The sequence below is a fragment of the Aythya fuligula genome, chromosome 26, assembly GCF_009819795.1.
Source record: "Aythya fuligula isolate bAytFul2 chromosome 26, bAytFul2.pri, whole genome shotgun sequence".
NCBI classification, from domain to species: domain Eukaryota; kingdom Metazoa; phylum Chordata; class Aves; order Anseriformes; family Anatidae; genus Aythya; species Aythya fuligula.
Window position 1 is genome coordinate 3,626,389 of NC_045584.1, and position 141,440 is coordinate 3,767,828.

Here is a 141,440-nt window from a genome sequence, read left to right on the forward strand (position 1 = left end):
CCTTGCTGTGTTCAAGAAGCGCCTGGACAAGGTGCTGAGAGATATGATTTAGTAGCTTAGTGGTAGCATTGATGACAGGAGGACAGTTGGACTAGATGATCTGGTAGGTGCTTTCCAACCCTATGTTTCTCTGATTCTGTGATCAAAGCCCTCTGGCCCCTGGAGACGCTTCCCCGCGGGGCTCAGCACAGAACCATCCCACACGGCTCATGGAATAGAATCATTAAGGTTGGAAAAGACCAACTGGGACCACCCCGCGGCAGCTCCTCGAGGCCGGGAGGCCAGGCCCGGCCGCCGCCCGGGGTCCTCCTCCCCGCCGCGCTGGGAGCAGCGCCCGGCCCGGCCCCGCCCCGAGGCCGCCGCCTCCTTCATCGCGCCCGGGGCCAGGCAGAGCCCGGACGCCTCTCGGGTCTCCGCGGAGACCGGGACGGCGCCGCCCCGGGGGAAAGAGAAAGAGAAAGAGAAAAAGAGGGGGCCGGGGGAGGTGGAGGTGGAGGTGAGGGGCGGATATAGCCCGGCAGGTGGCGGCTGAAGGAGCCCGCGGGGGTGTCGGGGACGGGGGGAGAGTGCGTGAGCGCTGGCGGAGCGGGGCTCGGACGGTGCCTGGCGGGGGAGCGGGCAGTGCTTTTGGGGGGCGAAGGGACAGTGCCGGAGCCATCCGGCAGCGCCCGAGGGTCAGGTACCCATGCAGCCGGCGGGGAGCCGGCCGTGAGCGGAGGGGTGGCGGGGGCGGAGGTGGGGGGCACCGGGGAGCCGCGGGGGCAGCGCGGGCGCCGGGCCCGAGCAGCGGGCGGCGGCCCCTGTGTGGCCGAGGGGGGGGGGGTCGCCGTGACGGTGCGAGGGGCTGCTGAGGCACGGGTTCCTGCTGGGGCTGCAAGGAGCAGCCAAAAGGGTGCCCTCACGGCAGCCCCCTGCCCCAGTAGAGCAGTGCTGTGGGAAGAGCGGGCAGGATCCGTGCCTCACCTGCTGCCGGGTGGGGTGCTGGCCGGCCTGCTGCTGGCTGCCGGTCCGGAGGGGAAGAAAAAGCCTTGGTGCCGTTCTGTTGTAAAAGGAGAGCTTGCCGTTCTTCTGGTATAGCACGGCCAGTTAGTATGAAATCAATACAGAAATAAGGGGTTGTGTTGAGCTGTGTTTGCGGTGAAGAAGGTCAGAGCAGGCAATCGCAATGGTACTTCTTGAGAAACCATTCTGCCTTCCTCTAGGTAGCTGCTGGTTGAGTCTCCAGTACTTCACTCTTAGCCCTTTGCATGGAAGGAGGATGAAATTAAAGAAAGATTTTCCTTGGTGGCAATGAAAACTATTCCCAGAAGAAAAAAAAATACGGCAAAGCTGCCCACAGGGCTGCATGAATGCATTTATAAATCTTTTATAATTATAAATCTTTTTAAAGATGATATGTTTGTTCATCAAAATTCAAGTGGTAAAATAAAGGAAAAAAAACAGCTTAGGCTAAAGTTGAAACCAAAAATAATTTAGATTGTACTTTGCACTTCTGGAGTCATTTAAAGCCAGCTTGTATGGTAAGTTTATGAAGCAGTAATGGTTCAGTCTGAATCAAGTTAGGTATCAGAGCATGAAATGAATGTTTCCAAGATAGATGATGATGAATTATATGAATTCAGACATCTGAATTTTAGCTAGCAAGATTTGAATATGGTTACTTTCTTACCTACACCTTTATCTACATCTGAAGACAAAATTTTCGTGTTTTGCAATTTTAACATGAAGTCTTATTAAAGTTTTGCAAAAGTCAGACAGAAAGTGTGTTTGAGGGGACAAACGTGGAGACTTCTGTCCTCCAAAGGAGCCAGTCTTTCTTCTGACTGACCAGAGACAACTGCAAGATATGAAAATGTGCTGGTGACTCATCTATCTGCAAGCTCGAGTTTATCAAGATATTCAGGAGATGTATGGAGACTTAAAAACACAAAGGAACTTTTTTTTTCCAATTTCTTTTATATTGTTAACCCAATGCTGTATGTTGGAAAAAATCAGACTGTGATATGCTGATGCTTCAGTGCATCAAAGCTGGCAAAACTGAACAGTGCATCTGATATGAAGCCAAAATTTCTCTTTATCTAGAATCAATGCTACCCCGTGAGGAATACCTGTTCTGGGTTATTAGCTGTAACAAACGGATGAAATTCATATAAAATATTAATTTTATTAATTCCCTTCTTCTGCTAGAATTGCATTAAGGAGATAAAGCAAAGAGAAGAGATTTCTCAGTTTGATAGTTGCTTCCGGTAGGAAGGAGAGCAAATAAATGCACTGAAAAGTAATTATTACATTGCCCTTCCATTGCAGTCCACCTAACTCCACAGAAATTGGATTTATTATTGTAGCCTATCACTCACATAATTCAGAGAGACTCAGCTTCTCTATGCACAAGTGAAAGATGAGATTTCTGATGCAATCTCTACAGGCAGTGGTTGAGGAATTGATGATATATTTCAGCTCTAATCAAAATAAAAATGTCCCTTCTGGGCTGGTGCCTTTTCTGCTTGTTCTTAGAGGATGTCTAAGGACACCCTAGTCTACAAAGAAATGAAGACAGTGGTGGTGCTTGGGGGTGTCTAAGCTATCCACTCTTTCCTCCCAAGTTTACCTGTGGACACTCAATGACCTGTCTGAAATCTGAAGCCCAGAAGTTGGGGCTTCACCTGAGGAAGTCCTTTTTCTTCTCTGCACAAGGTCACAAGCGTGATGGAAGGCATTTTTATTGTGGTTTTGAAGGTTACTTGTGGTTTTCTGACATCCTTTTCTATTCAGAATTTAAATAGTATTTGGTCTCAAGGAGAGAGCAAGTTCTGAAGGGTTAGTATCACAAAGATAGCCAATTTTAGTGGTGTCCAGTAAACACAAGAATCACTTTATCAATCATTCCTGAAATTGAGAGTTTTTCAGAAAGATGATTGATGTGGATTATGTTCCTGAGCCTAAGAGGGCTCAAGAATTAAAAAGGTTTCAGGAAAGTCTAATGGCTTTCTGTTTGAGATAGATACCCATGTTAAAAGTTCAGCTATCTTTTGTTCATAGAATCATACAATGATATATATAGGAAAGGACCATCTAGTCCTTCCCCCCTGCCATGAGCAGGTACATCTTTCAGTAGATCAGTGAAAGTTATGGATGAACAGCTTCTGGAAGTGTTCAGGGCCAGATTGGATAGGGCTTTGGGCAACCTCATGTCTTACCACCCTCATAGTGAAGAATTTCCTCCTTATATCTAGTCTAAATGTACTCTCTTTTAGTTTAAAACCATTATCCCTTGTTCTAACACTACACACCTTTGTAAAAAGTATCTCTCCATCTTTCTTAAAAGCCCCCTTTAAGTATTGTAAGGTTACAATAAGGTCTCCCCAGTCTTCTTTTTTTCCAGACTGAACATCTCTAGCTCTCTCCTTCATAGAAGAGGAGTTCCAGCCCTCTGATCAGATTTGTGGCCTTCCTCCAGACCTTCAAGTCCGTGTCCTTATGTTGGGGGTCCCAGAGCTGGATGCAGTAGTCCACATCAGGTCTAAAGAGACTGAAGTAGAGGCAGGGAATCACCTCTCTGAGCCTCCTGGCAACTCCTCTTTTGATGCAGCCCAGGGTACAATCACCCTTCTGGCCTGCAAGCACACACTGCTGGCTCATGTTGAGTTTTTCATCCACCCATACCCCCAAGTCCCTTCTCCACAGGCTTGCTCTCCATCCACTTGTTACCCAGCCTGTACTGATGTTTGGGATTGCCCTGGCTCAGATGCAGCACCTTGCACTTGGCCTTGCTGACTTTCATGTATGCCCACTTCTCAGGCCTGTCCAGGTCCCTCTGGATGGCATCCCTTCCTTCTGTTGTGTCATCTGCAGCACTCAGCTTGGCATCATTAGCAAACTCACTGAGGGTGCACTTGATCCCACTGTTTATGTTGTTAATAAAGATATAAAGCATCACCATGGATGTCCACCTGAACACAGAGCTGTTGACTGCAACTCTTGCCATCCAGCCAATTCCTTATTCATCAGCCAATTCCAGTCCATCAGATCCATCTCTCTCCAATTTACATGTAAAGCCAAGGATATTGTGTTGGAATGTATCAAAGACCAAACCGAAGTCCAGGTAGATAACATTGCTCATTCTTCCCTTGTCAACTGACATAGAAGGCCTCCATCATAGAAGGCCACCAGGTTGGTCAGGCATGATTTGCCCTTGTTGAAGTCATGAGGGCTGTCTCAAATCACCTCCTTGTCTTCCATATGCCCTAATGTTGCTTATCTGATCCATGATATTCCCAGGCACAGAGGCAAGGTCCACTGGTCTGTATTTCCCAGGGGCTTCCTTTCTACTCTGTTTTAAAGCAGGTGAGCTGTTTCGCTTTTTCTACTCATTGTGGACTTCGCCTAACTGCCATGACTGTTTCACATGTTGTTCCACACTATCATAGATTTGGGACTACATGTAATATGTAAAGAAAGACCCAAAAATAAATTTCTACCTGTAGCAGGACCTTTTGACAGCTCTTGCTGGCCCGTTAAAAGTCTTTCTCCCAGATGTGGACATTGTATTGAGCATTACCTCAAGGCAGCAATTCAGAGCTGTGGCAGATGAAGATGCATTCTTAATTCCTTGGACAAATGTGTCATTTGTCTTGCTACTTTATCACTCCGCTAAGTTTTCATTGAACAGAAATAGGATCAAGCTAGGATGTACCATCCAGTAACTACTTTGTCAGTTGCTCGTACGTTTTTTTTTGTTTTGTTTCTGATCATTAACAAAACTTTGGAAAAGTTGAGTGCAGAAAAGTTTCTCTATGCAACAAAGAATCCACCTGCTTTTGCGTACTTGTTGACAAGGTCCTTTAGAAACACAGTATTATGAGACAAGAAAACTAACACTGTTTTCTAAATTTTTATTCTGTATTGTAACACCAGCTTCTAAATTATTCTAGAACCTTCCCATGCAAAGTTTTTGGGGATAAATTTGCTTTCTGTCTCTTAGATCTAGACAAATTCGTATTTTCTGAAATAGGTACAGCTGAGGACAATGCTTTACAGACTAGTGTAGGAACAGAAAATCTCTGTAGCAGATGGTAAGGCTATAGCCATGTAGACATAGCTCTGACTTTTGCTTATTTTACAACTCTTTTGTGACCACTGCAACAGTTTCTAACATCCATCCTCTAGCAGCTGAGTTGCCATGTTAAGACTTCGGAAGCAATTACTTAAAATGAAAGATCTCTCAGGGAATTTTAAAATCTTAATTCATAGCCAGAATCTTAATTCTTCTCACTGAGAGGATAAAACGCAGCTAGGGTGTTATCATGTACTGTTTGTTTTTCCAAGTCAAACATGAGTAAGGGAAGGTCTTGTAAGCTTCCTACTCACCTCTAGGAGAAATATGGGAGGAATACGGATGGAGTGATGTGATGCTGAGGTTCCCTGCAATTTATTTGAATATGTACACTCAGAATTTACTTTTGGCTATGCATATAGAATATTTAAGCTTTTTTGTGTTTGTTTTTTTTTTCAGGTTCCTTTTCCAGAGGGCAATAAAGACTTGATGACATGAATCCAGATATTACCAGGTATGATGTAGCAGTTGGAGGTTTTTATTGTTCAGCAGAGACGTTTTCTGCAGCACTACAATTTGATCAGATTGAGGTCAATGACAAATGAACCCCTTTGTCCTGCCACAAGCCACTTGGGCTTCTCTTCCCTATCTTGTTTAGCCTGCACAAATGATCCTGAAACCATGTGGTAAATTGCACTGAGGAACTGGTGTGGGGTGAAATCAACCCAAGTACAAAGAAAAAAAAATGTTTTAACACATTTATTTAACACATAAATGGGAGTGCTAGTCAGGAACGGGTGGAGGCCTGGGGCCTACTCGCAGTTGGCAGTGTTGGTTTCAGTTGGCAGTGTTGTTAACACTGTATGGTAAGTTATCAAAAACCTGTGACAGCAGAGGAATCTCTTCACTCTGGACAGAGCAGTAGATTCATTTCAAAGTTTAAGAGGTTGTGTTGAATCTCTCAACCCATTGATATAATCTTAAAGGAAACGTCTGATTCCTCCCTCACTGTGGTCTCCTGTGCTGCAATCTGGCTTTGTTCAGGTGAAACCAAATTCACAAGAGGGAAGATTATAAAATTTCAGAGGACTAACATCCACAAATCAAAACAAATAGTCTGTCTTGTTTTCTGTACTCTGGGCACTGATTAACATATATTTGCCTTTGAAATGCTGAAGATTGAGTCCATAACTCACAGCACTATCTGGAAGATCGCTTTTTTGTTTCTTTTAATTTTGACTCTTTGTATGCATCCAAGCATTACTATGATATAACAAGTTCACAGTAATATCCAATCTAAACAGGTGAGAGCAGTTTTGAGCTGACTCTACTTCAGTTGTGAACTAGATAGTATATAGATAGTATATAGCCTGTTGATAAGAACAAAATTGTAATGAGATTTACAGAGTCAGGACAGTTTATTGTACCCTGTGTTTTATCTCATGCTTGTATTCCTGATGTCCATTCCAAATTTCTTTCCTGTAGCAGAAAACCTGTGCCTTCACCTGAAGAGAAAGGGGAAAGCAAGAGTCTTTATCTGACACAAGAACTTAAAAACAGATCATGTAATTATTTCTTACTAGTAAACTGAATTATTCTAGTTAATATATTAATTGAGTGTTGCAGGCACATCTGCAATGTAACATGTCACAGGTGAAGAATTTATGTGATGCTTTTGATGGCAATGCAACATGCTGCAGGTTGTGTTGTAAAAGCTCCAGCTAACACAGTCTTTAGATCTGGAGTGCATCTGATGAACAGGTATGTAGGAAACTCTACCAAGAGCTGGGGTACTGCATAAACAGTGCAGGTTCTTGTATTGTTATGTTGGGTTTATCAGTTTCAGGAGCTGTTACCTAGCCTGGGCTGATATCTGTTGAAAAGCTACCAAAGCTAAGCTGAGCAAGCCAATCCTCTCCACCAGGTACATCCTTTCTATCAGAAGGAGACAGAGCTACTCTCCTTGGTCCTGCTAGACAGTCATGGTCCAGACCTCACACACAGGCTTTCTAGCTGTGGGCTGTTTTCCTCAGATTGCTGAAATATATTGCAGGGCTTTGTTCCACATCCTTGACTGTCCTTCTATTTGAAGTAAAGGCTTTAATTTTATTGTGGGTCTCTATTACATATATGTATCACAGAATCACAGAACTATCTAGGTTGGAAGAAACCTCCAAGATCACTGAGTCCAACCTCTGACCTAACACTAACAAGTCCTTCACTAAACCATATCACTAAGCTCTACATCTAAACATCTTTTAAAGACCTCCAGGGATGGTGACTCAACCACTTCCCTGGGCAGCCCATTCCAATGCCTAACAACCCTTTTGGTAAAGAAATTATTCTTAATATCCAACCTAAACCTCCCCGGCGCAACTTTAGCCCATTCCCCCTCGTCCTATCACCAGGCACACGAGAAAATATATATTATGTATGAAAAAAAAAGAAAGAAAAAAGAAAACATGAAAGAGGGAAACAGGCTCTGTTCGGGTTATTTTTACCGACTGGGGTACTGTCACAGTTTTCTGGGGAACTGCTTCCTTATTGTCCATCTGTCTTCATACGGTATATGAAAGGTAACCTTCTTCTGAAAGATTTGAAAGATGTTATGCCAGAGATTGTTTTTAATATTTTTAAAGAAAAGATCATTGATTTTTTTTTCTGTTTAGAGATGATACTAAAGAAAAACAATTTGAAATCAGAATTCCTGAAATAATTATTATGTGATTTATCTTGTAAAGTTTTTTTCCCCAGTATTTACATCGATTTGTGGTGAACTGAAGAAAGGAGAAAGTGACCCTGAGTATCTGTATTTTAAAAATAAACCCTGAGCTCAGCTAACATGAATCAGGGCTGTGCTGTGACAGCCAGAGATGTTAACTTTGTACAGGGAAATTGAAATGGCTGTGGCTGTCACTCTGGCCTGGGTTATGTTCACTTATCCAGTCACTGTAACTGGTAGAGGTGTAATTGTCTGAGCTCACATAGCTTATATGCAATTTTTTTTAAAAAACTAAGTATCTTCATATGGTAGATTGCATTACTCATTAAGCAGTAATGATTGTGAAAAGTGAGGCAGTTCTTTTAGTTGTGGAGAAAGGGAAATCTTTCTGTTGGTTGCTGTTTCTCAGACAATGTTTTAAATGTATTTTGCTTTTGCTGTAGCGTTGGGAATGTAGATGCTATTCTCAGATAAAGTTTTAGGTTTTATGTTTTGAAATGAAAGAAAAATAATGAAAACATACTAGTTTTAGAAGTATAAGGGTGTCATTTTTAAAATCTTAATTTTAGTAATTAAAATTTAATTTTTCTCTCTAAGCTTTGAAACAGCCTGGGGAGTTTGTGGGAACAAATAACCTGGGAAACTGATGGAACCGTTGATACTGAAATTCAAAGCCAGCTGGTAGAAAGTAATTAAAGCTTGTGTGTTCCTTGCGTGAGGGAGGAGAATGGAGATTGTGTGAAAAGTTATGATCTGCATCTGTAGGTGTGCTAGGTTATAATAAAGGATGCCTCCCTCAACCTAATGCAAACAAGCTCACCTAGCGTGGATGATAGATAAGCGCTTTTCTAGTCTCTGTTGGCATTCAGAATGATCCAATTCCACTTTGATGTTTTATCTTTGTTAGATCTGTGGCATAGAAGTCACATGTATTTGTTCCTTTGTCTTACCGTTTCCTTATTATCACAACTGTTTCTTTCATTTTGTCTGAAGATTAACAGTTCAGGAGTTCAGTGCTTCGCTTAGCTGAATGTTCTTATTGCTGGGGGAAAAATGAGAAACACATATTTGGGGAAATGCCCCATTTGTGGTAGAGTGAAGGGTAACATAGGGCTTGACTCACTGCAGGGACTGACTGTACAAACAAGCAATGGTGAAGCTTTGGACTTCAGGGCAGTAGGAACTTTGGATAATGCTAGGGATGAAGACCTTCTGAGAGCTGCTACAAACTGTGCAGAACTAACCGTGTGGCCAGAGTGGCAGAACAGAGCAGGAAGGCCTTTCTGTTCCAGAACAGAACACAAACCCCTTCTGCCAAAGGTGACTCCTGGAGAACAGATTGGGAGAGGGCCATCAGACCAGAACCATACCAATATTTGCTTTGTAATGTGCTTTGGAAGTGATGAAGAATCAGATGACACATTGGACAAGCATTGCATTGTCACATGAATGTACATGAAAAAGACTTTGACAAGGGTTGTGCAGGATTTTAATTCTTCCTTTCAAATCCTGACTTAGAAATTGTGTTGAAATTTCAGTTTATATGGCAAGAAAATTTCCTAACAAATGTGGTTACATCAAGAAGTTTGAAGATATGACTTAAGATACAACGTTGGAAACTTGAACCTACTACCCTCTATTTGTTTTTCACAGTTTTTCAGTTTCACTGTTATAATTAAACATTTTGAGGCCTGATGTGTAGTTTTTGAGTAACAGGAACAGTGATAATCAGTTGAAAAATTTCATATGGCAGTAGAAAAGATGTTTGGGGTATGTATCATATTGAAAGGTATGGGCTCATGGTTCCCATTTCTCCAGCATACAAACATCATGCACAGGACTTTAGGTTATATAACAAGAACTTGCCTTTGGAAGAATTTTGTGTATCTCCCATAGCTGTCACTGTTACAGGCTTAAAATTTTGAGCCTTACTCAGTGTGTATTCTCAGTGTGTGATTTCTTTTATTTTCTGTTTCCCTCCAAAACCTGTGAAAATGTCTCTATCAGTGTACAAACTACTTGTTTGTACAGTCTTTGGGGATAAGTAAGCTTAGAGAGCTTTTTGGCAGTTTTTTACTGCCTTTTATCTCAGTTTGAAGGAAGATGCCTCACTAAGAAGCATCTAACGTACTCTTGCTTTATTGAAATTGAGAGAAAGGAGATGAGTAGTTAAGATCAAACTAAGTTTCCTCTTGGTTTCTTTATGTGATCTCCCGGCGTGAATTCTTAGCTTACTGTGGCCTGAGTCCAATAACTTGATTTTCTTCCTTAGTTCTCTCAAGTGATGTAATCCAGTGAGTCCTATTTCTACAGAAAGACCAGAGGAGATAGCAGGCATTAGAAGAAAGAATGAAGGAAAAAAATCCAAAGAAATTGCTGAGTAGCTGGTCTGGATTTTATAAGTGCCTCCTTCTTGCATTTCATGTTGGTAAATGTATGATTTCAAGAAACACACATAAAGATGTTAATACCTGTGTATATATTTTGGTTGGATGTTCTAGCTGGTACTTTGGATGCCTGAGTTGCCTTACTTGGATACTAGTAGGGTCTGATGTTCTTGCTAACAGGTAGTATGTGTGTAGTCTTCTATGCACTGATGGAAGAACATGGTTTTCTTTACTCAGAGGGTGGTGAGGCACTGGAACAGGCTGTCCAGAGAGGTTGTGGATGCCCCATCCCTGAAGGTGTTCAAGACCAGGCTGGATGAGGCCCTGAGCAACCCGATCTAGTGGGAGGCATCCTTGCCTATGGCAGGGGGGTTGGAGATAGATGATCTTTGAGGCCCCTTCCAACCCAAGCCATTCTGTGATGGTTCTGTAGTGCTCTTATGCCTCACCGAAACAATCAGCATGCAGGTTTTTTTTTGTTGAAAAATTGTTTGTAAACTTAGCATTCAGTAGCAGAATAGTGATTGTTCCAAAGTGTCAGAAAAACAAAGTTGATGTTACCTCACCCCACTCAGGAATTAAAAAAGGAACATTATTTCATTTAATAGTAGAGACCTAGGGTAAGTGCCAGACAGAGTCTGCAAAGGTCTTCAACTTTCATCTCTGCTGCTTTTTACGCTGGTGACATACCACTTTATTTTTGCGACTTGTTTGACTAACAGGTGCTGCAGTTCACCATGAGTTTCTTCAGCCTTAGCAGGGAAGCATCTGCAAGGGTCTGGAGAAGCACTATGGATGAAACAGCCATGATATTATTTCTAACTGTGCATGTAAGGATGACAAGTTCTTGTTTTTTTTTTACGATTCAGGAGGACAGTTTTGGCTTGTTTGGGGATCTGCTTGGTAGGATTTCATGGGGGACTGTCTTGGTAGGTAAAGGGGTTGGACAGCTGGTTGGTCTTCAAGGTTGGCCTCCTCTAAGCACAAGTGTAGTCTATTCCAACATGCAAAATGTCAAACAAAAATAGCAGGAGGCCAGCAGGGATGAACATGAAATTGTTGATGGAGCTCAAACACAGAATAAAAGTATCAGGAAGGTGGAAGTGGGAGTGGCATGCAAGAATTGAGATGGGAAAGTCTGAGCTGTGCTGGGGCTATGGATGTGAAGGGCAAATAGAAGGGCTTCTCTAAGTACACTGTCAGCAAAAGGCATGCTAAGAAAAATTTGGGCTCACTGTTAAAAGTACCTCCTTACCAAAGACCTGGAGAAGCCTGAGGTCCTTAGTGCCTTTTTTGTTTTTGTTTTTTCCTGGTTAAACCAGTACTTGGTTTCTACTGAGTAAAATCAAGGAATCTTACTCATCCACCTCAATAAGGGATAATAGAGTGAGAAGAGCTGTTGATTTGCATTCTGACGTGGATGACTGACATCAGTCTGTAAGCTGTGCTGTCAGTCAGACCTGGCAGTTTGCTTTGGAGTCAAACAGTCAGAAGTCAGAGAAGCCTAACAAGCAAGAAGCTGGCAAGCAGACCACAAGGTACGGCAATTAGTAATTTATATTGGCTAGGGAAGAAAAGAGTGTTGTTCTCTGGACAACTAGGTAGTGAAGTTTGTCTGTTTGCTAAAAGCTGATTTGTAACTTCTAGCACTTCTTTTGTGTTTTTATGCTTTTTTGAGGGGGAACAGGGGACTCCAAAAGAGCGTGTAAATGAAAATTGTTGCCTTTGAACAGAGCAGCACATGACCAGCCCACACTGAAGCATGAGGTAGGGCTAAAATTGGTGAAAAGTTGGAAAGTTGAGGAACCCCAGTGAGTTGAAAAGAGATGTTTTCTTAGTCAGAGGGTTGTGGAAGCAAGTTTTGTCATTCAGCTTTTAAAACAATGAGTAAAAAATTAAGCTTCTGTTGGACTAGTAATGGAACTAAACAAATAGAGAAATTCAATTCAAACAGATGAATTGCAAAATTAATTTATTCTTGAGTGGGCAGCAGACATAGTTGAGTATAACTGATCATTGGTGGCAAGACAAGGCTGCATAAATCATTGCAAGTTTTCAGCCTTTTTTTTTTTTATAAGCCTGTGAAGACTTAGTGTTGATGATTACAAAAGGAAGAAGATTTTGTTTTTTTTCATTTCTAGTCACAGTTGGAAAAGTCTTATTTGACAAAAAAAAAAAAAAAAAAAGGTGGAGATTCTGCCAGAGCTTGAGGTTTTAGAGAAAATAAAAGCTCATTCAGAATCACAAGAAAAAAAGATGAGAAGGCTGGGGAACACAGGAGAAATTAAGCAGAATTAGCTGCAGGTAAACAGAGATTCATACTCAAGATTCATACTAGAATCTGCCTATGTGTTTGGAGGAGGTTGTGTGTTGGTTATGGTCAGAGCAAGCAGTCTTACAATGATCTCCAAAAGAGGTTCAGAGAAATGGTGGTGTAGAGGGCAATGGCATTTGTATGAAATATAACTTTGACAAATAAAATGAGGAGAAGGCATACCAAGAGAATGAAGGTTAATAAATTGTTCATGGACTGGTACGATAAGGAAAGATTTTTATTTATTTATTTATTTATTCCATCAGAGGACATTCTTATGCATTGTTCTTAATTAATAAATATCAGCTGAGTCCCTTGGACACTGGCAGGCTGTTGTTGAATTCACTTGATAGGTAAGGAAAGCTTTAAATTAAAATGGGGAAGAACTAACAGAGGGAAAAGGGAAAGGGAGCAATCTCTGGGAAATGAAACATTGATAAGATGATATCAGAAAGCAGGTATATCCCTAGGGATGAGGGAAAGGAAATGAACATATCCAAGCTGAGATAAAATTTGAAAAGTTTAATGTATTCCCCTAAGGGAACTAGAACTTAGGTAATCTTTGTCTCAGCATGCTGGAAATACTAGTACATGTACTTAAGAATATTTGAGCAAAGATTTCTTTTTACCTATACGTTTTTAACAAATTGACAGTACATTAATAGTATGTTAGATGGAAAAATCATCGCACCAACTGTAATCCCAGTATTGTGATCCTAATGTGAAATTTTTACAAATAAAATTGGGGACAGAAAAACCTTGGAGACTGAGATGAAGACTTTGAAGGTAACATGGGTGTAGAAAAGATAGCCTATGTCATGTTAGTCTAAGTTTTCTTTGTTAAAATTATTTCTCTAGAAGAGAACTGCAGTAAATTTCAGGTCTGAACTTGTAATTTATGTAACTGTAGCAAGTAGTTCGATGGGGTACTTAGGGACATGGTTTAGTGGGTGACATTGGTGGTAGGGGGACGGTTGGACCAGATGATCCTGGGGGTCTTTTCCAACCTTAGTGATTCTATGATTATGGGAAGTATCAAATAGGTAGGAAACTGTCTAGAAAAGCTATTGGAAGGGAATCGACCTATGGAATTTTTGAATAATCGATTTCTTAGCTAAATTAGATAAAGGTTCAAATGCATAACATATAACGATAACCCAAATTTAGAAAGCGTGGATAAGTGCAGGACTGCAATACAATGGCTCTTCCCATTTGAAGTAACAGGGAACCTTTATGAATATGCATAGGATATATATGCATCTGTTTCTACACCCCAGCTGCTTCTGGAGAGCAGTGAAAGGGAGAGGGACCTGAGGGTCCTGGTGGACAGCGGGATGACCATGAGCCAGCACTGTGCCCTTGTGGCCAAGAAGACCGATGGCATCCTGGGGTCTATCAGAAGGGTTCCTCCCCCTCTACTCTGCCCTGGTGAGACTACATCTGGAATATTGTGTCCAGTTCTGGGCCCCTCAGTTCCAGAAGGACAGGAAACTGCTTGAGAGAGCCCAGCACAGAGCCATGAGGATGATGAAGGGAGTGGAGCATCTCCCTGATGAGGAGAGGCTGAGGGAGCTGGGGCTGTTTAGCTTGGAGGAGAATGAGGGGTGGTGACCTTACTGAGGATGTTCTGCTTAAATATGAGCCAAAACTTTTTTTATGGTGTGACAGGCTGCCCAGGGGATTGTGGAGTTTCCTTCTCTGGAGATACGCAAAACCTGTCTGGATGTGTTCCTGTGTGACCTGATCTAGGTGTTCCTGCTCCGGTAGGGGGACTGAACTAGATGATCTTTTAAGGTCCCTTCCAATTCCTAACATTTGGTGATTCTGTAATTCACAGAAAAATAGGGAGAGCCTCTTCATTTTGCTCTCCAAAATATCAAGATTTAAGAGGCTTTTTTTGGATTTTGATTATTTCAATCATAGCCCCATGCAAAAAATAGAGCAAGTTGAATCCAGAAGCAATATAACTGCATCCGTATGGTGGTGTGCTTCCACATTAACTAGTAATTTCCCCTGTGGCACTAATGTGCTGCTGGGGGTTAATTAAGTCCTAGGAAAACTGGCTATTCCAGGAAGTCTACTACAGGAATACCCGTGCTGCTTCTGGCAGCAATGTCGTTAGCATGATGCTGCACTTAAGCTAATAAGACTTGACAGACCTAAACAGCTTGGCCCAGAGGCACTTGGTGGATGTTTGTACCTGTGGCATTATCCACCCACAAACTCAGCTAATCCACCTCTAGACAATAGACCATCTGCGGTAGCATCAAGAACTGGAAGGCCTTCCTAGCCGGAGTAAGAGAAGCCAGGTGGCATTTAATAGTAAAAAGTGCAGAGTTGTGTATCTGGGGACTAATAAGAGAAATTTGTATTAAAAATGAGGGTGTTAAAGCTAGACACTCCTCTCAGAAATCCTGTTCACAGTCTAGTCATAAACAGAGGAATGTGCAAGGAAAGGTTTTCTGTCTTTTCAACTATGGCTAGTTATATTAGGAGAGAATTAGAAGCCATGGACTTATTTAGCCTAGAAATAAAGGATTAGATAAAAGTACTGTTCTATAAACAGTAAGAAGAACTTGCTCGTGGTAAAATCCTGTGCTAATACAAAAACAAATGGCATTTAAATTCTTGATTGTAGTTGGTTTGTTAGTAGTGCAGTACCATAGTAAAACTACATTGCTGCTGGAACTAGCACTGGCATTCCTATAGTAAACAACCTTCCAAGGTATTTGCTGCAAAAATGTTGAGACACCTCTAATACGTCTTGGTACCCTTCAGTAAGAAGATATTATTTTTGCCTCTTATAGCAAAAAGCTGAAAGTGACCCAGCACAGTCTTGGATGTTCCTAAGATTAACTGCTTCTTGAGGTAGAGAGGAGGAGGAAACAAGTTCGTGAGTTGTATTTAGGAATCTTGAAAGAAATTGGAAGTTCTGTGCTATTTTGGGCCAGAATTCCTGTAGCAGAGACCTAAATCACTACTGCATCTATGTTCCCAGTATGTGCTGCGTAAACATTAAGGCAGGGGCAGAAGGGTTTAGGGGAGGAAATATTGATCAAAAAGCAAACTAAAAACTCCAGCGTAATCTCTTTTTTATTATTATGGATTTTTATATTATCTTCCTCCAAACGGTGGCTAATGCAGTAACATCTAGCTTGACACTGCAGTTAAAAACTGGACAGCAGATACCTACACCTAGTTTTCTTCAGAGTGGGTAGGTAATTACCCTGTTCTTTATGAAGATTTTTAAGTCTTTTCTCTCTCTTTTTCCCTCACCCTTATCTCCCGTATTCACATATGCAAATTTATCTGAGTATTCATATAGCTATATTCTAATGTTTTGCTTGGGAATAGATTCTGTAAGGGAAGCAGCAGAATGACTCTTTGAAGATATAAGCAACAGTTATGCTTTCTGGGTAAACCTGCTTGGCCATTTTAACTGTGAGACGAGGAGTAACCTTTCTAGCCAGATTCCGTGCTGCTTCTCAAACAGTTCAGCTTTGAAAGTGAAACTATATAAATACATCCCTACGGGAATTAAGTGTAGTGGTGTTACTGATCCACGGCTCAGATTTCATGGAGCCCTGTAGTGCTGTTCTCTGCTGCGGTGCTTAGATACAGCAGTTGCATTCCTCCTGCAAAGCAGAGTAATTTCTGCTTTCCCAGCAGCAGTTCAAGTGCAGCCTGATAGGAGAGACCTGTGTCACTCTAAAGATTCAGATAGAAATGTCAAGTTAAAAAGAAAAAATCAAGAAAGGTAAGATTTAACAATGTAAATGCAATTGGCAGGGCTGCTGGACTGTGCTAAATCCAGTTGCCTCAAGACCTTCTTGTGTTGACTTCAAGGAGCCATGTTCATGTATATATTGAGTGCCTGATCTTGTCATGGTATAGACTCAGCCTTGTTCTAAGCCTTGCCCTCCCTGTCCCCATGGCATAACTGTGATAATCCTCTGTTTTTGATTTCATTTTCACATGCATATTCTACTTCAAACTTAATGCTGTTTTCTCAGCATTTACTCTTATGCTCACTGTGAAATCCTAATGCTGATCTGTTCAGTATCACGTATGGGGGAGTGTTTTGCAGTGTTGTTTTTTCCTTTGTTCTTGCTGAACTTTTCTTTGTAAAAGAAGCTTTTTGTTTCTCTTGTATTCAGAGCTGGAGGGCTTCCTCCTGTATATTATTACAAAGCTACAACTAATAACACAGGATGTTCTGTGAGGTGTAAAGGACTTTTGAAAAAGAAGTAGGCCAGTTGATGCTCTTCTGGGGGCGCTCAGTGGGCATTTTAGAAGCACCATGGTCTTCAGCTTCCCAGCTGCCTCAACTTGAAAACTTGTCCTGTCTAAATTGCAAAAATATAAATATGTTGCTTCACACTGTACCTTCTATATTTTTGTGATGTATAATGATAGCTGCTGAGATAAAGAAAACTTTGAAGAAGGTGATCCTGACTGTAGTTTGCACATGAGAGTAGATTAGATAATGGATGTTTACTTCTTTAGTATTTTGAATCTTAGAATATTCCCCCTAAGCAAATTGCAGGACTTACTTTAAATATTCCCCACTTGGCAGAGTTATGTTGCTGTCCTCCACCAAGCCTGTGTTTGCTATCAGATACATAGAGTTCTGGAGGGAGAATTCCTGGTTGTGTAATACATCATGCAGATACCATTATACATCACAAAATATAGAAAAGGATACAGTTTGGTTTAGTGGAGGACTTGTTAGTGTTAGGTCAGAGGTTGGACTCGATGATCTTGAGGTCTCTTCCAACCTAGACAATTCTGTGATTCTGTGATATGAAGCAACATATTTAACTTCTTGCAATTTAGACAGGCTGAGTTCTCAAGCAGAGGCAGCTGGAAAGCTGAAGACTGGAAAAAAGCTGTGTTTCTAAAATGCCCATTTGAGCACCCTCAGAAAAGCAAAGCTACTTATTATAGCATCTTTCCCTAACATGCCTATTGTCTGCCCTTTGGAATAACCCCGTGGTACTGAAGAAATGTGTTCTGAAGAGCTGAGGAAGGGGCGAAACGTAATTTCTCTCTAGGGTTCTCTTGGGTATTCCTGATGTCCTTCTTAGTTACAATAATCTAACTGCAAGCTGAAGCTGTTCCCAGGCTATGTCACTAAATTATCACAAATTTACACTCCATTTCAAGGATGTAACTCAACCTTTCTGCTCCATCCCAGGATGGAGTAGAGGAATCGGGTGCCTTGTCCCCAGGCAGGCATGCAGCAGCTGCAGCTATAAGACCCAGGCTTTTTTGGCCACCAACCAGATAACTTCACGAAATGCAGCCCGCTATGTCCATATGCTAGAAACTGCATGCGGGTTATGACAAGATAAGCCAACTGTTAGATCTGCTTTTTGCTGTGCAGTGTCTGTGGTCAGTTGTATCACCACAATTCACAGCTGGATGTGTTTAATACTAACTGCTAGCTCATGTTTTTCAGACACTACCCAGCTTTTCTGAGAACACAGTCCTGCGTGATTATGATAATGGGCAGCCAGAGGTCATACAGCATCTTGGTAGCTGTTTGAGAAACCCAGGAGGGCGTTTTCCAGAAACTATTGTCACGGACAACTCAAAATGCGTGGCCTCTGTGCTCTTGCTGACTACACTTCCTAGCTTTAGTATTCTTCATATCTGTGTGGTATGTAGGTCATTAACTAGTCCTGTGACTCTAGCCTGCTCCAAGAGAAGAAACCAATAACTTATTTTCCAGACTTCAAGCACAACTGCACCACTATAGTGTTCTGCTTTTGGTAGCACACGTCATGTTATCCAAAAGCTCATTGTTTCCCACCATGAAATATGTTTGTGTTTTTTTTTTTAAGATAACAGAATGTTTAATTTGCTGCTGGCACATGTAAATCTTTTGACCTATAGATATTACAATAGAAAATTATCACTTCTCTTCATAGCAATACTTGGAACATTTGTTCTGCCTTTGCCCCCATTATGCTGCTGATCAGTAACAACTGAAAGGATGAAAACCATAACAAGGATGGTTGGAAAATATAAATAGTACAAGCCCATCACAAGAAATTATGTTCCACTTCTGGAATCAAAGAAATACCAGCTTCTTACCTGAATGGTTGTGTCTTAACCCACTTGCTAAATATTCTGAACTTTCCTTTGTTTTGTTAACCTTAGAATCACAGAATCATAGAATGGTTTGGGTTGGAAGGGACCTTAAAGATCATCTAGTTCAACCCCCCTGCCATGGACAGAGATACTTTCTACTAGATTAGGTTGCCCAAAGTGTCCTTGAAAACTTCCAGGGAAGCCTTATAAAGCTTATTTTTCCTCCATCACCTCTTGTAATTCTTGTGTCTTAACCGAAACATTTTGCATGTCAAATTGGATTTTGAGGATGGGAAAGCCATTTAAAATTTGACTCAGTTTCATATCAGAGAGTCCCATTATTGAAAGATGTGTCCAATGTATTACTTTTTCTGACTACGGCTGAGATTTTTATCAGCTAAGAACATTTACCAACACTGTTGAGGATGGTGTCTTTCATGCCTTGTGTAGCTCTTTCTAATTCAGACACCTTGCTTAAGTTATCTGACTTTTCTAGCTGCTGTCAAGTATCTATCTGAAGTATACAAACTGTTTTGGAACATTATCACCACACTTCATAGTGACAACATGCTGAATTGATTGCCAGCTAAGTCAATACATATATGGTTTGCTTCTACATACACACTTTCTGGTCTATAACTATAGAATTTTGTGCAGAAACCTGTATTCTCGCAGTCTAAAGGAGACTTAGGGACATCCTGAAAACTTGGTTCACTGAGGCCCTGATGTTCAGTGTATTTGACAGCCTGTCCCAGGGGCTTGTATCTTTGTCACCCAAATGGAACTATGCTAGTTAATAGCATGTTTACCAGGCAGTCTGAAAAGATTTCTCTAGCATTAAAATCACAGAATCACAGAATTTCTAGGTTGGAAGAGGCCTCAAGATCATCAAGTCCAACCTCTGACGTAACACTAACAAGACCTCCACTAAACCATATCGCTAAGTTCAACATCTAAACGTCTTTTAAAGACCTCCAGGGATGGTGACTCCACCACTTCCCTGGGCAGCCCATTCCAACGCCTAACCCTTTCGGTAAAGGTATACTTCAACTAGCTTCTCTCTTTTTAATGTACAGTGAATCCTGTCGTGACTCTTCTGTGGTCCTGGCTTCAGCTGCCTTTGCTGAATCATCAAAGGCAAGACAGAAAGGGAATTATCTCTGAAGCATCCTATGGCAAGGGGACAGATGTGGATAGCAGGTTGTTCCCACCTTAAAACACCCTTCATGCAGGAAATTAGCTTATAATCTATGTCCCAGAGAGTCAGAGAGATTCAAGAGATTTGGCAGGCACTTTAAAATCTATTACATCTTGACTGGCAGGTTCTTAAAACACATTCTGAAGAGTCTATAAAAGGTGTTTATCTTCATTTTAAGTAACCAATGATCTTTGTGCAGACATTGCACTGGAAGAAGGGCAATTCCACAGACAGACTGGAGAACGGCCTGGAATTGGGAAAAAGCCAGCAGTTTGCAGAGTTCTGGAAGCTGCACGAAAAAGAAAATGCTGTGATTATTGTCAAACTGAGATCTGGCAAAAGAACTCTGTGTTCTTTTCAGTGCTAGTGAAGTTGGGTGCTGCAGCAAGAATGGATATCGTTTTTGTGGCCATACTGCTTCTACTCAGCTACACACCTACAGGGTAGCAGGCTCCAGATTTTTCAGAGTCATTTTTGTGTTGTGCATTTAGGTATCAGATGCTGAAATCAGGGAATGCAGGGAGGAAGAAGAGAATGCATTTTTAGTATGTTGTTTTTCCTTTTTCCTTGTGGAAAAGGGGAAAGTGTTTTCCTGCTTTGCATATCTTAAATGCTCTGAAAATTGCATACACTTTGTGTCAAATACACATATACATTTGCAATCAATTTTGTCATCATACTGAATTGGCTGTGAATGCTTCAGGAGAAATGAGAGTCAAATGTGAAGAAATAGGGTCCTGTTCTTCCCTGTTATAATCAGATCAGAAGACACACTGAGCTGAATAAGAAAGACCAAATCAAGAAGGGAGGTTGTGCTTCAGATGATATCCCTCAGACTCTCCAAAATTCTGGAATAAGCCATATCTTCAGGTTAGCTAACAAATGAACTAATCCTGAATTAAAGGTATCTTAAAAATAAAATGTATGATTTATTTTCAATCTGTTAAGCAATTCTCTTTGCAGAAAATGGGCCAGGGTTTGGGCCTCTCCTGCATGAGATGTCTTATGATATTCGGGTTAAAATTACATGTTTTTTCTCATTGCTTTCGTAAGATGGCATTTCCTGTGTGCTGTTAAAATAATCTCAATGGGCATCTAATTCCCTTACGTAGTTTGTACCTACACAGAGTCTGTTTGATTTACATTCAGAACTTGTGTTCAGGATATTTGTTGTTACCAGTCAGAGTGAGAAGCCTGTGTTGGAAAGCAGCGCAGCTCCTGTTTGTGTGTGAGCTAGAATTACCAAGCAGCAGTATTTTGATGCTGAATGGTTTGGTAAACCCATTTCACTCTTTTATGCTCCTAAACTCTCTGATCATATATGTAAATCACACCTTCAGTCATGGTCTTTAAGATTCATTGAGATTTACCACTTAGCACAAAATTCTTACCTGGAAGTACTTTCCTTAATCATGTAAAGCAGAATATAGATATTTTTTTTTTTTTTAAAGGACAAGCCTCAGAATAGTATTAATTACCTCACAGATGTACACATACACGCACAGTGGAATTGTAATATGTAAATAGAAACAAACAAATACAAAAGATCAAAGACTAAAAAGTAGGGATATGTACATATAAAGGAGAACTGGTAGCCAGCCTTGGAACAGACTTGCCAGATCTTCATAATACCAAGCTGTTGTTCCTATAGAAAGGGATCTATGAACCTGAGAGGTTACAGTACTCAGATTAAAACTTTCTGATGCATCTTGCTGAGCATGACACTGGTGTGCTCTTTTGAATTTTTGGAACACTTTTCTCCATGTTAGCCTTTTTTGATTCTGTGCCAGGAATCTGCAGTCACTGAGCACCTGATAAAAATCTGTGAGTAGCTTATCAGGTCCTTGGGCATTGATGCATTCCACACCTCATCTACTTTCATAGCCAGATGCAACCTCAGCTAGGGTGTAATCCTTCCTCTGCTTCGCTGGCTTGTGCTGACAGGTTTGCTATGTGCTAGACTATCCTCAGTGTATTCTGGTCTCTCTTCTTTCCAGGATGGCACGCGCTCTGAATGAATGGCTATGGCAGCATGAGTTCTGGCTCCCCCCCGGAATTACCTGGGAGGACATGAAGGAGTCTGAAGACATCCATTATCCTCAGCCTCGTGATCTCCTGCTCAGTATTCCTTTTGCTCTAATCTTGGTTGTCATTCGATACGTCTTTGAAAGGTAAGTTATTTAGTGCTCTTTGGGGTGTTTTAGGGATAATACTGTCAGTTTGGGTCCAAAAGCTGGCTTTATTGTCTGTATCCAATCTATGATTGTGGAGGTTCATGGAAACTCCAGGTCATAAAGTGTGCTGAGGTAAATGTTTCAGCTCTTTCTATACAGCTCTGTTTACTTACTAAAGAAGCACATTGAATATAGGACACAAATCCTACCCTTAAGGTCTAATTAGAAGCAGTGTGACTTCCCACACTCAAAACAAGCAAGCCCTAGAATTAGGTTTACGCTTGTGCTCTAGAAGGCAGACATGCAGTTTCTATTGCACATTACTTGCTATTTCTGGGCCAGGTGCAGTGGAAATAATGCTTAGACTACCCAAATATAGTTAAATCTCCTTTATGTTGGCAAATGGGGATCTGGGATATCCCACCTTACAGAGGAGCCTGAATAAGATGCAGTAAGATAAGCTGAGACATCAGACCTCAGAATGAGTACTGGCATAGCCCATGAATGTATGCATTTCACTGACCACTGTTCTGGATTCAGGAAGTGTAATTTCCTTGGGAGCACCATGTAAAGATGTTTGTAGCAGCTTCCTCTGGGTTGAGGCCTGCCACAGCCACTTCCAGCACTAGGCTACCAGAATCTCTCTTCCTTTTCTCCTTCTGCTACCAAAGCGGCTGCTTTTTGCAGATTCTGGGATATGACCTTCCAGGATCAGCACAAGAGTAACTCTGTCTCTAGGATTTTTCTGGCCAGAACCATTTCAGTATTTTACACATTACTATTCAGCACAGAAAAATTGGGAATTATGTGAAAGCATGACTAGAAATTCCACAAGGTTTGCTGGCTGTGACTTTCATTAAGGTCTTGAACTACTGCTGTTGCTATAAGCAGTTTAACCATAGTCAGTATTGTGTACTACTGAATGTAATTTGCTTGTGGATTAACTGAGTGTTACCTTAGTGTCAGCCATTGTCAGGGCTGCAGAGTAAGACCCCTTTTGAAAATTGTCTCAAATGGTCTTCACTGGATTGAAAAATTGCTATTACAAATTGTCTGAAGAGGTGTTCTTCTGAAATAGCTTAGTCAAAATCTATAGTGGTTTTAAGTTCAGAAAGATCTTAAAAAAAAAAATTAAATGAAAATTTTTGAAAATTAAAATTAAAAAAAAGCTTTTTTTTTTTCCTTTTCAAAAAGAGTCTGCACAAGAAAATGGTTATAGACCTTTCTGAGGGCTTGAAACATGTTTCTTCTCCAGATTCTCTGTGATACAAGGACAAATTGAAAAAGTGTTTACAAGTAGAATTCTGAGCTCTGCTGTGAGAATATTTTTACATAAAAATACTGGCATTAAATTGGGTTTTTACTAAAAACAAATGCATGAATGATTACTTAAAGAATCTTCTTTTCATTATACAAACTTGGAATCCAAGTCTTTTCTTTGTAAATAATAAGTTTAGTGTGCATTCCATTAATTCCATGGTTTTTATCCTGCATTTCCCTGAGGACATAGGTGTCTCAGTTACCTCCACTAATGTGGGAAACAAGGTGCTGTAGGTAACCATTAAAACAGAAGTGAATCACATTTCTTTCTTGCTGACCTGCAGGACATGGCTGTATACAGTACTTCTTTAGGCAGGTACTGTCCTTTGGTCACTTGGACACACTTTCAGTGTGAAGCTAGAGATTAAGCCCCAATGTTCTGCATTGGCTAGAATAGTCCTATTGTGAGCTCTTCAGTACAGGGAAGACATGGACATGAAGAAGGGTCTAGGCTTTTCTCAGTGATGCCCAGTGACAGGACAAGAGGCAGTGGGCACAAACTGAAACATATGATATTCTATCTGAACACAAGAAAACACTTTTTAACTGTGAGGGTGGTCAAACATTGGAACAGATTCCCTGGAGAGGGAATGGTCTCCATTTGTGGAGACACTGGAAACCCAGCTGGACACAGCCCTGAACAGCTTGCTCTAGCTGACCCTGCCTGAGCAGCAGAGTTGGACTGGATGATCTCCAGAGGCCACCTCCAGCTTCTATGATTCAGTGTTTTTGCAACTCTGTCCCTTTATTCCTCTCCCCCCTGCCATACTGGTCCTAGTCAGCCTACATATCTTTACCATCTCCTTTAAGATGCTCCTGACCAGATCAAAAGATTCTTATATTTCCTTTCCAAGTTCTACCTAAGTTGGGAGAGTTTCCACAGGCGTAGGCCTACTCATGCATTTTAAAACTGTTTTGATTCACAGACTTCATTAAATAAAAGCTTCTTGTCACACCCTTAGGAAAGATAATATCTCAAGCCCATTTTACAGGTCCAGGAACCCTGTAATCATACCACCATCTTACCTATGCAAATTACAAACTAGTGTTCTGAGCTATATTCTTGTTTGTCCTAACTCTCCACAGTCATTTATTTCAGCATGAAGTTTTCTCATTCTTAATAATTACCATTTCACATTCAGTTCATCCTGGAGAAGAAAGGTTCCCTTAGAGAATGGGAGGTATGAATCAAGTCCTCTGTTTCTCCGTTACCTTGCGTATACAGTAGGGTTAGGACCGTTTAAACTCATTTGCACAGAGTTTTGAGAATTGCAGATTGAAAGGATGGGTGTTATTCTCCATGTAGATGGCCATAACTTTGTAGCTTTATATACCTGTGGGTCAATATGAGTGTGATTTTGGAGAACATAAGTAGGCTAACAAGTTTAGATTCAATGGCCTTAGCTTGGCCTCTGGCAATTGATTCTACCCTCATCTGTTACTTGCAACTGTGCATCAGCATTTTTTTCTCTAGATGTGCACCTTCTTCCTTGTGGTGCCTGCCCTAGGATTTCAGAAATGCTGTAAACTGTTACCATTACCTGGGTCAGAATTCCAAGAAAATACAAAGAAACGAGAAGTTCAGAGAAGGTTCTGCACACCCTGATTCACCAACTGCATCAGACCATGCTTGGCAGTTTTTAATAGTGCCATCTTCTTATTTTGGAGATTAAACCCGGGAAAGACCCTGCTACCTTGAGCGTGTTTATTCCTCTCCTTGGCACCTGCTGGCTGAACTTGGAAATACCGAGACAACAGCGTCTGACAACCAGTTACTGTGCATTAGGTGGTGGCTGTGGGAAGAGGCTATGCAGTAGCTGGGTGGGGCCTGGGAGAGCTAAGGAGGTTGTGGGTGCAGCCCTAGGGGAAAAGAAACAACTCACACTTCTGTGAAGCAACTCCTCTGTGAGCTTGTTTGCTCTGGATAAGTTGGGAAAATATGGGGCATTCGGTGCTGATGAGAGCAGAATGCACACTCCTAGCCCCTGCCACAATATTGAAGCAGATGCTGGGGGAGGTCGGTAGTTCTGTCCTGACTAGAGAGAGGACCTGGAAGTTGAGAAGCCCTTTCTCTAACAGTTCCAGATTGTGTTTACGAGAATGAGGAATGTCCTGCACCTGTATCTGGTGCCTGAGATTAAACTCTTGCATACCCGTACTTGTGCTTGGGATTGCCCCGACCCAGATGCAGGACCTTGCACCTGGCTTTGTTAAACCTCATGAGGTTCACACAGGCCCACCTCTCAAGGCTGCCCAGGTCCTCCTGGATGGCATCCCTTCCCTCCAGCATGTCAACCACACCACACAGCTTGGTGTCATCGGCAAACTTGCTGAGGGTGCACTTCATCCCACTGTCCATGTCCCCAGCAAAGATGTTAAACAGCACCAGTCCCAATACTGACCCCTGAGGAACACCACTCATCACTGATCTCCACTTGGATGTTGAGCTGTTGACTGCAACTCTTTGGGTGTGACCATCCAGCCAATTCCTTACCCAGTGAGTGGTCCATCCATCAAGTCCATGTCTCTAGTTTAGAGACAAGAGACGAGTTTTATAATGTTTGAGACTTCACAGAATTGTAGGGATTGGAAGGGACCTTGAGAGATCATTGGGTCCAACCCCCAAAATGAGACTTCTTTCAAATGATGGACTTCTTTCCATCAAAGTCAATTTCTTGGAGTTTGTGGTTATGAAGAAATCACAACTTTTATTGCAGTGTTTCTTGCCCATGTTGTTAAGAAAATATGGAAACTGAAGTGCTTTCAGGCTAATAAGGGAAAAAGTCAGTAAACAAAATGTATGTACATTTTAATAGTCCTGATTTTGGACTTGACCTTTGATTTTTGGGAACTGAAAGTCATTGTCAGTGCATTTGAATCCCAATAGCTTCCAAATTGTAGTACAGGAGGATTATATCTGAGAAGACTGTGTGCAGAGGAGGGTTTTCAAGACACCAGGTTCAGTGTCAGCCAGGAGACACTCTTGTTGCAAGTAAGGCAAACTGCGTCTCGGGCCGTATTAGAAGGAGTTTGGACAGCATATTTAGAAGTTGTTTCCCCCTCAGCTTGGCACTGTTTGGAGTGTATCTCTGTACTGTGTCCAGTGTAGGGCCCCACTTAAAGAGGGAGAGTACAGAGACTGGAGAGATTCCAGGGGTGTACTGCAGGATGGTCAGGACCTGAGGCACACGTCTTGTGAGGAAAGGTGTAGGGAGCTGGGTTGGTTTAGTTGAGTGAAGAAAAGGCAAAGGATCAATCTGATGGTAGCCTATAGCTACTTGAAGGGCTTTATAAAGAATTTTTAACTTCTTTGGAAAACAAAGCCAAACTCTTCTTGGTGTTGTCAGGTGGTATGAAAAATGGTAAAGGCTAGAAAATTGCATCTTGGAAAATTCAGTTTGGGCATCAGGAAGAATTTCTTTTTCCAGGGAGGGTAGTACAGTCCTGGAACTTAACACCATAAAGGTGAAGGATCTCTGTGCGTGGTGTCCTCCAGACTCTTCTGTGTTGCATTTACAAGACTTAATGTTGTAGTCTCTTTTGCCCTGATCTGATGTTAGCAGTGGTCCTGCTCTGAGCTGGAAACTGGACTGGAGAAATCCATAGGTCTCTTCCAGCCAACGCTATGATTTCTTGGGTACTGTGACACCCTTATACCGTGTCTTGGTGTGATGGTTGGCAGCCTCATAGGTACACTCTAGAGCTGTCTCAGTCACTCATTTCTTAACTGCCTGGGAAATACCTAATGAATTTGCAGCTTATGACATTAAAGTTTCCACAAGCACCATGTTGATGTGTTTTGATATGTTTCTGTGGTGGTGGGGGGGAGGTAGTGACTGCATTTTCATTACATTTTGTATGAGGAAAGAACTATTCCAGTAAATGTAGAAAAAGGTTTTTAATAGGAGAAAATGATAAAAGACATCTCAAACCTTACACACCCCAAGGTGGTTCTAGATTCTCTGAGAAACAGCTGAAACACCAATTTTCAGGCACAAGTACAGAGCCTGAAATTCTAGCCTGTGAAGCACTTTTCTGAAGAAAGCTAAGGGCTAAAACAAGCTCTGAATTGCATGGAGTTCTGTTCAAATGCACAGCAGGTGTCATTGCTGTTACAAGTCCTCAATCTAAATTGCTTTTTTTTGTCCATTCATTTCTGCATTTTCTACTTGGACTGCAGTCTCTGAACCCATTCATGATTCATATGTGTTTCTTAAGGACTTGGCTTGCTTTCAGGTGTTACACAAATATCAGTCATTATAAAATATGTGTCAAAATCAAAGCATTCTGTCTGAGCAAAAACCTGAGGAAACTCATGAATCTTTAGTTGTCACCAGCACAAAATAGAAGACTCAGAAAATTATTTGGTTTTAAACTTTTAAAACCTTTGGTAAATAGAACCATAGGTTCTAGTCCAGGTTAGCTACAATCAGCATAAATAAATTATCTGTACTATATATATGCATACATATGTGTGTGTTTGCATATATGCATACATACTTTGATACTCTTATATCAGTTTAATCCTGGGCTATATAGCATTGGTAATAATTTAGTACTCATTTAAATACGGTTCTATAAACAGCATTGATGTTTTTAAAGGTGGTGATCATAGATTTCACTGCCTGTTTGCAGAACAACTTTGCTAGTGGGAAGTGAGTGTTGTAGGTAAGGATGTTTTGGGGAGAAGAATGAACATGTTGCCAAATACTGTTGCTTTGGAAGGAGATGCAATGACAAGAGCCAAAATGGAGAACTTCTGGGTGGTTCCCCTACTAACTGGTCCTTCAAATGTTTGGTAGCATGTAGAACAACACTTGAGAAAAGGCTCTCTTATATTTGTTAAGTGATTCTGTCAAACCTTCAGGTGCACTTGTATATTCTGCTTCCTCTGAGCTGCATGGGCTGTGAAGAAATGTCTTAAGTCATGGAGAGACTGATTTTTATTTTTTTTTGCATTCAGTTCTGAAATAAGTGAGAGGAGAAATGGGTGCTGTTCTGAATGCAGCGAGGGAGAGCCAAACCTGCTAAAAATCAGCAGCTGAAAGTTAGCTTGTTACATCCACAGCCTGTCCCCATTAACTTCACATAAAGCCTTGCATTATTGTCAAAGCTGTACATGATACTATCTGGTGCCTTTGCTCATTTTGTACTCTGCCTGCTGATTCTCCTCTGCCCTGTATTAAGATCAGCAAATTCAAGGTTGCTGTAGTCCAGGTTATAACATCTTTCTCTCTTCTGTCTGTTCAAGGACGGAAGTGGTGCACAGTAAGCCATTGAATAGGAGCCAGAGACAATTCAGTTTTAATTAAATTATTTGAAGTTGCAGAAATGAAAAAAGGCAGCTTCAGTTATGGAGCTCCCTCTGTCTTGATTATCCTCTGTTAGGCTGAGTCTGTGCTTCTGCCCCAAGTTTGGAATGGAAACGGTACCAGTAGAGCAAATTGTGGCCTTCTGAAAGTCAAGTGTTCCTTTACTGAATCCATTTCATCACCAGGGGTTGGGAGACACTATCTCACAGTGAGATATTCTCACTATTCTCACAAGTGATTCTGCTTCTTTACCTTCAAGATCCAGAGTAAAGTGTTAAGTGATACGTATTATCACTCAGATTAGTGAGAACGTGGGATTCTGGCATCCCAGTATCTCTGAAGGCAGTAGATGTGAAGAATTGGGTTGTTTTTTCAAAAAAAAAGTTTATGAATGTGGTAGTATTTAGAGATAACCTTATCTCAGGTTATCTTCAGATTTCCTTCAGGCTACTGCTTCATGATCCTATTCTAATATCTACATTCTCTTACCATTTCCCTCAATTCAAACAAAATATTTTTGTTGTTTTGTGTATGTTCACCACAGGTTGACACAGGATGAATCTAATGTTGTGTAAGCTGACAGGTGAGGTTAATGAAAAGGTAAATGATGTTTAAAGCACAAAAGACTGTAACAAAGATCTGCCAGTTCACAGTCTTGTGGTTTAATTTTCATCCATCTTGCCAGATGGTGAACTGCCAATTAAATCCTACCTAGTGGATTTCAGAAAACTGGTTTGCAGTCGATCAGAAATGACATCTTCATCTTCGTTGGCGGCCGTGGTTTCCCTGGCTGAAGCCACACTGCTTTAGAGGTTTCCTTTCAAATCTTGACGTTAGTTCATGCTCCATCTTCACAGGACACCAGGGAGAGCAGCATAAGAAGTCCAGATCAGTAATTAGGTCAGATCTGCTACTCCTCTTGATCAGCAGTGAACCCCAGTGTAGTTGTTTGGGGAACTGAAGTTCTGGTTCCTGAACTTCCAGTGTCCTGTTGAGCCATCTTTTCAAGCAATCTTCTTCAGCCATAAAGGTTGGAATCTTCTGGTTTTCAATGAAAGGTTACCTTCTGAGGTGGCTTTCTGATTTCTTTCTGATCAGTTTTGGCTTCATAAGACATCCAACATCTTCAGCTTTTACAACCTCACTATAAATGCATTTATAGTAAGGACAGAAGTATTTCATGGAGATAGCTTATACTTGCAGATTGTAGTGTGAATTTCTGCAGAAACATCCACTCAGAATTTTCCAATCCATTTGCCTTCAAAGGCAAACCATGCAACTGACTTTATTATTACAACAAAGTAATTTTTATTATCTGGAATAAAACCTTATGGAAAACAACTACTCCAGTCTTTAAAAAAAATAATGATGCAATTTATTTAATTGTCTACTAGCACACACTCAGGTACAATTGAGATGAGTACAATGTATATACAGAGTATAAAGGTACAGAGCTTCAGAATTAGCACTCAGAATTAGCCCATGGGCAGTTGGGGATATAGAGGACCCTGGTCCACTGTGCTGCTGGGTGAACCTGGCTTATAGAATATCACTGTCTAGCTCCTCAAGTGGTGAATTTGTTTGTGTACTGCTCATTCTTCATCTGGTGGAGAATTCAGCTGATGTAGACTTGTTTTTCAGAACTTCTTGGCTGCTGCTGGGGACAATAGATGTCTGTCATCACTGCTGTTACCAGTGCTTGGCAGCGTGAATGGGAGAAGTGAGAGAGAAAATCAGTAAAAAGAATGATCTCTCTTCAAGTTGAAAAGCGGCTTCTGTCTTCCCTTTTGCTGATCCTGTGACACAGATTCAAAAACAATGATGAATTTTGGTCTCCTTGTAGCAAAAAGTTACAATGATGCTACAAAACTAGTAATAATTTATCCAGATTGTGCAGAATTCAAGATAAATGGTGCACAAAGTACTGTTTGATGCCTATTTTAAAAGCACATTCACTCTCTGAGACACAGTAGCTCATTCAGCTGCTGCCTGTCTCATCCTAGCTGTAGCTGCAGCTTGCATAATTCAAAAGATGTGAGGGAGGGGAGCCCCCATAGCAATGGTTTCATTCCAGTCCTATATGGTGAAGAAATGTAGGGAAAGGTACTCTGAAAGCTATAGAATTAGGGCTGCATATACACTTCCTGTGGTCCAGTGATTTGAGTCTGTTTGATTTCCAAAGATAAATATACAAATCTGACCAAAGCTTTCTTGCATTTTACTAGAATTGAGACAAATGAGCACAAATGCCTTAGCAACTTCTTGCTTTTTGAAAGTATGTGGGAAATAGCTGTGCTCTACCGTGAGTGCTCCACATCTGAACCAGCACTTGTACACTCTGGCCTGGTTAGAAGGACATCCCGGGAAACTAATGCCAATCCTGTCTGGCCTAGACTACTTTCAATGCTCCTTTATGAAATTAGCCTGCATGACTTTCTCTTCCTCAGCTTTTGAAGTGGTAGGTGACTAGTGGCTAGCCTAGGGACTCTGCCGAGTAGCTACAATGGAGGGATGACAGCACAGATCCTTGTGGTACTGTTTTTAGCCATAGGGTGGACATCAGGGGTACCTAAAATGTGGTGCTCTTGCAGTCACCTCATGTGACCTTGTTCCACCAAACCCCCTAAGGAACACCAGAGTGTTTTCCTTGTAACCTGGCCGTTGTTTTGCTTTGTTTTGTTTTGTTCCTAACTCTAGAAGACCATCCATAGAGATCACGTCACCCTTTTGCATGCACTGAACCGTGAGGGTGGTTGCTCCTGTGCCTGCTCTCTGTGTGAGGATAGCTCCTGGTTTTTCCCTCTGCCTGTGGTCATTCTCAAAGACCTGTTCCAATGCAATCTGTATCCAGCAACAGGCACTTCTCAGGCCTGCTGTGAGGTTTAAGGGGAGGTGTCATTGCCCTCAAGGAACAGGCCCTGCCTCAAGAAGACCTTACAGATTTCTTGGTAGTTCCTGATCTGCATGAGTCCATGGCTCCATCTCTCTCCAGGGTTCTGCTGAACCGTTCAACCAAGACAGTTGTATTGTTCCTTTTATTTTGTATGGTAATAACTTGCTTTGTTTCTTGCTCTACCAGATTGTTAGGCAAGTTTATTCCTAGAAAATCTGTGTTAGCATATTGCTTTACATGGGTGAAGAGCCTTTGGGCCCTTCTGATAAAGGATATGTAGTGAGTACAAGGAATTGCTTTTTCAGTTAAGCTGTTGCTCTGAGCTTGCCCCTTCAGAAATGATTCAGAGGCTCTTTTAATAGCAGTCTGGCTTATGTTCTCTGACCTGTAGTGTCTGTGATTCCTGCATTGACACTGAGATATTTTTATACACAGAGACAAACAATTGGAATATGTACTACCCACAGACAATAGCCTACAGATAACGTATCAGGTTACTGTGGGCAGAGCAGGGGAAACAAAACACTGTGTCCTGAGCTTCTTCAGTAAGAGCTGTTAGAACAAGCTACATGAGATTTCGCTTTTTGTTCAGAGAGAAGTTTGTTCCCTCCCACTCCAACATTTGCCCTAGAATTTCTATGCCTGTTTGGGCAGCAGCTGCTGAACGGCAGTGAGCTGCAGCTGAGTTTGTTACTAGACATCTCCCCTGGCTGGGCTCAAAACGAAGGCTTACAAGATTTGCAGCTGAGAGTCACAGTGAAGCACGGACCAGTCTGGCAAATGGAAAGGGAAGCTGATGTTAAAACGGGAAGGAGGCACGCACAAAGCCTCAAGGAAGTCTAGCTTGGGTATCCTGAAAGATTCACTTTATCTCAGAAATCACAGGTATAATGCAAGAAGTGTTGTCTCAGTCCGGGACCTGGTTTATGTAGGAGTCAAGCTGCATGGAGACAATTTAAGGACAGATTGATAATGGCAAGGAATTATTCTCCTTGCTTCGATTATCCTATTGGTTCCTTCTGTGGCAAAATCCATAAATCTGCTGATTTTCTGTGCTTCTTTCCTTGGTAACCTCATGGGACAACATACTAATTGCAGCCTCTTAGAAAACAAGCTGAACTACTTAAAAGGCACAGTGAACTGCTCTGTGTTTGTGATTTGACATTAGCTTTAACCATCTTGTTGCAGAGAGAGCTGAAATAGCTCACTTCCTGAGTCTTTCCTTGTGAGATTCCTGCTTTTCAACAAAGCAGGGTGGGAAGAGGAGGATTTGGCATCAAGTTTGCATATGAAAAAGGGAGCTCCCCTGCTGATGCACATGATAGAGCAAAATAAAAAAAAATAAGAATTGCCTCTACCCTGTTGTGCAATAGTGGAAGTTAAGAACAAGCTTCTCAAGCTCCTTAGTAATTTAGGGCAAGTTTTGTTGGCCTAAATCTTGTCAAGAAGACTTAGGACCAACACATTAATTTACAGAGGATCAAATGGTAGGGAATGAAAGAAGAGATCATAAACAGTCTTACTCACAGATGAAATATGTTATTAACAGATACACAAAAATAACAGTATAACTTTGTTTCCTATCCATATATATTTTTGTATTCATAAGCTGTTATTGTAAGACTTTACAAAATAATTATTTTAATTAAATTGTGGTGTGTTTGTTTAGTAAAGTAGATGGAAGTTACCTGGAATTTTTTACCTCTCTGGCTCAATCAATATTTAAGTATTTTCCTCCAAGTGGAATGGTATAAACCTGAAAAACTTAGGGCAAATGTTCCAAAGTACCAGAACAGAATTCTCCAGTGTCCAAGAAATCTCCAGGACCCTGTTAATTCAGACGTAGCAGAGCATATTGCCAAAGAAGGGCAGAAGACTGTAGCCCATTGAATATTAATTCTCCCAAGTAAGTAAATGATTGATAATTTCTATTTACGTACAAAACAAAGTGCCTGTTGTAAACTGGTGCATTTCTCCATGGCTACTACCTCTCATGGGAGCATGGCTGTAAATCAGGATTATTAACAAAAATAATAATAAAGGACTATTTTAAGTTATTTTAAACATACTCCCAGTTTAGTCAGAATGATTAGGTCTTTTCTTTAGGAGGGTTGCAATAGTATAAGAGCTATGTTTTGTGCGTTAAAAGAAAGGAATACCATTGAACTGCTGAGAACAGATGAACTCAGAACCAGAAGAAAGGTGGAAGAGAAGACCACTTTCAAGTATTTAATTTTGAAATGTATTTTTCTGTGATTCATTTTCCACAGAGATTTTTGTTACTGAATAGTAATCAAGAAGCATCTGAAAACAACTTCCTCTTAGGTGCTTTAGGCATGTATTTGGTGCAAAGATTTAAGCTGGCTGTTTTGTGTAATATAGCTTTGACAGCTTCTTGACAGCATCCTCTTGTAACCACAAGAAAGTTGACGATATTGTAGGAGCACAGAGATAACGCTTTGCCACTGGAAAGTATGGGTCTTCAAGAGATGGTGCAGTTCGAAGAGTAGAAGTGCTGGTTCCTACAGACACTGGTTCTCCATTTCTTGGTGCTAGAAGATATTTGCAGAGTGACACCCTTATAAATTCAAATACATTTGTGGAAAATAAACTCACAAAAACTAGATTTTTTCCTGTGTCTCATACTATCTCTGAAAGCCTCTGCAAAGGGGCAAAGCCCAGTCTTGCAAGGTGAGGGAGTGTGGACTTAGGCCCCTCCATGATTAATCCATTTAATTTCAGCTTCAGCAGGTTTTGCACAAAATAGTTTGTTCACTGGTGATTACTGAATTGAATTCCTTACTATGAACTTCCCCTTGTAAACCTTGAAGATAGAGAAGCTATCTTCACCAGAACCTTTCTGAAGAAGGAATAGGTTTGAGATAAAAGGCATCTCACGGTCTGTGTCTTGCCTTACCTAGCTATAGAAAGCTGTGCAATTTAGTCCTCAGGCTTTCTGCTTCCATATTCCGGACAGATGATAAGCTTCCATGATGAGACCATCTCTGCAACTGAGGTGATGAATCTGTGATGTTGAAATCAGTACAAACATCATCCTCTTTGAGTTTGGAACAAGATTCAACTGAAAAGTGAGTCAGAGCATACATCCAACATGTACAAACCTCCCTTAGGAGGAATTTCAGGGTTTGATTTCCCAATTGTGTTCATAAAAGTAGGATTGGTCCTATAATTCATGGTTAAACTCAAAACCTCAACAACAAAGTAATTGTAGCTCTGGTTAATCACACCCTGTCCTCATCAACTGCAACTGGCTTGTTTCTGTTACAGTGAGATTTTATACCATGACCATAACAAACCAACAGGAAAGAAAGAGAAAAAGATTAATCTAAATTAAGGAGTCATGCAGAATAGTTGAAATAGTTTTTTAAAAAAAGAACCAAACTTGTTGGCAAGCTGCCCTGACACCTGGCAGGAACGTTCTCTTTCCCTTTAAGGTGCTTGGAAAATTTTAGACCAGTTTCCGATGTGGACTGATAAGAAGCTGCAGTAAGTTTCTTCCTAAGCAGCAGAAATTTATTACATCTTCGTCTTCAGAGGAGCTTCAGAGGAACCACTTAAGAACCAAGACCTAGTACAGATCTTAGGGCAAATGTTTTCTCCATTTCTGTATAGTTATGGATATCTTTGAAATACTTTGTCATTGTTCTTAGCACAGGAGGGGCTCTCTAATACCACTGTTAACTGTTGCAGCAATGCCAAGATGCTGCTGAGTTTCACTAAAACTAATGAGAGCTTACACAGAGCGTGATACGTGTGTGTCTTGTAGTTAGAAAGTAGCTAGCAATCACACTTAACCACTGGACCCCCTCTTATGGTAGAAATACATCTTTTTCAGTGGTCTTGGTACATCTTTGAATGGTTCTTTAGCCAGTGATGTTAAAGGAATTTCCCAGAGAAGATGGAAAAGAACAACTGGAATATGGAGCTGGCCATGGAAAAGAATGGTTGAAATCATCTGTTACATGAGGGAACTAAGTGTACAACCATTCTGTGTTCTATGCCTTAATATAATAGAAGTTACAAAATTCCTTAGGTAGGTAGTCTCTTCAGAAAATTGCTTCTGAAACCTGTTTATTAAATGAAGATAAAAGTCAAAAGAACGCTCTGATAGGATACTTGATCTAGAATAGTCCCTAAGCACACAAATGTATGGAGTGGCTATATGGCTAGAAGAGATCACAGGCAGCCATACCATATAATCCCAGTTATAAACATACCACATACAGTTTTTAAGTAAAAAGTCTTTAAACACCTACATAATGATGTAACTTCCACAACTTTTTTGCTCCCATGGAAAAAAAAAATGTTGTTTGGTTTCTGAATTATTAGGGATAACTGATCAGAGCTGCTGCTTGTACAGAATGAAGATGAACCAGGCAGAGCAGGCCTGCATCTCAGCACTCTCTACCTTTGCATGGTATTCATCAGCTCGTAACCACCCTCAACGCCAATTTACAGTTGCTAAGTTCAAGGAAGCTGTTAGCACTTAGAGCAAAATTTTCTTTTTTCTCCAAAATGCAGAGAGAAGGTTTTCCAATGATTTTGCATGTATGATGATCAGTAGCAGGAATATATGCCCTTGGTGGAAGAGGATCAGGCCAGGGAAAACATAAGCAAACTGGACATGCATAAGACCTCATGTGATGCACCTGCAAGTGCTGAGGGGAGCTGGCAGATGTCATTCCAAGGCCAATTTCAATGTTTTTTGATTTATTGTGGCAACTAGGAGAAATGCCTAAAGACTAGAAGAAAGCAAAGTCACTCCTATTCTTGACAAGGGCAAGAAGGAGGACATGGGGAATCATAAACTCATAGAATATCCCAAGTTGGAAGGGACCCACAAGGATCATCAAGTCCAAACACAGAAGGTTCCATCTGAACATTAGAAAGCACTTTTGCACAGTGAAGGTGACAGAGCACAGGAACAGGTTGCCTGGAGTGGTGGTGGAGTCTCCCTCCTTGGAGCTGTCTGGAAATGGTCCTGGGTGACTGGCTGTAGGCCAGAGATCCTTGCCAATCTCAGCCATGCTGGGATTCTGTGAACAGTGCTGAAAAGTTCTAGGCAGACACTCCACTCTTTTTGGCTAATGAGATTAATTGCATGCCAGTGGCAATGTGTAAACGGTAGTGACTTATAAGAAACAAGTAATTCTATGATTCTGTGAACTAATTCTCCAGAAATGCGAGGAGCAGGCAGTTAAACTGGGCCTTTTTTGCAATTCTGATTTGCCAAGTTTCCTGTTTGTGCAGTGTTCATGTGGTACCTCACTTCACACCATTTATGAAGCTATTTCCTATGGTTAAAGAGGAAAAGAGGGTTTGTAGTGGAGAAGTTTAGTTGTTGAGCACAACAATTCTATGCCTAGTCTTGCCACCCGTTTGAAACTTTTTTCTATTTATGCAGATATTTTTCTTTGCATTGTTTCACCATGAAAGGCTAAAGGTGCACAGCAACATAAGCAACTATGCCTTGTGGTTATGTTTTTAGTTGTTATGCCCTTATGTTCCTACTGTCTGGCATGCTTTAAGAGAAACTGAGGAAAGTTTTTCCAGTAAAGACCAAGGGGCTGTGGTGGTTTTACCGTGCTAGGCAGCTAAACATGACAGGGGCCTCCTGTTTCATCAGGGTATTTATTGATCCTCTTGATCCTGAGCCAAGTCTCTAGTTCACATGGGTCCTCTGTATGTTTAACATCAAAACTAAACAGTGTTGAGGCCTTGTCATCAATGTGGTACTCTGCATAAGCTACAAGCAAGCCAAAGACCAACTGCAGGTATGACGGCTGTCTCTACAAGCCTGGGCTTCGTGCCATAATCTGGGACGCCCAAACATAGTTGATTTGAAAGCTGACAAAGCAGGATGTAGCATTTCCAACCTCAGTCAGTGTTGTGTATTGCAACACTGACCTCAAGGCCTATAGCATTGAAGCCCCACTGTTTCTATTGTAACTTTTTTTACTCAAGTTTCTTTATTTTCCTTACCTGCTTGACACAATACTTGTGCTTAGACCCAAAATTGTGGGAGATAACTGTGAGACACAACTGTTAATGTACTACACCATGTTGTACAGTGCTGCAGTATCAGAAATCACTGTTCTATTTTGGGCTGAACCTTGAATCTTTTCTCTTGCAGAGCCATAGCCCTGCCCCTTGGTGCCAAACTGGGTGTGAGGGACAAGCAGAGACCAAATGCTCAGCCTAACCCCATACTGGAAACATTCTACAGTACGCACTGCAAGAACCCTAAAGAAGTGAGTCTTTCTTCTTTGCTTTCCTCTAGATTTAGCCCTTGTATCTTTACCTAAATAACATCACATTTGGAATCCTGAAGTTTGGTGATGCCACTTGGAAACTCAACAACGCAGCAGGAACCTCTGTAGCACTGGCCGCCTGACACTGACCAGGCATGGTGATCTTCCTGCAAATGCCATCAGCCATCAGCTCTGCTTCTGAACATGTGGGAATAACAGCTTTCCACAGATAGCACTCCAAAAAAATTAAATCTCCAACTTGTTTGGACAGGAAACTCCTCTCCCAAAGGAAATAATGACAACTCCTGTTTGTTCGTTTGCCTTCTTTCCATATATTAGCAAATCACTGTCACATCAACTCCCTTGAAGTGACTTCCCTTGTTGCTAGTCCTTGAAGCTTAGCACATGTGGATGGCATGATTCTCTTAGTTCAGGGAGGCAGGTCATTCTGTTGCTGTGCAATCCACAAGTTTGAGATTGGCCTTTCAGGAAGCCAACTAAAATCCTGTCTGTCGTTAGAGACAAAGTAAGGAGCACCAGAAAACTGCAAACACAAATGGTAGGTAGTTCTCCCTTGGGAGAGAAAAAGAGATCTTGAAGATCTTGGCAGTATAATTCAGTTATAATGGCTGCTGCTGAGGGAAAAAGCATTGGAAGGATAGTGTATAGTCAAGCTGTATTTGGATTTAGCCTTGTCAGTGGAGACCCTGGATGTAACCACGGTGGTAAGTAAGCGAATCACTGTGGTGATTCCACACTGATGGCTAGCTAAACTCCACCCCACCAATTTCTCACTCCCCCTCCTCAAAAGAACAGGGGGAGAAACTATGATGGAAATGGGCTCAAGAGCTGAGACAAGGACAGGGAGAGGGAAATCACTCACCAACCACCATCTCAGGCAAAATAGGCTCAACAGAGGGAGAGAAATGTAATTTATAACCTATTACTAACAGGCTAGAGCAGTGTAAAAATAAACTAAAAACACCTCCCTCCATCCACCTCTTCTACCTCCTCCTCACAGGCAGCGCAGGGGAACAGGGAGGTGGTCAGTCTGTAACACTTCCATCTCTGCCACTCCTTCACAGTCATTCTCTTCACCTGCTCCAGCGTAGGATCCCTCCCACAGGATGCCGTCCTTCTCAAACTGATCCTGTGTGGGCTTCCCACAGGCAGCAGCTCTTCAAGAACTGCTCCCACATGGCTCCGTACCACGGGGGCCATCCATCAGGAGCAAACTGCTCCAACATGCATCCCCCATGGGCGGCAGCTCTCCCCAGACCCCCTGCTCCTGCGTGGGCTCCTCTCCACGGGCTGCAGCTCTGGCCCAGGGCCTGCTCCTGTGTGGGCTCTCCATGGGTCGCAACCTCCTTCAGGGAACATAGTTCAGGTTTCACAGGGGGCTCCTCCATGGGCTGCATGCGTGGGCTGCAGCATGGAAATCTGCTCCATGTAGGACCCATGGGCTGCAGGGGGACAGCCTGCTCCACCAGGGGCCTCTCCACAGGCCACAGGAGAACTTCTGCTCCATTCCTGGGGCACCTCCTGGTGTCCTTCATCAACCTTGGTGTATGCAGGGTTGTTTCAGTCACTCACTCCTCTCTCCCAACTGTTGTGGCAGAGTAGTTTTTTTTTCCCCTTCTGCAATATGCTATTCCAGAGGCACAACCAGCGTTGCTCATGGCCCAGCTCTGGCCAGCAGTGGTTCCCTTTTGGAGCCAGCTGGAGCTGGCTCTGATCTGACCTGTGGCAGCTGCTGGGCTCTGCTCACAGAGGCCACCACTGCAGCCCCCCAACTACCAAAACTTTGCCACGTAAGCCTAGTGCAATCACATTTATTTTCAGTGCCTTTTTGCAGGCTTTCTTGGCCTTAAAGCAAAAGCTATTAGCCACTACCAAAGACATATGAGCAGGGGTTCCAGTCCTAGTACAAACAAGTAACTGCCTTGATGAGGCTGGTGCAGCATGTTTCATACTGCAGTGGGGCATGTGGAGCCCTGGGACATTCAGTACCTGCTTAAAAGTAAAAGAATAGAGGCTAAAATAAAAATGAAGGCATTCATCTTGGTCGTGCTGCCAGCCCTTTTCCTTAGCAGATGGAAGGAATGTTCTCAGAACACTTGCCATAGTCCCTGATCTTCCTCTTGCCTGTCTGAGCGATCCACAAGTTTCTCAACAGAACTACTCCCATTGCAGAGATCTAACTCAAGGCCTACTTTTGGAAGCAGGCTTTCCACACAGCTGTCCCTGCACTCACATTGCACTGAAGGAGCAGAAGTCTACACTTTTATCCTAGAGAATGTAAGGATATCAGAGCGAATCCGGACTGTGAGACTTCTGACATCATTCTGACTTCCTGACATGGAAAAAGAATTGTGCAGCTGGCTAATGTTTTACTGACTCAATTCACTGGTTGCATCTCGGTCTTTTAGCTTCCTCCCTCTCCTGTGAGCGCTCAGACTCCTGCTTATGATTCAGCTTTTACAAGATGTGATTTTACTCTTCTCAGCAGCCATCTCCTTGGGAGGAATACTGCATTATGGAGCAGTTGGAGAATATAAATCAATGTCTCCACTTGACTCCACCGCAAGAACAAAAGTCACTAAGTAAAAATAGAAAGGAGTATATCTGAAAATGACTAATGGGCACACTTTTTTACAGCACTCTCAGAGTATGTAAATCACTGTCAAATGATACCATTAAAGTAAACACATTCCATGAAAACCTATTGCTTTACTTAAAAAATAAGATTATCATTGATGACACTTAAGAAAGGAATATAAAACATGATGACTTCTTCTGTGTCACACTCCAAATTCTTTAAGAGCCTAAGGACAAGAAGGAAGGTAATTGCAGTATTTCTCTGAATAACCTATTGAAAAATTATCCCTACAGGTTTACCACAACAGGATAATATCCGGTAGGAAAATGGTGTTGCCTCTGCTCATGACATTGGTCAGGTTATTCCCTGATATTGCATCAGAATACTGAAAGGCATGACAAGATTCAGTGTAGAACTTCAAAAGTTATTTAAGCTGCAGTAAAACTTTCTTGGAGTGACAGATGTAAGGGACTCAGTCTCTTAAGGCCGAAAGAAGAAGTGATTGAACAAGAAACACCCGTGAGAAGGGACCAGAGTTTGAAAGTTGAAACTGGAGATGTTTACATAAAACAATAAAACATAAAGTTTTAACGTTTAGTATTAATAACCAGTTGCTTACAAGGGGAAATGAAAGATTTTCTATTATCTGAAATCTTTATAGTAGGGATGGACAGCTTTCTGAAAGATGCTTCAACTTGAACAAATTTGGGCTTGCTGGGAATCTCCACTGGTTGTTCTGTGGTGGCTCAAACCAGATGGCCATGTGCCCATGATGACTTTCAAACCTGAATCTGAACCCTGCTTCCTCGCCTGTTTTCCAGAGTGAGCTGATCAGTTTAGCCAAACAGTGCGACCTGCCAGTGAGAAAGGTGGAGAGGTGGTTCCGGCGCCGAAGGAACACTGACCGACCGAGCCTATCCAAGAAGTTCTGCGAGGCCTGGTGAGCAGGAGCAGAAGCCATGAGCTGCAGGCGCCTTTCACTGGCACTGAGCTCAGCAGGCAGTTTGCTGCCTCCCAGCCTGCCCTGCACTCCTCCACGGAGAGCATCCTGAGTCTTCCCTGCCCTACCTGATTCTTCTCTGGCTCTGCTGCTGCTTCTCTATTACTGAATCATTCCTTGCTTTTCCCCTTTATTTTCACTCCCAAGGCTCCTTTTACTCCTATCTCACCTTAATCCTTATAGAACACCAGTTTCTGACTTAGTAAGACTGATGCTCTGCTTCAGAACACTATCCTATCTGAAAAACTCCCTATTGTTTTGCTTCCTACTGCTTCCTGCTGCTTTGCTGCTGCTTCCATGCCTCCAAAATAGTCTACCATTGCCTCTCTCTTTCTCTCTTTGCTTCTCTGTGAGCTGATTCTTTCTGCTACATATTTTTTGCAACTGTTCTCCTTTGTATTGCTTTTAAATGTCACAGACACTGGTCTAGACTATATTCTGCTGTCAGTTGACTTCAGCTTCCCTGAAAGTCACAGAACAGAACCCCTTTATAATAGCAGAAAAGCCTATGTGAAATCTTTTCCTGGGAGCAAAACTTGGAAACAGCTGTGTGGAAATCCTCATTATATGGAGGCACAAGAAGGTTTGACAAAAGCAGATCATCATCGGGTTCCTCACTTTTTAGGTACTTTAACTTCTGCAGATTAAAAAAAAAAATCTCACGTCAGCCACTTCTGTAAATGTTAATCTTGACTGAGCTTTCCACAGATATTGCAGAGCAATAACCCTAATAGACTTCATCTAGACACACGTTTACTTGTTCAGTGCTACACTTGGAGGCTGTGGTGACTTGACCCATGACAGCCTGTTGTACAACTGAGCTGTAAGCTCTTGTAGCTCTATGGCTGTCAGTCCTTATTCCTGTGCCTAGGCAATCTTTCTGAGCTGGGATTACCTCCTTGCAAGACGCCAAATGAGTCACTGTCAGGGTCATTTTACACCAAGAAATCAAAGTCTGCAAAGCTCTTCAATAAACTAATGGTCTACACTAATGTCCATACCCTTATGAGCAGGTCCCAGATAGTTACCTGAGTCTTTAATTCCCAGATCCCTTGTGGGGGCCCCACTAGGTCCTCATGCTGAGGCAGTGCTTTAAAATCACAGCCTAAGGTCTTTACAGATCTCTATCTCATCACATGGTAGACCATCACCCAGCAACTGGTGTTCTGCACAACAGTCAGAGCAGTTCCTGCATGTTGGGGTTTAGTGGAAGTAGAAATTAACCCATAGTACAGAATTGCATTCAGAGGAATGTCAAGAATCTTTTGGTAAAAATTCAGAAATTGGCCCCTCTTAGAAATGTTAGTTTTGTCTCAGCTTTCCACAGAGGAAAAGGATTCTCCTGATCTTAGTTGAAATGCCTTACTTATGAGTGGCTGCTCTGCTATGCTTGTAAGGAAGTAGATTCATCCAGGAAGGCCACAGAGATGAAGGAAGAAAATACCTACAGTGTCATTCATCTGACTAGAAGTGTGTACCTATAGGGTAGATATCACTTCTGAGCTAATCACCTCGTTGTCCATTCAACCTCTAATTCAAAAATCCTGACTAAAAACCCTAGTGGAGAAAACAAAACAAAACTTCTGCTCTCACTGATTATGTTTTTCTTGAAGCTCCTGTTTCACTGACAGATTGAGTCTCTCTCTAAAAATGTTGTATCTTCTGATTTGTTATGGAGATTTTTGGTAATTTAAGGGTTGTTGCAGGCATTTTTACTCCTGTAAAGATTTCCTGTCTTTAATCTATTATTACTCATTTATTCTGTTGGGATAAAATTCCTCTAATTTCTTAATGTACGTGTATACATTCAGTACCATGGGTTTCTGTCCACTGGACATGGCAAACATATTTTATAAGTCCTTCTGTGTGGATTTAATGTGGATAAATCATTAGCAGCTCTGACTGAGATGAAACATGACAGTAATCAATTGCTTTACATGATAATGAATTTAGCACGCCTGATCTCCAAAAGCCTATGAGTGAAGTTGGCACTGTTTGAATCTACACATGCCTCTACTGGTACTGTGAAGAGTTGGGATGATTATCTATGTGACTTTATTCAGAGATATTCTCATAGTTTCTATCGTCTAAAGCAGAAGAATTGCTCTTCATGGAATCTGTTGAATGTACCAGCATGGAAAAAAAAAAAAAAAAAAAAAGTTCCTGTTATGATCTGCACAAACTTTGAGCATATTGATGTTTTTCTTTTATTTAGTAGTGTCATTTTTTGAAAAAAAGTAATACACAGAATTGTAGCTTTGTGGCTAATGGGGTACTAACACACTTTGTTTGTTTGTAGCTGGAGGTTTACATTTTACGTCATTGCTTTCTTCACTGGACTTGCTGTCCTGTACGACGTGAGTATGCAAACAGTGCCACCTGCTGTTCTCCAGTGAGTGCCTGCAGGAATGGCAGATCTTGTTGCCAAACCTGTGTATTCAAACTTTCTTTCAGAGATTTTCCCATCATGTCTTTGTCCTCTGCACAGCACACAATCTTCTGAGATCTATCTATCTATCGAACCATGCTTACTTTAAGAACTCCAACTCAAAACCAAGAGTTTTGCTCTTCCTCTGGAAAAGCAGTAGACAACTAGGATTGTGAGATGCTGTCAGCAATTGTAAAAATACATTTCTGTGATATGGCAGATAAAACATTTATCTGAGACAGGAGCTGCAGGGCCTGTTTCTGTGTTGTATATAGTACTTGTTTAAGGTAAAATGCTTAGGCTTCCTTTGGAGCATGGTCTGCATTTTAGTAATTTTATGTACGTGTTTCCTCTTCTTTACCCAAGATGTGAGAGGGTAAGGTTAATGCCTCTGCCTTTTCTCTGATTTGATAATTAATGATTTCTCTTGATACAAATGGAACAGCCTCAACAGGAGAAAACTGAGACTTGAATGATATTAGTTTGAATCTCTGAGGCAGAAGAGGTATACCATATGCTCTAATCCAGACCTGTGGTCACTAAGCTGGGACAAGGGACACCTGTTATCCTCTGGTTGTATTTTAGAGGTTACCCTGGCTCTTTTGCTGAACCCAATTCCTTGGGTGGGCTTTGCAAAAATATTCTACACTGAGACCTCCTGATGTGGTAAATAGTAGAAAATCTGCTGATCCCAAGACAGGAGGCATAGACTATACTTGCACCTGCTTGTTTTTGTAACAGCTGAAGAAGCATTGAACTTAGCAACTTTTAAGACAGAATTTAAGGTACTCTGTGAGTCTGCAGATTCCAGGATGAGCTAGCAGTGGAGTGGAGGTATCTAAATCCCACCTATAGTGCTTTTTGATTTTTTACATCAAAATAAAAGGTTAATTTCTATTTCTCTGTTTCCAATAAAACACAACAAATCTGTAGTAGTAACAAGCTACAGGAATTAGGTGGTTGATAAGAGAATTCGTCTGGGATCTTCCCATTCGTGTTATATTTTCTTTCCAGAAGCCTTGGTTTTGGGACCATAGAGAGTGCTGGACAGGATACCCACAACAGGTGAGTCATCCAGGAGTAAAAATTGTTGTAATAAATCATGTATTCTCTTTAGATATCTTTTAAAAATCAGATTACTTTAGGGACAAAAGAGAGGGCACTGATTGAAATTCAGATTGATAAGCCGTAAGAATTCGAAAACAGATCCCTATCAACAGAGAACATCTTAATATTTTGCTTACTCTAGACACAATAGAGGAGGAATCAGTACAGCAGAAGCCAACTCTACAGTAGTAAAGGAAAAGCAAGCCTTCTGACCGGGCAAGCTTAGAAACTGAAAAATAGGGATGCTTCAAGTTTAGTTTATAGAGGAGACTGGTTAGAGTAGGACATTTTGTCCAGAGAGGAGAAGTGAAGACTTCAGTGGAAAGCCTATAGAGCAGAGGACATGCTCTGAGTGATACACTCCAAAATAAACTCAAAGAAAATTGCCAGCTAGGCACAAAATATACTCCCAGGTCACCAAGGAACAAGGACAGCAACAAAAAGTGAGGTACTGTTTACCCAGCTGCCTCCATCACTATTCTATCTTCTAATTCCAAATCCCCTTGCCATGGACAGGGACGCCTCCCACCAGACCAGGCTGCTCAAAGCCCCATCCAGCCTGGCCTTGAACACTTCCAGGGATGGGGCATCCACAACTTCTCTGGGCAGCCTGTTCCAGTGCCTCACCACCCTCAGAGTAAAGAATTTCTTCCTTATACCTGATCTAAACCTACTCTATTTTAGTTTAAAGCCATTGCTCCTTGTCCTACTGCTGCACTCCAAAGAATCTCTCCCCAGCTTTCCTTCAGCCCCCTTTAGGTCTACATGCCTATTGGAAGGCCTCTATAAGGTCTCCCTGGAGCCCTCTTTTTTTTCCAGGCTGAACAAAACAAATTCCCTCAGCCTGTCTTCATAGAATGGGGCTTCATGCACTGACACAGGAACCATTACCTGCTCTACTTTTCCCCGTTATGTTTTTATGACTTGTGTATAGCAGCAGCCTTCCAATATAAGATATTACAAAGAGATAAATGTCAGTAAAGTGAAAGATCTGATTTTGGCTTTGGAAAAGATTCCTTATCCTGTTAGAACAGCTGCCTTCTACAGGCTTAATTAGCATTATGAATAAATTGATGAAAATCGTGGGTACCATTTCATTCCTGCTTTAAGAACAGACAGTTTTCACTGGGCTGCATCAACAGAGAAGTGTCCAGCAGGTGGAGGGAGGTGATTGTTCCTGTCTACTCTGCCCTTGTGAGGCCCCACTTGGAGTGCTTCATCTAGATCTGGGGTCCCCAGCACAAAAAGGATGTGGATCTGTTAGAATGGGTCCAGAGAAGGGCCACGAAGGTGATCAAGGGGCTGGAGCACCTCTCCTACGAAGAAAGGCTGAGAGAGCTGGGGCTGCTCAGCCTGGAGAAGAGAAGCCCCCGGGGTGACCTCATTGCAACCTTTCAGTACTGAAAAGGGACCTACAGAAAAGCTGGGGAGGGACTCTTTGTCAGGGATTGTACTTACAGGACAAGGCATCATGATTTTAAAACAAAAGAGGGTAGATAGAGATTAAATGTTAGGAGGAAATTCTTCACTCAGAGGGTGGTGAGGCACTGGCACAGGCTGCCTAGAAAAGCTGGGGATGCCCCATCCCTGGAAGTGTTCAAGGCCAGGTTGGACAAGGCCCTGGGTAACCTGCTCTGGTGAGGGGTTGTAACTGAATGATCTTTAAAGTCCCTTCCGACCCAAGCTGTTCTATGACTCTGTGATGATTCTGTGATTATTTGCCCTTTCCAATCCAAAAGCCTGGTAAGTGTTTCTAGCAGGATAGCAGTTTCTCCTGGTATCATGCATGGATCTCCTGTGCATGGGATTTTACAATACTAGAATTTCCTGGCTGGGAATTTAATCTTTCATTAATTGAAGAAGAGGCTGAGATACAACTTGATCACAGTAGCATGACAAAGTGAAAACTACCTGTGCTTTAGGGCTTTTTGGTCTGGTAGTCAAAGTTAGAACAAGACCCTCAGATTGTACATTAAGATTTGCAAACCTGTAATTGTATTGCACAGTTTTTAGCTGTGATTCATACAAACCAGGTGGTGTTTGAATAGGAATGTAAGGCTGAGAGGATCTCTTGGGTCCTTATTTCCTCTTTTGTACATTTGCATTCCATGTATTTTCCAGAGAAATCTAAGCCATTGTAACAGAACACTTTCCTACACCTGTAGTAAGCAGAAAAGGCCCAAACCAGAGCTGGTAACATCCCACTGGAAAAGAGCAGGAAAGGTCAAGAACATACCTGTGGCACAACAGGAACAACGAATATATTAAACACAATTTCTACCAAGCAAACCATGTTGTATGCTACAGACAAGGGTAAAAGAAACATCAATAATCTAATCTATCTTTGGAAAAAACAACAAAAAAATCCCTTCAGATCCAGAGGATCATTTGGATAACCCCCAGAGCATGAACAGCACATACCAGCCTGCCAGATGTTAATATCCCCTCTGGTAGGACCAGTGCATCCAGCCATGCTTCCTCTAGCGGCTAATCACTGGTGCATCAAAGAAAAGCAAACTAAAATCTATCTTCTAAGGACAGAAATCAGTACTTTGGGTAGAGGAAACCTAAATAAATTGGTACTTGGGAGCACCATACTCCAAGATTCTTTGGAAATGCTTGTTGCAAAGCCTCTGTAGTCATAGTACTTTTTTTTTTTTTTTTTTTTTTTTTTTTTTTTTTTTTTTAATCAAATAGGTTCTGGTTTAAAGATGCCATCTAGTGCCACAACAGAAAAATTACTTGTTAACTAGCACGTGTCTTTGGTGAGTGGGTCTAAGCTTTTAGTTTTTCAGCTGTAAAACCCCAGAAAAATTAGCCAGAACAGCAGGGACTACTGTTCACACTGAGATCTACAGTGACTGCTCAAGAATTTTCCCAGAAGAATGCCTGAAAATTTTCAGGATCTTCCCCCTGGTTATTTAAATATTTCACATGCTATGGCAAAGTGGAGTTTCCCCTGCTATTTGCTTTTACCTGAGCACAGATGATGTTTGGTAAGTGACTAGACTGTTCAGTTGAGGATTTACCCCATGAAGCTGCAGGAACTAGATCTTGTCATTTTGGTTTATCTGATTTTTTTAATTTATTTTTTTTTATAGGTAGGAGTTTTCATTTCCAGCCCTCTCTTTACTTTATCTGACGGGTATACCACTGTCTCTTTCTTGCTGTTGCAGCCTCTCCTACCTTCTCTGTTCTGGTACTACATGCTGGAGCTCTCCTTTTACTGGTCTCTGGTCTTCACCTTGCCCTGTGATGTGAAGAGGAAGGTGAGTGACAACCCCTGGGAAAAAATGAAGCACAAACATGATCCAAGCTTAACACTCAGGAGAGTGTTTTCCAAGGTTGTATAGTGTGTATAATGCTAGTCTGAGGTTTCAGGGGACTCGTCCTTGCTTGTTCCCAGGAATTTCCATTACCAGTCACTGTCTTCCCTCTCCTCTGGGAGGTGGAGAACACAAACCTTGACATGGAAAGGAGCAAACTAATTCAAAAGGTTCACTTCCCCAAGCAGAAATTCCTCTGCTGGAGCAGAGGTGAGTATGGGCATTGCTTTGTGACCAAAAGGAAGCTCTTTTTATGTTTGTCTGTACTGAATCATCAGCTCTCATGGTTCTGTCTTACAATTTGCACTAACACCAGACCATTTCTGGTAGAGAGCGGAGTGTTCTTTGCTCAAGATTCTCTGTTTACTCCATAAACTCATAATTCGTGGGTTCCTTGATTGCCTACATTCTGGCATGCATTTTGTTAAAGATTAACGTGGATAAAACTTTACACTGGGAGGTTTCTTGCCCCATTGAGTAGACACATTTTTTAGCTACCAGCATGCTCTAACTAGAACAGAAAGTGCAATGTATTTTCTGCTGTCCCCTTTCTCATCAGGACTTCAAGGAGCAGATAGTCCATCATGCTGCAACCATCTTCCTGATCAGTTTCTCATACTGTGCCAATTACATCCGCATTGGGACACTGGTGCTGGTGATTCATGATGCTTCTGATTGCTTCCTAGAGGTGAGCTCCACAGTTTAAGTGCCTGGCAAGGCCTAGTTGGCAGTGATGACCTTTAGCCAAGTGCTGTCTTTTGATCTAGCACAATGAGGGACAATCACTGTGGGGTTTCACTGATAACTCATTGATGATCTCCTCACCCAGCTTAGGGTGCCCTACAGAGAGCCAGGAGGAAACATGAATACCTGCATGTGGATTGTATCATATCTGGCTTGTTAGCATCTTGGAGCATATGCAGATGCACTATCTTGACCTGCTTTGTTTTATTGTTCTTTCTCCTTCCAGCCAACTAAGATATTCAATTACATGAAGTGGAAAAAAACTTGTGACAGGCTCTTTATGATCTTCGCAGCTGTTTTCCTCATCAGCCGCCTGATCATTTTCCCCTACACGTGAGTTTGCTGCAGTCAAGGGAAATGAAAAAACTGTCTTCTCAGAGGCAGGATAATTCAGCTATGGGCTAAATCTTTTGCTGTGGCCTTTGCTTTTCAATTTTGAGCTCATGTCCCTGCCTTCTGCATAGGCTGCATTGCCACATGGCTGTTGTACCTACCTTGGGCTAAACAAGAGTGGTCTTCCTTGGAGTTCAGAGAGTAATAGCAAAGACCTGAAATATACTGCAGAGGAGTCTTTGGCTTACGGCTCTACTCTGCTCATTTCAAGTGGGGAACGGAGAGTTGTCTAACGTGTTATATATAAGAAGAGAGTGATTGAAGTGAAACTTCTGTGACAATAGCTTTTGGGGGCTTACAGCCGCTCTCTCTCCAGTGCAATTCTGTCTCTCTTGCAGAGTGCTCTATAACACCTACTATTACTCCATGGAGATATTCCAACCCTTCTTTGGATACTACTTCGTGAATGCTCTCCTGATAACTCTTCAGCTGCTCCATATCTTCTGGTCCTGCCTAATTATTCATATGGTCTACAAGTTCATCCTCCAGGGCACGGTATGAATCAGTTTGTAGTCCCCTGTACATCATATGGGGAGGGAGGATCCCCTGAGACTGCTTGGGAGCACAGGGAATACATCTGGGATGGATTCTTTTTTGTCCTAGTAAAATTATACATGTGAACTCCTAACAGTGAGGTAAAAGGGTCACTCGATACTAGTGAAAGTTGACAAAAGAAGTAAAGTTTTTATGAGTTGATATAATATTTGGGTTCACTTATGAAGTGTGTATTCAAGAAAAAAATGTGTATTGGACTCCATGGGAGATTTCTATGAACAAAGCCAGTGACATCTGAGTGAGGATCCCAACGCTTGGGTCAGTACTGTGTTTGTAACAAAACTAAAAAATCAAGGCAGGGAGTGTTGATGCGATTGATGAGGCCAGTGCAAAAGTGCTTTCCTATAGTTTCTTCTCCAGGGGATTTCCAGTACAGGATTTTTAATTACAGTGTTACTAACATCACAGAATCACAGAATGGCTGAGGGACCTCTGGAGGTATTGTCCAACCTCCCTGGCTCAAGCAGGGCCACCTAGAGCAGCTTGTCCAAGCCCATGTCTGGATGGCTTTTGAGTATCTTCAAGGAGGGAGATTCCACAACTTCTCTGTGCAGTCTGTTCCAATGCTTAGTCACCATCAGGGGGAGAAAATGTTCCCTAATATTGAGATGGAACCTGCTGTATTTCACTTTGTGCCCACAGCCTCTTGTCTTGGCACTGGGCACCATTGAAAAAAGCCTGGCTCCAATCCTCTTTGCACCCTCCCTTCAGACATTTATATATACTGATAAAATCCTCCTGAGCCTCCTCTAGGTTGAGCAGTTGCAGCTCTCTCAGCTTTTCCTCACAGGAGAGATGCTTCAGTCCTTTAATCATCCTCATGGCCCTTTTGTTGGACTCTCTCCAGTATGTCCATCTCTCTTGTACTTAGTAGCCCAGCAGGGCTACTGCCACAGGACGCAGTACTCTAAACATGGCCTCACCAGTGCTGACTAGAGAGGAAGGATCCTTTCCCTTGATCTGCTGGCAATGCTGCTCCTAATGCAGCCCAGGATACCGTTAGCTTTCTTTGCGTCAAAGGTACATTGCTGGCTAATGTTCAACTTGGTTTCTACCAGGACTTTCAGGTTCTTCTCTGCAGTGCTGCTTTCCAGCGGAGCAGCCCCCAGTATATATGAGCGCATGGGGTTGTTACTCCCCAGGTGCAGGACTTTGCACTTCTCTTTGTTGAACTTCATGAGTTTCCTGTCAGTCCACTTCTCCAGTCTGCTGAGGTCCTTCTGCATGGCAACATGACCTTCTGGCGTATCAGCCGCTCCTCCCAGTTTTGTGTCATTGGCAAGCTTGCTGAGGTTGCACTCTGCCCCATCACTAAAGTATGTTTTGTGGGGGTTGTCTTATAGTACTTTAGATGTCTGCAGAGTAGATGCATTTGTCTAAACTAGCTGTCTGGGCTCCTTACATACTAGCAGACAGGCATGTCCTAAGCATACTCCATTCAACGTTGCGCCAGGCATTGCCTGTTTGTCGCTATCAGTAACAGAGCAACCTTGGATATCTGAGATGCAGCTGTATAAACTGAAGTGACATGCACCCGACTCTTTCTGACTACAGCCTGTAGTATCTGCTGTGAAACCAAACTGCTGCTCAGCATGAAATTATTCTCAGAATCAAAGACATGACATAATGTGGCCACTTGCCAAGGATGTAGTCCAGCAGAAACAAGTCCATGCCCTGTGGGAGTTGACCTCATAGCCTGGGACGAGTTGTTTTATTACTGTCCAACTGGGAAATTCTGTCTTATGGGAACTGAGAACAAGCAGGAAAGGTTCATCTTCATCCATATTGTCCACAGCTTCCATAGCAGTTATTACAGTGTCAAATGATGAGGTAGTGGATAGTGTTATTAGAAAGAAATGATCCATCAGGAAAAATATACTGAAGCACATCCAGATTTTTTCTTATTTTATCTATAAAAACTGTGATTTAACCCCAGCAAGCAACTAAGTACCTCACAGACTCTCGCTCACTCTCCCTCATCCCCTCACCATGGGATGAGGAAGAGAATGGAAAAGATAAAAGTATGAGAACTTGTGGGTTGAGATTAAGATAGTTTTATTAGATAAGGCAAAAGCTGCACCTAAAAGCAATGCAAGAAACTCATTTGGTACTTCCTATCAGCAAGCCTGTGTTCAACCACTTCCAGGAAAGCAGGGATCATCACGTGTAAGTTTCTTAGGAAGACAAACACCATCACTCTGAATGCCTGCCCCCCCCTTCCTCCTTCTTTACCCCAGCTTTTACTGCTGAGCATATGGCCAGTCTGGGTCAGCTGTCCTGGCTGTGTCCCCTCCCATCTTCTTGTGCACCCCTGGCCTCCTCACTGGCAGGGCAGCATGAGAAGCTGGAAAGTCCTTGGCTCTGTGGCTCTGTGCAAGCACTGCTCTGCAACAGCTGAGAGCAGTGGTGTGTTATCAACGCTACTTTCATCAAAAATCCAAAACACAGCATCACGTGAGCTGGAAATTAGGAAAATTAACTCTATTCCAGCCAAAAACCATGACAATAAATTATCTGCCATATTTGATGCAGAATATATATATTTGAGGTCTTTCTGTATTGAACCATAAGTAGCAAAGAAAAACAGTCCCAGGCAGATGTTTCATGATCATTTCAGACATATGGCTTAATTTTTATGTAGTCCTGTGTTGAGCCTGATTCAGTGATGCTTGTGGGTCCCATCTAACTCAGGATATTCTATGATTCTAAGACATTTAGTAGCCCAAAGCAGTATCAGCAGAAATACAGAACATTCTCCCCTTTTGAGAGCCATGAAATTCTCACTCCAGTCAGAAGTTCAGATTGTTCTGATAGGTCTTTCGGATCTCTGTAATTTTCCTCCGTGACTACAGGATTATCTGCACCACCTTCTCACTTGATGTTTCCTAATCCCTGGTACTTACAGTTCAGCCTTGATCTTGAAGTAAGGGGTTTCACTTCCTTGTAGAGGCAGCTGTCTTTTTAATTCATGCAGCTATCTAGTTCCTTTGTGAATCTTGCTAGGTTTAAGACCTAAACCATATTCTAAAGGCACTTAGGAATACTGATTATTGTTTGTGTTTCTGCTGCAGAGCAAGAGACTTTGTATATAGTTTCTGAACTGCCAACTCTAGAACAACTTGGGATTGAGATTGTTCACAAAATGTGGCATCTGCTGTTTCTATTGTCCTTGCAGGCAGTTTGACTTGAGTACAACTTCACATTCTTACAAATCCTATCTGCTTTTGGGTGTGGTGATCTTTAGAAAAGGCATCAGACTAAATAGTCTGCTTAACATGATCCAAGTGCTATCCCCAGAAGAATGTATATAATAAATGGAGACTACAGAGCACATCCAGAACTAACAAGCTCCTGAGGAGTTTCCAGGCCTCAGGTCACATAAGGGGTTTGCTGCTTTCCTTCCGTGTTCTTTCCAACAATGGGTGTGGACACTGTGAATTTGTTCCCAGTTTTGGCATCTTGTATTGCAGAGTAGAAACAGCCTGAGAAGCCAGCAAGTGTTAAGCTGCTTTCTCTAACTTGCCTTTTTACTGCATTATTTCTTTTTTTGTCTTCCTTTTAAGGCAAGGAATTAAGTATTCACAAAAGCGGACTACTGATCTCTTCATAGCAAGAGAAAAAACCTGAATATAAAACTACATGTAGAGTCGAGCAGCTTTGTGTTGGGCTATTGGATTGTTTGAAAGCATATGCAGTCCAAACCAGAGTGCTCAACTTGCAGCCACCCAGAATCTAGCTCCTTGTCCCTTTTGGAAAATATAAGAGTTTGATTAACTGCTTCTTCCCATCCTTCTTTTGTATGCAAAAGACAACATAAATCTCCTCAGCTGTATACAGTTGTCCTCAGTCCTGGGCGTATATGATTTGGTGCTTCTTCTCAACCTGTATAGTAGTTATTCGTGTTTATCAGGATCACAGTTAAGATACCACTGAGACAGAAGTCAGGTAGATGAAAATAAAATGTTTCCAAAGGTGATGTAAAAAGACATCATAGAAATGTGTGCCAAAGGCAGGCGGCTGAAGTAGCAGCTGCAGTCTTTAGCCTGTGTATCAGCTAGCACAGCTTCTTGTGCAGACTTCTGCATTTGTATTGTTTCTCATTTACATATTTCTTTAGATGGAAAAGGACATGAGAAGTGACACAGAAGAAAGTGACAAGGATGAAGAAAAAGAAAAGGTCGTGGAAAAGGAGAAAAATGGGATCACGTGTTTCAGCAATGTCACTAGCAGCAATTATATCCAGAGGAATGGGTCTGAGACACTGACCAACAGAGCCCATCTCACCAATGGCCACGTCAAGGAAAGATAGCTACTGCTCACGTTCTGTCTGATCTGGTCTTTAATGAATCCAGTCCACCGTCTTTAGAAAATGTTCTGCTGATTGCGTAGATATAAAGGATTGCCATTGCAGTATCATAGTTGAATTCCTGCTTCCCATAAACATAATTGTTTATAGTCACTGATATTTGAGGGAAGTTTTTGGTCTTTCTTCAAGAAAAGCTTACTATAGGTTGTTGCCTTGAAGCATATAGAAAGGGATCAAAGTGGTTTGACTTGTATTAGACTGTACCATAATAGCTGTTAAATGTGTTAATCTTGAAAAATACTCACAACAGTGGATAAACTTTGGCAATGTCAAGTCTTAATTGCCTAATGTTGTTTGGTAGGAATCTGTTTATTCTTGATCAGCCTCTGGAGGCCCTGGCCCATTGCCACTAATGATTATGGAAAGTAAGTAAGTGTGAAACTCTAAATCTTATTATAGGAACACCTCTTCCAAGAAGACAAGTGCCCCATACTTACTCGTAAAATTGAAACTGTGCATAGTGGAATAAAAGCTTTGGGAAGACATAGGAGAAAACTTTTCTTTTTCTGACAGGAAATGCTCCTGTGTGCCATATACGTGTGCCAGTTTTGTAATTGTATGGAACTCCGTCCCTTCTATTGTCTCAAAGGTGGAAACTCCAAAGCCCAGTCTGATGACAGTTCCCACCCAAATCATGGTTAGAAGAGCTGGAAAATCCAGGCAGCTGTGTCTCAATTGCCAGGTAATCCGTTAAACCTGTCTTGGAAAGGAACACTGTCACAAGGGAGGGGACAAGAAACTAGATGCTCTAGAAGACAACACTGATTAAGTGCTCATGTTTTTATCTAGTGTAATTGGCACAGTGGAAGATGTTTACAGAGTCAGCTTGGTAAGAAGGGAATCGATTACCCCTGTCCTCAGAGGAAAAAGGATCCAGAGAGGATCTGCTGAACTTCATGAAATAATGCTTTAACTTAGCCTTCTAAGTCTAGGGCCTTTGTCTAGATGTGTCAAAAGTAGAAAGTTTAAAGCAGTGGACCATGAAGTTATGATGCAGTTCTGATTTAGTTCCTTTAGATGTTCTGTATTTTATATCATCCAGTGTAGTACTAGATCTTTGATTCTGTAATCTCTTAAAAGAGTTAAATTAGTATGGCATGGATTTCTGTCTTATAGATCAATTAAACTATGAAACCAAAATATTAACAGATTCACTGTTATGAGAGTAGGGACTTAGATTGCCAAGGCCATGCAGATACTTCCCTGTATATACCTGGTAAGGTTCAACACTAATGGGGGGACACGGACCAAGAAAATGCCTGATTCAAGGAGATGGCGCACATTGTTAAAGTTAAGAGGCAAATGACAGTCTAGAAGGACAAGAGCATTTTCAGCAGCCCACCAAGTTCACCTGAAATGCAGGAAGGATTTGATCTGAGCCTTTGATCTTACATTTTAGTCAAAATACATTGGATAATTTCAGAGGAAAAAGTGGTTCTAGCACAGGTGATGCCAGGGCAGCAACATGCTCTGGAGCAGACCATCATTTTTAAATTCATATTTGTTGAAGATAGTTTCCCTCTGAAATGTTGGGCTAATTCAAAGTTCAAAGTATATGTTCTGTATTACTGTCATGTTTCCTTAATCCGTACGTACAATCTTGCCACTCCTCTGCAGGTGATGTGTTCAGGAGGAATAGATATGTATCATTTTGTACTTCTGAATGTAAAAGATCTTTATAAATTACTTTTGAAAAGTTTGATTGTCTGGGCTCTTTTCTATTTCTTTGACTAGCAGGGGGTAACCTGGCTAGTTGCACCACCTGGGTGGATGAGGGAGTGACACAGAAGACACATACGGATTCCTTTGCCATGGCTCTTACACTTCCATGGAGAGGATGTTGCATACCCAAAGCATTCAGCCGTAGTAAGTCATGCCAGTGAAGAACAGCAGCTGTCTTGTTTCACTCCTACTAGGTAAAGCTGCATGTGGCCCTGGATCAGGACACTTTGGGGCACCCCTACATTAAAGCTAGGGGCAGTCCAGGTTACCTGGCACTGCCAAGGCAATTGCAAGTCCATGACTGCAGCACTGGGAAGATGCTTTGGAACTGCAAGGTCATGGGAAGGGAGAAGAATGCCTGGTCTTCTTTTTAATGAGGTTTCTGAAGGGGAGGAAAGGTCTATGTTGTAAAATCACATCTCACCTGAGAAGCAGAATGCTTCCCGGAGACTCTGTGATGCACTGTGGAGCCAGTACAAATATATACTAATGTCTGCTGAATTTTACCCTCAGGGCTATGCTATCCCCCTGAAGATGGAGATAAGCTCTTGCCAGGCTCATTAGTAGGTAAATCTGTTCATTGTGAAAGGATACATCAAGGATTCAGGAGGGCTGTTGGGGTTAATTACAAATGTTTTTAACTGAATAACTGAGTATGAGTGATGAGTCACCAGGGCAGATCACACTGCAGAATTTGTTTTCTTTCCTATGCTATTTGCTATGGCTTAAAGAAGCTGTGTGCAATCAGTTTGCTCCCCACAATGGCTCCACCTTCTTTCCTTACGTCTGCTCTGGTATTGGGAAGCTTATGAGTGCTGCGTAACAACTCACTCTGCCACCACCATCACCTACTGATTCCTCTTGGAGTATCACAGCCCCCTGCACAAAGAAGCTGCTGTAAAAACCTGCAGCGAGAATCCTTGTGATTTGTCTGTTAAAGAAACCAGCAAAGCAGATAAAGCAGTGGGCACCAGAGCAGGATCTACTTTCAATGCATCTTAATCATCCATGCGCACAGGAAAGGTGTGCATCACATAAATGTCATCAAGCAGTTGTGGGGATGGGGTTTCCAGCAGCAGGTGAGCTGTAAGAGATGCATTGAAGAGTGTCAAGGACTGGCAAAGTATGGCCCCCAGGGCTGGCAGCTAACATGGATCTACCAACTCCAGTGACACAGGTATCTAGTACTATTTTGGATCTTGTTTTAAGAGCAGTTTGCTTCATGCCTTCCCTTGCACACAGGAAACATGGGCAATGTGCATCCACCATGTTTTTATCATTCAGACATATGCCCAAGGGAACCTTTACTTGGATGACTACACTTTGAACACCATTGCTTTTCTCATTTGCACGTGTACAACAGACACAGTGCCTGCAGGTAAGGGCGTCCCTAAGAAACAGCAAGGCATTGTTCAAAAAGCCAAAGTCATGTCTAAACACGGGAAGTGGAAAGGACCTGTAACTTTGGTAGATTAATCTGAACAGGCAGTAAAGCAGGCCAAGAAATATATTGAGAAACAACTTAAAAGGCAATGACAATCTCTGAAAAACACTGGAAAGACTGTAGGAATCATAAGATTATCAAAGCTGAGACAAGATCAGGCTAGAAAAAGAAAAAGAAAAAATAAAAATAAAAAAAGAATAAAAAGTGCTGCCTGCGACTTCCCTGCTTAGAAGCAGAGGGGAGCCAATATCAGATGTCTTCTTGCTGAGGATGTGTCTCTAGAGGATTCGTCCAAAACTGATGGGTGAGAAGATGTTATATAGCAAAGTAACTGAGTAACAGCAAGCCTTCCAGCTTGGGTGGTATTTGCTCAAGTGTCAAGAGGAAACTTACACAAGAAAAAGTTAAACCAGGCATTGTGGAGTGCCATTTTGTTGTTGTTGTTGTTGTTGTTGTTGTTTCAAATCATCTTGTTGTCCAAAATTTAGGGAGGTCCCAAGTGGGAATGTGAGGAGCTTCTGACATCTGTAGCTTGACACCTGTACGGGTCAGATTGGTTAAAATATCATGAGTAATGGAATTATAGGAAACATGTATGAACATAACATTATGGGAAAAAATCCTCCTGGTTCGTGTATGAGGAGATTATGTCTTTACTGGAGTTATCCCAAAGTGTCAGTGAACACAGGCACAGGAGAAAACCTATTGATAGTGCTTGGCTTTGCAGAGGCATTTGGAAAGATCTCTCACCAGAGATTTAATGAAATCCACCCCAGGTTACCATGAGAGACCAACAAATTTTTTGCAATTATGAATTGTTAGAGAAGCCCCATAAATGGGGAGCTGATTAATAGGTGAGAGCTTTGCAGCCTGGGAAGGAAAAGGTTGGTACGAAGAGGGGGTGAGATAGATGCCCCTGCTGTTATTGTCACTAGGAAGGGACTTCAGCTGTCTATGCACTGAAGTATAATTGAAGACAGCCACCTCCTTGACACCCACTGAATGACTTTCTTGTACTAGGACATCTTACTCCACCTCTAAGCTCATGGGCAGGTCAGAACAAGTGATGCTATTTCAACTAGTTTAAAGTCGTAGTCATGGATTGGAGTGAAAGGTGTGGAGTGTGAGTGACGAGCTGTGGGGCTGGGTGTCCCGGAGCGCTGGAGTCCTGGCTTAGGAGTGAATTTTACGTCTCAGCTGTACTTGTTTTTTGAATCCCTGAGCCTCTGCTGTGCTCCCACAATCTAGACCAGGATGGGACTGTTAGAGGAGTTCTGGCACCACAAGTACTGGCTACCACCTGGAGCTACCTGGGAAGACATGAAGGAGTCTGCTGACGTTCACTACCCAAAGCCTCAGGACCTCTTGCTCTGCATCCCTGGTGCCCTGATCCTGATCATTGTCCGATACATCTTTGAAAGGTGAGTGCAGCAAATCCAGCCTCTTCTGTGCTGTCATCTGTGTCTTGAAGGGTTGCTCTGGACTTCTCCTTACCCACCTCCTAACCACTACAAAGGGGACAGGGAATTCTCCCCAGGAATACTGAAGCTTTCTGCTTTTTGTGGTTTATGGCATTTGTATGTCAGCAATTTGCCCTGCCATCTCTCATTCCCATACCCGTAACATAACCTGTACTACCGGGAGTGAAAAGACAAGTCACTCAGCTGCACCTCAGCTGTGTGGGGGAATTCACCCTGGAGAGACAGATTTGGGCTCTTGAGAGACCAGCTGGGAGCATGCAGCACAGGATAAGGAATTTGCTGGGTACATCAGGGTTGGGAGACCCCAGATGAGCCAGGCTTCAGCCTGGTCTTAGAGGGTACTCCCAAAGATGCTGCATGAGTCCCCAACTTCAGCATAGAGGAAGGAGAGGGCAGCCATGGCTCCTGCAGCTTCTTGTAGGACCACCCTGTTCACACCACTCCTTCCCCTCAGCCAGTTCTGCCCTCCTCGCTCCTCCTGGCACCAGGGGTCCCCAGTTCATGTACTACAATGCCCTAGCTATGGGCATTCACACCTACCCAGCTGAGGGAAATGGTACTCCCAAAGGGGACCCTGCAAACTGACAGGCATCTCCTTGGAACCTACGTGTGGGAACAATCTAGGTCCACATGGCTGAGCGCAGGAGATGGATCTAGATTGGGCTTTGGGCCATGTTCAGTGAGACTGACATGTGGAGAGGTCCAGCCCTCACCCAGAGGAAATCAAGGGGTTATCAGTTAAAGCAGGGCAGGTGCTGACACGGGCAGGCCTGACAAGATGCTGCCAGCCAGGCAGAACAGGACAATGGTGTGTGTGAAGCAGGAAGGCTGTGCTCAGCAAACCTGCCCTCAGCTGGAGCATGGGCCTTCTCCTGTGGCCCAGAGAAGCTGGGGGAGCTGGGGAAGCACTGTCCCACCTCTCTGGAGAACTGGCTTTTGGCTGCTGTGTTCAGCTTTGTGAGAAGCTCTGGCAAAAGAGGCTGTAGGAAGAGCCAGAGAAACACAAAGCAGTCAGACCCCAAGGAAAGCTCTGTCCTGGGGATTATCAAAACATCTCTCCACTACCTGCAGGCCTGCAATGGCTTAGCAAATCCCATGTATTCGTGGGTCTCAAGAAGCTTGAAGTCTGGCCAATGGCCAGCACTGCACTCCCAAACAGGGTCTCACTTCCAGGTTAACTCCATATGTGGAGTGTCTTAAGAGCTATAAGGAAAGACAATGAGAGCGTAGCAACCCCCTCCCTCCCCCGCCTGGGTATCAAGTCAATTATTATTATAATTAATTATTGCTTACTGTTATTAATTGTAGTATTATAGAATCATAGTATCGTAGAATCATAGTATCATAGAATTATTTAGGTTGGAAAAGATCCTGAAGATCATCAAGTCCAACCATCCATCTAACTGCCAAATCCACCACTAAACGTTGCCCCCAAGCGCCATGTCCCCATATCTCTTAAATATGTCCAGCGATGGCAACTCCACCACCTCCATGGGCAGCCAGTTCCAATGCTTAACCACACTTTCAGTGAAGCAATTCTTCCTGATACCAATCTAAACCTCCCCTGGTGCAACCTTAGACCATTTCCTCATGTCCTATCATTTGTCACCTGAGAAAACAGACTGGCATGCACCTCACAGCAACCTCCTTTTGGGGAGTTGTAGAAAGCCACGAGGTCTCTCCTCAGCCTCCTCTGCTCCAGACTAAACAACTGCAATTCCCTCAGCTTCTCCTCATATGTCTTGTTTTCTAGTCAGCTTCACTGCTCTTCTCTAAATGCATTCCAGCAACTCAATATCTTGCTGTGAGGAGCCCAAAACCACGCACAGCACTCAAGGTGTGGGCTCACCAGTGCCAAGTACAGGGGGACAATCAGTTGCCTAGTCTTGCTGGCTACACTATTTCTGATGCAGACCATGATGCCCTTGGCCACCTGGGCACACTGCTGGCTCATGTTCAGCCAGCTGTCGACCAGCATCCTTGTCTGCCAAACACCTTTCCAGCCACTCTTCCCTCAGCCTATGGGACTGTGTGGGGTTCTTAAGGCCCAATTGCAACATCCAACATTTAGTCTTGTTGACTGCACATCCCAATAGGATGTGGCCCATCAGTCTAGACTATCCAGATGCCTCTTCAGAGCTTTCCTACCCTCATGATCAACACTCCCACCCACGTTGGTTTAATCTGCAGACTTACTGAGGGTGCACTCAATCCCCTCATCAAGATCATTGATTAAAATGTTAAACAAAACTGGCATCAATACTGATTATATTTGTTAGTGTTGTCTCCACTGCACATCCAGCATTCCTCAGCATTGCCTTGGTGCCATTGTGTCTCTCAAAGAAGAACACTGACCCAGTAGAGGCACTAGGCTTTGTATGTGCCCCTGAAGCAGTGCTGGACCCCTGGGGTTGGGTAGGTTTGCACCCAGTGGGGCTTTGGACTTCTCTGGCAGAGTGTGTGCAGCCAGAGCAGTGATGAACCCCTGGGGTCCATGCACAGGATACGGAGCTGGCACAATCTTGCTGTGGGCTGGCCCTAGCTCACAGTGAGGGTGCCTATGTTCTCTCCTGTCTGAACTTTCTTTTTCTCTTCTAGAACCGTAGCTCTACCCCTGGGCAGGAGGCTGGGTGTGAGCAACAAGCCGAGGCGCAAAGCTCAGCCCAATGCCACACTGGAGGACTTCTACAATCTGATTGGCAGGACCCCAAAGGAGGTGAGTGTCACTTGTGTCCCAAGAGCCCAGCTAATCAATACCTTCTTCCCCTACAGATACCCCAACCCAAGCACACCAGCCGCACAGGCATCACAGTTACTGCTAACCACCATGCTAGGGAAGAAGCAGATACTTCTGCACCTTCCAACATGTTGAAGAGCTACAATCTCGGCATCACCTGACTGACAGTTTATCAGATAGAGCAGATAGTGTGAGAGGTGCTGGCTTTCCTAATGAGCCATTTTGAGTAGCGCCTATAGATAGGACTCCTTTTTAGCAGAACTGCAAGTCTTCAGATCATTATTCACATTGTTGCATGTTCCAGGATTTTTAAAATAATTATTGACTTAAATAGGTATGAACCTTTGTCAACTTAATTCAAAAATGCTCATGAGCTCATCTCTACATTAGTTTTAATCACTGTTTATAAATCATAAGACTAGGTAGTTTTATTTGGACTTTATGCATAAAATAGAGCATGATGGAAATGGTGCTTTTGAGACTGAATACACGGTTGATCAAACAGCTGGATGTTTTATCTGACATTACTGAGTGATTCCTTATCACAAACCAAAACTTTTTTTAATCTTCATTTGTCATCTGTAGCTGATAATCATGTTAAAAGGTATTTAGGCTCTTACTGCAGATGTTGAATCCCATTGTGCATAGCTAGCAAAATTTAACCAGGGAGAGCCTGTGGTAAATTCTGAACCTGTATTTACATATTGCTGGATTGGAGTTTTAAAATGTCCAAAATGATTTGGGAGCTCACAACTGCAAATACAGCTGATCTATTTTTTTCCAAAGCAATGTGGTCTTCAGGGAAACACAAGCCCACAGGGCAGAGGTGGCCTCTTCCACCCACATGGGGGCAGAAAGCATCAGGAAGGCTAAGTCCTGTTTTCCTGACCTGTTTTCTAGGAGGACCTGATTTCTCTGGCCAAGCAAAATGACCTCCCAGTTAAAAAAGTGGAGACCTGGTTCCGGCACCGGCGGGCCCAGGACCGTCCCAGACTGATGAAGAAGTTCTGTGAGGCAAGGTAGGTGAGCCAGCTGAGGCTTTTGATCATGGAAACCTCCAACAAGGACTGCATGCCATAATGCTGGGAGAGGAACTTTTAAAATGGCCAAATTCCTTCTGACATCAGGAATTTGGGCACAACATGGACCACAGCAGAGCCTGGGTGGGCTGTAGATACCCCATTGCCTTAACAGCACATTTGTGCATGTGCATACATAGCTGAGGTACTGCAAATCTTTATCCAACCAATTAGGCTCTCCCATGGGCTCTGCAGCTGCTGGGAGAGCACCTGGAAAGACATGATACCACATTTGTTTGTCTGCACCTCATCCTTCTCCAGCTGTTTCTGGCCTGCAGCCATTGTGCCTAAATGTGTCAAGTTTAGCCACTTCCACACAGTTGGGTGCTGGATGCAGTGGCCTGGGCACAGCCTGGTGAGCTATCACAATTCTGGAGGAAGTTTTAATTGCCCGTGTTTTTGTTTGTTTGTTTGCTTGTTTTTCTTTTTCAATTTTAGCTGGAGATTTATATTCTATTTCACATCATTCTTCTCTGCGCTGGCTCTTCTGTATGATGTAAGTATGTCAGCTGGGAGACACTGTGACGCGACACCTTTCCAGAGTTCCTCATTCATGGAAAATAAGTCTGATGGTCCTCGGCCATTTCAAGGAACCCACTGACCATTTGTGGCCATGACTAGGGGTTAGACCATGGCTTCAGAACCAAATAAGGACAAATTTCAGGGATGTGGTATGGAAACATACCCAATCTAAATCCAGCAGAACAGCCCCCTTATCCAGGTGCAAACCTGGCTAGGTGTCAGTAATGTGACCATGGTTTTCTTCATCTGACCCACTGTGTATCAACACCCTCTGTGGAACATTCTGTACATTCACTGACAACTGCATTTTGCCAAGCACTTTCACAAAGTTCAAAGGCAGATTGGCTCTACCACAGGCACACTGACATCATGTGTTTACTTAATGGCAACGTGAAAGAGTACTTTATTATGTTATAATGGCTATGGGTTCTTACTGCTGCCTTCTCTTTGCACAGAAGCCTTGGTTTTGGGACCACACTGTCTGCTGGCTGAGCTTTCCACAGCAGGTGAGCTGCACGTATGTGGTATAATTCAGTTTGGAAGGGGGCTCAGGAGGTTTCTTGTCCAACCTCCTGCTCACAGCAGTCAGCTGTGAGCTCAGACGAGGTCACCAGGTCTTTTCCAGTCCAGTCCTTCAAGGATGGAAACTGCAGAACCTCTCTGGGCAACCTATTCCAGTGTGTGACTCACGTGATGTGTGACACTGTGTGACACTCATGATGAAAAAGCTTCTCATAATATTCACCTCCTGGCTCCAAGCATGCCCACTGTCTCTCATCCTCCCACCATGCACCATGTGAACAGCCTGACTGTCTCCTTGGCCAGCTTCTTGTAGGTGGTCCATATGAAAGAGCAGCAGGAGATTCTCTCTGCCCTGAACAGTCCCCTCAAAGAGTTTCTCTGTAATACAAGCCTGGCTGGAAGCTGCTCCATGTGTGCGGCCTTGAAAGGGACCTGGCAGTCAGGACATCCCCTGAACTCTTGAACAGGAAGAGAAATGAGAGATGAGAGGAGTCTGACCCGCCGTAGAGGGGAGATCTCAGCTCCTCTCAGTCCCTCTGAGAGAGTCTGGGGCTTGTCCTGGCTTTGGAGCAGGCTGCCAGCACACCAGCAAATGTTTCAGTCACAAAGGACAGGAAAATTTAGAAATGACCAAGCCCTGCTGACCTAGATGCAGTTTTCATGAATGCATTTTGCCTGGGAAAAGATTTGCCCTCTCCTGCTCCCTATGGCTAAGCAAGCGTGTCACGCTGCCTTTTGCTTGTGTTGCAGCCTCTCCTGCCTGCACTGGGCTGGTTCTACCTGTTGGAGCTCTCTTTCTACTGCTCACTGGTTGCCACCCTGCCTTTTGATGTGAAGAGGAAGGTGAGTGACAGCAGCACAGCAGCAACCCACTGGCTCGGTCAGTCTCCACCATGAGGCTCCCCCCTCCCACTGTCAGCACCCCAGGGACTCACGGAGCTCTGCCAGGCCTCAAGGCAGGCAAGGCCCCAGGCCACGTACACTCTCTTGTGTCCTACCTTTGCATCTCATGACAGTCCCTGTGACTGGCCAAGGGACACCAAGAGATGGTCACTAGGTGGACATGGTAGTGTGGCCCTTTCCTGCCTTGCTCCCAAGTGCAGCCTGAACCAGAGGACTCTGGTTCAGAGTATTGAGAGAGGAACTTTGTAAGGAAAGTTTAATTTATGGAAAATACAGAAAATCTGTCTTCTAGCACACTTGCACCTATGTGTACCTCACTGGTATTTATCTGCATTTCTGCATGTAAAGTTGTTCCTTTGTCTTGGCTTTATGCATAACACTAGAGAACCACAGAACAGTGGGGTGCACTACTGTTTGCCATGTCCTAGATGCAGCAGCATCTTTGAACAGGTGCTTCCAGGTCAAGCTCAATGACTGACACAACCTCTCTTCTCATACCAGGACTTCAAGGAACAGATCATCCACCACATCGCCACCATCACCCTGATCTTTGTCTCCTACTGTGCCAACCTTATACGGTTTGGGATGATAGTCATGCTGGTCCATGATGCTTCTGATTATATTTTAGAGGTGAGTTACCTTCGCCTAGAAATGCTCATCTATTCTCTTGTCTGTGAGTAGCGGTGGGAACTGTGCTGACCCACACAGGTGGGCCACATGTATGTTCTAGTGCTAGGGCATTTAGGAAGTATCAGATTTACTGTTCTTGGAGAAAAGTGAGTACACAGGGGTGGGACAATCTCCAACAAGTCCAGTAACCCTTGCAGGACATGGGAAATCCCTGAAGTCTTTCAGGAGAGTGGTAATAGAAGAACACAGCCACATGGTATAAATGGCAATATGTTTCTCTACAGCTGGCCAAGATGCTCCATTACATGAAATGGAAGCGGGTCTGTGAAGCAGTCTTTGTTGTTTTTGCTGTGGTGTTCATCAGTTCCCGGCTTGTCATTTTCCCGTTAATGTGAGTTACGTTTTAATGTTCTCTAACCATGGGTGTCATGGACTATTTGTACTTCAGGAGAGATGACCCTCCATGGTGAGGGCAGGAAAGGCAGGGAACAGGACACTACAGGTAAGCTCAAAGATGAATCCAGATAGAACTGAGGAACCCCAGAAAAAGCCAGGGTTTTTACATATAAATTAATGTGGAGTCACAGTCTCTGCCTCTCCATTTCCAGGCTCTCACTGTCTCCTAGGCAGGGACTGTCTCTCCTCTGGAGCTGTCTCTCTTGCTGGGATAAGATGTCTATATACAGCTACAGCAACTGACAATTCATGAGCTATCATAGCATTGGGAATTTTTTATGACTACCTTTCTCCATCCTTGTAAGGTCACACCCACCACAGTCTGAGGGTAATCCTTCATCTCCTCTAATCCTGCTCAAGACCTGGTGTGACTCTTCCATCAAGTAGGAAGTGGCCTCCTTCTGTTGCAAACACTGGTTCGTACAAGAGAAGGAAGGTACAAATTATGCTGGTTAGAATTTCCCAAGAATTTCTTCACAGACTAAGAAAGTCCTGCTTAAAGCATTATTAAGATAAAACTAATATAGGGGGAAAAAAAAAAAAAAAAAGTAGGAATTTATGGTGACCCTGCATCTATTTGAAATAAAACAGGACAGTGATGAGTTCAACCTCAGGATTCAGGAGGTCAGACACCGGACATGCTGGGAGTGTAAGAGCAGCATTATCTCCAGAAGTCACAGACACCAGTCTTGGAGAATGGTGTTTGCCTATACACATTTGACCACACTCCCAGCCTTTAACTATGCTGAAATTGTTCCCCCTTCTTTACCACTTCCAATTTGCCTAGAAAAGCTGATCTGACTTACCTTCCCACAAATTCATTCCACAATACATGCATTATATATAGTCTAAGGTTTCAGTTTTCTTCAAAAAACAAATGCTTTTCTTAGTATGCCTAAAAGGAGTGGGACATGTTACACATGCATAAGGACAAGTCTGCATAGGTGTCCTCTGTTCCTGCCTTGGCTCTGTACCAGCACTGACTATGCTGAGTTTTGAACATTGGTCCTGCTTCCCTTTAAGTCTGGATGCCTGTGAAGCTGACTTTGCATAACAAATCCCCAACTCTTTGGCAGTGAAACAGCTCCCTCAAAGGGAAAAGCAATAAAAGTTTGAGGCAACTTTCCTGAGAAGCTCAAATAACACTGATTTCAGTTGTCTACAAGAAGTCAAACAAATCCCAGTGACGTGCTGTATTGTAATGGAAGAACAAAGCAGATGGATGTTCAGGATCAGACCAAGGGTCCGTCAAGGGCAGACCCTGTTTCCAACAGCAGCAAGAAGCAGATGTTTAGGGAGGAGCATAAAGGCAGAGCAAACGGATGTTATATCCACCAAATGTTTCCCAGCTTGTAACATCTTAGATTTCATGTCAAAGATACTAGCAGAGGAGCGCACATGACAGTGTTTGTTATTTCTCTCCTGCACCAAATTCTGTTCTGTTCTGTCTGATTTCCACTTCCAAACCAGATATTTATAAACATTGATCAGATCCCCACTCAGTCTTCTCTTCTCAAGGCTGAACAGACCTAGGTCTCTCAGCCTTTCCTCACAGGGGAGATGCTTCAGGCCCCGTATCATCTTTGTGGCCCTCCACTGGACTCTTTCCAAGAGATCCCTGTCTTTTGTGCCGGGGAGCCCAGAACTGGACACAGTACTCCAAATATTTTCCTCCCAGTCTCTCTGACTACTACATTCACAGAAAAGCTTTTAAAGCCAGTATTAAAATGACAGTAAGTTGCCCTTGGCCTCACCCCATGACAGAGGCAGTGCTTTGACCTCCCAGTGCTGCCCATGAAGAGGGACCCGTGGAAGTGGGCTGGAGATTCTGCAGGTGAGGAGCATGACTTCTCGCAGAGAGAGCTTCATGTGAACAGAGGGTCTTGCAGGGAGGTTTGTGTCTGCATGGTCAAGCCTGTATGTATAAAAGCAATGCCTTGGGGTACAAAAATATGAACCCTGAATGCTCTGTGGAGGTCTTGGGAAGCCAAGTTCTGTCTCTGGCCCAGGGAGGACCACTGCCAGATGATGGCTTCCTGCTGCTTCTGGGAAAAATTGCAGATACACTTTGCAAACAGACCTATTTGCAAACACTATTGTATGGTTGGCAATTTTAATAGGTCTTCTCCAGGTCTTCTGGGACCTGGGATATGTTTTGTGAAAGATGGGTGAAGTCTTTTTCTGGGACAGAGCAAGAAGTCATTGAAGTGAAGCATGATTACACAGGCCTAGCACAGACTGGTTCTTCCCAGGGAACCCATGAGCCAACTATTTGCCCAGTAAGTCTTTTGACCCTTGTAATTGTGAAGACATGAAGACTAATTCATCTCTCCCTCTCTCTCTTTCCCCCAGCACATACTATTACTTTGTGACAAAATTTCAGATGTTCCTCCTAAGCTGTCTGATAAATGCTTTCCTGATGATCCTGCAGTTGCTGCACATTTTTTGGTCCTATCTAATCCTCCAGATGGTCTTTGGTGTCATCCTCCATGGTGCGGTATGAAAAATCTTTTTCTCCTCTGTGCCACCATTACTCATGAGCAAGCCTGAGATCCACAGTGATTCCTGCATGCCTGCAGGGGAGGGGTGGGAGAAGTGGGACTACTCAAAAAAAAAACAGTCCAAAAGCTTCTGAAGGCACATGGTGAGAGTTGTATTGATACCATTGTTTATGGGATGTCATTAAAATTCAGTTTTCAGTGCACAAGAAGTAGCCATGACTATCGCCTTCCCAAATAACCAACTGCCCTCAGCACAGGGCAGTAGTAGACTGAACAAATATATATTGACTTTCAGAGCTTCAGCAATACAAAAATAGAGAGGCATATATGCGGAATAACTATATGTAGAATTAACACTAAGTTATTTTCAGAAGGTCACATTACAAGATTATTATAAGGATCACCAAAAAAAAAAAAAAAAAAAACATTCAAAAGTCAGGAGAACACATAACAAACTCCACGTAGTTCAAGTCAATCTCCCAAATTCAGGGACAACCACACTGATTTCAAGGATATGATCTCAGCTATTGTTTTTATTTTACCTCTCAGGTTAACATGCCAGTGCTCTGAATGAAAGCAAAACCAGTCCCCTTTAATGTAGCAAGACATCAGATTTGCAGCTTATTTAAATCATCTTTCTCTCCTACAGAAAAGAAAAGATGCAAGAAGTGACACCGAGGAAAGTGACAGGAGTGAAGCAGAAGATCTGGCAAAGAGCAAAGAGTAACGTGGGGCTCATTGCAAAATACCAAAAGCCAGACAGACTCTCAAAGGCAGGAAGGCAGAACAGGCCTGAGGGAGAGGCCAGACAGGCTCACAGAACCCTTTGCAGCAGTATACCTGAGGCATCATCCAACATCTAGAAGAAAGAAAATTTCATCATAGAGTTTCCAGGCAACAAGTAACTTCAGGAGATGTTTTCTTCACCTCTCCTGTTGGGAACATCACTTTACTAACACTCTATCCAGAAAAAAAAATGTCAATCAGCCACACTCTCACTAAAAACAGGATAAGAGGGATTAAACAATCTGCTGAAGTAATAGCACTTAGCTGTGGTTATCTCAAAACCTTCCAAAAGGTTCATAAAATAATAAATTACAACTGCTGAACATTTATCTGAACCACAATTTCAGAATATGTTGGCAGTCAGTGCTAACCACCTTATGAAAAAAAGTTGCATGTAAAAAACACTTGTTTTAACTGCCAAATAAGCTTCTAGTTGTATAGTCCAAAACTGTCAGGTCTGGGGGCAAGGATAGACCATTTCCACACATAAAGCCTGGCCAAGTGAGACAAGCTGTGTTTGCTGCGTGAATTATACAAAATAGCTCATGCATCTAAAAGGTTTTGCTAAATGAATGTGTACTTAGTGAAAATGGTCATAAAATTGAAAGCAACTGAAATTCTTCTGAAGGCACACTTTTCTACTAGTCTAAATGGAAACTTTCCATAGGGATGTATTAATGTTGTTGAGGTTTCATTTTTAAAATCTGAAAATAAGTATTACAATGCAAACATTTTAATGGGATATTTTAAGGGTTTTCTCTATTTTGGATGACTCTTCACTTTTTAATATATTGTATCTGATATCATTTTCAGAATTTATAGTATAACATTGGATTTAAAGTTTATGTAGAAATGAATTATTACACCTAAACAAGCCCGTTTTACCTTGATTTTGCATGATGCAGATTTTTTTATCATCATTTTTTGAAATATCAGTAATGTCAGCTCGTGTCAATCAGCAAATTTTGCTGATTGTCAATCAGCAAATCTTTGAAACCTGCTAGAGGTCTGATAACACTGATAATTCAAAGGCCCAAAAACTACAGAGAGACAGTATATCATCATATACGTTTGTCTACAAGCAATATATAGAAACCTACAAATGCTGTCTTTAAAAGCTGTTTTCTACATAGGTTTCGAATATGCTTCCAAGGGGTCTGATATATTTTGCACAAACATTAGGGAAAATTAAACCATTTTAGAGAACTGCAAAGAGGTGGGGAATGAAGGATGGTGTCCCCAGAACACTTTATCATTAAGAACCGTGGCCTACCTCCCAGATCTGACCCATCAAAGAAAAATATAAATAATTCAGGAAAGATATGTGAGAGAAAGGCAGAAGGAACTGGAGCCAACATGCTCGTGTCCTGCTGTTTCTTACAGCAGTGCTAAATCCTTAGTCCTGCCCATCAATCCCCTCTTCTTCATAAGCGATCTTTAATTAAGGGTATATACAGGTCATATACTCCTACTTTTTTTTTTTTAGTTGTTTGTTGTGTTTTGTTTTGTTTTGTTTTGTATCTGATGCCATGACTTTCCTGTCTCTCCCAACTGTTCAAAGGACAGAAAACTAGAGAAGTTAGAGGACAGAGCAGCCTTTTGTGTAACATCAACGCTGAGGCATTTGTGTACTCTTGTGTACACTGACCACTATTTCCAGTAACAACCTGCAAACTACATGTAGTCGCAAAGGTTTCTTTCGCTGGCTTTGGCTTCAAGATAATTGCCAAGTAAAAAACAGAACAGCTAGAAATGAAACAGATCTATTTTTAAAATTAAAAATTAAAAAATAAAAATCGCAAATCAAATTTGATACAATGCAGTTCCCGTCATCTGTAAAGCACGTGACTTTTTCTTTATGGTTATGTTGGATCTGGTATCACTCATACCCATGTATCAAACCTTCGCACAGAGACACAGCCACGAATAGGAAGGGGGCAAGGCAGTTTGTTTTCTATGACCTGGCACATATCAACATAGGGATCAAAGAGGACTACAATTGGGAGGGCACTGTTCCCCTTTCTCTGTCCAAGGAGATAAATTTGTCCATTAACAGTGCTGCATCCCATGAAGAACTTCTTGGTCAAGCATTCCTCATCCACACGAGTCCATTCATCTGTTTCCACATCGAATCGAAACGCTCCCCCTCCTATGGTGTACAGAGCACTATTCAGTGATGTGATGCAGAGGTCATACCTGAGAGGGAATCACAGAATTACAGAAAAATTAAAGTTGGAAAAGACCTCCAAGACCATTTGGTCAAACCATCCCCCGACCACCAATGTCACCCACTAAACCATGTCCCTATGCACCAAGTCCAACCTTTCCTTGAATACCCCCAAAGATGGTGACTTGACCACTTCCCTGGGCAATCCATTCCAATGCCTGACTGCTCTTTCTGAGAAGAAATGTCTCCTAATTGTTTAAATTGTTGAAGAGTAGGGGCATGACGTTTCCATTTTTCCACTCACCAGGGACATTGCCCGAATGCCAGGACTTTTCAACTCAGATGGAGAGAGGCTTGGTGACTCCATCAACCAGTTCCCTCAGGACCCTGAGATACATGTCACTAGGTCCCATAGACTTGTACCTGTTTAGAGTCATCAGGTGGTGTTGAACCTGCTCTTCACTTACAGTGGGTGGGACTTTGATCCGCCAGCCTCCATCTATGGTTTCAGGGAAATGAAAGACTTGGGAAGCCTGTCTACCAGTGCAGATGGAGGCAAAGAAGTTGTTGAGTACCTCAGCCTTCTCCATGTCAGTCGTTACCAATTACTCAGCTATAGAAACTCACTCCTAATATAAGAAATTAGCCGCCTATAATTGCTCACACACTATTTTCACCCCTTGGTTTATTTTCACAAATGTTAAAGGCACACGGTGGCCTCTGGGGACTCCTCCTGTTCCCCCCAGTGCAGCAGCCCAAAGGAAGCTGGGTCCTCTCTCGTGCTCTTCCTCAAGGCTCTGTGCAGAAGGGCTGCCACCTCTCGCACAAGGGCTGGGGGATGGGAAAGAAGCACTCACACAACCCCTGAGAATTGGCAAGAGTTGTTTATTGCCGGGACATCCTGCAGGTGAGCCTGCGGGATGTCCGTGGTGTTCGGTGGCCCCAAGCTAATGCTTGGGATGGAGCCTGAGCAATGAGTAGGGAGCTGGGCGGGCACTCCTGCGCCGCTGTTGGTGCTCTCGGATGGAAGAGAGCAACGACATGCTGCGGTAGTCCCAGGTCTGTTCTGGTGGAGGTGGATCCACTTCCATTTGTTCCTCCACCTCCTCTTGTGGACCCAGCTCCATGGGCTCCACAGTGCTTGGCAGAAAGTCAAGCCAGTCTTTGCCCGGGACCGCCCAAACAGGTTGCCTTCCATTCCGAATGTTTTCAGGCCAGGGTGCCGAGCCAGGTGGTCGTCCAGTTCCGCCTCCAGGTCCCATAAAACTGTCAGCTTGATTTTCACACATGGATTTGAGGCTGCTGACAGTCTGATGGCCATGCCTGGGTCCCATGCTCCGTTCTGGACTGTTGGCACGCCTCTGCTCCCCGTGGCTATCTTCCCGATGCTCCTGATTTTGCCCCATGCCACCGTCACGCCTCTGGGAAGGCCCAGGCCCCCTTTTGCTGGGTGCTTGAGGGGCTGGCCTGTTCCCCGCGTCGTTGCGGTACCAGTGGTACCGCCGATGTCTGTCAGTGGGCTGGGCAGAGGTCTCTCGAGCACTGATGTCTCTTGTGCTGCCGGCGCTCTCCCTCCGCCCACGACACATCTCCTTCGTGTTAGCTGCATTCCTTCTTGGTGCTCTTTCGGACGGCATCGCTGTCCTCGCACACCAAGAAGGGCCGCTTCTCGCTTTGATGCTTCTAGTCGTCCTCCTGCCGCTTTCGCTGGCTGTCAGAAGAGCTAGTCGCTGAGCGAGTGGTGGGCCAGTGGCAGGGGGCTTGTTTTATAGGGCCCACGGGGCAGTGGTGGCCACTGTGACCTCAGCAAGGCTCTGTGATGGAGTGGCCCACGCGTGGCCAAAGGCGGCTGTGTTGGGAGCAGCCTGGAAGATGCTCTCACGTGGAAGGAGGGAGGAGGGTTGGGGGGGCTGAGGGCCCCTTTTCTGGGGCTGGCTCCCCTGGGCCAGTTGGCCTCCCAGAGAGAAAGGCTGCCCCTCGGCCACAGGGACTGCCCTCCACCTCCCATCCTGTGCCATGGGTTTATTTTTAACACTGGTTTTTAGGTAATTTCATTCTATTATTTATGGAAAAGAACAGAAGCAAGGTGTATCTTCAGCCCTAACTCCCATGTGCGCTTTGTGCTCTGAGTGGAGGATTTTTTTCCTCCCATCACATCTAATCTAAATCTCCCCTCCATTTGTTCAAAGCCATTATTCCTTGTTCCATCACTACACTCCCTGCTAGAGCCCATCTCCAGCTTTCTTTCATCTGAACTTCAGGTTGCTCAGAGGCTCTAGAGGTCTAGGGACTCGAGACCTCTTCCCAAATAATCAGTATCCACAGTACACACCATTAGCTTCAGCTATCCCCTGCCCCAGTCTCCCCATCTCCAGTGACAGCAGGAACACTACCTACTCGTGTTTACTCAGGTTGCAAAGATATGAAGTGCTCCTACTCCTGCCCAAAAGCACAGCCGCTGTCCTATGACTACAGAGCATCATTACCACAATTATCGGCAAGCAAGAAATCAACATTTTATACTAAGCCTCATGTCAGTGAACAGCATTATCGGGGAAGCTTGCACAATTAAACCATAATTCAGTGGATGGATGTTAAGTACTTTACAGATGAGCAAACTAAGAAAGCATTAGCTGCAGGATTCAAAGGTGCCAGCTAGTGACCAGCGACGTCCTGTGTGTGCTCCCAGCACACAGGAGGGTCCCAGGCAGCCGCAGAGGAGTCAGGAGGCCACCTCCTCCCCTGGATAATTCTTAAGATGTGGAGGAGGAAGTAGAGACTAAGAGGGGGAGACTTAAAGTCAGAGGCACTGCAGATAATGCAGGATTATGTTTGCTGGAAAGTGTCTTTATTCCTGCTGCAGAATGTTTGCAGTGCTGGCTCTGGACAAAACATCCAAAGCAGCACCAGCTACAGATGGGTCCCGCAGGGCCAGAAAAGCACCCAGGCTACCAGGAGATGCCATGGTTCACTCAGCTACATACCCACTTAGACCTGACTGAGAAAAAACACTCCTGATTGCTTTGCTGCAAGCTGCTAGAAATAGTTCCATATCTTGCCAATAAATCCCCACCACCAGACTAATGGACCGTGGACAACTCCAGCAGTCTTCCATTGAAATGGAATTACTTGCACACACAAAAAGTGACTGGAAATGGGTGTTGTGGGAACATCCATCTCCTGTCCCATGTGCTGACGCAGCGGAAGGAGGGAGGACAGGGACAGTTTGCTTCGAGATGTAATGGAGAGCTTGGCTCTTACACACTTGTGGCTGCATGAGCCCTTTACCACGGATCCCAGAGCTCAGGGATGGGAACCGGTCATCTCCTGGCAGCCAAAGCAGCAAAGGATGCCACTGGCTTCAGGAAGCTCTGCCTCAAGCTTTATATATTTCAAATATGGGTGACTTTTAGCTGTTTTCCACAGTCTGTGGATCGTTTCTCTTGCTCAAATAATTTAGCTTTAACCTGAGGCTGTGGGCTTAATCCTTGCTGTCAAACCCAGCGTGTAGCTTTGCATGCAGCCCCTGCAGGTATGGGGGAATACAGCATGAATCTCTCTGACTCTTTCAAATTCTAGCAGAGCTGCTTTATGTTTGTAGAAATAGACATAAATAAAAATATATCTGACAGGCTTTAATCTACATTTCTCCAGTATATCATCATCTGTGCTGGATTTACCATCTTATAACCCTCCACTGACTCCTTTCCAGGTTCTTTGCATCTCTCTTGTACTGGAATCCCAAAACTAGCCATTGTTCCAGGTGGTCTCATTGGTGCAGAGGGGAACAATAATGCCCCTCTCTCTTGAGCATCTCTCCTCATCAGGTCCCAGATTTCTTACCTTGGAAGCGGGGAAAATGAGATGACATCCCAGCTATCCGTCTCTGTGTTCAGCCTTTGCACTCCACCATAGACGTGTCCATTTTCATCCAAACCACAGACCACATAGATCCTGGTCCCCACACTGACCGCATCTCCTCTCTCCACAGGTTGAACCATAGGACTCATGCTTTCCCACTGTGGGTCCACCAAAGCCATGCGCTCCACTTCTGCGATTATCCCTTCATCTGTGCTCCCTCCAAGTACATACAGGTAGAGCCCTGCTCCTACTGCACAATGGCTATTGCGAGACTTCTTCATGGCAGGCCCTTCCAGCCAGCTATTACTCAAACAATTGTAGATCAGCACCCAATCGACACTATACCACACAAACTCATCCCGGAAATATCCTCCTGTCACAAAAAGGAAGTTCCCTGGAAAGACAGCAGAGAAAAGGATCAGTTACACAAAGGCTAAAAATTGGTCCTGAGGGCTTTCTTTTTATTATTATTTTTTTTTCCTCTAAGCTGTACCAGTAGGCTGCAGGATGAGCAAAGAAAACAACTGCTCTTTGTATTAGTGGGCAATATTTGATTCCTCATCTGCCCAGATATGCTGAGCCCACAGGATGAAGCAACTCTTTCCAAGTTGGCTCCCACTATTGAACAGAACCATGAAAGCAGAAAAGAACCTCTGGGGATCTCACATCCAGCCTTCCACTTGAAACGGGACTATCACCAACACTAAGTAAGGGAAGTCATGGTTTTTGAGCTGTCTTGAAAGTCTTCAAGGATGAAGACATCACAACATTCACATGTAAATTTATCTTAAAGGCAACTATAAATCAGCAGTCACCACCTGTCAAAACCAAGGCCAAAAAAAATGCTTAAAGTCATTAGACTCACTCCAGATAAAACTAATGTGAGGAATCCAATACCTTTATTGTTCCTGCTATAAGAAAAAATAATTTAGCTTTGCCTAACATTCTTCAAAGGCTATGGAAAACAAGGCCATTCCTTGAACACAAGCGAGGTTTTTGGCAATGCTATATTTTATAGGAAAAAGCAGCTGAATTTGCTGCATTTGAGACTCTAAATAAACCTCAGCTTTTCTTTGTGTTTGCTCAGTCCCACTTGTTGGCATCACTTGAGGTACAGGTCTGCAAGTTACCTACTGCTGCCACTGCATATTGCGTGAGGTTTCTGCGCTGCAATGGAGAACAAGCCTGCCAGGTCCCTGTTTTAGGTTGAAACAGAAATAATTCTTGTTGTTCGTTGTCATGCTTTCCTCCCAGGACATATAAGGTGTCATAGCTCCGACCAGCATTAGGACACAGCTTCAGATTTTGCCAGCTGGGTGGAGGACAGCTGTCTAACTTCCTTATTAGTCTGGAGAAGGTATCTGACTGTCCATGGCGCTTGCTTCGTTTCACCAAGACATCGAGGAAGGACAAACTCAGAAAAGCGACCCTGACTTCGCCCACCAAATCCAAGAAGTCTTCCTCCCTCGTTGCTGAGTCCTCCATTATCCACCTCACAATACTGTCAAAAACCACATCTTCTCGAGGAACAAATAGCTCATCACTTTTTAGGAAGTGCATCAACGTTTCTTTGGGTAGAGCCTTGAATTCTTCCTGACACATCACATCCCCCCAGTGGGTGAGAGCTACATTCATAGCAGATGCATGCAGCTCTACAAAGGCAAATTGCTGTGAGTAGGTCATCAGGCCCAGACAGTTGGAAACATGCAGCTCCCTCTCCAGAAATTTCTCACACAACAGTTTCACCCTGTCAAACTGTAAAAAATCAGCTGTTTCCAGTAAGCTGATCACATTTTCTTGACCTATTAGCACTTGGGCTGTGCGAGTAAACTCAAGAAGTGCCTGAAAAGGTGCTGCATCGATCCCTCTGATCACTATATGGTGCTCGGTGCTCTCTCTTGCACCCCCAAAAAACATTGCTTCAAAATATCGGCTGTGCAGTGAAAGTGCCCTTCGGCTGACCTGAAAGAGTCTCTCTCCAACCTCAAGAACCGTGTCTGCAACCATTTCTGCCTGAGTTCCCAGCTCTTCTGCGTCTTGCATGGACTCCATGTCTGTTGACTGCTGACCAGTTAAAATTAACTCCGTCCCTACGCAGTCTTTACTCATGTGAGGTCTCTGGAAACATTATCCGCCCAGCTCCAGGATAAATACAAGATAAGCCAACCTTAGCCTAAAAATAGAATATGTTTTCCACCCTCCTGCTTTGCTTTTCAGCCTTTCCTGCTGCTTTCAGAGCAGCAATAGCAGGAAAGCTGTTTAACTACAAAGAGATAGATTTAATTGCCACCCACCTTTGCTAGGCAATACCAAAGTCAATTGGGGGAGCTGTTCTCCAAGCAAAAAGCCTAGACTAGGAGGAGGAGGGAGGTAAAACAATCAAAACCTTCCCAAGCACTGACTACACCTAAGGAAGTTATAGATTATCATTGAACCTGCTGGTAGAAGTAAAAAATGACTTATTACAATGCTTTTTATTTCTGAAAAACAAAAACTTAAGACTTTCCAAGAAAAACAATTTCCCCAAAGCTAGATCCTTCACCAATTTAACTTTGATATCAAATTCCAGATTGCTTGCAGTATTTGTTAAATATTTAGCTTTAAGCTTTAATAAGACATGGGGAGACGGAAAGAGCCCCCACGCAAATACCAAAGGCAGCCACGTACCTAGCCAGCCTCAACCTCGATGCACTAAACCAATAGTCATAGAATGAGCAACAGATCACTCGCTGATTCCACACTGTGGATTTCCCAGAGCATTTAGACCAAGCTGTTAAGTGGAGGGATTTGCACCCTGACTTTGAACTAGGGCTACTTACCCTAGTGGTTTTCAGCAAACAGAAGAGTGCTACATGGATCTAGTACACCTCTTTCTCTCTGCAGGTGAACAGGGGGAAGTGCCAATCTCTCCTGGTAACCAACGATAGAACAAGGGAATAGCACAAAACTGCACCAGGGCAGGTTCACACTGGATGTAAGAAAAAAATTCTTTACTGTGAGGGTGGTCAAACACTGAAATAGGTTTCCTTAGAGAAGCTGGTGATGGCCCATGCCTGTCAGCATTCAAGAGGCACTTGGACAATGCCCTCAATATGCTTTAACTTTTGGTTAGCGCTGAATAGGTCAGGCAGATGGACTAGATGATCTTATGGACTAGATGATCTTCGAAGGTCCCTTCCAACTGAACTATTCTGTTTTGCAGTATTACAAAAATATGTTGGAAGGAGCATGACTCTACAGACAGCTATGGAAAACACTTGAAGAATTAACCCCTAGGAGCTGAAAATCCAGAAGCACTTGTTTATACAGGGTTTTATGTCACACTAGACAAATGGTCTCTGTCATAGCTCCCTGGACAACTCTGATATACTGAACTTGAATCAACTTACTGCAAGTTCCCAATCATTTTAGAGTTGACCCAGGAAAAGCCACGAACAAGTTGCTGTTGCCAAAATGAACAGCCAGTATAGCCTGCCCTTGCCATGCTTTCTCAAAGATGTCCAGAACAAGACTCTTGCTGCAACCAAAACCCTTCACCCAGCTACAACCTCCTTGTAAAGGGTCCACAGGAAACAGAAAGTAGCAGAAGCAGGTTGCCTACAGGCTAGATGCAGGCATCTTCTACAAGAGTCTAAAATGCCTAACAAATGCAGATGTATTCACATAAGGGACCTGAAGCTATAATTTTTCATTGCTTTCCTGCCTTAGAATGGAACACTATTTCTGATCTTGTCACTTCTTCTTTTGCTGTGTTCACCCACCCCTTGAACAAATGTCTTTTAGGTTTAGAAATATGGAGAAGTTGCAATGGCAGATGTAGACCCTTTTTTCAAACAAACAGACATTTAGAAACAAGTTAATTTGCATTTATTCACTCACAAGTCCTCAAATCCTGCTATTTGAAGTATAAAAGAAATAAAGTGTTTACTTACAAATCAAATTATTATAGCCATCCCCTCGTGGTTCTTTTATATAAAAATCAGCAGTATTTCCAGACACTGCCTACAACTGAACATGCTTCCTCTAAAGTTTCAGCTATCAAACAGACACTTCCGTAAGGTTCACATCAATCAGCTGAGACACAATCATGTGACAAGTTAGTCCAATTTTCCTGCAAAAGTGTGGGAGCCTTCCAATTGCAGATTTTTTGGGTTGTGATCTGTGCAACAAGTGCTAGAAAATATCTTCTTAGCTATGTAGCTTGTATAGGTGATAAGGTACCATATGATGGAAGTATTTCTCCTGCATGCACTGGAACAAGCAGGAAAGAGACCAAAATCTAAAGAAGGAAGACTAAAACACAACACAAAATGCTTCCCAGCTGAGTCCTGAAAACTAAGAGGAAGAAAAACACAACCTAATCTATTTGGATCCATTTAGTTTAAAAACAGTTGTAATGTATTTAAAGATGCACAACATATAAACAATATTTGGGGCATTCTTTACTAATTTTAATGTGGTTGTTTCAAAATTCACAATATCAAGAAGATTTCTGACAATTCCTAGATAGCATATTCTCTCCTGTCAGCTCTAAACACTGTAGAGCTTCACATTTATTTGAAAAAAAATCAGAACTTACTTCTTGCATACCACACCCTGTCCTGCACTTCTTATGGAAAACCACAAAAATAAAAGCTGTTTTTCACACTAACAAACACATGTTCAAACTCCTCCCACAAATCAGGGAGCTTCACACACACGGATAGTTTCCTCCATGATTTGTACCCCCGAAGTCTTCAGAGATAGCACAAAGCCATTAGCCATCCTGCTGCTGAATGAAAGGGTTTGGAATTGCTTCCATGCCATCCTGTGGACAGATGAGAACCACAGAAGTCCCTCTGCAGACCACAAGTCCCAGCTGACGTGTGTCTTCTGTTAATTTGTATTGATCATCTGGGTCTGAAAAAAAAGAGATCCATAGTTAAAATGGCAACATAAGGAAGATAAACCAAATTTCCTCAACTTCAAAAAGCACAGATGTTATTTTTCCAGACTTCCCAGCTTGCTTTTTTTTTTTTTTTAAATTGAGCACAGAAGACTACAGAAATAATGCAGTAACATCTGACATTTTCAGCACATTATTGCTTTATTAGCTTTCAAAGCAACAAATTTATCTTTTAACAAATTCACTCTTTAATTCACCTAACCAAAAGCATAGATACAAACATTAAAAAAAAAGGAAGAAAAAAAAGATCCTGATACCATTTCAAATGACCTTACAGACAAACACTTTCAGTGGATTGAAGTGAGACCTCATAGTGGCCTATAGCTTTCTCATGATGGGGACTGGAAGGGTGACAGGACCTGAGGAACAGCATAAAGCTGCTTCAGGGGCAGGTTGGGTATTAGGAGAAGGTTCTTCACTGAGAGACTGGTCAGGCACTAGAACAGGATCCCTGGTGAAACAGTCACAGTTTTAAGCCTGCTGGTGTTCAAGAAGATTTGGACAACGCTCATGGACATACGGTTTGATTTTCAGGCTGTTCTGTGTAGAGCCAGGAGTTGGATTTGGTAAACCTTGTGGGTCCCTTCCAACTCAGAATATCCTACAACTCTGAAAAAAAATCATAGCTCTATTAGCTCTAAGAAGCTACAGAAGACTTTAGTTCCATGGGTATAAAGAGATTGCATTTACAGTACAGTTTATAAGACTATAAAATACTAATTCTTGCTGAAAAAATGCTTCTCATGCTTTGTGCAAGACTGGCAACCCTCCAGGTCAAAGGCACTCTGCCTATCTGAAAGAGAACGCTTCTTCATTCCAGCTTTATAGGACAGGAGTACCAAATAAAGGAGCTCAAGCAAAGACTAGCAATGCTCTGCAACAGAAAACACACTTAACCTGTGTTATTTCATCCACTCATGCTTAATTCCTGTCTATGAGTCTCTGTTCAGGTGATGTCAACCTACCATTTTTGGTTATTCACTCACAGAGCCCTAAGTTTTCTGTTAAGCGAATCATTGGGGGGGAGGGGGGGGAAAGAGATGCTTTACAGAGATAGTGTATTACTTACCTCTCATATATTCAATGGTACCATCAAGCACAAGGTTCAGTAGAGGGTCAAATCCTTTCAAGACACCGCTTGCTATTAAAAACCACACACAAAAGAATAATTAAAGACCAAAACCAGGAACACAGAAACGCAGAAGGTTGAGAACTCACTCAGTTCTCCAGATACATTCCCTTCCTCAAGCAAGAGGATCAAAAGAGTGACAAATATTAAACAGCACACTTTATCAAAATGCAGAAGCGTGAGAACCCAGCTTGTGTTGTATTCCAGTTTTTACAACTAATTACAGAAGTGTTAATGCCTTAAAGATCATTTTGAGTTTTCAGCCAGTTTCATGAGCATTTTAAGAATATCTCAGCATAACAAATCAATACAAAGTCAAAACATTAAATAGGTAAAACAAAGACCCCTTACAGAAGTGGAATGTCAAAAAGGAGGAAAAACTTTTAATATCTTCCCTCAGACAATCCATTTTCTAGGTGCTTTTCTGGGATGTAACCTTTTCAGCATAAGCACTAGCTTTATAGGAATGCACTGCAGACAGTCAGTGGCTCTATTATAAAACAGAACACAGTTCTTCAGGACTGGTCACTAAAATTGCAGGACTACACAGATAGATCTCTCTTATTGAAAAATACTTGATTATCAGCATTACTATCATTGCTACCAGCCCAAACCAAGGAACAGACTCCTGTATCTGAGATGTTAAATGAGGATTATAAAAGTAATAGCATGACTTTTCTGAGAAGAAAATCTAAACCATTAGACTCAACAGAATTGAACATTGCTCAAGAACTACCAAAAAACCACCCCCCCACTTAACAGTAGAGTACAAATAATTTCCAAAACTCTAAGCATCAGGGCCCACCAGACTTTAAATGAGATTTTTGCAAACAAATTCGCAAAGCTAACTTCCAGCATCTCCCACGCAGCATTTTGTTAGCTTTCAGATAAACAGGTGGCCTACAGGTGGCACTATCAGATGCTCACGGATAGATAGCTGTAAATACGACAGGAGCAAATAAGGAAGGAAACATAACTGCTTTGGAAGTGATGGAGAGACATGGAAATACCTTGAAACAATCTAAGAACTCCAGGCACGTTTTAGCAAGCTAAGAGATGAGAGGGAAGACAGGTGTGTGAATCGTAACACCTAAGAATGTTTCTTTGCTGCTTTAAGAGCACTCTTGAAATGTAAGGAGTCAGGAAAAAGGAACGAGAACTAACAGAAGATGGAAAAAGGTGCACAGATGAAATACAGAGATAAAATCTCAGCCAGGGGATTAATAGAAAGATCAAAGGAGATACGCTTCGCACAAGTAAATAGCAAACTGTAATGAATGAAAGCACCCGTTATTCATTGCCTTTCCTCGAAAGAAAACAAGAAAGAAGAACGCAGCCCCAGAAGAGAAAGGAGTCAAAACACGAGGAGATGCACAGAGAACCTCATTCTGGGGGCACCCGTGCCCGGACCCAGCCCGGTGCCGGCTCACCTTCTCTCCCCCCTTGAAACTTCACCCGGATGGTTTTGTCGATGTACTTGGAGAGGTCCAAGATGCTCTCCTTCTTCTTCTTCTCCTTATCCTACAGCAGCGGAGCAGAGGCAAAGCTGGGTTAAAGAGGAGCCTCCCCCAACCCAACCCAACCCCCCTTCCCTCCCCGTCAACTTAGGCGCTTTTTACACCACCCTCTTTATAGCACCGCTACGGAAATCACCCCGAGGCAGCTACGGACGAGCGCGGAGCGAGGGGAGCAGCTGCCCGACGCCCCCCGTGGCGGCGCAGCCCCCTCCTCACCGCCATCTTGCCCGCGCCGCCACCGCCGCCGCCGCCACCCCCGCCGACGTTCGCCATTTCATTTGCCGCCGCCAGAAGTGACGTCGCCTCCCGGGTAAACACCCATTGGCTTGCCGCGGGGCGAGGGGCGGGACTTCCGGGCCTGGTTGCTAGGTAACCGGTGCGGAAGGGGCCCGGCCTGGCCCGGGCGGAAACAAAAGCGGGCGGCGGCGCGGTGGGGCTGGGATGGCGGCGCGGTGGGTCCGGCTCCAGGCCCGGTTCCTCCTCCTCTTGCTGCCTCAGGTGAGCAGTCGGTGGCCGCCCCGAGGGCGTCCTGGGCTCTCCCTGTTCCTGGGGGTGCCCTGCTGGGGTAGGCGCATTGGGTAGATAACGGGAAGGGGCCGTTACCGCAGCCCCCCCCCGTATGTGCTGTGTGTTCTCCGTGAGCTATCAGTATCTGTGCGTTATTACTTTGTTCCGCAGTTGTCAGCGTGTTCTTTATCGTTCTTAAAGCGTGGTGGCTTTGCTCAGCCTGAGCCTTCTGCAGGCAGCCCCTTGGGAACAGCGCGCGGGGCAGCGGATGGGTTTGGGGCTGGGTTCTCCCCAGGGGTGGGTTTTGGCGTTGGGGTCATCCCAGCCAATGGATCTTGGAGAAATCCCCCGTAGTAAAACAAACGGGGCTTCTGCTGAACCCGCAGATAGCTTTGATCCCTGCGTTCTTCTCCTGTAGAAAAAAATTTTGTGGGACAAACTTTCCTAGGTCTTACAAACATGTGTGACAAGTCGTGCAAGTAATCCTGACACAGGAGAGAATGGGTTTTCTAGCTGTTGTGTTGTGGCACAGTACATAGTTTGTGTATTTTAAGCTCGGGTGTTCTGCATTCTGAAAGTATCATTAAGATATCTTAACTGCTTACAAGTACTCTGTAGAGCAGCATTTCTTCTTGGATCTTCTTGGTGCAAGATCTTAATATGATGGTTTGATTTTTCTCTCTTACCTGTCTCCTTAACGTTTCCTTGTAAGCAATCTTTGGTTACAGAATGAGCTGATTACCAGTTAACGTACTTTTTTTCTTACATCTGCATAATGCTTTCTCGTCCTCATTTTTCACCTGCTTTGTGTATTTTGCAGTTTCTAATAATGCTTCAAATGTACTGGTAGTGCCAACACGAGGCCCACAGATTAATAAGGTATAAGAAAGGGTTGAGGTCTGGCATGGAGTTCACCATCACCTTTGAAAAAGTGACCCCTGTCACTTACCTACTGTAAGCTACTAATGTTTCAGGTGTCCAAGATGGCTTGTTCAAAAACTATTTGAAGAGCTGTGATTTTGCAGTATTTTACATCTCCTGTACTTGCCTGTAGGAGTTCTAGCTAGTACCTCATCCTCAGCTGGAGGCAGGGAAGAGTGCTGTGATGCACTTGTACCAAAGTAAGTACAAATGACTGATGGATGGGATTATTCCAGGAGGACAAAGCTGATGAATGGGATTATTTCAGGAGGACAAAGTTGACAGCTCTTACAATGAGTTGTGTGTATTTACTGTGTGCTAGTTCTACTTGTCATATATTTACACAGACTAAGATATAACCGTATATTTATACAGACCAAGGTACTGCTTATGATGTAACTCAATGAACCAGTGTCCCTAAGGCAAGGATAAGGTAATAACTCACTGTTCCTGTACCATGGTCTGCCTCGTTCTTTTCTGCTGGCATTACTAGATTATGCTAGAAACTGGAGTGTTGGAGTGACAAACTTAATGCTCCAGAGATTTTTTTCTTAGTTTTGATTATTTTAGTGACCTGACTGAAGCCTAGCTCCCCAGCCTGTTATGTTGGCAGAACTGTGAAGGCTGTGAAATCAGAGGCAGGTCATGAATAAGTCCTGTCTTCTCCTCTAGATACTGCTGTACAAATTTATAGCCCTGTCTTGTAAAACAACCTCTCTATGTACATCCAGACTTGTGTGACCTTCTTATAGTATAATTTGCCCCTTTCTATGTTGCCTTACACTTTCACCATGAAATGTAATCCCTTAAAGTTATACAGACTGTATTGTCCTGCTGTGACTCTTTCTTCCTTCTGTGGAAAAACAAAGGTTTAGATAGTTAAAGGTGTATGGGGTGCCCAGGTGAGTTGGGAGACATGGCAGAGACGAGCAAACAGCGAGAATGAGCCCGTCGGTTGGCTCAGTTGCTCATGTTGCAGTTTCTCAAGAAACTTGGTGAGCTGAGTTCCTCTTCTCCACCTTGTTCCATCGTTTAACTTAAAAGCCCAGCTGCTCGTCTGCAAGCTGCATTAGCTCACAATCATGGGCAAAATTTGGGAAGTGGTCTGCTTTTTTAACACATTAAATAGACCACGTAAGGGTCTGAGATTCAGAGCAAACAAGTGTGCTCTTCTGGTGCCACAAACTAATAGATTGGCTCAACTGCCTTTTAAGTTGTGCCCTCAGACTTGATGCTTCTGTGTGAGAACCTTTACCTTGTTTTGCAGCTTTGTATTGTAAATTGTGTTGATTGTAGGGCAGTCTTCAGAAAGCCACGATTCTAGCAGGTTGCCATCTCTGCAGAAATCTTGCTTGTGGGGATATCTGGATGTCTGATTGTAAATGTTCTGTTACCATACAAGCATTCTTTATTTACATATGGAAAATTGGTAATTCCCTACTGAACTGGGAGGAGTTACTTCTATTTGAGGCTAAGAAGCCTATTCCATTTTAAGCTTGTCACAATCTTCTAAATCATATGTACTGTATGAAGCAAGAATCTGAAAACAATTTATCATACCAGCTGTTATTTTTTCCTGCAGATTTGGATATAAAGCTCAGCCTTTTCCAAAACCCTTGGAAAAGTGCTTTTTGGGCTTGTGGGAAGGTTGTACAGGATCTGTGCAGGAGATTGTTTTCTCGTAGGTTAATCCAGGATACGGAGTGATCTCTAGGAACCGTGAACAGTAATAAAGGTTGCCGCTGTCCCAGTGCATCAACCTCACTGCTTTGAACTTCCTCTGGCAATGTGATGCCTAGTGATGTAAACAAAAAACTGGAAGCATCAAAGCCCTACAGTGCTGACAAAAAGGAACCCTAATGCCCATGACTCTCCTTAGGTGGAAGAGAATGAGAACAGGATCGAAGTGGTTGTTAACAGACTCCAGAACTATGCTTTGATGCTAAGTGATAATTGCATTGTAAAAATGTTTGTTAATCCCCGTTCATTTCTGTCCTCTGTGGACAATCTGTAACTCCTTACACCTTCTGCTTTCAGCCTTGATCGTATTCCATTTAATTCCCCTCATCCTTGATTTTACTTGTCTTTTGGCACACAAGTGCACAGCTTTCTGAAGTGTTTTGAGCACTACACAGTAGGAACCTTTTACTCCCCTAGTATTTCTTTTAAGAACCATTAAGTTGCTCAGAAAGCCTAACTGTGTATTGCTGTCTTCAGTGTGGCTCTTGGGGATTCTCACGAGTTTCAGTAATGGTAATGGAAATGGAGCAACACACCCTATGCCTATTCTCTCCTCTTAAAGATGTGTAGTTTCTGTTATAAATGCCAGATCTTTAACTGTACAAGCTGATGGTTGTTCAAATGCATAAAGCCATCCTGCTGCAGGTAGCTAGCACCTGCAAAACTGCCTGAAGCATTTAGAGATAGCTGTGCATGTAATATTCAAAACCGAGCTGTCCACGTTTTGGATGTGATGGTGTAAGTACTGCTCAGCAATAACTAAAACACTGGTGTGTTAGCAGAATTATTCTCATCCTAAATCCAAAGCAAAGCACCGTGCCAGCTGCTAGGAAGAAAACTAATGAGGTTCAGGACTTCCCAGCTTCTAATGCTGTCCTGGCAGCAAGAGGACTGGAGGTGCACAAGAAGCTGGAAGGGGACACAACCAGGGCCAAAGGGATATCCCATGCCATGTGTTATGCTCAGCAATGAAACTGGGGAGATTGGCCAGAGATGGGGCCCTGCTGCTCAGGGACTGGCTGGGCATTGGTGAGCAATTGTGTTGTGCATCACTTGTTCTTTTTATATTCTTTTATTCTTATTACTTATTATTTTTCCTTCCTTTTCTGTCCTATTAAACTGTCTTTCACTCAACCTGTGAGTTTTACCTCTTTCTGATTCTCCCATCCCACTGGGGTAGGGTGGGGGGAACAAATGTCTGTGTGGTGCTGAGCTGCCTGCTGGGTTAAACCATAGCAGTCCTTTTTAAACCCAGACAGTTTCTGTAACAATAAGCAGGAAGCACTCTTGTTCTGGCCATCTCTATATCTATGCTAGGGTCTCTGGCGTGTTACTCGTGCAAGACAAGTTCAAGATAATGACTGTGGGCTATTATTTAGCGATGCTTCCTTTTATTGAAATGAAAGTGGTTTAGGTGCTGTGGTTAAATAGCTCAGATATGAGCTAAAGAAGCACACTGACAAGTAGGTATCTCTTTTTCTTGTTGTTTTGGTTTTGCTAAATACGTGTTTGTTTTTTTCCACCACCATTCTGCATGGTGATATCTCCCTTTCCAAAGCAGCTGTGTATTGAAACTTGCACTTTGGTCACAGGGCCTTAATCAGCACTGAAATAGGCAGTGTAGCCTGCTATGCCCAGCACACTTCAGGACAAATCTGGTGTATTTTAGAGAACCGAATGAACACTAATACTGAAGAAGAAAATTGCTGCATCAGTTATCCAAAGTTAATTATACATAAGAGCTAAAGATCAAATATTTCTACATCCTGCATATTTGGGGTTGATTTCTTCTTTACCCCTTTGCTGTCAAATGGTATAGTTTATTCTCCAGGCAATTTGGAGTTTGTTTACAATTAAAGACAATTCTTCAAAGTGTTCCAGAAAGCATGCTCGCTGTGAGTGTTTCCAGGGGTTTCCAGCGTAGCATCCACTTAGTAGGTTTGAAATAAACGGGGAGAAATGTCTGACGGATTCTTTCAATGAATTTTAGTACAAGCACGTTAAGATTCAGCTTTGCTTCCAGGTGTCTGTCATCTTGTTTCTCAGCAGCTACCTGAAGAAACAAATGTATAAGATGTATTTGTACAAGCGTATTGTTATCAAACCATTAATTTGTTTAACATATGAATGTTAGAAGGAGATGTGACAGGCTCATCTGTCAACACCTTTCTATCTAAAATTGTTAGTCTAAGCCAGCACAGCAGTGTGGTTAGGGATAGTCTGTTGTGTTTCTCTCATGATCTTGAAATCTTTCAATTCATCCAAGTTTAAAAGAGAAAGGGTCTTCCAGATGACACTTGTCCTTCAGATGCCGAGGCAGGTTTTAGGGTATCTACATGGAGGGATCTTGTGAATATACAGGCTGCTGGAAAAGCTCTGCTCATAGAGTGCTGGACAAGAAAAAACAGCCAAGAATTGGAACAGGAGCTGGGTCTTTGGGTAGGGGGTAGTAGGACATGAAGGCAGTTGGTAGGAAGATAAAATGAGTTGGCTTTGAGTTGTTCAGCACAGGGCTATAAAAGCACTGCTAGGCTGGATTAAGGGAGAGAGCGTCTCTAGCTTTCCTCCTTTTGTCATGCTGGCTTTTGGGTTTTGTCTTGCCAGTCATTCTTCCTGCTCTGCATCTGCACTTTCCGTGAAACCCCTGAGGAGCTGCATTTTAGGTCTGTGATCAGAACAGTGTAGGTGTTAGCTGTTGCTGATCAGCTCTTGCACGGTGTTAAGACCTTTGCTGTTTGTTACCATCCTGCATCCCTGGCAACTAGGCTGGGGGTGGGCAAGAGGCTCAGAGGGAACTCAGCTGGGACAGCTGAGCTGGCTGAAGGGTTGTTCTATGCCATCTAGCTTTGTGCTCAGCAAAAAAACTTGAGAGAGTTTTTCCAAAGCAGCTGCCGCTCAGGGACTGTCTGGGCTTTGGTCTGCTGGTGGTGAGTGACTGCTTTTGCATCACAGGTCTTTGCTGTTGTTGGTTTTGGTTGTATTTTTTCTCTTCTTATCCTCTGCTTCTTAAACCGTATTTGCCTTGACCTACCTTTTTTTTTTCCCCCCCTCATTTCTGCCCTTCTTGTTCTCTCCCCCATGCTGCAGGGGGAAAGTGATCGATCAGTTGGTTGGGGGCTTGGCTGCCAGCTGAGGTCAGCCCACCACAGCTATGTGATGGGAAATCAACCCCATGCTTTTGCCCTCCCTTCAGGGCACTTGAGTTTGTACAAGCAGTGCAGTGTCAATGCACATTATCTTTTTATAGTCTGTTACCTGGCAGCAGTACTTCACAGTCCTCTTGCAGAGAAACTTAAGTGCTTGAAGGCCTGAAGCAGCAGTTAGAGATCAAGACTTTCCAGCTTCAAAAAGAGGCATTGATCTGGATTTGTGCATTTTAATTAAAAAAAAAAAAAAAAAAAAAAACTCAAAAGTGAATTGTTCAGAAAGCAGGACAAAAAGTCTCTTGAATGTGAACGAAGCATTTAAAGCTTTCTACAGGGACTGCAATGGTCAGAACTTGGCTAGTCCCTAAGCACCACGTCCAACCTTTCCTTGAACACCCCCAGGGATGGTGACTCCACCACCTCCCTGGGCAACCCATCCCAATGCCTGACTGCTCTTTCTGAGAAGGAATGTCTCCTCATTTCTAACCTAAACCTCCCCTGGCACAACTTGAGGCCGTTCCCTCTAGTCCTATCACTAGTTCTCTATTAGAAGAGGCCGACCCCCAGCTCCCCACAACTTCCTTTCACTGAAGGTCAGTGTGACATGAAGTGGCACAGAAGGAAGAGGGAGGGGAACAGAATCTCCTGGTGGTGGGATTGTTGTTTTTAAAGCCATATTCAGGGAGGCTTCATTTGATTCTCTGACCAGTTCCTGTGTAGGAGGGAATCTGCCTTATGTATCTGAATTCTTTGTTTGAAGTATGATGGAAGTGATAACGAATTCCACTGTATTCCCTGCACAGACCCGGAAACTTTTTAGAGTCTTCTGTTTTTCTTTTAAGTGAAAAGCAGATGAGCTGACAGCAAGCTCTTTCATGTGACCCAAACTTCTTGTGCTGAATTTTGTTATACTTTCAGGTGTACTGCGAGTATGGAATGGTACATGTCCTTTCAGAGAAGGGGAGCAGCAAAGGAAAAGACTACTGTATCCTCTTCAACTCGCAGTGGGCCCATTTGCCACATGATCTGGGTAAAGCTGTAAGTACCTAGCTAAGTATTAAGAAAAGAATATATACAAAAATGCCTTTGTTATAGGGGAAACTTCTAATTCCTATCTTGGATTTAGTAGAATCTGAAACACCTAATTTGCTTGCTGTGCTTTGAAAAATATTTTCAGTCTGTTAAGATCTCCATAGACAGTGCTGTGATGGTGGTACTTCTTTCCAAGCAGCATGCAGAGAGTTAACTGTTTCAGGTTCAATCTTTCTTTTGCACATTATCAATTAAATGAGAATAGAACTTACCTGTGCTTGGAAAGAAGTTTTTATGTTAGTGTGATACAAAAAGATACCACATGACCTTCCTGATATCCTAAATTCATAGTTCTGTTAAGTTTAGGAATAAATACAAACTGTCACGTGTGTTCTGTGTTATCCAGAGCTGTGTAAGCTGATGACTTTTTTTCCCACTCGGTGGTGATAGGTGGCCACTTCTCATGAGACCCTCACTGTTTACAAGCAACAAATCTGGGAGATCACCATTCCTAGACAGTTCCTTTAGTACCCGTACCAAGCAGTTACCATCAACGTGCTTTTCAAATTTCCTGGATCTGTTGTAGCAGCTGTGTGGTATTCCCACTTAACATCTGGCAAGTTGAAGTCACCCTTAAGGACAAAGGCAGTTAGAGATATCCCTTAGTTCCTTATACAATCATCGGTGTCATCATCCTGGCTGGGTGGTCTATACTAGACTCCCACAAAGACATCTGCTCTGTTTGCTTTTCCCTTAATCCTTACTAAGAGGCCCTCTGCTGGGTTGTCATCAATTTACAAACTCTGTACAATCCTGCCCCTCTGTTACAGAACCACCCCACTATATTGCCTGCTCTGCCTACAGAGAGAACAACACTTGCTTCTCTGAGAATACTCTCACTTTATTGTAAATTCTAAGTTGTCTTTTAGAAACCCTGTGCTTTTTTGCTCTTGATTTTATTTTTATGTATATATAAAATATTTTTTCTTTTCAGTCACTCTTGCAGCTGCAGGATCAGACAGCATCTGTTTTGTGTTCTCCTTCTGATGTACCTGATGGGGGATTTAATAATCAAATCCCCATGGTGATGCGAGGGAATTGCACCTTCTATGAGAAAGTGAGGCTTGCTCAGATAAATGGAGCTCGTGGGCTGCTGATTGTTAGCAGAGAGAGGCTGGTAAGTCTATTTCTGTCTTTGTAGATTACTGATGCTCCTCTAGCGTTAGATACTGTCTTATTTTCAGTGCTTATTGCTGGTATCAGATGCTCCTCTTTAAATATACACACATGTTATTTATGTTTATTTTCATGCATCTTCCTGCCTTGCCTAGCCATGTGTGGAAATAATACAGCTGAAGAAAATATGAATGAAACAAGAGGATATATTAATTTAAGTAGGCAGAGTGCTGCATAGAGCCTCTGTAACATGAAGTCAAAGGCTTAGAATTTTCCTCACATCTTATGAAATACTGGAATCAAAAAGATTCCAAGCCATTCTATGGTTCTTGACTTCTCTGGGTGCCTTTACATACTGAGCTGCTAACTTCAGAGAACTGTTAATGATTTCAGGATCTATTTCTGAGTGGTAACCACCAATTCAGAGTTTAGGAACATACTGGCATAGATTATATTACTTTTTCCAAGTTGCATTACTTTATATTTGTGCTAAAGTGAATTGGCCATCTTTTTCCACTCACTCAGTTTGGTGAGGTCTTCAGGATTGGTGTGTGCAGGGCTGTTTCTCACTTCTCTCTCTCTCAGCTGCTGTTGCACAGCAATATTTCCCCTTTCTGCAATGTGCTCTCCCAGAGGCAAAACCAGCATCACACGTGGCTCAGCTCTGGCCAGCAGTGGGTCCCTTTTGGAGCTGGCTAGAACTGGGTCTGATCTGACCTGGGGCAGCTGCTGTGCTGTGCTCACAGAGGCCACCCTTGCATCTTCCTGCTACCAAGCCCTTGCCACGTGGCCCCAGTGCAGCATCTTTATAGTTGGTTTAAGATTTTTGATAAGGCATAAGCAGTATTTTTTGGTTTTGTACTGTGTTTTGGGTTATTTCTTCTGTGGTTTGCCTGTGTAAAGATAATTGTAGATTATAATTTTTCTTTGTCCCTTTTGCTTCCTTTTAATTCAGAAAATATTCTAAAAACTTTAACCCTTTTGATGTAGTCTTTGCAGAAATTAATATATTTTTGCCTGATCTGAACTGTCTTTCAGGTTCCTCCTGGGGGTAACAGGAGTCAGTATGAAGAGATTGATATTCCTGTTGCTCTGCTGAGCTATTCTGATATGTTAGATATTGGCAAGGTAAGCTCAATACTAAATACTCTATTTCATACCATCTCAAATGAGTTATTGGTCAACAGTATGTGAAGCTCATCTTAGGAGCTTTGGATCTGTAGAGTTATACTCGCAAAGACTGTGTTATATTATGTTTTATCTAGTTATGTTTTATGAAGTGTCCATCCTATACTTATTTTGGGGAGCCTTGCTTTGGAATAGTCCTAATCTGGTAGTGTACTTCGAATACCTGTTGGCAGTGGGAACACATCATCTTGGTTCACTTCAGCAGGAAGGAGTTCAACCATGTGTGATGAGGAAGCTAACTTCACAAGTATGTTAGTGGTATAAAAGAAAACAGGCATGTGTAAAGCATGTGTAAGCTCTTTCTCTGTTGTAGTATCATTATCTCTATCTTCTCTTGAACTGAGGCAGCAGAGGAAGACCTAGATGTGCCAAGGCGGTTTTGCAGAAGCAGAACTGCAGATGTCTGTAGTACTTCTAGATCACAGAGAAAGATGTCTCCTTAAATTGTGTTTATATTTGGAATCTCTGAAGGTGTTCTTCGCATTCCCTTGACACATAGCCTTTATTTTTTATTTTTTTAAATACCTTTCCTGGGAAAATGATATCAAAAACAAACTTGGGAGACTTAAAGAACAGGGTAGTTCTAACTGAAGAATGATCACTAAGTTCCTTTGAATTTGTGCTTGCCTCTGCAGAGTTTCGGCAGGTCAGTGAAAGGGGCGATGTATGCACCAAATGAGCCTGTGCTAGACTATAACATGGTGATTATATTTGTCATGGCCGTGGGGACTGTTGCAATTGGAGGCTACTGGGCGGGAAGTAGAGATGTGAAAAAGTGAGTATGGGGAATATAATATGCCAGATTTCTTCTTCTTATGCTTTTGATGGGGGCGGGATGGAACCACGGTGGTGGTGTCCTCTAAAGACATCCTGGTAGCTGTGCAGCTGATTGGAGACTCTCCATAACTGGAATGGGAAGATACTAGTGTAACATCTGAGAGCCCTTGAGCGTGGTGTATAATTTTCATGTACAGTATTTGAGTGTTTTGCCTTTTTTCAAAAAGCCAAGCATTTGAAAAACTTGAAAGGGAAATTGGATTGGAATAGGCTATTTGGGCATTTGCAAAGAGTCATTTTTAAAGGTCTTTTATGAAAATTATAGTGATTTGATTTCACTAGTATAGTGTAAAACAGATGGTTAACATATGATGTTTATTATAAATGTTTTACTGAAATTTTATGGTTACTTTTAGCAAGTAGATGGGGAGGAAATATATTCTATGCATTTCCAACATTTACTTCATGCAAGCTGATTTCAGGATTTCTTCTGAAGTTAGCAGTGTATTCTGTAGGAATTTTCAAGATTCAGAGTTGTAAGTGAATGAAAAATAGTACTCTTGGTATAACAGTTTTGTGATTACTATTACACCAGATTATTCTGTTTGTACATACATGTTAAATGTTGAATTCCACTGACTTGAGTGGAAATCTGTGCAGGTGTTGGTGTAGTGTCATCTTTTCCAAGTCCATGTAACTCTTACTGAAGTTTCAGTGCCATTTTCTTGCAGAAGTAATGGTCTGATTATAGCCATATTACTCTTTCAGGCGATACATGAAGCACAAACGTGATGATGGGGCAGAGAAACATGATGATGAAACAGTTGATGTGACTCCAATAATGATCTGTGTATTTGTAGTAATGTGCTGCTCAATGCTGGTCCTCCTTTATTTCTTCTATGACCACTTAGGTACTCTTAAGTTGTATTTCTATTGATACATTTTCAATGCTACTAGGCTGCCATTGCTTCAAGAACAATTTTACTGTAGAAGTGATTATGAAACAGCTGTTTTCTACCATCTTTTCTCATTGCTATATGATTTAAACACTTTAAGAAAATCCTCAGAGTAGACCTCTGTACCTACTTTAGTAAGGTTGGATTTGGTATTCATAGCACTTCTTTCAAATATTAAAATCTGTTAAGTAGAATAAAAGGTGTAAGACGCTAAGTCTGCATTTTTATCAAAGGATTTCTCAAACCTATACTCTCCTTTCTATTATTATTCAAGTTGATTTTTCTAGCTTTATAAGTAAGGTAAGCATCTATTGATTACTTTTTATCAAATTAAAGAAAGAACTTGCAACCTTAACACCCTGAAACTTCCATTCTCCTATTTCTGAGGAAGCTATGAAAGATGCATACCAGCTGTGTTAATTCCTTTTGTTACTGAGTGATTTTAATTGTTCCCTTACTACATTTATGTGTACCAATTGTGAGAAGATGAACACTTCACAGTAAATTGTCTCTGGCTTCTGATTTAAAGCTTACTTTAAAAATAGTAGCCAGGAGCTTTTGATCTGTTAAAGTAGCTGTTGCATAAAGTACCCGAGTAAACTAACCTGCAATTAGATATTTAAAGAGCATAAATCTAATCAACAGTTATTTGAAGTCTGCTTAATTTTCACTGATGAAATTTAAGCCTTACTCAGGCTTTTTGATTGAAAGAAAGTATCTCTTACCTTATCCTTTGTGGACTTACTATTTTTTATTTGTCAGTCTATGTTATCATAGGAATATTCTGCCTGGCTGCCTCAATTGGACTTTACAGTTGCCTGTCTCCTTTTGTAAGAAGATTTCCCTTGGGAAAGTGTAGGTATGTGACAACTTGTAAGTTCTTTAATGGGAAAAATTAAATTTATAGTATAGGGTAATTAAGGGATTTACAGGGTGATTTTGTGTTTCAAAACGTTTATGAAGGAGGAGGGCAACTACATATATAATTGTACCCATTTGTGTTTCATTTTCAGAATCCCAGACAACAACTTGCCTTATTTTCACAAGCGTCCACAGGTCCGGATGTTGCTGTTGGCAGTATTTTGTATCTCTGTCAGTGTAGTCTGGGGAATCTTCAGAAATGAAGATCAGTAAGTGTATATTTTAATTTCTATGCAAGAAGACCATAATCTATACTATGTTATTGCCATCTGTAGAAGCTTAAACCTATCCAGAATCTAGGAGTTGGAAGAAATTAGACACTTCTATTGATTACTTTTTGTCAAATTACAGAAAAAACTTGCAATCTTAACACCCTGGAACTTCCATTCTCCTATTTCTGAGGAAGCTGTGAAAGATGCATACCATCTGCGTTAATTCATTTTGTTACGGAGTAATTTTAAGTGTTTAAAAAAAAAAAATAGATATAAAATTCATAGTTGCTCTTGATGTACTTCATCTTTTTCTCATTGGTCTAAGTTACAGGAAAATGTCTCTCGCTATACCTGAGTTTCTTCCATAAAATTCAGGCTTCACTGGTTCTGGATTCCCAGCCAATATTCTGACTGGTTTCATGCAGCTTTTCACAAGTGGTATAGAAGTTTGGGTACAAGTTGTCTAATTTATTTCTTTAGGTGATGGTCCACATGTGAAATTTTTCTGAGAGAATAAGACCTATGACAATTGTCAGATCTTTAGAAAATGGTTTACTCATGCCAGACAGTTGAGGGGAGCTATGTCCAGTGTTGCTGTGGTACCTACATTTACAGCATGTAAATTACAGCATGTTCATTCTTCTTACTGCTTCAGTTAAAAGGATTCTATCACAGGTTCCATGTTAGAACTGACATGTTGGCTTTAGTTTCTGCTGTTAGTACTGAACGTGTCTTTCTTGTCTTGAATGCCTTTTATTGCCTTTGTGGGGTCTGTTTTCTGTGTTAAGGCTTTGGATCATTCACTGACAAAACTCAGAAGGCATCAACTCTGAACCTCTTTTAGAGCAATAAGGAACCAGTGTCAGACTGAGAAGTACAGAAATGCTATAGTGCCATTCCAACCTGTGATAATTAGGACTGGGAAACCCTTAATCTTCTGCCTCAAAGCTGGAGTGGATTTGAAGCGTCCTGCACAAAGCTTCATCAGCAGGTACTCAGGTATTGATCAGAGGATCACAGAAGCATAATGTCTCATCTGCATCTAGTCTCTAGCAGTTACAGGGAAACACTAGTGTTCCATATCTCAAGTCCTACTTCTGTTTCATCCTAGCTATCGAGTAAAACAAAAAGCTTTAGTTCTTCTAGACTTAACTTGCAAAAACTTGCCCTTGAAAAATTCTTCCCTTCACTGAGATTCCTAGACAGCTTTTCAGCAGTGTTTTATCCAAGGAAAAGACCACTAGTAGCCTCTGAAAGGATAAGTACATCTTTCTTTCTGCGGATGATTCACTCTGTGTTTGCTTTGGAGAGTGTGTCAAGTTGAACCAGTTTCTTTTAGGACTGGCATATGAAGAATTATTCCATCAGGAAGTGTGATAATAAGTAAGGTGGTTCTTAATTACTAGTATTAACCAAGAATTAATCTGTTTTTTCCATCCTGTTTTTTGTTGGTGACTATACCACCAGCAACCATAGCTGCATTTTTATGGTTGCTAAAATGTAAGAGCAGTGTGTATTGTAAATGTGAGACAAGGTATGTAGGGAGAGAGAAAAATGTTCTGTTAGAACTGTCACAGGTTTTAGTATAGCTAGTTTTATTCTCTATTCACTAATTTCTTTAAAGAGCCAGTACGTTACTAGTTTGTAATAAATGGGTATAAACTCCAGTATTTTTTCATCAGCATTATAAATCTAATCATTCATGGAAAAAATAATTCCAGGTATTGAAAAGGATTGGAAAAAGTAGAATTTGAAAAGCAGCTACTGGCAGCAAATACATATGAAAATTTGCTGTGTGAGGTTAAATGCACTCTGAGGTAGTTATGTGTTCAAAGACTGTTTGATTGCTCTGAAGAAATCGGAACAAAGAGGATAAAGGCAATTAGCTTGTCCTAAACTAAATTGCTGAGTATGAATTATATCTTGTTTTAAAATCTTAGTCTTACAACCAAGAGATTAAAGAATGTCGTATCTATGTGCTAGATGATAGACTAAAACATGGGTAGTTTGGACCAAAAAAAAAAAGCAGAATTACAGAATGTTTGAGGTTGGAGGTCCTGTGATCCAACCACCCTGCTCAAGCAAGTCAACCTGGGTCCAGTTGCCCAGGACCATGTCCAGATGACTTTTTTTTTTTTTTTTATATCTCCAAGGAGAGAGACTCCCCAGCTGCCCTGGGCAACCCGTGCCAGTGCTCATTCACCTGAACAGTGGAAAATGAGAATATTCTGTGATTCAGTTTTTGCTTGTCACTTCTCGTCCTATCACTTGGTGCCACTGAAACAAGTACGGCACCTTTGCGCCCTCCCTTCAGATACTCATGTACATTGATAAGATCTTCCCAAGCCGCCTTTTATCTAGGCTGAATAGTCCCATCTGCCTTTCCTCGTAGGAGAGATGCTTCAGTCCCTCCACCATCTCTGTGAGCCTTTGTTGGAGTCTCTCTAGTAGCTCCATTTCTTGTACCGAGGAGCCCAGGACTGGACACCACACTTAAGGTGGACCTAAGGCTGAGTTAGAGGGGAAAGATCACCTCCCTCAGCCTGCTAGTAACACCCCTCCTAATGCAGCCTAGGATACCATTGCTCACCTTTGTTGTAAGATCATATTTCTGATTCATATTCAACTTGGTGTCCACCAGCACCCCCAGCCTCTTCTCTGCAAAGTTGCTTTCCAGAAGGTTGGCCCCCAGCATGTGCATGGGGTTCTTCTTCCACAGTTGGAGGATTTTGCACTTTCTCTTGTTGAACTTCATGATTTTCTTTTCAGCCTGTTTCTCCATCCTGTTGAGGTTCTTTTGGGTGGCAGTACAACCTTCTGGTATGTCAGCCACTCCTCCCAGCTTTGTCTCATCTGTAAACTTGCTGAGAGTACACTCAGCCACATCATCCAGATCATTAATGAAGAAGTTCAACAGGATTGGACCCCATGTGGATCACTGGGGTACACTGCTGGCTATTGGCCTCCAACTAGACTTTGAGTCACTAATCACCACCCTCTGGGCCTGGTCTTTCAGCTGGCTTGTACCTCCTTGTCTGCCCATCTATATGGGCATATATAAATGTATCAACAGCTTTCTATGGGAAAATTGTGGAAGACACTGTGTAGAAAGCCTTCCTGAAGTCCAGATAAAGTATCTGCTGTTCATATAATGAAAGTCATTTACCTTGTAGAAGGTTATCAGGTTGGTCAAGTACAACTTCATGTTTGTAAGTCCATGATGACTACAATGTTGATTGCAAACAAGAGCTTGTAATAAAATTTTTATTTTGGTTTGGTTGCTTTATTTACTTTTTTTTCCCCAAGCAGGTCCTTAGTGAAAACAGCTTGGTCTGACTGTCCTGCTGCTTCCTGCATAAATATAAATTTTCTCTTCCTTTAGGTGGGCCTGGGTTCTGCAAGATGCTTTAGGAATTGCTTTCTGTCTTTACATGTTGAAAACAATTCGCCTGCCTACATTTAAGGTATGGATGTTAAAGAGATATTAAATTTTGGTTTACTTTATCTACTACAGCAGTGTGATCCAGTGAACTTCTCATCCATACAGTTATGATTTCATGGTATAGGTCTTTGATTTAAACACAAAAAAATGCTGAAACACCATATGATTCAGATTTTACTAATTGTGATTACTTCATAAAGACTTGTTTCTTGAGATCTGTCAGATGTAATTTTTCAGTCCTTCTCAATGTCATTTTGCTGGAAATCGGATATGAGTAGCTTCCACCACTCTGTTTTGTTTTTCCCTTAATTTGACATAAGATGGATGCAATGTTCTAATTTTCAAATCTTCTAGAACTTAATCAGTATTCTAAAATAAAAATTAGTGTTAGTCATTTAGTTGCTTCTTAGGCAGCTCTTCAAACTCTTTTCCAAGTTATCTTCACCTATAAATCTGTTCCCCTGTAGAAATTGGCTGAGATAGTGTAGATGCTGTTTCAAACTATGCCTAGCATCATTCAGAGAAAATGCAAAAGTTTTTAGTATCTCCTAACAAATTGAAACAATTTTCAGATTTTATAGGATAAAGAATTTGAGGGACTAACATAACTTTGTATCTGAGAATTATATTCTTGCTGCATGCAAAATGAGATTCTTCCATTTAAAATATTTAGGAATTGAGAAAAATTAGGGTGTCTTGTTTAGTCCTAATTTTTTATTCTGAATACTCAAGCTGCTGAATATATGCTGCTGGTAACTAATGCATAGTATATAAATACACACCAATTATCTTGTCTCTTCTTCCAGGGTTGCACCTTGCTCCTCCTGGTTCTTTTTGTCTATGATGTATTCTTTGTATTTATCACACCTTTTCTAACAAAGGTAAGTAAAGTATTTTTCTGTTGCCTGCTGCAGACAGAGCAAAAGGTAATGACATGTTTCACTGTGTATTCCTAAATAATCCCTGGCCTGCTGATTGATGTGCTGATTTAAAATTTTGCCATTTTTTTCTTTAGACTGGGGAGAGTATAATGGTGGAGGTAGCTGCAGGCCCATCTGATTCTGCCACTCATGAAAAGGTATTGTATGTAGTCTGAAAAGTATGCATTAACTTCTAGCTATTAAGCTTTCAACTTCTGTAAAACTCAAAGACTATGGGTCTGAAATGGATATGCCACTCACAGAATTTTACATGGAAATAAGCACTCCTAAGCTCTCTGGAAATCTACAAAAGAAACAGGACCAAGCAGACTTCTAGTGACTCTTCATGATAGCTTTGGTCTTCCTTTGTCTTGCTTTTAAAGAGTTTCGGTAAAAGGAAGCTGGTTAGCTCAGTTTCATAAAAGTATGTGAGCATATTTGTAATATAATTTCTAATGAAGCATATCCATTTTAACCTGAAGAGATTAAATGCATATGATGTCTCTTTCCTACCATCCAGCCCCCCCCAGTTTTGACAATTGTTTTATGAAAACCTGAAGCTAGGCAAAGGAGAGAAACACAAACTGGAGATAGAAAACAGAAGTCAGAATTCAACACTTCTGTACCCTTTGACTACAGCCAGCTGCATGCACAGAGCTGTACAACGTGATGTGGCTGAGTTGAGGAAGAAAGTAGGTGAGATGTAGAAAATGACGAGTTACAGTGTAGAAAATAAGTATGAAGTGAATCTGTAGGAAAACCAGTTTTGTTTAAATTAGTCTAGTCTTTTGCTCCCACTTTAGTTCAAATTTTACACACAATTAATTATATGGAAGAATAATTATACTATAAGTAGATACAATGATTTTAACACTAATATAAGCAAAATATATTTTCTTTAATAGTCTAATATAGAAATATGTTTGCACTGAACCTTGTCATACTGTGCCTCAACACTGCAAGTTGTGTAATAAACAAATGTTAGAATACACACACAAAAAAAAAAAGTCTCAAAGTGATTGGAGAAATTACTTTTTAAAGGGTTTCCTAAGTCTTTGCTCTTTTGATACATCCATTGCAACCAGTAGAACCAAACAAAGCTATTTCTTATACATGTGGCAGCTTGTCTAATTTTGTTTCTACAGTTAAACCAGAGTTGATACCTACGACATGTGAGGACTTTGACATTAATATAGAGTATTTTGAGATGTGCATCATACTACAAGTTGTCTTGGCCATTTGTTTTTAATAGTATTTCTTCACTCCCATCTTAACTGTATTTTTATTGTTGTCAGTAATGAGATGTATAATGTTTAAAAAAAAAAAAAAAAGATGTTTTTGCTATATCTGTGTAGCCTTTAGGTCCAGTACAACAGTAACAAGTTCTGGTGTCAGTATGTAGAGAAGAAAGCTTTTCATAAGGATTATGTCTCTTTCTTTCTAAGCTCCCAATGGTCCTGAAGGTTCCACGACTGAACTCTTCACCACTGGCTCTGTGTGACAGGCCTTTTTCTCTCCTAGGATTTGGAGACATTTTAGTTCCAGGTATTTCTTGTTTAGTGTGTTAATTGTACTTGTTGCACTGTCATATTAGCTTATTCTTCTGCTTCCACTTCAAGTGGGAAGTTTGATTTGACATGTATAAACCTGATATATTTGTAAGTATACCTTTCTGTTTTTTTTTCTGCACTATTTATTCTTTCAATAAGAAATTAAATGCCTACTAATTTGATGGTTCAGTTTCACATGCAGTCAAGTCGAGAAATGTAGAGAAAACTGAAGAATTAATTCAGCAGCTAATATTACAATATAAACATTTTTAATAGTGAGATCATAGAGGAAGTGACTTGCCCATTTGCCTGTGATTTGAGTGCACATATACCCCACTATTCAAAACTTTGTTGTTTTGTTAGTAACAATGGACATTCATTGTGTGAATACCTCACTTTCTCTACTTACCTGCATCTCCAGCATCATAACGGTCTGTTTGAAGACTGCTCTGGTTCTTATAGGTTGTATTAAAATGAAGCTTCCAGTTTGTCAGGTTGATGATCTAGTAAGCCACTTGAAGCCATCCCCATCCATAGGTTGCCAAAATGCAAAACAGGCTGTGATGACAGCAATTTACAACATGAACATTTAGAACATTTGGTTGAAGCCATCTCTTGTCATGTGTTCAGTCATCAGAGAGCTGTCTCCACCTTTACTGTGCATTAGCTGCCACTGAGTGCTCTGTCCATGTTTCTTCCAGTACTATGCCAATTCAAAAGCATCTCAATATACTACAGCACTTGGCAGAGTAGATTTGCAGTTGCTATTGGTTTGAAAAGCTCCAGAACTCATCTCTGGGTACATGTGGATGTTATGGACAATTCACCTGAAAATAAAAAAGGAAATTCACCAGTAATTGGAGTTCAAGAAGTGCTTCCCATTTGCACTGTGACCTCCCTTCTGCCTGCTTTCTAATTCATTGTCCCCAGGATCATTTATTTCCAAGCTTCAGAGTTGAACTAAATCTTACACAAGGAGCTTGATTATCCGAGGAACTTGGATAATCTGAGATTAAGAGAATTATCTACATTCTAGTGATGAAACATACTGTGGACAATTCATCTAGCAGCATTCTTTCTGTGAATAACTTATTTTTCACTAGCTGCATAATCTTCTGTGGTACAATTGTTAACTCTTGCTGCATTTGATTTGCCAGAGCAATTACTTTTTTCTTTTTGTTGTTGTTTTTGTTTCTTGTTTTCTTTAAAATACATGAACAAACAGGTTCATGTGCATTGCTTTGAAACTTACTTTGTTTCATTTTAATCAAGAACTCTTTAAAAAAAGCACACAAAAGTACTGTGCATTTAGCCTTGATTTCTACAGAACCAAAGTTTCTGCAATCCCTGGTTTCAACAAAATTCAGCAAAACCTGAGACAATTATATTCTTACAAGTTTCATGGAAAAAAATCTATTTAAATGGGGTGGGGTGGAGAGGGATCCTTCCCACAGGAGGGAAAGGCAGAAGCATATTAATAAAAAGTATTAAGTTAAGGGTAACTTTGACTATTTATGTAACTGTTCTGTAAGCTGTGGGGCTTACTGAATGATGCTGTTCTTAAATAGTGGAGTACCAAAGTATTGGAAAAAAAAAATCTTAAAAGTTCATAGATAATTTGATATACGTTTTCATTTATCTCAATGCATGAATGGGTTGAAAATGTAATTGTTCTTTCCTTTCCTAGGTTTACTGGTAGCCTACTGTCATAGATTTGATATTCAGGTCCAGTCATCCAGAGTCTATTTTGTAGCCTGCACAATAGGTATGTTTGACACTTAAACATGATATCTAGAGGAGTCACTCCCTTCAAAAGCATACTATTGATCTCATACTATGTTGTTTTTTGATCATTCTGCTCCATTCATTATTAAACAAGTAATAAAGCAAATAAAACTGTTCTTTAAAGGCTAGACCTTCTACTACTGAATTATGACATCACTTTCTTGAGCTGCCTTGTCTGACATAAATAAAGGAAACTACTTCTGATCACGATTTGTGTAACTGTAACCCCTACATGTATTCTTATATGTTCTTAGCTACTCATTCTGGCTTCTTGATTAAAGATTTTTTTTGAGTTGGTGGCATATGAAAATTCAGGTTCAAGGATATTGACTTTGTTCTTTTTGTGTGTTCTAAAAATCCGTGATTTATGATGTAATGAAGTATTTTGTAATGGATATAATACCTCCAAATGGATTCCAAATTGGTTTCAAATTTCAGTTTGTAGAATCCAGAGTTGTACACCATGGGCTTCAAGGTGACTGACAAATGCTATCTTAACTTCTAACACAGCCAACAGAAACCTGTATTTATGCTATCAAAGACTTAGAATATTTGCAGTTAATATCATAAACTTAGGGGAAAATGCTTTAGAAATTCTTGCAAATATAGATTCTTAAAGACTTAAAGCAGAATTAGAGTAGAAAATTTTAGACAACTTCATCTCATAGGTTCTTAAAGTAACCTGTTGTCTTGCCTGGTACTTTCAAAACATCTTTACAACATTTTCCTATCAATTTCGGTATCTGTGAAGAGTCAGCAGTGTTATTGCAGCAATAAAAACTAACCACATACTGCACTGTATTAGTAAAATTAGAGTCAGCAGGATGAGAGAAGTGATTATTCCCGCAGTTTGTCATTTGAGACACTGATGTGCTGGAATAAATCCAATGCAGGCCACTAAGATGGCTGGGTGCTGAAGCACGTGATGCTCAAATGCAAAGGGGAAATTCTTTTGCTGTCTAAAGCTACCTAATGTGAGGTAGCTGGGAAGACATAACCGGACTTCTCTTGCAAGCGTGCAGGGCGAAGATGTGAGGCAATGGACTTAGGTCATAAAAACCAATATTTCAGTTAAATACAAAGAACTATCAATTAAAAAATAAAAAAATAAAAAAGAAAAAAAATGGATAAAACCATTGAGTATTCCAATAATCTTACTTGTGAACAAAAATCAGTTAGTTTTAGCTTCCTTCTGAAAATTTAATTGAAAATAATTACAATATAAATCCTAAATGCTTCTGTTCCGCTTTTCTGCGGAATACAAGCAGTAATTTAAAACAAAATAATGAATTATACATCTGGTTTTTTAAGTTATGTTGCCATGTAGTAAGAAGCAGTCAAAGCCAAACCAAGTATATAATATAATGGTCAAAATAATTGTCTCTATCTGAATTCATAAATATAATAGGAGAAATAAAATATTTGTTTATTTTGTTTCTCTAAAACTGTTTAAGATATTGATTTAATCACACAGCATGGACTAGGTCAATCACACTACTTTCACATTGTACTACCTACTCAAATACACATTGTATTTGAGATACCAGTAGTATCTCAAAGTAGTAGTTGAAGTTTATAGTGTATGTATAATGCTTCTGTTTAAAAGCCTGAAAAAAATTTGGAGAAGTTGCTTTATGTACTTATTGGAAAAAAAAAAAAAAAAATCCTGTTAAAACGCTTATTTAGCTATTTAATTGTTTTTTCTTAAGCAGAGCTATAGCTGATTTTTTTTTTTCTGATTTTGTTTCCTTCCAGCATATGGCATAGGCCTTCTTGTGACCTTTGTCGCCTTGGCATTGATGCAGATGGGCCAGCCAGCTCTCCTCTACTTGGTGCCCTGCACTCTAATCACGAGTTTTGCTGTGGCTCTTTGGAGAAAGGAGCTTGCAATGTTCTGGACGGGCAGCGGCTTTGCGGTGAATACCAGTTTGATATGAGTGTCTTCAAGAAATACTATTATTATAAAAACCTAACTAGAATTAAAGTTGAGTAAAATATTGTAGTATTATCCACCAAAACCAAAGATTTTTGTTTTGCTTGATTGTTACTTTTTTGCTTCAGTGATGTTTTCATTTTCTTTCTTTTAATATTAATGTTAATATTAATGGCCATGTAAACTAGCTAGTGAAAAGTAAAGTAGACCCTGTCTGTCCTTCATTCTGACACAATTTTTACTGGTTTGATCTTTGTTGAAAGTATTATTACTGTTGTGGTAAGTAACTCCTTAATACTTATCTTCATATCTTTTTAGTAGCCTACAGCTTATGAAGATAGAGATCTAGATCAGTTCATAATAGATTGCTTATAGTCCCTTAAGTTTTACAGAAGGTAGTGCTTCTCTTTTCATGGTTCTTCAGTAAGAACATAAACTTTAGGACTGGTTGAGTTGGCAAATACTGTTTCTTATTACAGGAAGCTAAGTAGCATGCAGTTAGTTGAGTTGGGATTGCAGTCCTTTGTATGCCTTACACAGGTCATGTTTCTGGAAAACTGTCACAACTGATGAATCAAGAAATAGGGACTAAAACCGCTACTAATGTGTCACAGAAAGGTTGCAATCAAAGAAATGAAAGGCATTGTCAGTTTTTTACAGACATGTGATAGCAAGAGACCCAGGAGGATCTTAGCAAATAAAAGTTCTTCCTATTCAGAGAACACTTAAAAATAATACAGAAATTCCTGCAACTCTGATTTAGAGAAATAGTATTTCCTGGTTACAAATCTTTTAGGCATTTCACTACTGTTCTGTGTTAGCAACCTAGCACAAAGACACTTTAATAGTATTAAGGGTGCCAATACATTGTAGCCTCATATCTGAATTTGGAGCTTATAAAAAGGCGGAGGATTTTTTTTTTTTTTTTTTTTGGAAAAAAAATCCATTCTGCAGATGACTAGCTAGAGCTTTAACATACAAGGTTACCAGAAGTACAATGCAGATGTATAGCATAGCAAGCAGCTACCTCTTACCATTCTTAGAAATACATATTTAAAAAAAAAAGTCAAATGTTCATCTGGAAGTTGTTCTCTATTTCTTTAGGACCATCTCATGTAATAATACCTTCCCTTCCTTAGCCTTAACAAAATTGTCTTGAAAGTTTAGACTAGAAGTCATGAATTCAAACAACAGTTTAAAACAAAACCTTTTTTAGAAGTTTAGTAACTTTTTTTTCTGCGTAGACGTGAAACTCTTTGCCAAAATTGTTGTGAATAAGAAAAGTTTACAGGGTTTTTAAAAATTATTAGACAAGTTCTTGGAAGAAAAAACTCCTGTGCACTTTAAGATGCAAAAATAGGATCACATTATGCATGTGTCCACTGCTGAAGAATAGTGAGAGATGTGCCTTTTATCTTCACCTTGTGTGACCATTTGATCTGACCACTTCACCTGATAACTGGAGGCAGTTGAAAACAGTTTTTACAAATCCTAGTGTATCTCTATATACAGTTAATACCGTTCTTGACAGCAGTGTAACAATTAATAATCTTCTTCATTCTAACTGTGATCTTCCATTTGCAGAAAGACCTACCTCAGCCTCCCTTGGTGATAGCTCCTGTCAACTGCCCTGAGCTTCCCAAAGATAGCAATGTACCAGCCTCTCAACAAGAGACAGAGCAAATGACCAATCCCACTCTCCATGTGAAGGAGCTGCATGGCCCCACCTTGACTGCAGAGGAGCTGGCTGATAATGACGCAAAGACGGAACAGTCAGAAATTTCTATCACACAGAGTGAGGAACAAGCTGGGCATAACAAGGACGACCTTGAAAGCAAATGCCTAAACCTAGAGCAAAAACAGGTGGAATAAACAATGTGATAGGAACTCCATATCTTCTGTCACAAACATCCATGTAAAGCCAGTATGTATTTAGACTGGTTCAGTAGTATTCACCTTCATTGAGGAACCTCACTGGGAGTCTGATCATCAAACACAATGCAGAATGTTCTGCCTCCAGCTTCGGTACAGCTATACACTTCAAATATATTTCTGAAATATGGTGCTCTACAAGGGTTCTGATGTATGGATTTCAGTGATCATTTTATAAGTGAATGCCTTTGATGCATTTTCATTATACCGGGGTAGTATTAAGAGTCTTTATTTACACAGTACTCTGTGCTTGTGTGGCTATTATTGCTGCTTTAGCATAGTGTAGGTTAACATGGAGGAAAAGCATTGAACAAGTCTGCTACAATGCTTAGTTAAGAGAAACATAGGTTTTTAGCACTTTGCCTACTGTCACGTTTTACTTGTCAAAGCCATTGATGCAAGGGAATGCTTTAGTATAAGCTGACATTCAGGAAATGCAGAGGATGGTTAAATTACCAGCCTCTGAAAGGATTTATACTACCGTGGTGCATTAAATGCATCTCTTAAACTTTTTTGTCTTTGTTTTTACTTCCAGGTATCTGTGTTGGCTACTAGTCTAGTTTAAAAGGCAGGATTAATGGAGCTACAGGAAGCTCTCTAAGCACTCCTATGAACTCCAGGGGCTGTCTCTGAAAATAAAGTGTTTGTCACAGAATAAGTGTATTAAGAATGTTTGCTTTAGAATTAAAATACAAGCCAGATAAATAAGAAAATAGGTAATTATATAAGCGTTGTATACGAAGCTTAATAGGCAGTACTTTCACTAGGAAAAACGTTAAAGTAAAACAGCAAAAAGAATCAGTAAAAGCTAAAAAATCCAAACTGCTGAACTTTAAGGAATGGAGTTGTGATCATTAATTCTGAAGAAAAGGGTGTTTTCATTCCCAAGGGAACACATATGGTGCTATAGTCACTCGTGATTTAGAGCTACTTGCTGCTCAGTAACTAATCAGCTGCTTCAAAGAATGTTTTGTTTTGTCCCAAGAGTAGTAAAGTGTGGCCTGTCAGGTTCCAAAATGAGGCTGTGATCTAGCCTATTATTTTGCCCCTCTTGCTAAATGACGTTGTGAAAGACTAAATTGATGAATTTAAAACTATTTGAGGTGCAAAACTATTTGAGGTACAGCTGGTCTTAATTTATATTCCTGAAAATGTGCATTTTCTTACATAACATGGTTGAACCGTTTACGCATCAGCTTTGATACACACAGATGATGAGATTTGCATATCATGTATTCAGTTTAAGAACACTTGGCTTCATCAAAGGTGTCTGTGTTCTACACTTAAATTGCAATTCCCTAAAATTTCGAACTTCAAATATTTTACATTAAAGCTGAAAAAGGAAATATGATGTGAATATCATATAAAGAATATGATTCCAAATTGCATGGAAGAAATGCTTTTCAGAGTATTTCAAGAGCCTAAAATGTCATTTACAAAAGCATCATCATTGTGTCATGATCTGAGGCAATGCTTTTAAATTAAGAGTCTCCAGTTGGCATGTTGAGTTGAATGCTGAAAGGCTCTCCTTTGAATGTCTGTCTGTTAAACTTCAGCCATTATCTCTTTGGCTAGGTCTTCCAAAAGTTTGCCCTATATTTTTTGGGTGTTTAACCTCTCTTTATCTGTTTTGCATTGGGTGGACAATATTCTTTCTCTAGAATGTGAAAGGCTTTCTGTAAAACCATACCATGGGTTCAGGATTTTACCAGCTTCTGCCTAAAGCTTCAAGCCCTGTCTGATAGATTGATTTTTAGTGGTGAGTTTCTTGAAAGGCTTACTGAGTCCTAAGGCCTGCACCACATTAATTTATGAATGGCCCGAATGGATTAGATAGTAGGATTAGAGAGATCTGGGTTATTTTTGTTTTTCTGTTTTATCTCCTCTTTAACAGACTATGTTACTTTTGCCAGGGGTAATCTGAACCAATTAGTGATTAAAAAGCAACAGAGACATTTTATTGAAAATATCAGCCAGCTGGACTATGCCTTAATTTAAACCATTGTACAAGTATGTATATTAAAAATACAATCCTGTGTTTAAATAATGAACTTGACAAATAGTGATAAAACGAATTTGGAGACTGACTCAAAGTTCTATGTTTTTTTTCTTGATTATATTTCAGTCATAATATTTTTGGGAGTAGTTTTTATACGCTTATGTCAGTAGTTTTTTGATGATGAAGCATTAAGATTTATCACCACCTTGAAAATGTATTTTAACATTTGTTCTCATGCAGTGTGGGGTAGGTAAGAGTTTATTTCTCAAGTTGTTTATAGCTCAATTAAAATGGAATAATTTATAACACTGATTAACTTATAGACATTCAGTAGTTGCTTTGTTCATATTTCACTCCAGATGGGTCTGCTTGTAACACATGCTTCACCTTCTTGTTTTTGATGGTTTTCCATCTAAGTGTAATATTTCTTCAAACTCCAGAGATCGATGTGGAAAAAAATAGTGCAATAATTCCAGTTAAAGTATGTAAATAATGAGTTGTATACTTTGACTATTCTAGTACTGTACAAATCAGGAGACCCTGGTGCACTAGTCTGGCTGTGACTGTTTAGACCCTGATCCCACATAGTTCAATCACTTCCATCAAAAAACAAGGCTCTGCTTTTCTGTCTTTCAAAAAACCTCCCACAGCAACTTAATGTAAAACATAGTGCTTTATAGGAAAATGTCAAGATATATTCTATGTAGCTAATTCTGATTTTTTTTATGATTGCAGATGTACATTCTCCACCAACTTGAGTTAAAAGGCTGCTTTTTAAGTAATGTTAAAGTGCTTCTTGGTTAACACAAAAGCAACCAAAAATCTTTCTTTGGATAACCACAGTAGTGAGTGTCAGATTCTTTCCTGGGTCTGAAATCACTAAATATGAGTCAGTGTGGTGGTCCAAGTGTTTGGTTTTGATTTGTCCTCCTGAAGGGTTCCACAAATTCAGCTGAAGGTAGAATGCAACCTGAAAGACCTTAGTGACTTAATGAGAGTGACAAATAAGGGAGAAGTACCCCAAATCCTGTTAGTTTGTGTGAATCTTCTTTTTCACTTGTCACAGATGAAGAGCATTTAAAACGAAATACAATAATATATCTGTTTTTAACAGTAGTAGAAAAAAGCAAAAAAAAAAAAAAAAAAAAAGTCCACATATGGAAGAACTATACTTGTTTATGTTTAATGATTTAATGTTATCTCTAAACTTGGACAAATGTCAAAAAAAAAAAAATACTACTACCCATAGCACAACATTGTTCCTAACAGGTTTATTAATATAGTATTTAGAAAACATGTCATATAGAAAATTCCTCTTTTCATTTTGTTTCCTTTTTGTTTTAACCATATCAAATTTCTTTTTTTTTTTTTTCTTTACCTGATAATCTTGATCTCAGTCAAGCCTTTCCTGCAGAAGCTGCTCCTTTTTGCTTACAGTAGCCACCAGTCTGTCTTTTCTTAAGAATACCTTGCAAGTCCTAATAGTGTTTTTCAGGCATGTCCATTTCCATGTTTCAATTTGGTTTTTGCATCTGTGATGCATTTCTCACTGAGAACATACAACCATAATGATAGTGCCTGTAGACTTCTAAGTATGCTGGAAAAATAGCACTGATGCTGGAGCCAGAAAAAAATAAAAAAATAAACAGAACTGAAATAATAACACTTCAAGCTTTGTTGAAGGTGACTGCATTCATCAGTCAATTAGCATGACATTGGGGGAGATATGTATTTACTTGCAGATATTTTTTCTGGGAGGTCTGATGGACAACAGAATGCTTAGAGTTTTTTTGTTGTTGTTGTTTTTTTGAGGAAAAAAAGTTTTGTTTCAGAACAAAATCCATGGAACACCGTGTAAGTTCAATGCCTCTGGATATATCACACTCCAGTTCGTAGAACCTTTCTGACTTAGGAAGTTTCTCAGTTGCCTGCTTAACTGCTCTGCTTCCTATTAGATGCCTTTGGTCCTGAGGGGTTCCTTTGTTTCATTTAACTGTTTTTATACCTTCCCAGGCTAGCGAAATATAAATAAACTAAAGAATGAAATCACTCCTGTACTGGGTGTTGGCAAAAACAGTGTTGCCTTGAAGTAAATGCTTACATACAGGTCTTTTATTGTAAGACACTGCAGTTTTTGCCTGTGGTTTTGTTCCTTTCTCCCTTTTCTTTAGTCCTATGGCTGTGTAGTGCATATATTTTTGATTTCTTGCACTATACTGGATGTTTAGGATGTTAAGCCCAGTAATATTACTTATTAGTGGCAGCTTCATTGATAATTAAGTGATTAATTTATATACATATGCTTTCATCATTTGCCACGTTATTTGTAGTATATTCCTATGTGTATATAAGCTAGCCAAGCCATAATGCACAACTAGTGTATAGCAATACATGGCACACCTTACTTTGGCACAAGCACAAATAATGTATGCCAGATGTGCTGGCAGATCCAAGCATTTGTCCATAGCTTGGGGGGGATGCCTTTTTTTTTTTTTTTTTTTTTGACAAATATAGTCTGTGATGTTTTTAAAATAAAATCTGTGTAAGGGCTGCACATTGAGGAAAAAATTAGGACATTTAGGAAAGCATTGTGATCGGAAGTTCAGAATACAGAATAATAGAATGGAATTAGATTGAATCATAGAATCTAGAGTTATAGAATAGGATGGGATTGGAAGGGGCTTTGGGGACCACCTACTTCCAACCCCCTGCCATGGGCAGGAATGCCACTCGCTAGATCAGGTTGCCCAGGGCTGCATCCAATCTGGCCTTGAAAACCTCCAGGGCTGGGGCATGCAGAACCTCTCCAGGCACCCTGTTCCAGTGCCTCACCACACTCCAAGGGATGAATTTCCTCCAAACATCTAATCTAAATCTACCAGTTTAAAACTATTCCCTCTTGTCCTATTATTGTCTGCCCTAGCAAAAAGTTGTTCTCCATCATTTTAAGAGCAAAATTTGTATACGGAAAGGCTGCACTGAAGTCCCCCTGGAGCTCTCTCTTCTGACAGAACATCCCCAGCTCTCTCAGCCTTTCTTCATAGGAGAGGTGCTCCAGCACCTTTCTATGATCATCTTCATAACCCTCAGGACCCCTTCTAACAGCTCCATGCCCTTGTTTTGCTGGGGGCCCCAGACCTGGATGCAGCAGCCATGTGGAGCCTCACAAGGGCAGAGCAGAGGGGGACAATCACCTCCCTCCACCTGCTGGTCACTCCTCTGTTGATGCAGTCCAGGATGCAGTTGGCCTTCTGGGCTCCAGGCACCCACCCTTGGCTCACGTTGAGCTTTCATCCACCAGAACCCCCAAGCCCTTCTCTGTAGGGCTGCTCTCAATGAGTTTTTCACCCACTCTGTACTTATTTCTGGAATTGCCCCAGCCCAGGTGCAGCACCTTGCACTTGGACTTGTTGAGCCTCATTAGGTTCAAATGAGCCCTCTTTTCTGTCTTGTTCAGGTCCCTTTGGATGGCATCTCTTCCTTCTGTTGTATTGACCAACCATACTACTCAGCTTAGTGTCATTTGCAAACCTGCTGAGGGTGCATTGGATCCCATTGTCTATGTCATAGTTAAAGATACTAAACAGCACTGGTCCCAAGACGCATCTTCTCTTACAAATAATGTTTTGGTTTTGTTTTACTAATTTAAAAATCGCGAGTTCTGTGGACAGAAACCATGTCAAAACACTTGTTAAATAGATGCAGTGCTCCTTCTACTGAGATAAATCTTATCTTTTGATTTAGTACATTTAAGTAACATGCATGGGACCAAGTCTATGGGAGGAGATAACCATGTTTCTCTCTAACTGGTAGTTAACGACAATGGTATGCATGTGCTAGTGCAAATAGCTCTTGCCTATTTGTCTTCAACTCGTGCTTTGTCACTGACCTCTCAAGATTGGAATAGAATAGTTAAGTTGGAAGGGACCTTCAGAGAACATCTAGTCCAACTGCCTGACCTCTTCAGGGCTAACAAAAAGCTAAAGCATATTGAGGGCATTGTCCACATGCCTCCTGAACACTGGCAGGCATGGGGCATCAACCACCACACGGGGAAGTCCCTGTTTCATAGTGCACTTGAAGCACTCTCTGCACTAGTCCATTAACATTATCTTTTCAGATAATGTGTCTTAACCATCAGATACCATCGCCCACCCTGACTCCTGCATTACGCATTGCATTCATTGTGTGGGACTGTCTCATTCCAACATTTCCAACAAATCTTTTCCATCCTAGAAGTTACTGACAGCATACAAGGTCCAATACATTCAGTTTGGCAATATGTGAAAACAGAACCATTTTCTGAAAGATACAGATTTTCAACCCTGACTGTGGATGATCTACTTATTATTTTTATCACTTTATTTCACTTTTTCAAATAGTGCAGTGCTGGAGGAACTGAAGATCTGTTAACGTGCTAGCAATGTTTGAACAATGTTATCATTTCTTTATTAAAAGTGAATTACCAGTGCTCTGTATGTGGAACATCTGGGAGAATGCAGGCAAAAAGAGCAGTATAAAGAGAATTTCTGAGATAAGACTAGAGAGGAAAACACACATTTGTTGAACGCGTGTTTATTGGGTGCTTGTTAGTAGCTTCTTTTAGGGAGTAGGAGGTAACAGTAGAATAGTTTAAAATGTCCGATGTCTTTGTGGAAGGTCTTTGCAATAATGTTCAACTAATTGTGTATAGGCTAGTGTTATGAAGACTGCAAACTCAAACGGTTATTAATTTTAGTGCTTGCAAATGCATACCTTTATAGTCAAGAGGAATAAACTTTAATGCTCTTGTTTCATGAAGTGCTGAAGGAAGCTTTTGTGTTTCAAAAGCTGATACCTTTTTGTTATTGAAAATCTTCTTTGCTATTGGCACCTAAATAAATAAATAAATAATAAAAAATTAAATTCCAGCTAAGAAATTTTGCCAGGGTAAGAAGATTGTGGCATAAAAGCTCCATTCAAATATTTCCCCTGCACAGTGGCTAGGAATGCCACATGCACTGAAGCTGTCAAAATAAAATGCAGATGGGACCTAAAGAACAAGGAATTTAGTTCCTTATAAAGATATAGTCAGTCCTCAATCGTTGCATCAGGTATGGTGATAAAATGAACATCCTTCCCTGATTTTATCTTGTCTCTCATTTATCTCGTCAGATAGGCAGTCACACACAGTATGAATATTAGTTCCACAGTTTTAATTCACTGGATTGCTGAAATGTAGACAGCCTGTTAGGAATTGTAATTCTCTCCCTTCAAGCAAACTGTAGCAGGCATGGTGTTTGCTAGATGATGATTTGCAAAATTGGTGCATGGTATCTACAAGGATAGATAAATTGGTAGTTTTGTGACTTGTATCTATGATACAAGTATCTTGTATCTATGGTACAAGTAAGATTTTAGTTGTTACTATTGTTTGCAAACAATAACAGAGAACTGAACATGTCATGTTACTACTGTCTTCCTCTGCTGACAGTAGAATAGAGCCATTGCAAAACTCGAGAGGAAAAAGTAGTGTCCAAGTAGTAAAAGACACTTTTGGTGAATGTTTTCTGTTTTTCTGACGTTGTAGGTCTTACTGTACTACTTGCATCAGATCTTCCATTCAGTCTAGGTGGGTTCTTTCCCATATAACTATAGAACTCATCATGGTTTTGATATCAGCCTCTCCATCTGAATGATTTAGTCCTGTAGCCAATTGCACAGCATATCATAATATATAATTTTATATATTTAAATATATTGTAAGACACAGCATCTCCAGTGATCAATGTAGATTTGTTTCTTCCCTCTGTGATGTAACATGGGGAAAATCCTATTTCATAATTAACAGTGGGAGAAACAGAATCTGATGACAAGAGATAAGAAATATCCCAAGGGTTTCTGCAGAGTGATTGTTTTGTTTTGTTTTGTTTTCCATGGAGTAATTTAGCCTATTTCAGGCATACATCTATATGATAACAGAAAACAATCCTAAAAAAAAAAAAAAAAAAAAAAAAAAAAAATCAACTGAAATTGCAGTGTTGTTTTTTTTTCTTCTTCTTCTATTTTGCCTTTTAAAAAAATTGGAATTTACCTTAGCCTGTTTTAGTTTAATAATGTAAAAATTTTCTAAAACTGTAAAATAAAGTTGCTTAACTTTTGAACTGAATTTTGCTATTTTTTTATCATTGTTGTGTTTGAAATCCAGTTTACTTTTATTCTTTGCACTAAAATATGATATTTTTTTGTGTGTGTGATTTAAAAGATCTCAGAAGCTGCTCACAGCTTCAGTCTTGAGATGGATTACATGCAAAATTCTTGTCTATGGTCTTTCAAGTCTTGCTCATTGCATTTCAAGTCTCCTGCTCATATGAAAGACTCAGAACAAATCTCTGTCTAAATGAGTAATAAAGCTTTCTTTCTGCCTCTGATTCTAACCCTGATGGGATTATTGTACAGATAAAACCAATGAATTGCACATTGTGCTATTGCTTGGAAAGAAAGTTGGGTACTTTGCAGGTCCTTTTAAAAAATAGTAAGTCTAATGAATTAGATTGCAAGTCATAAAGGTATCTGAACGGTGCAAATTGAAAACAGGTGCATTTCCACTCTGGTTTTGTAAAATTGGAAAATGTCCTGCATTTTCCTTTTACATGTGTAGTATAGCTGAAAAGACAAAAATTAAGAAATTTCTTGTGTCACCTACCTTGAAAGAAGAAAGACAAGGAAGGAAGGAAGGAAGGAAGGAAGGAAGGAAGGAAGGAAGGAAGCTAAACAGCCTTTCTCTTTGGACTGTTGCTGCGGAATGACAGAACAGCTACTTCTGTTCAGACAAAGAGGGCTCAAAACCAGAAAGACTGGTTTGTGTTAAAAAAAAAAAAAAAAAAAAAAAAGGATAATAAAAATTAAGATTCAGTCTGGCTACAAAATTCATCCTAAAATGCTGACAGGCAGTATTTTCTGGGAACAAAACATAGTTATCACATCAATACCTTTACCATTTAGTCATTTTTTTTTAATCCATCACATGTAACATCACTTACTCAACAAACAATTGTACCACATAAACCTCTACAAATACTAAACTAGTAGTGCCATCACTATTTTTGTTGTTGCTATTAAACAAAGAAAAAGTCACATTTATTTTGTAGTAGCACATACAGTTTCCTGTATTAGTTGAAATTGTAATTTAGATTTAGATATACATCTGCATATTAGAACAGAAATAGAATAAGGAAAAAAAAGTGTTGCTTTTTTATTCCTGTATCTGTTGCCTAAATATGGACAGAGCATTTGTTTAAAAAATAACTAAATTATTGGTATTTTGGCACAGGGTAATGTTCTAATGGGGAATCAAATCACTCAAACAGAAGGATGTCTCAGGATGAGACCCTGAGCTGCTGTTCTGCTGAGTTCCTACAGCACAGCTGGTCTGTGGCTCTATGACCAGTCCTGTACATGCATGTTCCGTCACTTTTGATTATCTCAATTGCATTTAAAACATTTCCAACATATGCACTGCATAGTTTCTGCATCTGCAGGCACAGTTTCTGTTGAGTACTTACAAGCATCTTATCTGCTTAGGCTTTGCTCAGTTTTGCAGCAAGAACCACCTAGGGGGATGTCTGGAAGGAAGGAATGAATTTTCCACCCCGAGTGACAGCTCCTTTGAGCACAGGAGTGGGTCTGTGCACAGGTGCCACCTGAAGGTTGCCCTCAGGGCAGTGTGAAATTCCTTCCCAGAGAGCTCCTGCACTAATTGCTCAAATACTTTTTAGTGAGGATTGCCCAGTTTCAAGTCAGTTCGTTGACCGAAACCAGTCCATTATCTTACCCGTGCATGTGACTAAGTGGAGAGTTTCAGGACCACCAAGGGCCTTGATGACTTAACGGCACTGGATGTACAGGCAGGGACAGCCTTGATCACCAGCTATGCCACAGCTAGAACTAGAAGACAAACCTGAGTTTCATATTTATAGCTCATTGCAGCCTAAATTCTGTAGCTCTTGCCACATATTCAAAATTAGATGACCTATGTTTCTTTTGTTTTGGTATGGTGTTTTTTTTTGTTTGTTTTGTTTTTGTGTATGTTTTCCTGTTTTAGAAGGAATACAGATTGCATATCACACATAAATAAGAGCTTTTTGCTCACTGTAATGAACTGCAGAGGTCCAATCTTCACAAACCCAATGCTGTTGTTCAGTACAGGTTGGAAGAAAGTTACTTGAACAGAAAAACAGTGATGATGAGTGAAAATACAAAGCTCTGAAATTCGTTAGCCTTTTCAGGCTGAAACAAAACCAATTCTCAGTTTTTCATGTGTTTTTCATCTTTCAAGAGGTCTTGGCAAAAGGCTCAAATGTTAGCTTCAACAAAAGGCAATCCCTGCCTGGTTTTGGCCTCTGTCACAAGTACGTGTGATGCAGGGTAAACCCTGCATGTCCCTGTGCAGCAAGTATGGCATTTTCCTTACAGGGATTGTTACAATGATAAAAAAAGTGCGCACTGTAAGCGGTATGGATTCTTGGCTGAGGGGGGTGAGGGACTTCTGCACAAGTGCTCCCCTTCAGCGATTTCCACGTGCGTGTTAATCCACCACCCCGTGGTTTCACTGTGTGGGGCTGACAATTTGTAGCGACTGGGGCGAATTCAGCGCTGCCAGCGCGAATCCCCCATCACTGAACCACTTCAGGAGCCAGCTCCTGAGGGCGAGGCCCCGGCTCCTCCCCGCGCCTTTAACGGCCCGGCCAGGCCCGGCCCGGCCCGGCCGCCCCCCGCCCCTCCCGGCTGCGCTGGGCGGGAGGCGAGGCGCGGGGCCGGGCGGCGCCGTGACGGGAGGAGAAGCGGAGCAGGTGAGTTACCGCTCGGGAGGCTGCCCCTTGCCGATTTCGGTGCTTTTTGACGTTAAAATGACGGTGCTGAGGTTGGGGGCGCTTCGCACAAGTGACACAGGGATGCTGGAGGGGACCCGGTCTGCCCGTCAGTGCGAAGGAGCCAAAACTCTCCACAGGAGTGAGCTCACCGTTGAATCTCCACAAGTTTGGCGTGTTTCTGCCGGGTGTCCCAGGAATATTATATTTCTGTAGGGTGTTTCATCGTGTGGCTATTGACCGGTGAGTGTCCACCGACACCAAATGTGCGGCCGTGGTTTCACAGGAAAATAGTCTCAGGAACCTCCTCTCTGAAAGCACTGCGTGAGGAGGAATGCTTAATATCATCAGTACCATGGAAAACAAATGCAGAGCGTGATTTGTGGTATTTAAAAGCTATAAGGACTTATGTTCCAGCAAGTTCAGGTAACTTCATGGGAAATAAAAAGTGCAGGTTTAGCAATGATGCAGACGTAAGCACTGAAACAGGCACCGCCATCACTGTACGAAGCGCGTTGGTGAGACAGCCAGAGATGTGCACGGTTTTGACCTTGGCATGGGACAAATCCTGTAGCAACGTCCCCAGGCTCCAGGGGTAGGACAGCAGTACTGTTTGAGCTAAAGGAAGTGTACCTGCAGTGTTTCTGGATGGTGCTCAGTCCCCATGGCCGGAGGAAAGGGCCTGGGAGTGCTGTCTTGCTGCTGTGCACCCAGCCTGTCTTCCAGCCACGAGGCTGCCCTGCAGGCAGCTCTGAGCAGCCCTATGTGCCAGTGTCCCACAGCCTGTGCTCAGGGACAGTCCCTTCAGGCAGGAGGGCTGGTCACAAACCCCCAGTGCCTGAGTTTAGTAGATGGCACTGTCCCACACCGCTATGTCTGGAGTCTCGTTCTGCAACCTCCCAGGTCAGTGGCAAAAATCCCATCACCTCCGGCACTGCAAGTTCCTGGCTTGAATGCTCCTCAGTCATCACCAGCTGGTTTCTCTACACGTGTTCTGTCTTTGAGGGAACCGTGCACTACAGATGACTGGTTTCAGGGTAGTATGAGGGTTTTATGCCCATGAATATCGATGCCTATCTGCCAAGCTGTAATAAGGGCTGAAGCTAGGTACCACAAAATGTGATTTACGCCTTGCTTCAAATCTATGCAAGCTAGTAAGAAAGAACAAAATGTGGTTACATGGAAAATGGAAGCATCAAGTTTAGCCCCCTGCTGCTCCTCCAGGATGCTCTGGTCCCAATACTATACCAGTATTTTCACCAGGTGCAGCTGATAACCTCCCTTCACATGCTGCAGCCCCTGAAGCCAATGTAGGGCAGCACATTTAGAGGGTTGTGACCAAATGAAATGCCATGAGTTAAGCATGTGAGCTTTCCTTGGCCATTTGTGAGCTGAAAAGTATCAAATTATATTGTTCTCCTATTCTGAAAAGTAATTGGACAAAAATGGCACTTCTTACCTACTGGATACTCCCTGTGTGTACTCGGTATTTACTATTTGTAAAATGTGGTCAAGGCAGCACAGTCAAGGGGGAGGAAGGCAGCCTTTATTTTGCTCTCTAACACATTGTTGAAGTTCAAAACCCAACTGCAGGTACAGATCTGCCCGGCACTCTCTCAGCAAGGGGAGAGCTCAGGGGCTGAGTGTCTTCACGGTGGAAATGATGTTAGAGCCTTTGTTACTGTGATAATACGAGCACTGGGCAGCTCAGCCTGTCGTGTCACAGCTGAGACTGCAGAGCTGGCAGGCAGGAAGAGGATCTTCTTACCTGTAAATTGAGAGACATTTGAAGTCCAAAACAGACAATAAACAAGGCCCGCACAGTGTCACTGGGCTTGCTGAGTGCAGGACGACAGCTTAACCAGATGCACCTCCAAAAAGGATGCTGCAAGTCAGCAGGTATTAAGGATCATCTCTAAACCTGCATCATTCGAGTTGGAATTGCTGGAGCTGGTAACACCCAGAGCAGGCTTGTTCACTTGCAAGATGCTTGCAAGTGAACAAGGCAGACAGACAGGCAGACAGCGCTGGTGGCATTTTCCTAACATACATGAATGGAAAAAGAGGTGTCCTTGACCAGGACTTACAGCCTCTGGGTGATAGTGTCTAGTTCTGTGTGGCAGCAGGGCGTAGACTTTCAGGTGCAGCACAACCCTACTAAAGGTTAATCCACAGAGAAGTGGGGGACATGGGTCTACATGTGCCAGCTACCGAGGTTGGAGGTGCATTAAAGCAAAAGGATTAAACGTGGTGTTAGGTGGTTCAAGGAACCACTTTGGTGGCTGGAGGTGCTCATGCCACATGAAACAAAAAGGCCAGGTGTGCCAAACCTGGCTTGCCTGTCTGCTATGTGTGGATGCTTTGTCTTTGCTCATGAAGGAACTGTCCACTCCAGCTGGAGTGACACCGAGGAGCTCAGTCATTCTTTTGTGTTCTACCAGCTGCCTGCTGTTTCTTCATGTACGGTTTTCACAGCGTATCATCATCTCATGAGGAGAATTAAGATGTTGTACTCATCACAATGCAAAGGTTTTATTCCAACACTCCCTCCCCTCTCTGCAGCCCCACTTCTGGTGCAGCCTTGGGGTGCCCTTGAGCCATAAAGGGACTGATGGCAACTGGCATGTGGCCATTGGCCTCTCCAGACTGCCATGTCCTTGCACTGTACCACCAGCCTCTGGCTACTGCTGGGGAAATATTCTACCTTCTGGCAGCAGCTGCTGCTACAAGATGCCAAGCTCTATTTACATACAGTTAAATTACCAGATACAAGGAGAAAATCACACAGGGGTTTTATTTTAACCCTGTTTTCTTGCAGTTGGATTAGATGATCTTTGAAGGTCCCTTCCAAGTGAACTGTTCCGTTCCGTTCCATTCCATTCCATTCCATTCCATGGTCACTGAGACATTTGGGTTTCATTGTTCTCACCACTGGGCTGTGCCAGCAGGCCTGTTTGCTAACCCACGTCTCTCTCTTCTGGTCATGTTTCTGTTTTCACTTACCACAAATGACTCTCTCCTCTCTTCTGCTCAAGCTCATGGTTTGCTGACCCAGATGTGATTTGTTATTCTGACATGTGTGATCTTGAATAATGATGAGTGAGGCACATTGGAGTTTCATTTTTCATTTTGTGCTTTTTTTTTTTTCCTTTGGAGAAAGATGCTTCTGCTATATTCCTCCTCTGAAGCACCGAAAGTCTTATGGCAGTGATAAAATCACTAGTCCTTCACTCACCCTTGACCAAGTGCTCATTACTTCCTGACAGTGCAGGTAGATTTGCTGCTGATCTTGTTGTCTGCCTCAAGCAAGTCACATATTTCTCATACCAACACCATCATTCCACAAAAGCCCTGTTTGGGAGATGCCTGACCTTAGACCATGAGATGGTTTTACAACCCCCATGTCTGAAGACTCAGCAGACTGCAGTACTCAGCATTACTCTGCTGAGAGCCAGACTACCCTGTAATAGTACCAAACTAATGCAGAGTAAAGGCAACATTTTTTTTTAACACTTGGTTCTTCAAATGCCTGCAGTAAATTGGCTTTTTATATTTGTTGTGTTAGAATAAAACATCTAAACACAGCGGAATACAGAAAGACAACACAAAGACTCCAGAGCAGTCTGAAAGCTGCCCTCAGGGGTCATTAGGGTTTTCTAGCATTCGTTATCTGTTGCAGAGTAAATTAAATTGACTTTTGAAGACACATGTACCACTGTTTCTTTTCTGTGCTTCTTTTCTTGTTTTTCTTTCTCTGGTCAAGAGACCAGAGGAGAATCATAGAAGGTTATAGATAGGTTGACTTGGATTGGAAGGGACCTTATAATCTAATTCCACCCCACTGCCATGAGTAGGGACACCTCCCACTAAATCAGGTTGCCCAAAGCCCCATCCAGCCTGGCCTTGAACACCTCCAGGGCTGGGGCATCCACAGCTTCTCTGGGCAGCCTGTTCCAGTGCCTCACCACCCTCTGAGTAAAAAATTTCTTTCTTATATCTGATCTAAATCTACTCTTATTCAGTTTAATCCATTACTCCTTGTCCTGACAGAGTCCCTCTCCTGCTTTCATGAGGATTGATTCATATCCTCGTGGTGGAGAGCTGCTGCTGAGGGTAGGAAGGGAACAGAAAAAGCTGAAGAAAAGCAGGAGGAAGCCTGGGGCAAAGCAATGTGAGATATGGGAGTGAGCATTCCTGTTCTAAAGGGGAGAGTAAGGATGCAGAGCTGGAAAGGACAGGGAGGGCTGGTGGAAAGACCTTAGGTGGTGAAAGACACAGCAGAGACAAAGAAAGAGAAATACTGAGTGGAGAACGACAAGAAGCAGGGAAATGGGGAGGTACGTGGAGAAAAAGCAAGCCTTGTTGGTGGTTAGTTAGCCTTCAGCACAGTGCTGGAAGGTCACCATTGTATTTCTACCTGAGGTGCTAGCCCATTTTCCAAGAGGCCAATTTCTACCTCAAAACCAGCACTACCACAGTTTTTGCTGAGCAGTTGTGTCCCTGAAACAGACGTGTCACAGGGCGGCTGTCACCTTTACCCAAGGCATTCAGAGACATCCAGGAAGGTCCTTCCTTGCTCCTGTCCTTGCTCTTGGATGTAAAGTGCCCCTGACCCTCTGCACAAGCGCACACCCATGCTTGCACACAGCATTGCTCTTGTCTTGTCCTCCTTGATGAAAAGAACTGGTGTTAGTGCCAGTTTGGCTAATTAGGAGAAATATCAGGGATGAATGAATATTTACACCATTTCGCTTTATATTTTAAATTTTCTCTATCTCTGTCAATTAAGGAAAAACTTTCAAGGAGATCCTGTGAAATGACTCAAGGTGCCCCGGAGCAAAATCCAGACAGAGGAAGAAACAAAGCCAGCGCTGAAAGAGCTGTTTGCAGATCGTTAGGGACAGAGATTATTTTCACTGGCCAGTTCTTGTTGGCTTTCTCTGTTGCACATCTTACATGCATTCTCTACTAAACTGGAGCAGTGACAAGAAAGCCCAGTAACACTGGGCTGGAAGGACTCAGATCACTTGGTTTCCCCTCTGCTATCAGGGGCTTTATATTTTATAACCACTCACAATATTTACTCTGAGAAAAATCCATAAACGTGCTTTTTCTTCTCAGCATTTGTACTGGAAACTCATGTTCCTTTGACAGTTAGCACTCTTCTGATTTCTGCCCACACCAAAAAAATTTACCTTTTGCTCATCTGTTTTTAATGGAATGATGTTTTCAACACATATAGCTCCTTGCTACTCATCTCCTTTATGCTGGTCCCTATTGCTGGCAAAAAATAAAAATAAAAATAAAAAATCCACCCTCTACTATGCTCTTGCAAGATGGATTTCTGATTTACATGTAATTAAAATAATCTTTTTATTTCTTCTGTCTTAAACTGTTGACACGGAATGTAGGTGGCTAGAACTGAATTTAGTAGAAGAGCCCACCTCGCCTTTGTTCATTAGTGCTTTCCTGTTAATCCCTGCTTCTTGGTGAATGAGTCTCTTAGCAGACTTCACTGTTCCAATGACTTTGTCCTCTAGGAAATGGCCCTGAAGGAGAGGAGGAACTTCTTGCATCTCAGTGGATGAAGCAACTGGAGTTCCCGGGGAATGACTGTGGTGTGTGAATTAATCTGCTCTTTAGTTCAGCCAGCAATGTCTTTCTTCATGTGCTGTCAGCCCCACTTTCAGATATGGTTATTACCTACTACAGTACCACAGGCTACATTGCTGCTCTCCCCATAAACCTTCCAAAGTATCAACAGTGACTGGCTAAATCGTGTAAAGATTTGGACAGAGATATTGAATGACTACTACAAAATCAGACAAACATGGAATCAGCTGGGGCTCCTAACAAAAGAGAAGTTTGGCTTTTTTACAATATACATACATGTATATATATATTTTAAACCAAGGGGATTTGAAAATCCCTTGAGACCCACCACGAGAACTGTTGATGCTGATTCCTGCTGTCATCTCCTTCCCGACCCAGCAGTAGCTTCTGAAAATTCTCAAGAAGTTTCATTTCAGCCAAAGGAAAAACTGACAAGTTGAACTTGCCACTGAACATCCACCAGAAACCCTCTTGCTGGCCAGAGGGGTCTTATCTTTTTCCCAGAAAACTATGTAAGGGCAAGGCCAAGGGCACAGCGGTGCTATAGTCCAGCACGTCATCTTCAAATACACCACCTCAACCTTCCTTTGGCTTTCACACGGTTTCTTCTCCATTATCAAAGGCAATGGAGATGCATTAGGTTCTTGACACGGTTCTGTGTGTCCACTGATTTCTTGAGGCAGCCCAACTGAAAAGGCTACGAGACAAGACAGTTTCTTCATGGAGAGGATGGTTGAGCACTGGAATGGGCTGCCCAGGGAACTGGTGGATCCCTGTCCCTGGAGGAGTGGACATGGCACTAAGGGACGTGATACAGTGATGGGACTTGGTGGGTCAGGTTGGTGGCTGAATTTAATGATCCTGAAGCAGTTGGCAAGCTAGAGTGAATGATGTGGGTCATTCACCCAAATGAATGTGAAATGAGGTGGAAATTCATTGTTGCTGAGTTAGTTAACTCACCTGAAATACCACCCCAGAGGGTATGGTCAGAATAAAGCTACAGCCAGGTGGGTGTGCTCTCCTCCATCATCTGCCCCTGCTCCCTCACCTCTGCTGGACGTTATTTGATTTCTTTGATTTGCAGCACAGCCTTGGGCTTTCTGGTAATTCACAGCCCCTGTGAGAGAGTCTGAGACTGCAGGTAGGAAGGAAGGGTGTACATTTCTTTGCCTTTTCATTTCATGTGTAATTCTCTTTCAACTCACACCACTTGCTCAAAAGAAAATAAGTTTTCCTTATGCTAAAAGGAGAGCAAAGAAGATGAATTTTGATTGCTTTGCTAAGTAGGTTTCTGTCTCTAAATACTTTCTTTTTCCAGTTACAATGCCAGTACAATCGGTAATAAGAACTTCTTGCTGGGGTTCTAAGAATCTTTTATCATAGTATAACATTTTATTTGCTGCCAAAATTAGTTCAAACTAAATTGTATTGTCCAATTAAAAAGCAGCCATAGCCAATTTTGCCTGTGATGTTATTTTTTTCTTTCTATGCCATTGTCCTACCTTTAAAGTCCACTTGTAGTAAGACCACTCTTGAACTGATCAGCATGTCTGGATTAGATTTTCGAGCTCCCACATGCAAGACAGCCAGTGACCCCAAAACCTATTAAAAGAGTGGAGAAGGGAGAAGGGATTGCTCATCTGTATGCATTTAGGTCACAGGGACCACTGGATAAAAAAAATGTTTCTTACCTGTCTCCTCTTAGCAAGAGCTGAATTGTCAAATGGAGATATTGTTAACCAAACACAGGGGCCCAAAGTGCCTATCTCTGCCAGGCTCAGTTACCACTGAAAAAGAAGATATGGAGGTTTGTTATAAAAAAAAAAAAAAAAAAAAAAAGGCATCCTGGATGGACTCCCTTCCTCTCCCCCTTCTCTGTTTCTTGCTTCACAAAGAAGCGACCTTTTAAAATCTCTTATCTGGAAGCTTCAGTTTAAAGAGCCGCTGATGCCTCTTGGAAAACATTGAAAAGCTCTTCAGAAGCAGTTCTGCTGCTCCCTGTGTCCTGAGTGCCTTTCTTCTCTCTTTTTCTTTCACTGCTAGATAGATTTGCATTAGAAAAGGCTGTTCCTTTGCAGCTTCCCTGTTTGCTGAAGTCTCAGCCTGATTTATAGCATCAGTAAATGGTGTTTGGGCCCAACCTCCCACAACATCTTCTGGATCAGGAGGAAATGGCTGATTGAGAAGGGACTGGATGAAACTTCCCTTGGCACACCAGAATTCGGAACTGAGGAAGGAAAAGCTGAGTGCACTGTATGTCTTTGAAGCTGTCAATATCTAGGCAGAGTAAGTTGGAGATATGAATTTGCCTTACTACACATTTCTGGTGTGACCCATAAATCTGAAGTTTCCCAGAAGCTGGAGGTTGTGTCCTCAAAACAAAACAAAACAAATAAAAAAAAACATTCTGAAGCTGATAAACTTTGGATCTTTGGTCAATAAGACTGAACTTGCATGTATTTCAACTCTTGGCAACCCAAATTGTCTTAGACTTTTGTGTGCCAGTCTGAGGGGAGTAATGTGTGTCTTTTTTCTATGGGGGGGGATGAATATTAATACAGTAATTCAACTGATCTTAGGGACAGAGGAAATCGGTGCCCTTCCTTGCCTTCTTAGGCTTCTTGCAAAAAGTAACATGGCAAAAGTACAGTTGACTGGCTGGCTTTGGATAAAGCAGGATAGCACGGAGATGGAGGCATCAGGCTGGCTTGTGATCACACCACCAGGAAGGGATAGGCCGCTATGGTTGATATGTTCAGGTCCTACAAACTGGATGTCATCAGAAAAATTTCCTGACTGCAGCCTAAGGCATGGCCAGGGGACTCAGGGTGTTTCCAGTCCTTTTAGTGAGGTAACCGTAGCTGGTATCTCTCATTTCATCCCAGACAAGTCCTTTTCCTCCTCTTCTTTTTACTCACAGAGCTGCTCAGAAGGCATGGACCAAGTAAAGCCAGTGCCAGGCAGAAAGGGACAGAAGGCCAGCTGCTGGAAGTTAACCGTCGTGGCTGCCATAGTGGGCAGCGTGATGGCTCTCTACGTGGGGATCCTGCTGGGTGAGTGCACAGCCAAGGCTGTTCTTTTGGTTTATTATCTGCTCCAAAAGAGTAATGGTCTGCACAGCTTACAGCAATAGTTCTCATACCAAAAATTCTCAAAAGCCTTTTTCAGAGGCCAAGACGTGGTCAGCTCTCCCCACGTACACAGCCAAAATGCAGAGGCTGTAGTCACCTCATATTTTGAATGACATCTGACTAAAGCACTTCATCCTTAGTGCTGCATGTGATTTATTCCTCTCTGATCTCTTCCAGTAACTCCTAAATCTCTTGTCACTTCCTCAGCCATCTCCTACCTCATCTTGCATCCACTGACCATTGCTTGTCCTACTGTCCTCTAGAGTGTGACCACCGTCTCCTTGTCTCTCGCACATCCTTCCTGCTGCCTCTGGTGCCCTATGGCCAGATGTCACCTCAGGCTGGGATGCTGGTGTGGAGCCCAGCCTGATGTGACTGGCAGAGCCCACCAGCACATCTCTGCTGTGCGGTGCCACTTTCTATGCTGACTTTGGTAATCAGGACACATTTCCTCAGCCTGTTCCTGCAAGGACAGGGCCAGTCTGATTGCTCTAGCAAGCTGTACCCATTTGATTCTGATCTGTTTTCTCAGGCTTGATAAAAATCTGCAGTGTTAATATTCAAATTAGCTACAAATTCAAAATTCTCCTCCTGCATATATGTGGGGTAGCCCAGCACAGCCATGTGGCACCCACAAAGCACCTCAGAGATGGTCAGGGACAGTTAAGCTGCTGAAACTTGGGGGTCTTAAGGACATGACCCATACTCCAAAGCAGACAGCGAGGAAAGCTGGGTCCAGCCATGGCCCTAGACCTCTGTGTGCCCTCTGTGTCTCTAACAGACACTTTCCCTCTCTGGCAGCCTGTCATCCCGTGGGAGAGACCAGCTTTGAGCACACAGTGGAGCTGCAAGGAATCATGTTCAACAGCAGCTTGCAGAGGGAGAACTCGGACTATTACAGGGTGCTGACACCTGCTCTTGAGAGGCTGGTAAGTTGAGCTGGGCTTGCCATGCACATTGCAGCTCTGCACTCCTCGCTTGGCACAGGACGGAGCCAGGAGGCTGCTGCGTGGCCTGGGCCCCATCCCTGCTGAGGTCCGTGCCTGTGTGGTTCCCCAGGGCCCAGCTTGGCTGTCCTCATTCAGAGGCTTCTTAAACATCAGCAAGGAACACTGCAGGGCTGAGCTGCACTTCGAGAGGCCTCATCAGGGCCTCGAGAGAGACTTGTGGAGTGGGAAATGTGTGCTTAGGTCTGCTCCTTGCAAAAAAAAGTGGTGGTGGGAAGATGTTATCTTCATGCCTGAGCCAGGGTGGGAACAGGGTTACGTGTGTTCTGATGAGCTGGACCCAGGTGCTCCTGCCACCTGTAGAGACAAGAAGATTCTCCAGTTAGCTCCAGCTCCCTGAAAAATACTAGGCACCAACTAAACCTATCTCATAGGGGTTTTCTGCCCAGTGTGTGACCATTGTTCTTTGCCTTGCAGTTTCTGTCCAGTTTCCAGGACTCCCAGCTGGACTGGAGCTGCACTGGTTGCACCATCCTGGGCTACAGGTGAGTGTAGGCAGCTTTGTCTGCAGATTGTGCAGCTCATGTTTTCAGGACGTTTTGACAAGCTCCACCACAAAGTGAGCTCACAGCTGTGTTCTTGTTCAAAACTAGCAAAAAGAGAAACTGATTTTAAGTTGAGGCCGGATTCTTTTATGGGATTGGACCTGTGTTCTGGTTTCTTTAATTTGGAAGTGTAGTCGGAAAGGCAGAGGAAAATGGCCTTGTTCAACCAAAGGAGAATGTTGGGCCAAAGAGAATGTGAATGACTGTTTCATCCCAGACCACACCTCCAGAGACACTTGAGCCTTAAATTATTAAGAATCAATTTTGTTTCCCTCAAGTTCCCTGTAGGCAGTTAGCACAAGAAACTGTTCCTTCTAATGGAGCCAAAGTGCTCAGTAATTCTCTGTTTTCCAGCAGGAACGGGAACTCAAGCGTGCTTGTCCGTTTCCGCCTCCGCTTCAGCCCCCAGGATTCCCATCCCCTGAGCTCTGCCACGGAGGAGGAAGCTCTCAGACACGGCCTGGCAGCTGCCCTGCACGAGCAGGGTCTCTCCCTGGCTGCCTATGGGACGATATCCTCAGCTTCTCTTACAGGTGTGCTCCTCCCATAACTGCTGGGCAACCAGAGCAAGGCAGCCTGTGCTGGTGCTGCTAGCAACACGGGTCATACCAGCAAAACTGTCTCAAGTAGCCACACTGCCCTGGGGCTTTAGCTTTGGATGTCCAGTCAAGGCTTCATGCCCAGCATCAACATTAGAAATGGAGCTGCTGCCGGGCACCTCCAAAAGGTGCTCTGGTGCTTCACGAGACAGCAGCAGAAACATGCTTAGCTCCTGGCAGTTGCAGAACAGCTGGAAGCTTCATGGGAAGCCCCCAGATCCTCCTCCAGTGCTAACATTGTCCTGCTGCTCTCTGCGCTGCAAGAGTTGTTTTGGGAGTCTGGGGCAACAACAGAGCCTAAAGCACAAATTGCAGCCTGAGGAACCAAACCTCAGCAGGTTAATTGCTGGGTTGCCTCTACTAACAACTGTGAGCAGTCCTTAAGCAATCCTCAGAGCTGCAGAAATAATTCCTGCTAGGGTGGATATTTCTCATATGTAAAGTCTTCTCTGAAACCACCTGGAATTCACTTTTCCCTCAATAACTGTGCAGTTGCACGTGATCGTAGGCGTTTCTAAAGAAACACGCCCAGAAAACCTGAAGCTGTGGGCTCCCCTGCAGCTCCCTCTGTGCTCTCTGCAAGGATGGGCAGAGTCCCAGCCCTCTGAGAGCTTTGTGCAGCCCAAATGGAGGGTGCACCTCAGCTTTGGGCAACAGCCCCGTGTCGCTTCCACCTTGGAGCCTGCTCCTGGGCTGCCGATCACTGCCACAGCTCTTGAGAACTGGTCTCTGCACCCCAAAAGCCTGCAGGGCTATAGGCAGCTGCTCACCCACTGCACCCTGTGCCTATGGTGGAGCAAAGTGGAGGAGGGCTCCAGGAAGTGAACTGTGCCAGGAGCTCACCACAGGGCCTCCCACTGGCCATGGGATGGGGAAAGCAATTGCCAGGCAGGCAGGAAAAGGTGAAGCAAAGCCTCTGCCAGTCCTGGCTGGGAGTGGCAGTCATGAGAGCACACAGCTCCTGTACACCCCAACTGGGATGCTCTTGCTGATCCCCATTCCTTCCATTTGTTACAGGTCCCAGTGAGGTTTCTCCATACAGACCAGGACTGAAATCAGGTAAGAGCCAGGCAGCAGGAAGAGCTCTGTGCCTTTCTAAGCGTTGCCAGGGCAAAGATCGGCCCCAGTTCCCCAGGTTGCATGCTGCAGCCTGACCTCTAGCCTCCTCCTCACCAGATACAAAAGGTGTTTGCATCCCATCTTGTTCATAACCTGGTGAACCAGTGCTCTGCTCCCCTGTTCCCCCTGGAAGCTCAACAAGAGCTGCAGCTCAGCTGCCGGCTGCATCCCATGGGGACACTGGCACTGCCGGGAAGCAGGGTGAGCACGGACACAGTGGTGGTTGCCCCTGGGGGAGCCAGGGGGCAGCTGCTGGGAGGTCTGCAGAAGACACAAGTGACTGAAGCCTTGCTGTCCCCAGGGAGCTGCCCCGGAGACTTGTTCACTTGCCGCAACAAGCAGTGCGTGTCGAAAGAAAACCCAGAATGTGATGGCCAAAAGGACTGCTCTGATGCCTCTGATGAAAAGGGCTGCGGTGAGTCCCTTGCAGCAGGTCTCCTGGGCTCTGGGGACAGGCCCCAAGTCACCCCTTGCAGCCGTAACAGCACCGGTCTTCTGGGCACTGTGCTGCAAGGACAGCTTAACTTCTTAGGCCAATAGTAGATACCGACATCAGGACAAGGGGACTCGTACCTGAAAAACATGCTGGTCCCATTGCCAACAGCAAAGGAGTAACACGATGTAGGCATAGAGCAGCACATTGCCATAAGCCAGTGAATCCCACATGCCCAAGCTGCAGACATTCAGTGGATGCAGTCAGCACCCACTGACATTGCCCCAGAAGCCTGGCCACGAGGGCATGCCCAGCCCCGTATCAACACCCCCGGCAGTGTGGAGCTTGAGCTATCTTTGGGCCTTGATGAGCATACTTGAGACATGTTTTGGTCACAGACTTGGTTGCTCAGAAGTAGAGTAGAGGCAGAGTACCAGGAGATCCAGGCACCCTGCAGGCATCTCCCACGATCACTGCTGAAGATAGGGAGCCTCTCACATTCCCCTTGTAATGCTATCACTCCCCTGTGCATACCCATTCTGACCCTGTGCATGCCCAGTCTGACCCTGTACAGGCGGTGTAGGTCCAGGGACCAGCCCATCCCCTCCTGCTGTGCTGGAGGCAATCTCTGCACACCCATGGGCTGCTGGAAGCAGCTCAGCAGTGCCTGAGCTTGTGAAACTAGCCGAGCTATTTCTGTCTAGACTTTCTTGCCATAAGGAGTTTCAGAGAGGACCCCATGATGGGTCAGTGCTTTGCAGAGCTTTTTTTTCTGGAATTGCAGGTTAAAGTCCAGTCCCTTGTGACATCCCTAGCAGTGTACTGGTACTTGAGCATGTGCTGGGAGCATGCACAAAGCTGAAGCAGATTTTTTCCCACCTGCCCCAGAAAGCACACTGCCAAGGCACAGCGGGCAGGATCCTGATGCCCTGGCTCTCTCCTCCCTTTCAGACTGCGGGAGCCGCCCTGCCATGCAGACTGCCACAAGGATAGTTGGAGGCTCAGAGGCATCCAGAGGGGAGTTCCCATGGCAAGTCAGCCTGCGAGAGAACAACGAACATTTCTGTGGTGCTGCAATCCTCACAGAGAAGTGGCTGGTGTCTGCTGCTCACTGCTTTACTGAGTAAGCCCTAGCCACGCTATCTTGCACCATTTCCAAAAGCTGCTGTAGCTTCTGGCCCAAGTTCCCAAAGTACCACACTGCCTCGTCAAGCCTGGTTTCCTTTCCCTGCCAGATTAAGGCATGGGCAGCTGATGTCCCAGAGCTGATAGCAGGATGGACGAGAGGTGGCACCACTTGCACGGCTCTGGTTTGCAGGGTTCCAGTGCAGGTCTGCAAAGCCCCAGCTGTTTCTCTTCCAGGTTTCAGGACCCAGCCATGTGGGCAGCTTACACGGGGACCACCTCCATTAGTGGTATGGACAAAGGCACAGTAAAAATGGGCATTGCACGGATCATCCCGCATCCCTCCTACAACACAGACACAGCTGACTATGATGTGGCTGTGCTGGAGCTGAAGAGACCTGTGACCTTTACTAAGTACATCCAGCCTGTGTGCCTGCCAGATGCTGGGCATCACTTCCCCACCAGCAAGAAGTGCCTTATCTCTGGCTGGGGCTACCTCAAGGAGGATTTCTGTAAGCAAAGTGTGGCAGGTGGCAGAGGAGGCATGGTGGGGTGTGAGTGGTGCAGGAATGCACCAGGGAAGGGCACTCAAGCCAGTCTCTGGCCAGCCAGGATGGCTGCAACACAAGGAGCTGGTCCCATGCGAGGCTTCCTGCGGGGAGCTAACGGTTGCATCTCTCCCATTTAGTGGTGAAACCCGAGTTCCTGCAGAAAGCAACAGTGGAGCTGCTGGACCAGACGCTGTGCTCCAGCCTCTACAGCCATGCCCTCACAGACAGGATGTTGTGTGCTGGCTACCTGGAGGGGAAAATAGATTCCTGTCAGGTAAGCATTGTCCAGGGAAGCTTGCACACCTCCCAGCATGAGTCTTTTCCTTCCCTGTATGCACCAAGTAGTACTTCAAGAAGCGGGATCTGACACCATAGGCACAGCATCCCACCAAGGTTTGAGGCCACACCTTGTATCCAAGAATGGATCAGGGACTGCAAAAGAGAAAAATGTAGATATATTCTGTAGTGCTTAGAGCAGGGCACTGCTGTTAAAAGAGTTTTTTGGGGCTATATAACTACTTTTCTCTATTTGCTGACCTGTAATCAGGTCTGGTGTTACCGACCTACCTGGCAGCTCCTCAGATCAAAATCCCACTGGCAAAGAGCAGAAGTGGAAAGTAAGATACATGCAACAGATCTTGGTGAACGACTTGATGGTTTTCCTAGATAGCTTTTATCCAGTCTGGAAGTGCTGGAGAAAACCCTGCCTTTCACAATGTGTGGGGAGAAAACACTGTGCTGTGAGAGGGGGACAGTGATTTCCATGGCTGCTCCTGTGGTTTGTCAGGGCCCTTCATAGCTGCAGCCACTAGCTCAGCAAAATTGCTCTTCTGTGGTGGCAGCACTTCATATTGCTGCAAACACTCAAGCACCACATGTAGCACAAACACTGGAGAGGGAGACAAGGATGGAAGATTTGAGGTTGGGTGATGAACTTGACTTATCAAATTATTATCCACGTAGAACAATCCCATCCTCCAGCTGGGACTGCCAGCTTCACAGACACCAACTGTTTGCCCTACAGCAATGACATATAGCCCCATGGTACCAAAGAATTGACCAGGGACTATAAACCAAATCAAAAAGCATCATGCAAAGATTAGCATGGCCTCTTTGTATCATGCAATGATCACCTATAATCTGGCTGTTGAGGGGCTGTGGACCTAACCTTTAAGAGCAGCAGTTGAACAACTCATACCTGTAGTAATGCTTGCACTAGATTTTATGGAGGAAAACCTCGTGCTCTTCTCGCATATCAAGGGCACAAGTCTACTGCTTAATAGTAGGACAGTGCCTACATAGTGGAGCACCAAAAGGTCAGCATAGGAGAGGCTTCACTCATCACTAAGATGGAGCAAATCAGCAGGGGTGAGTGGGGCTACACAGGGAAAGAGGAACACAGACTTGCAGAGGTATGCTCGAGGTGGCTGTGGCAAGCTTGGAGCGTCCCCAGGAATAGTTCACCATCTGGGCTTCCCTTGCAGGGTGACTCTGGTGGGCCCCTGGTTTGTGAAGAACCATCTGGCAAGTTCTTCCTGGCAGGAATTGTGAGCTGGGGAATTGGATGTGCTGAAGCCAGACGGCCTGGGGTCTACACACGTGTTACCAAACTGAGAGACTGGATCTTGGATGCTATTTCTCCCTTTCCCAACTCCATAGCGCGTACTGTCCCACTAATACACTCCAGTACTAACAGTAACGTGGTCACCACTGAAGAGCTCAACACCACCACCACCAGAGCAATTCCCACCACCTCACCAGCCCCAGCTGCCAGCAAGCCAGCACCTGCAGCCAGACCGCAAGGTAAGAGATTGCAGGGTGGCTACAGCCTTTACAAGAAGAGAAGCTGGTACAAGTCCAATTGCAAGATTCGTTGTTCCACTGAGCTGAAATTACCTTTGGTAGGGTGACCCACAGAACTGTTACTTAAGTGCTAAGGGCACAAGTGACACTATCGTCTCGTTGCCCTGGGTTACTCCAGAGCAGCCTGGCAGTCACTCAGTACCGGCACAGATGAGTGTCATGGACTCAGGCCCAGAACAGGGCCTAAGGGACCAGGGACTACAACATAGCAGTGCCTGACACTGCTTAACTTGTTGATCACTCACTTTTGTTTGCCAGCTATGAGTTTCCCAGAAGTTCAAAGCCGATGGCTGTAACCTAACAGCAGCCATGCACCTTCTCACTGAAGTTCCCTTCAGGAAGGTTGGTGTCTACAGAATGATTTGTCAGCTCCAAGGAGTCTTCCCAGCAACTCTGCAAGAAGATACAGATGTTAGGTATTTTTCTAAATTTAGGATTAATTTTCTATCTAGAATACCAGGGCTAAGAGGCACAAACCTGCTGTGGTTACTCTATTTTCAAGACAGGCATAGACCTAAGGACTTGCTAAGAGCAAGCTGCAGAACAGCAGTTAGGATGAAGGCCCATGTATGGCTGTGCACAAACGCCATCACAGAACGCCATGATCAGCAGGCAGGGCTTGGGCAGGTATCTCAAACTTCAGCCCTGACTTGTCCCTGCTTGGACTTACTGGTTAGAGAGAGCAGAAGCCTCTTCTCACTTGTCTTCTGCTCACACAGTACTCACAAATCACACTTTGGCTTTTGTTCAGAGTGCGGAGGACGACCTGGGCTCTCTAAACCCAGCAAGATCGTGGGAGGAACAGATGCTTCCAGAGGAGAGATCCCCTGGCAAGTCAGCCTGAAAGAAGACTCGATGCATTTCTGTGGAGCCACCATAATTGGGGACCGCTGGCTGCTGTCAGCTGCTCACTGCTTCAATGAGTAAGAGTCCATCCCTGCTGGCGCTGCTCTTCCAGCTTGCCTGCCCACTGGCATAGAGCTGCACAGCTCTACATGGCCATGCAGCCAAATGCACAGCTATGGCACTGGAGTTGCTGGTGAAAAGCAAGGATATGCACTGAATATTCATTTTTGTTACAGCTAGAGGTTAATAGTAAAAGCAGTTTTGTGAGGAGGCTGGGATGAGGCGGGGAAATATTAAAAAGGCCCAGACAAAGAGTGAGAACAACACTTCACAGGGGTAGAAAAGGGCAAATGCCATAAGATGGCATATAGAAATGCCATGGGACAGCAGCTCTCTGGGCAGTGGCAATTAAAGAGCAAATGAATGCTAGTGATTATTAGAAAAACAACCGAGATTGCCAGTTTGTTGGTACTTAGATCCACTGCAACTCACTTCTCACATACTGCACACAGTGCTAGAGTAACACATTGTAAAGAATGACACAATACACACTGCAGAACAGCATCCAAAACAAGCATGACATACACCAGAATAGACATTGGGAACGAGAACTGGGTGGGAAGGGTGTGTGTTGTAGGGTCTACGCAATTATGAAAGGTACAAAATGTTTAGGGAATGCCTTTTTATTGTTTCTGCATATTAAATTAAGCCATTAAGAGCAGATAGGAAACAAGAAAAAGGAAGCAGTTCTTCATAAACGACGTTAAACTGTGAAGTTTTTCATCATAAGAAGTGATGAGAATATTTAAAGTCCACATGGGGTTAAAAGATTAAAAGACAATTGTAGAAAAAATCAAAAAAAACCCACATCTGTCAAGATATTCTGAATATAGAGGCATCACTTGCATGCCGGAACACTCCTGAAATCACACGTTTTTGGAGGCAAGGAGAGGATTACTACATGTTCACCCTCTCTTGACATCTAACAAGTGCCACTGCTGGAAAGAGAGGTTCAGCCCCCTGTGTGTGCTGGGCTCTGCTTTGGTAAAGTCAGGTTTCAAACACTAATCATTTAAAGTTGTCTGCAGCTTAAATAATCTACCAGCTCAGTATTTAAGCTAGGTATATGTGTGTGCGCATACATATTTAGGACTGTGTATTTACAGGACAGATCCAGAAGAGATTGAAGCCTACATGGGAACGACATCACTAAATGGAACAGATAAGAACACGGTGAGAGTCAACGTAACAAGGGTCATCCAGCATCCTCTCTTCAACCCTATCCTTCTGGATTTCGACGTGGCTGTACTTGAGCTGGCAGAACCCCTTGTCTTCAGCAAATACATCCAGCCCATCTGCCTCCCGCTTACGGTGCAGAAGTTTCCTGTTGGCAAGAAATGCATCATTTCTGGGTGGGGAAACCTCCAAGAAGGGAATTGTAAGTAGTGGTGCCTTATCAGTTGATTTGCTCTGAAACAGTGACAGATTGAGCAGCAAAGCCCGTACCACTGTGACCCAGACAGTCCTGGGTGCATACACAACAGGGGACAGTCAGGAACTGACAGAAACACAAGAGGAAGTAAGAATAAGGGAACACCTTAAACTGCAGTTATTTAGGAGCCACCAGAAAACAAGATAATGGGGATAGCAGCTTGACAAGAACCAGGAGAAAACAGATGACTCCCCTCAATAGTTCTCCCATATTAAGCAGCAGTGGGGTATTGCCTTGGCAGCCTGCTGTAGCTCAGGCAAGATATTCAGTGAGCAGGGTCAGTCACAAAGATGTTCCAAGCTACTAGAAAGAGCAAGGCTCCCAGTGTAGGGAGAAGGCCTGAGGGTGGCATGTGTGCTACCAAGGAGGCTCTACTGTCCTTCTAACCATTGGCAAGGAGCCCACAGACTGTGACAACAACAGAAACTTGCTGCCTGTGCCCTGTAGCCTGTAGACAGGCATAAAACTGCGTCCTGGGGTGAACCAGGAGCTGCAGGGGCTTCCTAGATGAGTGTAGCTCATACAGGATTCATCTCTCTTCTGGGATTAGAGCCTGTTTTTCTGAAGCATGTGTTGGACCATCCTAAAAGCCATTAGGTCTCACTTCTGTCTGCTTCACTCACTAATCCCTTGGTTTCCATGCAGTCACCAAGCCTGAGAGCCTGCAGAAAGCTTCTGTGGGCATCATTGACCAGAAGACCTGCAACTTCCTCTACAACTTCTCCCTCACTGACCGAATGATCTGTGCTGGCTTCCTGGAAGGGAAGATAGACTCATGCCAGGTAAGAGTCTAGGATTTCTCTACTCCTCTGCGTATTGCTCCAGAAAACCGGGCTAACTCACAAGTTATGGCTTTGAGAAATATTTACTGAGTTCCTGCGGCTAGGCTGAAACCCACGTGTACCTTAGCTCAAAAGAACAGCTCACTGCCACAGGGCTTTAAAAAAAAAAAAAGTGAACAAAAATTAAGCATGACATTAGCCAACATCCTGCAGGTCTCTGGTGGCAGCAGGACAAAGTGGCAGTTATTGATGACTGTCCTTCACTAGTGGAAAGGTGCTGTCAGATATCAGCATTCATAACAAATGCCAGAGTAACTGCAGCCAGGCTGTTTCAGCCTCTGCACACTCATGTTTTGCACACTGTGTGGGAGCAGAGTCCCTCAGAGCTCCCTCAGAAAAATCTGAGGTTAGCCAACTCCTCCTAGTGTGGCTGAGGAGCAACTCTATGCAGACGTGTCTTGGGGAGAGTGGGCTGAGCAGCCATTGCCTTGCTTCTTCTTCAGGGAGATTCAGGTGGGCCCTTGGCCTGTGAGGTCACCCCAGGCGTGTTTTACCTGGCTGGCATCGTGAGCTGGGGAATTGGCTGTGCCCAGGCTAAGAAACCTGGCGTGTACTCCAGAATTACCAAATTCTATGACTGGATCCTGGATACCATCTCACAGTATGCCAGTCCTGGCACAAGCACTCCTTCCAGTTCAGCCATCACCAGCACTTCTACTGCAGCCATCCTCACACGCCGCGCCACTACAACAGCTGCAATAGCCATCAACAGAACCACCCTGAGCACAAAGACCACCACACCCACAAAAGAAACCTCCACAGCTCTGGGAACCACGGAGCCTGCCAAGCCCACCCAAACCCCAGGTAAAAGTCCATCAGTAGCAAATTTACTGACATGCTGCTAGGAGACCTCCGGCCCCAGCGCGGCAGGTACTAAGCAGGCTGTGGGTTATTGCCTTCCAGTGGTGCCTTGTACCAGCTTCACCTTCAGGTGTTCCAGCAATGTCTGTATTGGAAAGGAAAATCCTGAATGTGATGGAGTTGTTGACTGCAGCAATGGCTTTGATGAAAGCAATTGCGGTGAGTCCTGTTTTGCAACCTGACACTGCTACCTGTCCTTATTCCATATTCAGACTCCCCAGTGCAACCCATAAACTTCACATGAGCTGTCTGGGACCAGCTCCTTGTGGTCCTGGTCTTACTTGATGTTTAAGAGACTACAAGATAAACCTGGATGAGCAGTGTCCAAATTTTCTACCAGGGGGAATGTGGCCTATTCTATACTATAACCATTGGACACATTTCCCAGCACACAGACCTTCTGCCAGTGTACTAGAGCAAGCTGGTGTGACAGCTCTGCACAGCGTTGCAGCCCAGATCTCGTGCTATCTTGGGACTGGTCCTAGGACTGCACATCCCTTGCTGTGTGACAGCTCGGCCAGTGCATCTGAATTTGCCATCCTCACATAGCACATCCCCGGAAGGCGTGGCGTGTGATAACAAGGAAATGTTTCCAACCTGTGTCACGTCTGCCAAGCTCAGATGCATGGATGAAATTCATCACATCCTACTGCCTTGTGCATGTCTCTCCAGGACACTGCCCCCTGGTAGGGGCTGTGGAAGGACAGGTAACCCTTTCCCTTAGTCACAGAACCACGGTGCCTTTTTCTGTTCCAGACTGTGGCTTAACTACTGCTCTGGCCTTCAGCAAGATCGTGGGTGGGAGCACTGCAGCTCGAGGAGAATGGCCCTGGCAAGTCAGCCTCTGGCTTCGGCGGAAGGAGCACAAGTGCGGGGCTGTCCTCATCGCTGACAGGTGGCTGCTCTCTGCAGCTCACTGCTTTGATATGTAAGTACGGGCGGGTGATGCCGGCCAGCCCCTGGCCACACTGCCATCGGCCCACCTTCCCCTTCCTCACGGTCCAACGCCACGGCTGGGGTGCTGTGCCCCACTGGAAGCACACACTGCCTGTTACAGGTGTGCCCCTACAGGTAAGAAGGAAGAGGACTGAAAGGAGCAAAGCCTGGGCATATCTGCCCACACTGTGATGGAGACAGGGGCCCTGGCCACAGTGCATCCCAGCCACACAAGCGGAGGAACGGCACTGCTTGCTAAGCCATGCTCCTAACGGCCAGGTTTGCTGTCTTTCTGCAGTTACAGTGACCCCAAAATGTGGGTGGCCTTTCTAGGAACACCCTTCCTGAATGGCATCGATGGCAAAATGGAGAAAATATTCCGTATCTACAAGCACCCTTTTTACAACGTCTACAGCCTGGACTACGACGTGGCACTGCTAGAGCTGAACATGCCCGTCAAGTTCAGCAGCACCATCAAACCTATATGTCTCCCAGCCAGTTCACACATCTTCCACGAAGGAGCCAGATGCTTCATCACAGGCTGGGGTTCCACGAAGGAAGGAGGTACTGGCTGAGAGGGCTCCCTCACATCCATGATGGCCACGTTAAGTGCCAGCTACCCTGCAAGTCCAAACATCTCCATCCCCGCTCCACTGCCCCACACGCTACCCCTGACAGACCATACCCTGCTGGGGATACCACCCTGGGCAAAGCCTTGTGCCACCACAATCTCCTCTCCAGCAACCTCACGCTGTACCCATCCCTTTGGTTACACCTCTGCCCTCCTGCAGCCTTCCCAAGCTTTCTACATGCCAACCATCACACTCCCCATCCCTCTAACAGCTGGCTCAGCTATGCTCCTGCAGAATGAGGACCACCCCGATACCATTTCTGTCTGCTCAGCTGCACTACCTGCCAAACTATACACCGAAGAGACCTTCCTGGGCTTGCTCTGCTGGGGAAGAACCAGGCCTGGTACACTTGAGAAAGTGCAGATCTCTACCTTTAGAATACAAGCAAGGCTGCAGAATCCCCACTCTTACACATGCTGCTTTTACTTACGTGCCCTGCACCAAGTTAACAGAGATACTTTCCTCCTCAGGTCTCATGTCAAAGGATCTGCAAAAAGCAGCAGTGAACGTGATTGGAGACCAGGCCTGCAAAAAGTTCTACCCTGTCCAGATCAGCAGCAGGATGGTGTGTGCCGGTTTCCCACATGGTACCGTCGACAGTTGTTCGGTGAGTGTGAGAGCAGCAAATGCTGCTGCAGGGCCAGCTGCCTGTTGCCACCACTGGAATCCATCCTGCACCTTGTTCTGCTTGTCCCACCAACCTGTGACAGGTCAGGGAAACATGCAGCGAGGTAACACCAAGCAAGACATCACAGGGATATCATGAAGCCCATTTCACGTCCCTGCTGCATCTCTGGAAATGCTCTTCCATGTCCCAAAGTCCCCATCTGTGGGCCCTCCAGCTTGGAAACGGGCTCCCAGGGAGGTGGGCAACAGGACAGCAAACGCTTGCTCCCATGTCCCAAGAGCAACATCTCACAGCTGGGGGGGGCTGGGCTGGCTTGACTCTTTTTGCCTTGATACAGGACCCTTTTCCTCTCTCTGCAGGGTGATGCTGGCGGTCCTCTGGCATGTCAAGAACCCTCGGGAAGGTGGTTTCTAGCAGGAATCACAAGCTGGGGCTATGGCTGTGCCAGGCCATACTTTCCTGGTGTCTACACTAAAGTCACAGCTGTCCAAGGCTGGATTGCGCAGAACCTCAAGCTCTGAAGCTGCATTTTACCACTCAGGGAAGGCAACGAATGACAGGGGATGCATTAACCCTGCACCTACTTTACATTTTTTGATACTGCGAAAGGGTAACGGTGACCTGCAGGTATTAAGCAGATGAGTCTGTTGTGAACCTCTGCAGTCATGGCACCAGCGTATTTGATAACTGCTTTGCATAGAGAGGTGCAGTTCTAGACATTTTTTCTATAAATAAATGAGGCCTGTCCCATCTTCAGAGCTGGCCAAACATCCTACGCATCAAAACCTGGCCTCTCAAGTTGGAGTGGTGCCAGAAACATCTGCCAGAGATTCACATAGCGTGGTCTAGCTCTGTCTGTGCACTGTCCTCCCAAGGGCCATCCAAGAGATGAGTGGACTTTGTCCCAGCCCTGAGCTGAAGCCTCAAGACCTCACTGCCTGGATGGAGCTGTTATAATGTGCAATGGCTTTCGGAAAGGGCATGCTACCACTTCAAATCAATGCTTGGTACTAGTGCCTGTAAGCTCCACGGCTTACTGTTTGATCACAAGAGAAGCTTAGGATTAAGACACTTGGACTTCAGACTGCCCAGGCCCTCATCCACATTAAAGAATCAGTACAGGCTTCTCACCCCTGCCACAGCTCCCTTTGTGTAAGTTGATTCAGTTGTCGAGGGCTAAGGCATAGCAGCCCCACAGAGCACTGTTCTGGTTAAGCCTGGTGGGAAGAATTCAACATGCTGGGAGCGGCCAAGCATCCAATTCATCCAGTGGGAAGCCCAGTCCCGCTAGCTAGCTAAGGCACACAATTGCATTTGTTCTGAAGAAAAAAAATGCTGCAAAGCTCGTGTGTAAAGCCTTAGAAAGACCTGGACATCTCTTCATAGGCTTGACCATCAAAAGAGAACAGAGAGGTTAAATTCTGTTAGTTTCCCAACCCCAATCCTAGGCTTTCGCAGGTAAGCTGTGCATCTGGGTACAGCAGTAGGTTTCCTCTTTCCCAACCTGTAGAATCATAGAACGATCTAGCTTGGAAAAGACCTTCCAGATCAAGTCTAGCCATCAATCTGA

General features: G+C 42.9%; 6 protein-coding genes across 8 annotated transcripts; 4 read left to right on the forward strand and 2 right to left on the reverse strand.

The window, feature by feature from the left end:
* The first annotated feature begins 357 nt into the window (after positions 1–357).
* On the forward strand, positions 358–55,958 carry CERS4 (ceramide synthase 4). Of its 2 annotated transcripts, none has more exons than XM_032203591.1 (12): positions 358–496; positions 5,513–5,567; positions 21,768–21,941; positions 37,624–37,741; positions 41,162–41,280; positions 43,640–43,697; positions 44,783–44,833; positions 48,052–48,144; positions 48,761–48,889; positions 49,172–49,278; positions 49,677–49,833; positions 54,011–55,958. In XM_032203591.1, the coding sequence occupies exons 2-12, from the start codon at positions 5,548–5,550 to the stop codon at positions 54,200–54,202; spliced, it is 1,218 nt and encodes a 405-aa protein (XP_032059482.1). In that variant the 5' UTR covers positions 358–496; positions 5,513–5,547; the 3' UTR covers positions 54,203–55,958. The 2 variants fall into 2 exon arrangements, with proteins under 2 accessions (XP_032059482.1, XP_032059483.1); XM_032203592.1 differs by lacking the exon at positions 358–496 and adding an exon at positions 651–679.
* Positions 55,959–58,679: 2,721 nt separating this feature from the next.
* On the forward strand, positions 58,680–68,983 carry LOC116499256 (ceramide synthase 4-like). Its single transcript, XM_032203936.1, has 10 exons — positions 58,680–58,846; positions 61,505–61,622; positions 62,544–62,662; positions 63,161–63,218; positions 63,700–63,750; positions 64,517–64,609; positions 65,171–65,299; positions 65,584–65,690; positions 68,108–68,252; positions 68,906–68,983. Exons 1-10 carry the CDS (start codon positions 58,680–58,682, stop codon positions 68,981–68,983), a joined length of 1,065 nt encoding a protein of 354 aa, XP_032059827.1.
* Positions 68,984–70,925: 1,942 nt separating this feature from the next.
* Positions 70,926–77,179, reverse strand: LOC116499257 (kelch-like protein 23). Its single transcript, XM_032203938.1, has 3 exons — positions 76,201–77,179; positions 75,053–75,464; positions 70,926–71,238 (listed from the first exon to the last, which is right to left on the reverse strand). The coding sequence occupies exons 1-3, from the start codon at positions 77,177–77,179 to the stop codon at positions 70,926–70,928; spliced, it is 1,704 nt and encodes a 567-aa protein (XP_032059829.1).
* Positions 77,180–78,920: 1,741 nt separating this feature from the next.
* On the reverse strand, positions 78,921–82,934 carry LSM7 (LSM7 homolog, U6 small nuclear RNA and mRNA degradation associated). Its single transcript, XM_032203603.1, has 4 exons — positions 82,878–82,934; positions 82,575–82,665; positions 81,085–81,156; positions 78,921–79,969 (listed from the first exon to the last, which is right to left on the reverse strand). The coding sequence occupies exons 1-4, from the start codon at positions 82,932–82,934 to the stop codon at positions 79,827–79,829; spliced, it is 363 nt and encodes a 120-aa protein (XP_032059494.1). The 3' UTR covers positions 78,921–79,826.
* A 156-nt stretch (positions 82,935–83,090) lies between these two features.
* Positions 83,091–109,947, forward strand: SPPL2B (signal peptide peptidase like 2B). Of its 2 annotated transcripts, none has more exons than XM_032203543.1 (15): positions 83,091–83,159; positions 89,894–90,013; positions 91,002–91,184; positions 92,222–92,311; positions 93,007–93,146; positions 93,917–94,059; positions 94,867–94,963; positions 95,118–95,234; positions 98,620–98,701; positions 99,486–99,560; positions 99,695–99,757; positions 101,045–101,144; positions 102,837–102,914; positions 104,690–104,850; positions 106,452–109,947. In XM_032203543.1, the coding sequence occupies exons 1-15, from the start codon at positions 83,103–83,105 to the stop codon at positions 106,737–106,739; spliced, it is 1,794 nt and encodes a 597-aa protein (XP_032059434.1). In that variant the 5' UTR covers positions 83,091–83,102; the 3' UTR covers positions 106,740–109,947. The 2 variants fall into 2 exon arrangements, with proteins under 2 accessions (XP_032059434.1, XP_032059435.1); XM_032203544.1 differs by having other exon boundaries at positions 104,690–104,918; positions 106,452–106,516.
* A 16,248-nt stretch (positions 109,948–126,195) lies between these two features.
* Positions 126,196–140,391, forward strand: TMPRSS9 (transmembrane serine protease 9). Its single transcript, XM_032203757.1, has 19 exons — positions 126,196–126,313; positions 127,193–127,320; positions 127,816–127,883; positions 128,298–128,476; positions 129,560–129,601; positions 129,963–130,076; positions 131,046–131,217; positions 131,457–131,731; positions 131,908–132,044; positions 133,255–133,573; positions 134,385–134,556; positions 135,646–135,917; positions 136,617–136,753; positions 137,257–137,617; positions 137,717–137,833; positions 138,431–138,602; positions 138,909–139,174; positions 139,713–139,849; positions 140,230–140,391. The coding sequence occupies exons 1-19, from the start codon at positions 126,196–126,198 to the stop codon at positions 140,389–140,391; spliced, it is 3,348 nt and encodes a 1,115-aa protein (XP_032059648.1).
* Positions 140,392–141,440: the final 1,049 nt, after the last annotated feature.

Bases quoted from the DNA above. Each gene is read 5' to 3' on its own strand.
- LOC116499256 (XM_032203936.1), top strand. From the start codon at position 58,680: ATGGGACTGTTAGAGGAGTTCTGGCACCACAAGTACTGGCTACCACCT. The intron at 65,300-65,583 runs GTGAGTTACCTT...GTTTCTCTACAG, and splicing joins CTTCTGATTATATTTTAGAG to CTGGCCAAGATGCTCCATTA. The intron at 68,253-68,905 runs GTATGAAAAATC...TCTCTCCTACAG, and splicing joins GTGTCATCCTCCATGGTGCG to AAAAGAAAAGATGCAAGAAG.
- LSM7 (XM_032203603.1), bottom strand. From the start codon at position 82,934: ATGGCGAACGTCGGCGGGGGTGGCGGCGGCGGCGGTGGCGGCGCGGGC. The intron at 82,666-82,877 runs GTGAGGAGGGGG...CCGCTGCTGTAG, and splicing joins GCGGCGCGGGCAAGATGGCG to GATAAGGAGAAGAAGAAGAA. The intron at 79,970-81,084 runs GTAAGTAATACA...CTTTTTTTTCAG, and splicing joins TACCATTGAATATATGAGAG to ACCCAGATGATCAATACAAA.
- LOC116499257 (XM_032203938.1), bottom strand. From the start codon at position 77,179: ATGAGTAAAGACTGCGTAGGGACGGAGTTAATTTTAACTGGTCAGCAG. The intron at 75,465-76,200 runs GTAACTTGCAGA...CTGTCTTTCCAG, and splicing joins ATATGCAGTGGCAGCAGTAG to GGAACTTCCTTTTTGTGACA. The intron at 71,239-75,052 runs GTAAGAAATCTG...ATTCCCTCTCAG, and splicing joins TCATTTTCCCCGCTTCCAAG to GTATGACCTCTGCATCACAT.
- SPPL2B (XM_032203543.1), top strand. From the start codon at position 83,103: ATGGCGGCGCGGTGGGTCCGGCTCCAGGCCCGGTTCCTCCTCCTCTTG. The intron at 94,964-95,117 runs GTATGTGACAAC...TTTCATTTTCAG, and splicing joins TTTCCCTTGGGAAAGTGTAG to AATCCCAGACAACAACTTGC. The intron at 95,235-98,619 runs GTAAGTGTATAT...CTCTTCCTTTAG, and splicing joins ATCTTCAGAAATGAAGATCA to GTGGGCCTGGGTTCTGCAAG.
- CERS4 (XM_032203591.1), top strand. From the start codon at position 5,548: ATGAATCCAGATATTACCAG. The intron at 44,834-48,051 runs GTGAGTCATCCA...TTGCTGTTGCAG, and splicing joins GGACAGGATACCCACAACAG to CCTCTCCTACCTTCTCTGTT. The intron at 49,279-49,676 runs GTGAGTTTGCTG...TCTCTCTTGCAG, and splicing joins CTGATCATTTTCCCCTACAC to AGTGCTCTATAACACCTACT.
- TMPRSS9 (XM_032203757.1), top strand. From the start codon at position 126,196: ATGGACCAAGTAAAGCCAGTGCCAGGCAGAAAGGGACAGAAGGCCAGC. The intron at 126,314-127,192 runs GTGAGTGCACAG...CCTCTCTGGCAG, and splicing joins CTACGTGGGGATCCTGCTGG to CCTGTCATCCCGTGGGAGAG. The intron at 132,045-133,254 runs GTAAGCATTGTC...CTTCCCTTGCAG, and splicing joins GGAAAATAGATTCCTGTCAG to GGTGACTCTGGTGGGCCCCT.